Genomic DNA, 144,179 nt, shown 5'->3' with positions numbered 1-144,179 from the left:
CTGAACATAGAAGCTGCCGCCGCATTGCCACCGCCGCGGAAACGCACGGCCTGCCCCTGCCGTCCGCGGCGGCAATTCGGTGCGCTGCTTGGGGGCAAAAACACACGGACTGCCGTTGCTTGCAGATTGCCGCCCCAAGCACCTGCTTGGAAGGCTGGTGCCTGGAGCCAGCCCTGGTTCCTGGATATAGCTTTAAAGAGTGTCACTGTGCATTTTACTGCCTTTAAGAGTGCACTGAAATTCACACCTAACATTTCTCTTAAGAAGGCTCCTTATTTAATAAAAAGCAACAGAGGGTCCTGTGGCACCTTTAAGACTAACAGAAGTATTGGGAGCATAAGCTTTCGTGGGTAAGAACCTCACTTCTTCAGATGCAAGTGAAGAAGTCTTACATCTGAAGAAGTGAGGTTCTTACCCACGAAAGCTTATGCTCCCAATACTTCTGTTAGTCTTAAAGGTGCCACAGGACCCTCTGTTGCTTTTTACAGATTCAGACTAACACGGCTACCCCTCTGATCCTTATTTAATGTTTGTCATCCTATAATTAAACAAAAATAGTGGTCTGTGTGTCTGCAGTGAGTCTAAAGCTCAAAACAACCCTATTAATAATTGGTTTGAATAATAAAACACAGAACAAAATAGCAGTTTACGGTTTAGATGGAAAAACTTGTAAAGCTAAACGTTGTAAAATTCCCCGAGAGTCACAGGTGAGGGCCAGTATCTAGCAATGTATTACACTGCCACTACTCTATGAGCCTTATTCACACGACTTCCCCTTGTTATCTGCAACCAAGGAGAGCTGCGGCTATGCTGCTTGTGGTCAGTGCCAACTGCAGAGCAGAAGTTACCTACAAAGAGATTTAAAGTGTCAGCAGCAAGAGGAGCTGAAACCTTTAATTAGGATAATGGGGCACTAAAAGCCAAAGCGATCAGGCTTCCTGGTTCTTGGAGGACATTTCAGCAACCATAGACAACCCCTGCTGGCATCAAGATGACTATTAAGGGCACCTTTGGGCTGCAGCTGTTGGGGAGGTTCAGTCCCTGTTTTTTCTGTAACCTCTCACCCATCCCAAGCTGCATGTCCGTGCCTGGAATGTGGCACTAAAGACTTATTTTCTCTTTTGCATAAAGGAAATAGAACAAAGTTCTCCTCAGAGTTTCCTCCATTCAGCTCTCCTCAACAGAGCTCTCTTGGTCACTATGATTTTAACGCATGGTTAAGGGCAACGGCTGTATCCCCTAGTCAGTGATGAAGTTTGATTCACCTGTTTTTGAGGGATGGTTCTCAGGTATTAGGTGGAGGAGGGCCACTCACCAAGCATGCAGTGATTAGTACCTGAAAGGACAATGCATTCTAGCCTGGCCCTGGGGCTTCCTGCTCTTCTTAGGACAAGGTGCTGTGATGCACAGCAGGGGCATTGAACTGGGGTTATGCTGCCTGACATGCTGGGGAGGAATCTCAGGCATTAGCATTAGTTTGCCTTCTGATTCTGAATGTGGGCCTGGCAGTTCTGTCATGCACCAGCCAAGGTGCATCTGCTGCATCTCCCCCTCCCCCACGCTCACCTTGGCCAGTCACTGGCTGGTGCAGTCATGAAGAGTTCACTGAGGGGCATACTCAGATTGTTCCACCTTAATATCTTCTCTGCTTCCTACCCCCACTCTGTTACTTCCCAGCCCCCTTGTAGGAAGCGGTGGCCTTGGAGTTGGATCAGAACAAGCAGTCTCCAGCCAAAATTTCTGACATTTCATTTTTGGGCCATAGCAGACTCAACGGCACATCCCTGAGACCAAAAAATGTGGGCAAAGCCACTATTTCACTTACCCCGGACTCCAGCTGCTTCAATATTTGTGTGCATGCATCCCTGTGTGATTGAAGCAAGGCCCTTTAGGCCTGAAAGCACAGATCTCTTCAGCTTGAGCTAAAGAGCTAACCTGTAGAGCTGTGGGTTTGTGGATTGGGCACAGAGGGGGGCACATAACACACACTGACCACTAGATTACACATGCATATATGTGTGTGTACATGTCTGTACATGTGCATGCACACCTGTTTGTGTTTGAATGTGACTGTGTGTAAAGTAGAACGCTACCATTTTATGTGCTATTTACTAAGGATATTACATTTAAACAACTGTCAATAACACTGTAACCGCCAAGACACACAAGTGAGTCTCACAGGGGAGCGCATCATCATTTTGCTCTTCTCTTTGACCTACTCTTCGTCATCACCCCCTTTTGTTATCTCCTCCTGTTGCTCAGCTCTTCCATGGTAAACTCCGGTGTTCCTTTGTTCTGCGAGCCCCGTGCACATCTGTGGCACTCTGTACATAATAGATGCTGATGGATTTATTTAGGCTTGTGTGAAATGGGCCCATCCGGACACATGTTGTGCCCAGCCAGTCTGTCTCCCAGGCACGTTGCATCTCCAGCATTTCCTCTTCTTCCACAAGGCAGATGTGTCAGAGCAAAACATACATGGATTCTGTTTCATTTCTCCAGAGGGAAAAGTAACAGGCACAATTAACCACAGTGTTTATCTTTTGTCTGACTACTAAATTCAAACGCAGACGTCATTTCTTAATCGGAAACAGGCATCTTGCACAAATATGCCTATTTGATTTATATTTAGTGTCATTAAATGTATCGCTGAGGAGGCAGCCATTGGTGACAGGGAACCGCAAAACAAAGTTTGCCTCCAATTATATCATGCCCAGAAGGCAGGAACGTGCAGTGGCTGGGGAGGGCTAAGCAGTGGGTCAGTTTGGTAGCAAAGCAGTTTGCTAGTTGCATTAGCCTGACTTGCTCGTAGACCATTGATGGATTCAAGCTGAAGTACTGGGAGAAAATAGGGATTATATGCAGAACGAATTCCTATCCAGGGGAATAATCATCTAGCCTGAGCTCCTAGTGAAAGCGATTGAAAAGAAGAGTGGCATGGAGTCTAAGGATATGTCTACAGTGCAGTTGGGAATGGTGGTGATTACAGCACATGTAGCCATACCTGAGCCAGCTTTAATCTAGCTAGCTCAGGTACTGATAGCAGTGAAGCTGCATCATCATAGACCAGGGGTCGGCAACCTACGGCACGCGTGCCAAACATGGCACGCAAGCCAATTTTGAGTGGCACACTGCTGCCTGCCATGGTCCCGGCCCCCCTGCCCACCGCTCAGCCCCCCTGCCCACCGCTCTCCCCTGCGGGGGCAGGAGGCAGAAGCTTGGTCCTGCAGCAGCCAAGCTTCCCCCCTCCCCCACTTCTTCCCTCAGCGTGGTGCTTTCCTACCCCTCCTCCTCCCCCTCCATCTCCCTGCCGCCGATCAGCTGATGGCCTTTGCGAGGGGGAGGGGGACGACTGGCAGTGTGCTCGCTGCTCCGTAGAGGAGGCAGAGAAGAGGTAGGGACGGGACCTTGGGGAAGGGGGTGGAACAGGGCATATCCCTTCCAGCCCCCTGCCATGAGCCGCTCAGGGCAGGGGGCTGGGAGCACCCCCACAAGCCGAGCACCCCAGCCCTCTGCCCTGACCCCTGAACCCCCCCACACCCCCAGCCTTCTGCCCCACACCCTCTGCCCTGATCCCTGAACCCCCCCCCACAGCTTTCTGTCCTGCACCCCCCAGCCCTCTGCCCTGACCCCTAAACCCCCCCACCTCCACTGCCCTCTGCCTGACCCCTGAACCTCCCACACACACCCAGCCTTCTGCCCTGTACCCCCACAGCCCCCATCCCTCTGCCCTGACCCCTGCACCCCCACACACACCCAGCCTTCTGCCCTGACCCCTGAACACCCCCCCAGGTCTGGGGTCCCGGCTGCCGGCCCCTTGCCAGCCTGCGTCCTGGCCGCAGGCCCCGCTCAGCCTGCTGCCGGCCTAGGTGAACAGAACCCCAGGCTGGCAGTGGGCTGAGCAGGCTGGCGGCATAAGATCAGCATTTTAATTTAATTTTAAATGAAGCTTCTTAAACATTTTTAAAACCTTGTTTACTTTACATACAACAATAGTTTAGTTATATAATACAGACTGATAGAGAGAGACCTTCTAAAAAATGTTAAAATGTATTACCAGCACGCGAAACCTTAAATTAAAGTGAATAAATGAAGACTCGGCACACCACTTCTGAAAGGTTGCCTACCCCTGTCATAGACAGTACAAGCCTGCCTGGAATCTAGGTAATTACTCAGGCAGCTCACCCGTGCTGAAGTTTGTGCAGCCATGGCTTCACTGCTATTGGTATTCATGCTAGCTAAATCAAAGCTAGCTCAGGCATGTCTACTCATGCTCCAATTAAAGCCATAACTATGTTAAACGTAAATGACTACTACAAAAAAAAGGGGGGGGGGTTTGTTTTGGTTTTTTTTAAAAGCCTTTGATTGCAGTGTAGAACACCACATAAGAACGGCCATACTGGGTCAGACCAGTGGTCCATCTAACCCATGATCCTGTCTTCCAACAGTGACCGGTGCCAGACGCTTCAGAGGGAATGGACAGAGCAGGGCAATTATTGAGTGATCCATCCCTTGTCGTCCAGACCCAGCTTCTGGCAACCAGAGGTTTAGGGACACCCAGAGCATGAGGTTGCATCCCTGACCATCTTGGCTAATAGCCATTGATGAATCTATTCTCCATGAGCTTATCTAATTCTTTTTGAACCCAGTTTTACTTTTGGCCTTCACAACTTGCCCTGGCAAGGAGTTTCATAGGTTGCCAGTGCATTGTGTGAAGTACTTCCTTATGTTTGTTTTAAACCTGCTGCCTATTAATTTATTTGGGTGGCCCTTGGTTCTTATGTTACATGAAGAGGTAGATAACACTTACCTATTCCCTTTCTCCACACCATTCATGATTTTATAGACCTCTATCATATTCCCTCTTAGTCTTCTCTATTCTAAGCTGAACAGTCCAAGTCTTTTAAATCTTCCTTGTATGGAAGCTATTCCATACCCTCTAATCATTTTATTTGCCCTTCTCTGTACATTTTCCAATTCTAATATATCCTTTTTGAAATGGGGCGACTAGAACTGCACACAGTATTCAAGGTGTGGGCACACCATGAATTTATATACACCTCTACCCCGCTATAACGCAGTCATGGGGAGCCAAAAATCCCTACCGCGTTATAGCTGAAACCCTGTTATATCAGGGTAGGGGCGGCAGGGCTCCGGTGGTGATTTAAAGAGCTCCAGGCTCCAGCCGCTGCGGGGAGCCCCAGGCCCTTTAAATCGCCGGCAAGCCCCACTGCCACAGCCCCGGGGTAGCGGCGGCAGGGCTCCGGAGGTGATTTAAAGAGCTCTGGGCTCTGGCCGCTGCGGGGAGTCCGGGCCCTTTAAATCGCTGGCGAGCCCCACTGCCGCAGCCCCGGGGTAGCAGCAGCAGGGCTCCAGCGGTGATTTAAAGGGCCCGGGGCCCCCCGCAGCGGCCAGAGCCCCGGACCCTTTAAAGTGCCGCCGGAGCCCCGCTGCTACCGCGCTATACGCGAACCCGTGTTATAGCGTTATAGCGGGGTAGAGCTGTACTAGCATTCTATTTTCTGTCTTCTTATCTGGCCCAACCAGAGGCAATAAGGGCTCAGTCCAGCAAGGTGCTGAGTGCTCTGCTGCATCAGGGACAAAACACTTAAGCACATGCTTAACTTGAAGCAGCAGTTGTCCAATTTAGGTCAATAGGGAGGCAGTGTGGGGTAGTGGCTAGAGCACTACACTGGGAATCAAGAGAACTGGATTCTATTCCTGGCTCTGCCACTGGCCAGCTGAAAGACCCTAGGCAAGTCACTTCCCTGCTCTGTGCCTCCGTTTTCCTATCTGTGGAATAGGGATAATGATGCTAACCTCCTTTGTAAAGTGCTTTGAGAGCTGTGGATGAAAAGTGCTCGATTGAAAAGCTTGGTATTTTTAGAACTCACATGCGTAAAGTTAAGCACAAAGCGGGTCCCGCCGCAAATACCCAGAAATGTACTCTTGGGGCTGACGGCTTGAGGGCTAATAGACATGCATACCAGACAGACCAAGCTGTTGGGGTGGAGCTATTCTGTGCTCAATGCCAACATTGGGAGAAGGTTCTGCCTTTTAGTTTCTGCCAGCTGCCCTTCCTTGGTCACAGTCACCGGCCGTAAGCTGGGACTCTAGGTGCCCTGTCGGGGACTTGCGCAGTTGTTGCTGACAAGACAAGGAAAAGAAGTTATTTGTCTTGTGTCATCTCTTGAGGCAGTGCAGCTGCTACACCTGCTGGGTTTTCTCTGCTATTTAATGGGTCACCGTCAGCATGGAATCTGTTCTGAGCGGTGGCTGCACTAACAGCACTGCTGTGCTGCTTCCAGGTGGGACTCTTTGCTTTCTGGTGCTGTAATTCATTTCTGGCTCCTAAGCTGTACCATGAATAATATCCTCTGAAATGGTCAATTTCAGCTTGTGCAAGTTCCCAGGGAGCTCCCATCACCCTTCCCTCATTTCACTTGCTACAGAGACATTGTTGCGGAGATATAGTAGGGCCTGTGTGCTTTCCAAGGTGCTGACCACTTCTCCAGCATAATCTCCCCTCTCCCACTTATTGGGGGGAACAGAAGGGCTGATAGTGTCCCCCCCCCCTTTTCACTCCAGCCTCTGAAAGGCTATATAACAGGGTCAGCCCCTCTACTTAAATACCACCATGAGGGGGTGGAATGTAGATGGAATTCATGGGGAAAAGTGGCATCCCTGGAATTTTAAAAGCACTGGCTCAGGGCCCTGCTTATAGTTTCATTCCCTTCTCCCTCATCAACATTTCCCTGGCAGAAACCAGGGCCCGGCATTTGTAGCAGGTTGAACTATAATACCCCAGACTTGGGTTTGTATTGCAAGTTTGATTTTGATTGTGTGGTCCTTGAAGCAGGGACTGTCCCTTTGTGTTCTCATGCACATGTCTGGTACTTCTGATGGCCCTCCAACTTCCTGATCCCTGGACTGGTGGCAGCCAAGCCTCTCTCTCTTATCTATCGGGGCATTTATACTACATTCCTGAAAGCTTCTCCTTTTAAACACAACTTTCCTATCACTTTAAGATTAAAAGGTTTCCTAGTCCTGCTTGCAGGCTAGTGAGCTCTGTAGGGAAGCGTGTGATCTGGGTCACCATCTCCTGCAAAAAGCCAGCCTACAGCGAGGTGGGGTGAGTTGTGCCCCTCTGCCTTAGGGAACAGCTGAGTTTCTCTGTTGTGTGTCTGAGCTCTGGATTCTTGGAAATAAAGCAGTGTTATGTTGCAACCTTCCAGGAAGAGCGTTTATGTTTTTATCTAACTTCTCTGTGACTCTGACATAACAACAAGCACCTACCCCAGCATGCTACGGGGCGTGAGGGATCACACCCAAATATATGCAATAGTCCTTTCCTGCTGGGACAACACACTGCAATCTCAGGGGGTTATGAATTAGATTAGAGAAGCACTGGGAAACACAAAGTAAGGAAGCAACCTGCCCTGACCAGGGTACGGACAAGATGGGCCGTTGGGTCTTCTCCGTCTCTAACCGCTGTGATTCAGTGACTCCAATCAGTTTCGCTCTTTGGGCCAGACTCTCAGCCCTTTGCTGGGAGTAGTCACTGTGATGGGAGCTGCAGCTTTCAGCAGGCTGAGACAAGCTATGCCAGTGCTGGTTTTTAATTTGAGAGAGGACTGGCTCTCCCAGCAGGAGGAATGTTTCCGATTTACAGTGACAGAGGGAAGTCATTTCATGTTTTCTGGCAGCCACACTCCTCTATTATCAATAGCCTAATCACAGGCTGTGAGGAGAATTGACTTTGCATGCAGAGCTCCAGGCAGAGACTGAATACAATACAACAGGCTGTAGCTGAATGAGGCCCAATCTTTGAGGAGCCTTTCTGTTGGGATATGTAAGGATTAAGCTCCTTCTTCTAACGCTTTCCAGCAGAAAGCAGGATCACTGGGCAGTCACTGCAGATGGGCAGGGGGCTGAGGCAGCCATACTCGGGGCCTCTGTGGATACTGAAATACAGAGGAGGCACTTTGAAACCCTCACACAACTACGGGTCTGGCCAAAGAGTGGGTCAGTGAGCAGCACATTTCCCACTGCTGCATCTTGGTCATTACTGCTTCAGAGAGCAGGGAACTTCTAGGCCCTGTCCAGGCAAGTAGCACGTCCCAAGAGAAGGAGCAGGGGAAGAGGGAACATCTGGTTGAGAAGTTCTGCACACAGTGATACAGGGTGAAATGTGGCCTCTGCAGGTTTGCATTGGGGCCCTTGTTCTCTGGAGCACTTTTATCAGCCAGCCAAACCTCTGGTGTGCGCTAAGCCTGTCTCAGCTGACGGCAGTTGTTTTCACACCTTGCAGATGTCAAATATTTGTGTCCTAACTGCTGTGATTGTGATGGGTGTAACAGCCAGGGTTGGTAAGGGCAACCCTCTAATGCCTTCTCCAGTGAGAACAAAGCAGGCTCTAGTTCTGTACTAACACACCATTAGCACTGTACACACAAAGTTATCCGCAGATTCTCCTCGCCAGGAAGGTGGTATTCTCCCCTTTTCACAGGTTGCGTAACAAAGGCACAGAGATGTTTAAATGACTTGCTTGAGGCCAGGGTCATGCCTAGGGGAGTGCTGGGCCCAGGACATAGGCACCAAATTTCTAATCTGCCAGGGAGGTGCTCCTCTGGCTCTACCCAGGCCCTGCCCCCACGCCACCCCTTTCCCCCGACACCCCACCCCACTCTGTCTCTTCCCCGCCCAGTTCCACCCCCTCCCCCAAGCACGCTGTGCCCTTGCGCCTCTCCCCTCTCCCCCCAGCACCTCCTGACACCACGAAACATCTGATCTGCGGCAGCCGGCAGGCGCTGAGGGAGGGGGAGGCACTGATTCGGGGGGCCCGCCGGCAGGCAGGAAGTGCTGGGGTTAGGCGGAGGTTCTGGTAGGGGGGGGCTCCTCCTTGCCCCCACCTGCCACTTGCCTCCCCGTTCACCTCCTCACCCCGCTCTCCTGCCTCCCGCCTCATCTCCCCGCCCACCTCCTCACGGGAGCGCAGGGCCCCCCAAAGCACGGGGCCCTGGGCGGTCGCCCCGATTTGCCGTACCCAAGGGACGGCTCCGCTTGAGGCCACACATGGAAAGCCGGAATTAGAACGCAGCTGCCAGCCCTGTGTGCTACACTTCACTGCTCTGTCTGACCTGTTTCCTTTCAGTCCCTGCTGACACCTGTCTCTGTTTTACTGCTATATGTAAAGGGTCCCACTTTCTAATGGTAGAAAGCCAAGTCTGCACACAACAGCACACCACAGATTTTGCATGCAATTGTGCTGCAGTTGTGCAAGCAAATTGGGCAAATGCATGTGCAAAAGGCTACTCCTAGAGGGCATGTCTACGCTGCAATTAGATACCCACTAGGAAGGTGCCTCATACTTAGTTGTCAAGGGCTGAGAAGGTGCTTGGTACTCTAAGGGTATGTCTGCACTGCAACTGGAAAAACCTGTGGCTGGCCCATGCCAACTGACTTGGGCTAGTGGGGCTCAGGGTATGGGGCTGTTTAATTGCAGTGTAAATGTTCAGGCTCTGGCTGGAGCCTGGGCTCTAGGACCCTGCGAGGTGGGAGGGTCCCGGCCCTTGGGCTGCAGCCTGAGCTTGAAAATCTACATGGCAATTAAACAGCCCCTTAGCCCTTCGGGTATCCATTTTGTAAACGTTGGCCCCCTGGTGCCATGATCTCTCTCCTGAGGACACCAGCTCATTCTCCCAATGGCACTGGCTCGCTCCCCATGCAGTTGCTGTTGCTCCGGGTGATTAATTCAATGTGAATAATTTCCTAGCAGATGATCTGGCTCACGTGGCTCCTGATATTTCTCAAGAGAGCTGGGTGAAGTGTTGGGGGGTGGGACGGATTAGTCGTGCTGCTGCAGGTGGCAATGGTGGGTGCAGGAACACAGCTGAGAAAACAACAACAGACAGCAGTGCTCAGGCTTCAGAGCCCCACGCGTTCCCGGCGAAGTCTGGTGAAAACCCAACTGCCAGACAGTAAAATTCCTCCGCTCTACGAAGCAGGGCCTGCCCCAGCCTCCAAGTGACGTGCTCCCATGAACGCCGCCCTCTGAATGCTGGACACTGGCCTGCAGGTTGCTTAATGTGATAGACACACCAAAAAGGAACTGGCTGGCAAATTAGCATCTCTCTATAGAGGGCACTTGAATCACTCAAGCTGCTCAGGGCTCAGTCATGGCTCTGCCCCAAGCCCTGTACAGGGAGGGGCAGGCTTAGTAGAATTTGTGGGTTGTTTGTTTTTTATAATTTTGACAGAAATTATCCATGTTTATTTTTAAGCATTTTTTCCAATTTTTATTGATTTACATGTTCCCAGTTGCAGGAAATTATGGGGTGTGTGTCAGACACTAATTATTTAATGACAGTAGATGCTGAGATTCAAAAAGTTAAAGCTCTATAACCATTAAAACACAAGTTGTTGACATCACACGTCAACATGTACACAGAAAATACCTTTAAATCAAGCTCTGATTTCTCATGCAGCATTTCCTTACTGTGCCTGTCTGCAAATTTTGACTGTTATCAAATATATTTTTAGATTGGTTTGTGTGTTGGTTTGTGTGTATGGTGCTGCCCCCAGCCTATCTAGGGGGCAGCACAGTGCTGCATTGGCCCAAAAGCAGCCTGCAAAGCAGACTTTGACTCAATGGCAAAATCTGCGTAACTCTCCCTGCTCCGGGGTGGGGAGAAGGACATCCTCTGCATCACCCCTCCGCATGCCACAGCTTACATTTCTCCTGGCACACTTACAGGGTGCAATGCCCAGCATGCCAAGGTTCTGCCAAATCCCTACCACCGCTCACCTGCATAGGAGGGGGAGTAGCAGTTCTGCGTAGGCTGTTTCCTCCTTGCCCGGCCGCCTGCAGTATGGATAGCCAATGCGGGGGAATAACCTTATGCCCCCTTCTCCCCTTCATTGGGATGATGGATGAGATACAGTCTGATCCTAAATCGATCTATCACAGTGTTTTATAGGGCTCCCCATCATCCTGGTTTCTGTGCACCTTCCATGTAAAATCAATAGCAATAATACTGAAGTTGATGGCAGACTTCATGAAGTCTCTGGCATTTTTCCCGTTTTAGGGTCAAAACCCTGCTTGGAGTAGCACTGTTGGGCTTGCTAGTTTTGATTTTAATAAATTCTTCGGTTTTGGTTGGGTTGGGGGAACAAGGGGGGTCGGGGGTTGGAATGTGACTCTGAGGATGGAAGAGCTGTCTCAGAGGAAGCTACCATCATCACTATTGGGCCTTAGCTGTTAATTAGCAGGGCTGGCCTGAGAGGAGCTACTCCAATTTACACCAGCTGACGATCTGGCCTGGCTTTATTCTTTATTCCTGGTATAGGGCCATAGACCTGCATGGCGCTTTGCAAACCACAGAAAGATGGAGGCCCAGATCCTCACAGGTATTTAGATGCCTAACTTCCTTTCAAAGGGCATTAGACACCTAACTACCTTTGCAGAAGATGGGCCAGAGTCCTTGCCCCAAAGAGACGTCAATCCAAGGGAGCTGGGAACAAGAGGAGGAGGGACAGACACAGGGAGGGGTTGGGAGAGCAAGCCGAGAGTGATGACAGTACGATGGTGTGTTGGGGTGAGGAAGGAAAGCAGCCTCTCGGGGGTTGTGCTTTCCACGTACATGTGAGGGCTGTGTGTTATAGTGTCTGAGGCTTTTAGAACAAATAGCTTGGGAGAAGGGTGTGATGCTGTACCCCATAATGCTTTATGGGAATATGACATAACTGGAATATGTTTTGTGCTGCCTGTGCCATGTAACATATCTCTGTAAGGGTTATGGTCTACTATGTCTATTCATCCTAGTTGTACACATACATCATTTTGTACTTGAGGTTAAGAATATTGGCTGTATACTTGCTTGATTTCTAAGTAAGCTTTGTGAGGCATTTGGTCAGCTTCTTTAGGAAGGAATTGCCAAGGTTAAGTACCCAATCAGGAATCACTTGGGGAACAATGCATCTTGGAATGCTCCAATCCACATAAGAAGTCTACTTGAGGACGTTCAAGGTAGCATGTAAACAATGGATGCTACCTGTAAAAACTGAGAGTCATGCATGGACATGTGACTTGCCCAGGTGACTCCTAAACTCCATCTTGGAGCTGGACTTTGCATAGGTGTAAGGAGGGGGTCTCCACCCACAAGAGAGAGTCTATTTAAACCCCTGGGAGACCCCTCCATTTTGTCTTCAGCTGGCTAAAGAGAAAGCCTCTCCATCCCAAAAGAGACCTGAAAGAAACTGCAGGGGGGTGAGTGATTGCTGGACTCGGACTAACAGAAGATTAGTCTGTGAAAGGAAGTATTCTGGAACTGGTGAGGATATTATCTGTATTCAGTTTGATTAGACATAGATTTGCGCATTTTATTTTATTTTGCTTGGTGACTTACTTTGTTCTGTCTGTTACTACTTGGAACCACTTAAATCCTACTTTCTGTATTTAATAAAATCACCTTTTACTTATTGATTAACTCAGAGTATGTATTAATACCTGGGGGAGCAAACAACTGTGCATATCTCTCTATCAGTGTTATAGAGGTTGAACAATTTATGAGTTTACCCTGTATAAGCTATATACAGGGTAAAACGGATTTATCTGGGTTTAGACCCCATGGGGAGTTGGGCATCTGAGTATTAAAGACAGGAACACTTCTGTTAGCTGCTTTCAGGTAAAGCTGCAGCTTTAGGGAAAGTAGTTCAGACCCTGGGTCTTTGTTGAAGCAGACAGGAGTGTCTGGCTCAGCAAGACAGGGTGCTGGGGCCCCGAGCTGGCAGGGAAGGCAGGGGTAGAAGTAGTCTTGGCACATCGGCTGGCAGCTCCCAAGAGGGTTTCTGTGATCCACCCTGTCACAGAGGGACCCAAAGGAGTCATGGGAAGTTGGAGGCAGCAGATGGAGAGGAAGGAGTCCCGGATGCGTGGAGGAAAGGCGTGGGGAAGATGGGTGAGCATTGGGGGCTGAGCAAAGAGAGCCTGGAAGGAGCAAAGAGACAATGGGAACCAACATAGAACTACTCCAGGGCAGCAGATTTCCTGAGTGGCTGGAATAGCCGTGTCCCCTGAGAGAAAGGGCTCAGATTCTGCAGCTCTTATGCAGGCCGCTTTCTTGTTTAAGTCACTGGGCAGCCCAAGTGCAGAATGAGGCCTGAATCCAGTATCATCAGCACATTGGGTCTCTGCTGTCCCAGATTGTGCTGCAGAAAAACTAGAGCAAAGCTATGAAATGGGATGAGATTAACAAAGCAGTTAAATTATTCTAAGCTAATAAAGCGCCCAGTCCAGATGGCTCCACAGTGAATGCTATTAAAGAGATGATTCTGGGTAAATTAGGAGATCTGAGGCTAACGCTTTTAATTCAGGTCCAGAGGAGCCTCTGCCAGAGGCTGGAGGTGCAGGCTTCAAACCTGGGGTGGTCCAGGGACAGAGAGGGGCAATCCTGCCGCTCAGGCCTCATCGTGGTGGCAGGTGCAAGTCACCACTCACCTACTCCCCAGCTATCTCTAGGCACAAATATCACCTGCTCAGCTTCCTGTCCCCAAAGCAGCTGCTCCAGCTTTTGTGCTTCCCCTTCTCTTGTCCATTTGTTCTGTATCTTCCATTGATTCTGCTCCTCGAATTTGCAGGAGCTTCCCTGCCAAAGCCATTCGCATGCTTGAGTCCCACACTCACAGGATTAATTTCTCTTTGCGTTGTTGAATACATTCTGGTTAAATACCCAGTGCTGTCTGTGCTGCCCACCTCCCCTTTTCTGGATGGGGAAAATGCAGTGGATTCTGTGCACTGAGACTTTCTAGTGAAAGAATTAGAGTATTAAGGAAACCTGAATTTGGTCTTAATCCTTTGATCTGTGCAAAATTGTTATGTAAATCCCCAAACATAAAACACAACACAACCACCAAACGGGGGTGGGATGGGAAGGGGCTCAGCCTTTCCAGGTCAAGTTTTCTGCAGTGACTCTGACCCCGGACATAAGCCCTGAAGCACCTACCTCTCCTTAATTACTGAACCTCTGGCTGAACTCAAACTCACCTGATTTGACTCCTGAACAGAACAATGCAAGGTTGGAAGGAGAGAACTATATATAACATCTCCCTTCAGATCCCACGAATGTATGCATGTGACACTCCCCTGGCTGAGGCAAGAGAGAGCCTATTGTGGGGCACTTCTGCATATAAAGGAGAGTTGAGAAATAACAGTGCATTTCTGTGGATCTTCCTTCTGAGGATCTCAAAGCACTACGCAAACACGAAGGGCTGTATTTTCCAAAGGTGCTCTCCGACTGTGCCTGAAATACTAGCAGATCCTGTCTTGTGCCTGCAATAAACTGTGGTTGTAAATGGCAGCAATTAGACATCTCTCTGTCTGTGGGCACAATGCAGTCTTAGTACTTAGGGCACAAATTTAAAGGCTTAGTTAAGGCCCAGCTAAAAACTGGGCCTTACTACATTCTTATTCCTCCTAATCCCATTGTGAGGTCAGGGGGGGGGATCTACATGTGGTGGAACATGACAATACTTATTCTGTGCTGCAACACTACACAACAATCTAGGACAGAAAGGGATGAAGAATAGTGTATCCTTTGAAAGCCCAGGGGGCATTTAGGGATGCAAAATGTTATTACCTGAGCTGGAACCAGGCCAAGAAAGGAAGTTTACAGCACATCATTATTTCGAGGGGAGTAGAGAGAAAAACGCACTAGGAAGGAAGTAGATGCTTTTGCTGTCAACTCCCTCCATTGCTTTCATTAGGAGGAAACTGCTCATGGGTTTAAACTCAGAATTACTCTAACGAGATGTAGGAGCTGCTTATTTGTTTTAATTAAATATGAAAGAAGCTGTCAGTGTTCCAGGAAGTGAAGAGAGTGAGGGAAGGGAGATGGGGACATTATGAATTGAAATGTCCTATTAATATCACCCCCATCATATGAAATGTGATTAACAATCCAAAGAAAAATGAGTAGGAAATGATACAAGAGAACTGAATCCTTCTCTCTGCAGCCCACGTCCAGCTTCCTTCACCAAAGCAAAGATTTAAATTTAGTTGGCTATTGTCCCCTCTGCAGGACTTGCCTGCTGGATCGCTGACAGGGGGAGGCCGCTCTCTCAGGAACATGGCTAAACGAGCAGAGAATGCAGACTATTCAATTACAATAACTCAGACACATCAGATAGCAAGGGTCATTGAATAACAAGAAGTCTCTGGAAGACCAGATGGTGCAGGCACTGGTAATCAGAGATGGAGCCCTTCACTTTGATAGGGTAGGGTCTTGAATCTGAGAGTCGATGAAATGCATTCTCTTTTGGTAGTCGCTATGAAGTGCGCTGGTGGATTTCAGCACAGTGCTGTGAGCAGATCTCTACATCCCAAAACCTTGCACCATATTGCCTTGCCAACAAGCTTGTTACACAGAGGCACCCATCTTGAGGGACAAGGGGGGCAGTTCAGTCTATATGGCCTAGTCTGCCCTTAGTGTGTCAGCTGAGAATGGCAGCCAGTGTGCCAGCTCCAGATTACAGACAGACAGGGAGGGTGAGGTAATAGCTTTTATAAATATATTTTGTTGGCTATAACAACCCGGCAAACAACACTGTAGGTTATGTGATGTGGAGACGTGCCCACTAGGAACTGGCCTGTGACCCACCAGCCACTTGCACAGCTGTGAAATGGTGAAGAGTTTCTCTCCCTGCTAGCCGGAGCTAGAGGCGAACCCCAGTGACTTAGAATTTTGGCTGCCCATAAAGAAGATAAATTTGAAAATGGCGATAGCCCATATTATATTTGGGATCCGATCGCTAGATGCATTCATTCTCTCTAGGATACTGATGTCTGCATGGGCCTCCTTCTTTCAAGCCCCATCTCTAAATGTCACACACTGGGCTTTGTCTAGACTAGGGTAACTAATGTGTTCCAGAAGACCAGTACAGACAAGACAGTACAGCTATTAAAATGTGCTAAGCAGGTCTAGAATCCCCTAGGCTTTAACTTGACCGGCACAGCACATGTTAAAGGCAGTGCACTTTGTCTACACTAAACTTTTACAGTGTGTTAGCTAACAAGTGCTAACATCACAACTTTAAACTCTTGTCTAGACAAGGCTTGGGTGCTGGAGCTCTCTGCCCCCCTGTGCTTCTACTTCAGTGCTGCTGGCCCCTGCAGCGATCTCCACCTCTGTGATGCTAATACCTTGCCAGTGTTTAGATTTGTACCTTTCAGCTTTTGTTTTCCTCGTTGCAGTGTTAGGAATGGTTGGGCTTTGGTTGCTTTGGCATTTGCTTGAAATTCCATGCAGGGCTTTGACAGTGATTGTGTAGGAGCCATCAGAGAGCGCTGGAGAGAGGAGACTCGTGCGTTGCGTAGCCTTTTGTTCTTCAATACCCAAATGGGTCAGTCTGCACTAGGAACCGCATGCTAAACAGGATCTTTTTATACTGAATGCATTTTTAGTTTACAGGTTATAAACCCCTGAAAATGAAGTCCCATTAACTTCTTAAAGCACTAACTGTGCACACTCAGCTCATCTTTAGAGCAGGGGCTGTCATTTACTGTGTGTTTGTACAGCACCTGGCACAGCAGGATCCTCCCAACCTGGTTAAGACCTCTAGGCATTACCACAATAAATGTTAAAATCATTTAACATTTAGCATGATCCTCATGCTTTGTGTTCCATCCCAAATCTCCATCTATCATAAAGGCAGAGGGTCCATGTCCACAGAGCCATGCATCCAGAGGGCACCAAGGGCTCTGAGAAACTCAGGGTATGTCTACATTGCAGAAAAAACAAAACAAAAAAACCATAGCAGTGAGCCTGAAAGCCCAGGTCTAGAGACTCAGGCTTGTCAGTCTCGTGCTATGGTGCAAAAAGTAGCCATGTAGGTGTTCCAGCTTGAGCTAGAACTCAGGCTCTGAAGTCCAGGAAGTGGGGCTACCTAGCTCCTGTATCCTTCTAGCTTCTTATACTCTGCCCAGCCCCATGCTCTCGGAGCACCCAGAGGGAGCATAAGACTGCATCTGGAGGGCAAGGATGTCTGATATTTTTGGAGCTGCATGGGGCAGGTCTGTTCTAGGACCTTGACTGGGCTGGGTGTTGCTCAGAGGGACAGGGGAATCATGCTAAGTTTTGCTTTTTTTAAGCCCATTTCAGAGGCCCTTTTTTAATGTGACCAGTGTGTGCTCCCAGCCCTGAGCTGCAGCAGCTTCTGCCCAGGAATTGATTTGCCATGCTTGAGATGGAAGGAAACGAAGATTAAATGTTAAGCTATTTGTTCAATATCTCTGTTACGTAATCAGACTGCACAGATTAAGGAAGGAGTACAAGGGGCATTTACTGACCTGTTAAAGCAAATATTACACTTCCTGAGCAAGCCTGGAGCCAGATCTCCGGATGAAGGAGAAAAGGGTGGTGACTTCAGGTTGGATGGAAGGGTCTGATTCTCTTCTGCAGCAAACTACAAAGGCTGAGTTGCCCTCCCCAGTTACCTCAGTGTAATGAGCTGCACTGCGACAGTAACAAGAATGGAGCGGGAGGCTTATTCTCTTTTTGAGATCAAGTTCCCATGACATTTGTCTTCTCTCACTGTCCCAGGTTGGACTGGAATGATCAAGAAGCTTCAGAACAGAGTGCAAACCTGCCTCTTTAGCTTAGCTTTCCCACATAGCAGAAGAAAAACTCCCCTATGAATGGGGCAAGGAAGAAATAAAACAGGGTTATAACTGTTGGCACTTGTAAAACACTGGCACACCCTGGAGATGGGTGTGGTATATATGCCTAGCCAGACAGACAGAAATCTGGCCACCTAGGACTTTGTGATTGTTGTCACTATGCTGCATCCCATTTACTGGACCTTCACAGTGTCAGCAGGGATAGAATTCAGGTTCTTCTGCTCCCAAAACATCAGCTTCTATCACTTGCTCTAAAGGAGCTGTTAGCAGTATAGGGGCCATGACATACAGCTGAACAGTTCTGATGCTGTCCCACAGAGGACAGTAGGACACATACACACTATTCAGTTCATTACCTTATATAAAGATTCCATTTGTATTTAAATTCAAGAGAAATTTCCTCATATAATTCATTTATAAACCAGCATGGCCACAGCTGTTAGTTACTTGACAGGGAGAGTCGCAATTGACCAGGAATTTTAATTTTAAAGCTGTCAGTTTATAAAAATAAAACAAAATATGGAAGGGGTGGGGTTTTGTAATGCAAAGCTGTCACCATATCCATTTGTTAAAAGGCTTTTGACTGACAGCAAAGTTTGTTAGACCTGGATCTGACGTCATACCCATGCATAACAAGTTGTTTGAGTGACAGCTTCACAATGGGAACATGGCAGCATCAGCAGCATCTGTGTACTTGTTATTTCTCCTCTTACCCCTGGATTTCACACTCTGTGAGCCGAAAGAAAGAGCAGGGTGGCCCAGCAGCACTAGCCTGCCTGCAACAGAACTGGCTTCTTCTGCTCTCATCTGCCAATCTCATGTGTGCAGAATGAACGCCATGAGCGTTCTTTAATATTTACTGGGTGCTATGTGGCTGCGGAGCTGTAATAGTGCTATCTTGGAAATGGAGAGGGCAACTTGCCCAGAGAGATTTCAGCCTGGAGCTCTGCACTCCCTCCAGGTGCTACAGTCTAAGTCCTTAGTGCCTTCCCCACTTCGGGTGTAACCCAAGCGAGGCAGTTGGAGGAAGGAGACATGGGTTATTCTGGATTGACGCTAGTGTAACAGAGTGGACTTTGGATTTATACTTCCTATGCACAATCAGGAATGAATTGCCTACTCTCCAAAACTCATATCAGTTCTAAACATTGGCGATGGCTGACTAGGGACCCCGGCCTCCCTCTGTGCTTGCTCGGTTTCCATTTGTTACTGTCTCTGGTTCGGTCTGCTAGACGGTTTTGGTAGTGGTTGTAAACAGGGCCACAGTTATCTTCGAAGGTGAGATGAGGCCTGTCCAATCCCTTCCCTTGAAACACATTCCCCTGGCGAGAAAGATGCTCCGTGACCCCATCCCTGGCTTCCTCTGTCCCCTTTCTGGGCTGTGACAGGATAGAAACAGGCGAGGGAGTGATAGATCTGAGGGGAAGCCCACAAGCCTCCTAAAGCCATATCCCTTAAGTTTATTTCATTCCTGTGATCACATTCTTATTTAGTTAATTTATTTCAGTGTCTGTCTGGGAGGGACTTCCAGAGGCAGCTGGCCAAAGACAGTGATGCGGTCTCCATGTAAACATGCTGTAGACAAAGACACGCGTACCCTCTGCCCCCAAATTGTGGGTGTCTTTGGATGGTGTTTCAATAGACCTTTCAGGAGATTCATTGCTACTGGTAAGAAAATAGCCCATCCACTCCTAGCAAGACACCTCTACACTTGCTCCTAGGGTGACCAGACAGCAAGTGTGAAAAATCGGGACAGGGGGTGGGGGGTAATAGGAGCCTATATAAGAAAAAGACCCAAAAATTGGGACTGTCCCTATAAAATCGGGACATCTGGTCACCCTACTTGCTCCCCACTAGAAAGAGCTTTAAAGCTGCAGAGAATGGGCCAATCATGCACACCCTCCTATTGTAGGGAATCGCACGGACTTCAGTGAGTGCAGGATTGAACCCACTGACCACAATTTCCCCCTGTCTCAGAGCTCGCTGACTGTGCTGGCCCATTCCTGGTGTTAGCTAGATCAGCCTAGCGACCTTATGCAAGGGAGGATTGTCATGCCATGTCCCCTCCCTCTGCTGGTCCAGTTGGGGGTAGGGGAGCTGGTCCAGGAGCTGGCTGTGCCAGCATTACACTGCTGGGACATTCTCCCCCACAAGGGGCATTCTCCTCCGGCCAGACCAAAGTGGAGAATATGGCCCACTGACTTCAAAGGGTTTAATGGCATAAAGGGAGCAGGATTTGTACCAGTATCATTAACGTACAGGGTAAGGAGAGAGATGGCCTCTTCCTGGGGCTGGCACTTGCTTGGCTTTGTTTCTCTATTTCAGAACATTCTGTTCTGCCACTGCCCAGCATAAAAGAGACAAAGTGGCCGTGTCTCCGTCTCATACAAGGGGGTCAAAATTTGGGCTGAAAACAGAGAATATGTCCTCATTTATACTGTACTCACCACTGTGGTATCCGTGTTTCCAATAGGTAGCTCTGTCAGACTATGGAATACTCTTCCAAGGCACGGGATTGCAGAACAAGCCCCAGCCCTTGGCATGTCTAAAACTGGACTAGACAAAGCACAAGTGTAGATACTGTAGGAAACAATTCTGCACTGGCCACCAGGAGATTTATCTATTTTAGATACCTCTTCGGCCCCAGTACCATTGTATCTGAACACCTCCCAATCTTTAATATATTCATCCCTACAACACCCCTGAGCTAGGACAGTGACCATTATCTATCAAATGCTATTATCCCTGTGCTATAGATGGGGAACTGAGGCACAGAGAGACTAAGTGACTTGTCCATAGTCACCCAGGAAGTCTGTGGCAGAGCAGGAAATTGAATGCAGGTCGCTTGAATGACATGACAGTGTCCTAACACTGGGTCATCCTTCCTCTACTAGATGCTCTAACATGGCTGCTTCCACTCTATTGTCTGAGTCTGTATGATCAGGGCCGGCTCCAGGTTTTTTGCCGCCCCAAGAAAAAAAAAAAAAAAGTGCCGCCGCCGAAGCAAAAAAACCAAAACAACAACGACGGAGTGCTGCCCCTTGAAAAGAGCCGCCCCCAAAGCGCTAGAGAGCTGCCCCTTGAGAAGTGCCGCCCCAAGCACATGCTTGGAACGCTGGTGCCTAGAGCCGGCCCTGTCTATGATACTACCCTATACAAACCATATGTTCTGTACATTATTATTAGCTGTAGCTAGGCGCTGTTGCTATGGCCCAGTAGCCCTTCATGCTAGGTGCTGTACAAACATACAGCAAAAAGATTTTGCCCTGCCCCAAAGAGCTTACAACCTAAATAAATCATTTGGGGAAGATAAAAATTGGTTAAGATATTACCAAGTTGGGTGCTTTTATATTTAAATGAATTCAAGTTGGCTGTTTTTTTCCACTTGGGATGATTGATCTTGTGCCTCAGGGGTTTTAAGCAGTTAAAAACATTCTTTTCAGAAAATCAGCACTAGGTATTTGTGCACCTCAGGCAGGGACTGCATCTCTGTTTTCTGTAAAGCACCAGAAAATCAATGACACTTCATACAAATGTTTCATAAAATAGGAATAATAATAACAACAACAGTGAGAGGTTTCTGTGACTCTGGCTTTGGAAATACCTGGGCCACCGAACATATTCTCCCCTTTGGTTTGTAGGCAGATGGGTACTTCTGAGCTCTGAGATACCTGATTGCTCTTGAAGTGGTTTAGTCCATCTGTTTAATGCCATGGTAGCTACTAAATTGTTTCCTTGTGTTTGCTCTTAAATGAGGAATTATTGCCTAAGAGATTATCCTGTGTTTATCTTGCTTTTTTTCCCCAATGACCCTTATTATTTCCTCTTCCTCTCTGTTCGACATAGGGAAGAAAGTCCCAGGAGTTTGTATTCTAGACTCTCCAGGCCAAATCCCAAAGACCTTACTGAGTTTTTTTTACCCAGGCAATCTCTCTGAAGCCCATGGGGCCAAGTAATAGGATTTGGGCTCCTTAGTCACTTAGATAAATACTAGATCAAATTTTCAAAAGCACCTGTGGTCCCTGACTAAGAGGAGTGTAACCCTGGTGACAAGATGGTTGATATAGTATGGTGGGTCCTGCACTTTTCTTGGTGGGGGGGGGGGCTAAAATACCACCCCTTACCCCTGCTCTTGGGGCCCCAAGGGCCCCACTAGTGGCCCAGGAAGGTAGTAAAGGAGGGAAGCAGGAGAGGGGTCTGGGTTTGCTCCTCACTCTGAGTCCCAGCCCCTTTCAACCCCTACAGGTTCTTACCCTCTTCCCCCTTGGGTGGGGTACCTTCAGTCCTTAAACACTGGGGAAGGGAATGTCCCTCCCCTGCTGGGGCAGGGTCTCCCTTACTCCAGTTTTCTGTTCCACCAAGTCTCACAACACACCTCTAAGCTCCAGTCCTCTCTCCTTCCCCCTAACTTCCTGAAGCAGGGGGTTTTTATTAGGTTTCTAACAGGGCCTTAATTGATTACAGGTGCTCCAATTAACCTGTAGCAACCCTCCCTAGTCTACAGGGAACCACGCCTTAATTAACCTAGGGTTTATATACTTCCCTTCTACCACTTCCTACTGCTCCCTGGCACTCCTGTATCACACCCGCTAGAAAAAGGTTTCTGAGGTAAAGGCAATCATGAATTCACATTTTTTGTGTGACTGTTCTCCAATATTTGCTTAAATGTTGCTGTTGCCATGAACTTTCCTGCCACTAAACTCATTCCCTAGGATCCCGACAGAGAGCAAAGATAAACAGGCTGCAGGAGTGAGTCCTATCCATTTAAAAAGTCAAAAGAATATTCACTGACAAACCTTTGCAATAATTGCCCTGATCTCCTCAAGAACTGGAACAAAAAGAACAAAAGAAGATTGAAGAACTCCCTTGTCATACGGCTGGTCTGGTCTGGGAATGCTGTGGAAGGTCATGATGACACTACTCAGAAGGAACAAGCACCCTGTGTTAAAAGTCAGCTTGAGTTTTCCTTGTCTCTGTAAAGAGCTGGAGTGTCTGGAACTAGTAGCAGGTTATTTTTAGCATCTTAGCCTATTTTGCAGCTCCCAAGAGCACAAAACCTGGATTCTTGCCTCCACTTTTCTTTGATTTTGCTCTGTCTGCACTTCTGTTTGCATCAGTAGGAAGCCAGTATGTGCATGTAGATTCTCATGTCACCTCCATTCTGATGTAACAAAAATAACATCTGCAGACTATTATTATTTGTGTTACAGCAGTGCCTAGAAGCTGTAACCAAAATCAGGGCTCCATTGTGCCAGGTGCTGTACAAAGACAGAGGAAGAAGCCATCCGCGCCTTGAAGATCTTAGTCTAACTAGCCAAAGGAAGTATTATATTATCCCCATTTTTATAGCTAGGTTACTGGGGCACAGAGACTTACCCAACATCAGACAGTCTGTGGCGACCACCGTGGGGGATGATCTCCTCGCAGAGCCCCTGCTACACAACCCCCAGCTCCGTGTGCAGGTGGCGGAGTTCCCCGCGGTGTGCCAGAGATTGGTCCTGGCAGAAGTCACCAGAGTCTGAGACCTCCTGGACTACGACCGGGGAGACTGGCTGGATCCCCTGATGCTCACTTGGCACATGGGGCTCTCCAGGCTTCGTACACCCCAGCGTGTATTTCAGGAGGTGAGGGCCGCTTTGCCACCCGCTGCTCGGGCCTACCTCGACCGGGTCCTGCGAGAGGGCACGCCCCGCCCCATCTCCACCCCAGGCCCTCCGGACCTTGTCATCGGGCCCCTGCCCCATGAACCCAACCGGCCCCCCTGCCCCTTCACAGTGAGCCAGCTGCACGACTTGCAGCTGGTTTGATTCCAGACCACGCCAAGGACACATCTATACATGCTCATACTCCACACCCTTCGCTTCCTCACCCTCGCGTCCCGCCCCGACACAAAGTGGTGGGACTTCCTGCCACCTCTAGAGGGTGAGGAGCCCCAGTGGGCTAGCCTATACTCTACCCTGGTCCCGAGGCCTGACGGGGATATCAGTTGGCGGCTCCTTCACGGGGCCGTGAGCACGGGCATGTACTTGGCGCGGTTCACCCCCGTCCCGGACACCTGGCCATTCTGTGGCGTGAGGGAGACCCTGGCACACGTTTACTTGGAGTGCGCCAGGTTGCAGCCCCTATTCCGGCTCCTCTTAGACATCCTGTTACGTTTTTGGTTGCACATTTCCCCTCACCTCCTTATCTATGCACTCCCCATCCGTAGCCCCACAAAGTCACGGGACCTCCTAGTCAACCGCCTCCTAGCCCTGGCTAAAATGGCCATCTATAAAACCAGGGAGAAGAGGTTGGCTGACGGGGTCTCCTGTGACTGTGGGGCCTATTTCTGATCCTCTGTCCGTTCACGCATCCTAGCAGAATTCCTCTGGGTGGCGTCCACTGGCTCCCTTGACGTCTTTGAGGAGCAGTGGGCGCTGTCCGGGGTTCTCTGCTCGGTGTCCCCATCAGGTTCCCTTCGTTTAGCCCTGTGACCTCACTCCTGTCCCTGTTATTTCATTAGTTGTCCCCTGGAATCGCTTGGCTTCCAGGTCCTGTGGATCCTCCCCTTAGGCTGGGGGGAGGTCCTTTAGCAGTGGGCGGGCTCCACCCGCCCACTTCCTGGATCCCAATAGGATCAGACAGATTATCTCTGGCTGAGCCTGGAACTGAATCCATATCCCTGAGTTCCTGTCCAATGCCTTAATCACAAGACTAACCTTCCTCGCAGGCATCAGACACACAGTTACTGTATAAATCACACACAGACTAGAACTCTTGCCTTCAGCACCAAACAATGTAGGCCTCCATCATTTCCACTAAAGGAGAACTCCTTTACATTGCTACCTACATCAGCTCTGTCATCCATTTTATAGACTATAGCCACTAGACTAGAGAGTGACATGGCTAAAAGCCAGTCCTTTATACTGCTCTGGGGCATATGCCTGTGAAAGAGCAAAGAGAGTGAGGGAGGTGCCGGCAGGCAACTTGAGTCCTAGAGCAGGCTTGCTAAATGAACCAACCAGAGACACCTGGTGCAGGGAAGGAACCTCAACCAGCTGGTTCCTCATAAGAGAGCTGAAGTCAGCCCTGAGCATGGTAACTGCAAGTTGAGCCCCACAGTAGGTCACTGCCTAAGAACTGATAAAGACCCTATTTGTTCACCCAGGCTCTGAGGTAAGAGCCAGGCCCTGGGGCAGATTTTTGGGACTTTGAGTTTTACTTTTGAGTTTGTTCTGTCTGAATAAACGCAGGCCCAAATAAGTGTGTTGTGATTGGATAAGCAAAGTGTGTGGTGTCTGTTGAAGCCTAAAAGGACCTGGAAGAGGGAGAATTGAAAGCAGGGGCACCCCTGACCATGAGGGGATGTATGGGTGACAGTCAACCGGTTTACAATGTCAAAAGGTATCTCTACTCAATCAGGAGGCTGATATGACCAGCTTGGTCTAAATGAGGCCATTGGATTTTCCACCCAGCTCTCATTCTGAGCTACCTTTTCCCTGGATCTTAAATTTCCCATTGGCTAGTGATGGCTGCTCTTATCCCATGTTTCCATAGCCCCTCAGACTGTTTATTAATGGGGCACCAGCCAACTTCCCTGACGCTGTCTCAGAGGATTGGACAGCATGTCACTGTACTGCTCTCTCCCTCACCCATTCCCAGCTCAGAACTGGAGTGGGTTGGAGAAACTTCAGTGAAGCCATATTCTGTTGGAATATGCACTTGCATCAAAGTCAAAATGCTTCATGAAATTGGGTTGATTTCTTCAAAATTCCATTCCAGAAAATAAAAAGTTCAAACACTGTCAAAATATCCCACTTCAACATTTTTTGAATAAAATATTTTGACTTTTTTTTGTTCTGACTTTTATTATTATAATAGAAAAAAATTAAAAATACTTGAAATGGAAACAAAGTTTTGATTGATCCAAAACAAAAGCGTGGGGGTGAATTTTCCTTCGTGGAGAACTTTGAAGTTTCTGGTTTTTGTTCTGATTCAGAACAAAACCTGATTTTGAAATCTCAAAGTCCTTTGTAAGATGAAACTTCTGTCTGCCATGCAGCCCCATTCAAAACTCCACAGTTTTCCCATCAGCCCAATTCATTGAGATTGAGGGGGGACATGATAGCGGTCTTCAATACTTAAAAGGCTGTCATAAAAAAGATGGAGAAAAGTTGTTTTGTCTTTCCACAGAGGGCAGGACAAGAGGCAATGGGTTCAAACAACAGCAGAGCACATTTAGATTAAATCTCAGGAAAAACTTCTTAACTATAAGAAAAGTGGGAAAATGGAACTGACTGCCTAGGGAGGTTGTGGAAGCTCCTTCATTGGAGGTTTTCAAAAGGAGGCTAGATAGCCATCTGTCTTGGGTGGTTTTGACATAACAATTCCTGCATCTTGGCAGGGGGTTAATGATCCTTTCGGTCCCTTCTAACCCTATGGTTCTAGTGTTCAAACCATTCATGTATACAGATAGGAACTAATCCACCAAGTGTGGAAGTCACACAGGGGTTAGAGGCTGGTAACCAGATTTTGGTCTGTTGCTTCAGGTACACTGCTCTGTGTGTCTTGGGGCTCTCCTGCTCATGTGGAACCCATCTTCGTTGCTCTCTGACTGCGAAAGCAGAAGATTAGAGATGGGCCAGGATCAAACCCCTAGATCCACCTCCCACAAACTTTGCAACTCAAACCCCATTTTAACAGAACACTGTGTGAATATTGTGGGGGAATGGCACCAAACAGCTATAGTTGCAGGCTGTCCTGTGAGTGAAGTGTGGTGAAATCCTCCATCATTGTACAGCAGAATTTTGGATTATTCCTAGAGGGAGCCACACAGAAACACCCCCGCCTGTCCTTCAGGAGTGAATGGATTCTCTTCTCTCTCTACAGCTGTTTTCAGACTCGCTTACTGGGGAGAGGGTGCAAAATGTCAGAATTTCAGAGCAAAGAATGTTAGTCAACAACTGAAACTACATTAAAGAGCCAGCCCACGATTGCACCGAACAGAAATATTAACCTCCAACATAAGAGATGTGCCCCCTAAAGAGAAACTAGCATGACTCATGGTTTGAGAGCAGACAGCTTGAAGTTGCTTAGGTCCTTCATTAGAACTGTGTTTCTTTCTCCTCTGTGAGGAAGACAGAGGCAGGTTCTCTGCGATATTCATTGCACAGAGCGACTGCCATATCCTGAACACAAGTATGAGAAGGAGCTGAGCTGTTTTGGTCTCTGCTGTACTTGACTGCGACACGCACTCACCTGGAACAAATGGTCAGGCACTAGCAGAAACAAAACAGCCTGAGGAAGATTTCTCAGTAGTAGGCAAATTATTGCAAAAGGCACCTTCCAGCTAGGAGGAGTATCCAGAAAAACAATGGAGTTCTACATAATAACAGCCTCTGCTGCTCTAATCCTGCAGTTCACTTGCTATGCCCTGAGTGGAAGGAACCTCAGTGCATTGGAGAAGTCCCCTTAATGCTAAAAGTAACACCACCAATTCCTTCCAAAAATCAAACTTCCACCAATTCTGTGTGCCATAGCCAGGGATGGGAAATAGGGGCAGCCCTAGGTTCTATGGGCATTTACACAATAAAACTTGTGGGGCTTCAAGCAGACTTCTGTTAGCCCTGTAGAATGGCTGTGGGGGAAGTGGCTGATGGTGGGCACTCCATATCAGGGCATACTGGCAGGAGCGGTGCCAGGGTTTTTGCCGCCCTAGGCGGCAGCGCTCCTCCTCTGAGCATTCGGCAGTGGGGGCCCTTCCGCTCCGCGTCTTCGGGGCACTTCGGCGGCGGGTCCCGGAGCTAGTGAAGGACCCGCCGCCGAATTTCCGCCGAAGACCCGGAGCGGAAGGACCCCCCGCCACTGAATTTCCACAGAGCGCGGCAAAATGCCACCCCCCAAATCCTGCCGCCCTAGGCAACCGCCTAGTGGAAGCGCCAGCCCTGCATACTGAGCATTATGGGGTGTTTAAGTGGCCAGCCTCCTCCTGTTGGCTGACTCCAGAAGCACAGGCTTTGATCGGTCATGGTCAGAAGCTAACTGAGTGAGGGCCTCGCACCCAGCATGAACCATTCAGGCCCAGCTCCCGCATCATGCGTGATCATTCTCTGCTCTGAGCTTACGGACCCCACTCTAAAGCTGGATAGGCAACAGCCTCAGGCCCATTCACTGTTGTGCTACTTCCTTGTCAGGTGGCTGGGAGCAAACGCTGCAAGTCTGATGTGCAGGAGGTGGTGTTTTCAGCCCTGCAGCTTCTGGGATACTGTGCTTCCATGAGTAGTGGTATTGCTGGTTTCCATGAGTAGAGGTATTTTTAGGAAAACCAAGGCTCCATGCAGGAAGCTGGCATTAAATTACCCAAACAGCTCTGTTTACAAATAAATATTTAGTGTTTCCTTTGAAAGCCTGAGGCTTTTAGAACAACCAGTCAGTAACTTTAACTGGCTTTTATTTAAAGCGGCCTAGTTAAAGGGCCAAAGCCTCAGGAAAGCATTGACACAGGAATGCTTGGCAAGTACTTCAGGTAGAAGCATCTACTCTGCAGTTAGTCCTGTAAATCTGAGCTAGCCCTGGCCTCTAGAACCAAGCCACAGAAAGGAAAACCAAGCAGCGGAAGCAATCAGGGATCTGCAATGAAGCCACTTGGTAATGGAAATGGACCATAGTGGCTGAACCTCTGCTCTCAACCTGCTCCAGCTGAGATGAGCTCAGTCAAGGGGAGACTGTTACCCGAAATTGGGCCAGCTAGTAAGCTTAGGGAGGAATAATGACCCACCAGAGTTTGGCAGAAAGCAGCACGTTTATTATACTTATAGCTAAGCTCAAAAGAAAGTGGGGGGGAGGGGGGTCACACTCACATACTCACGCTCCCAGGACATGCACAGCACTGGAGATGTCAGGATCCTTCAAGGTAAGTGTCCCACAGCGCAGCAATGGATGGTATGATGAAGGTAAGTCTTCCCGAGGCATGATGGAATGCAACCCGGGCCATGTGCTCAGGAGTGCACTCACAAGCTTGTACCTCCCATGAAGGCCCCTTCCCCTTTTAAGGACCTGCTCCTCATGGCCTGCGACTAGAGATGACTTGGCTGGGCCTGGTTGGTCACACTCTACCGCAGGCAGTGTCCATGCATTGGGTGTGTGATCGCTGCCTAATCAGAGTGTCATGGCCTGCGACTAGAGATGACTTGGCTGCGTCTGGTTGGTCACATTCCACCTCAGGCAGTGTCCATGCATTGGGTGTGTGAGTGCTGCCTAATTAGAGTCCCAGACACCTTGTCTACATGGTAGCTCTTCTGATCTTCCAGCTGTTCAACCAGCCCATTCATCCCACAAGTATTCCAGGAGGGAGGGGGAGGGGGAAAGCCACTTCACAGGTATTCAAAGAGGGAGAGGAGACATGGGGGGGGGGGGGGGAGTGTAACAGACCTTTTGAGCATACAGGTTATACATAGCATACAGATCACTGATGCTCCTACAACAGAGACAACCCCCCGCCAAGACCAGCTCAGCATGGCTCCTACAGCTCAGCCAGGGGGAGGAGACTCCCAGCCTAACTGCGCTGAGGGGTTTACCTTTGGTTCACCTGCATGTAAAGCTGCCGCATAGAGAACCACATGGGTCTCAGCTTTATTATTGGCTATGGTAATGTGTGAGGCACACAGTAAATCCACCTTTGTGTGAAGCCTTAAAATAATGGGTTACACCTGCCCCTAAGTGCCTGGCTCCCACACAGGGCTTTAGATCAGATCCTGTGAAGTCAAGGGAAAGCCTCCCATTGGCTCCAAGAGAGTCTGGAGTTGCCATGTAATGCAGAAAACAGCTGTAACATTCCAGTGCCCATATACTGCAGCTGGTGCATTTCTGTAGATCATGTACTTTCTGTCTGTCTGAAAGAGACAGCTTCACTTCTGTGGCACCTGTTCACAGAGAGATGCTGGCTGTAAGGATCCGTCTCACAGCAGGTGGCTAAGTGCAGGGTGGTGCCTCACACGGGCAGCACCTATGAACTGTGCATGAGGGACACAGGGTCAGGTTTATTAACCCCTTTTTTCAAGAACATCAATAAAGGTCAAAAGCAATTCGGGGCCTAGTACGGAACCGTGAGGCAACCTTTTGTTGTGATGAAAATTAACCATCTCATTCCCATTCTGTTTTCTGTCTCCGAGCCAGTTTTTGGTTATGACAATACTTTGCCTCTCACCACATGACTTCTGTAGAAGCCTCTTGTGTGGCTTTTGGAAGTCCAAGTATATTACATCAGCTGGTTCTCCTTTGTCCACTACTTTATTGCCACATTCAAAGAATTCCCATAGGCTAGTGGCTCCATTCACCGGAGCCTTCATCTTATCGCTGCTAGCAGAATCTCGTTCGCCCCAGCCCAGTCTAGCCTAATTTACCTTAAATGAAGCTGGGTTATCTTTTCCTAAGGATATAACCCTTGACCCCTCATCTTCATTTTGCATTAGTTCAAGACCCTTCTCTGCTCTGGAGTGTCAGAGTTTCAATACAGCAGAGTTCTTTGAACCAGATTTGCATCCCCACTTCCCCATATGGGCTTTCCCTAGTGTCTCTTTTCCCTCCTCTCTGAGGGAATTCAGAACTGGGTCCTATGGATCCCGATCAGCAGGGAGCACTTTGGTTAAGAGTGACACATCTCTTCTTGCCAACTCATGGTCAGGGAGAGGGTGCTGACAAGCTCTCTTCAGTTGGAAGGATGCATTGGTCAGAACTGGACCTATGGGGTAGGGGGGGAAATGAGGCATCCTATAAGATGCCTCGAGACAAATGTTACCAAACTTCTGCTGGCCTGTTGTGAGATGAAGGCAACATTTCTGCCATTTATTATTCTATCTGAGGGTTTTATCCTACTGCCCATCACCACAGTATCTGAGTGCCTTCCCCATAAAATTAGTAGCAATAGCTAACTACTTCCTCTGAGCTGTTCTGTAGGGTCCAGCCTCAGCACAAATACACGAACGGGAAGGCAGCTTGTTCTGCACTTACTATTCCCATTTGCAGTGATGACTTCTTCCAGGCAGAGATTCTGCTCTAGGTGCCATGGTGAATCACCTGTTATTGTGTAAACCTGCTGAGAACCAACCCAACCCAGAGCAAATCAATTTTCCACAACTTTTAGAAGCACCAAAACCCATCTACATAAATTGATATGTATGGTTATTTCTGTCCTGCTCTTATTGTGAACTCAACAGCCTCATTTTAAAAAAGCCTCCCAGGATGAGAACTTGCTCAGTGAATGAACCTCAGCCTGGAAGAAATGTACATCCTGCTGTAACTCCTCAAACTCCTGGAGCTCTACACATCCAAGGGATCAGAAACTGAGATGAGATGTGCAGCTGGGAGCAGAATTTTGTGCATATAAAATAATTTAAAAAGTGAGCCCAAACCAAAAGGCCAGATCCAAATTAACCCCCTGGTCAATGTGTGACACAGGCTACTTCAGTAGCTGATACACAGAGGTTAATGGGTCTGCTACCAGTTCCAGGTGTGTGGATTTACTCCTTTAATGCAAGAGGTCAGAGCTAATGCTTTCAGTGCTGATCATCAGGAATTGAAACCCCACTCTCAGCCCAAATTGAGTCAGTTGTACAAAGACACCTGAATTATGGAAGTTCAAAATATGGATCCAAATTTTGAAACTCAAGAAGAGAGGATGTTGGAATGTTCAAAAAGACCTACCTTCTGAATTCTTTAGGGCCAACACAGCTGACATCATAAGAGCCCATCCCCATAGAATATTTGATTTGATATTCTTGGCATTGACTTTTAATGGTAAAACAATATTTTAAAACCCTCAGAGAATCAGGTTCACTCACTATCTTTTCTTGTAAAGTCCAGGATAAGATTAAATTTAAGTATTTCTAGGCATGACCTGGGCAGAATGCCACAGAATCACTTAGTAATGTGGCAGCGTAATAATGAGGCAAGCTAATTCTCAAACCATCATTGCTTTGCCAGCTATCACTCATATTTCAATATAGTAGGTAAGAGGTGGGGAAATTACATCTGTAGTGGATGAGTCTGTATTTGTGGAACTGAGTCTGAATTACCCACCAGCTGAAGCGTTATTGTGTTTTGCCAAAATGACTGATTAAAATTCAAATGCATTAAATTCCACCTGTCACTTCCAGCATTGCCTCCATCTGTGACAATGCCTGTGGCATGAGTGGGTATGAATGAAGGAAGCAGTTTGTCTGCATAATCCTATGCTCACATGCAACCACACACTGCTCACCCCCACACCCAATATATTGCGCAAAACGTCTGCAGTTTTTTTAAACTAAGACTTTATGGGTCAAACTTCCAAAAACAACCTATAATTTTCACCCACAAGCAGGATAGATGTTTAACTGCCTGATTTGCAACCATGAACTTTATTTGTGGGTGCAAAATCTGTTACTTAAACTCACACATGATCATTTGTGGCTCTGACTTCCAGATTTCTCTTTCTCTGTATGGATGTAACATTTGGAGCTGGGTAGAGCCATGTGGACCATTCAGGTCTATGCACTGCACCTTTGTGTCTGCTTGCTCCAAATCTGAGGTTCTCCCCCATTTCTCCAGCTCTCTTGTCCCTAATCCTGCCCAATTCCCCTCCTTTCTTCCAAGCCCTTTTCTCCAGTTAATACCGCCTTCCCTTCGTGACTCAGCCAGCTCAGCATTCTTCCAGCCTTGTTATTTTTCCTCTCTGGCATCCTGTCCCATCCATACCTACCCTCTGCCCCATCTTCCTCCAGCTTCTCTTCCCCTCTCTCTGTCTGGTTCCACCCTGATTTCCCAGCCTGCAATGCTGCAGAATATCACAGGCTCTGGGGACATGCTGTTCCTGTGATATTTCAGTGAAGTGGATATGGAAACACCTGCTCTTGGTAGTAACAGCATTTTCTATCTGAAGGCATTTCCCCCCTCCCCCATGCTGGGTGCTGAGCTGGTACATTTCAATGGGGAAAAGTCACCAAAATAAAATTACCTGGATCCCAAACAGGCTGGGATCTAGTCCATGTTTCAGTAGATCATGTGGGATCTAAGGGAAGGAATTTAATCCTGATTTAAATAATGTCTATTCACCCATCTCTCCTGATTAAATCACAGATCAGGATGGACAGTGCACAGTGGAACAGGAAGTGGTGGGCACAGCCATAGTTTGGTGAAATGGCACAGTCACTCTTAAAGGCTGGGAGCCCCTGAAATAGAGGATCTTGCCCATATTTATAGTTGCCAACTGGGATAATAGAGTGAACTGCGAGGCAGCTGGAGTGGAGCTTAATGTGCTCTCACCCTTTGGGAAAAGATTGACTAGACAAATGTGAGAAGAAAAGGAAACAGTGAGGAAAAAACAAGCAACCTGAGGCTGGCAGGCCAGTGTCTCATTACTGACACACTCAGCTTCGTCTCTCTTTAGCTAGTAGCTTAGCACCTTTGTGGCCTTGTTCTTGACAGCTAAAGAAAGAGAGAGATGTGTGAACCCAAGTCACAACTGGCTATTAAGATAGGACAGAAGACTAGCAAATGGTGAAAGCTCCAGCCATTGCTTCAAGGTGGGGTGTGTATTTGGAACAAGAGGGTACCACATAGCATAGAATTCTGATGGCCTAGTTAGCAAGGCTGTTTGAGACACAGCAGCAAGGCTAGGGAGCAGTGCGCACATCTGGCTGGGACATTAATAAACTGAATACTACTCTAACAAAGGTCATGTGAAGGCCAGTCTGGCTGCTTTCATAACGATGTAGAATTTCCTATGGATAGTGCAATTTCATGTAGATTGTAAGCTCTGATATTAATAAAGAATCATGGAAAAGGGGAGGGTTGGTCTCTCGGGGGTAAGGCTCTCGGCACATCTGCATTCAGTTCCTTGCTCTGTCACCCACAAAGTTTGTGACACTTGGGCAAGTCATTTAAACGCTCTGTGCCGCAAGCTCTCCATTTGTATAATGGGGATAATAACTTCCTTTCTTCTGCTCTTTGTCTGTCTTGTCTATTTATACTGCCAGCTCTTTGGGGCAGGTCACAAGGGGTCTGTACAGGGCCTAGCACACTGGGACTTCAATCTTGGTTGGGCTTCTAGGTACTATTGTAATACAAATAATGAATAAATGCAAATGTCTGCGGCTATATAATAATGTTCATTAAACAACACTAATACAGGGAAAGTTACTTTTTTAGCTAGAGGTGTCACTCTTTGATCTTTGTGTCACTGCATCTCAGTATCATCTCAGGTATTGATGCAACCTCATGAGAGACGTGTAGAATCAGCCACAGCTGAATCTGTGGCCCTGGAGAGCTTTGTGTGGCTTGAATGGCACTGGTTTTGAGTATGCAGTGATGATGGCCTTATGTCAGCCTTTCCTAGTGGAGGGGGAAGCAGTATGACCAGACTGTAGAGCCCTGGAAGCTATTTGTCATTGATGTTGCTATATTTACTCTGGGCGGATTCATTGTGGCGTATCTTTACTACCCTACTGGGAGGAGTTGCCTCACAACTGCGTTTGAGCTCCCCAACTTAATTAACATGTGGATTCTTTTTTGAGCAAGTGGTGGGAGGACAAGGAAGAAAGAACAACAAACACAAACAATGATTGTTTATTTACAAACAGCAGTACACAGACCTCTAGGGGAGAGGAAAGCAGCAAATCCTCTCACCCTTGCATACAAAGATCATCTCCTAGGCTGTTCCAGAGATCTAAGACTCAAGGTAAAAATACAAGCTACATAATTACTGGGAAGAGAAGAAGCCAGCAGGAAAAATCCAGCCAGTGCTTACCATATTCAGCTAGTCAGAGACTGCTTTTGTCGAGGAATTAATAGATTAGCCAATTTCACTCAAGCAGCCTTAGTTAAGGTTCTTAGTGACTTGGATGTGCTAAATCTCAGTGTTTATCTGCTCTCTCTCAACTGTGCCCAGTTTATCTACAACTAGTCATACAACAGACCACACGACTCTTCTTCCTTGCCTGTCCTCAGACTCCATATGTTGCAGTACATTCCTTTTTATCTATCCAGGCTGATGGAGAAGGAAACATTTGAATCTATTAGAAACGTTGGGTTCCATTGTGAATCCTTTTTCCTTGCACACATAGCCCATAGCCTAGATCTCCTCAAGGCATCTGGATCAGGGCATTACCTTTCTGATCTATCTGTCCTTTTCGCATGTCACTGATGCAACTTTGCCTCACATTAGGTGGACTTTTTTTTTTTTTTTTTTTTAAGAATTTATTTATTTTGAGCTGGACCCATCCGACTTGTCTAATGCTGAACAGGATTCCATGTAACCATCACAGCAGCATGCTGCTGGTGGATGTCATGCTCCACAAAGCACAGCTTAGGCAGGGCCCTACCTTGAGGAGCAAACCTTCAAAAATGGGCAGATAGCATACAAACAATTCTAAAGATAAGGCAGGAGTGGGAGAGCAGACAGCTGGTTTGGTCAATGGAAGGCTGAAAGGAAAGAAGAAGTGGAGCTAAAGGAGAAAAGTGGCAATGGAGACTGCATGGTGCACAGGCAGAAAAGCTGCTATTCCAAGCATAGGGGGCATGAAGTTGACAATGGGAAAGGGGGAGCAGTAAGGAGACAAGAGCAGGCAGGGTAAAGAGCCCAAGATGGGACTTTGGAGGAAACAAGGGCTGAGAAGCTGTGCAGAGCCTTAATATGAGGACAAGGGACTTGAATTTGATCTGAAAAGGGAAAGGAAGCCTGTGAAGGGAATAGACAAGTATGGGAAGGGAACATGTCTGGAGCAGCATGAGAGGAAGATTATTTGGCTGCTATGTTTTGGGAAATAATAATACCTAGCTGTCACAGAGCAGGTCACTGATAGATCTCAAAGCACTTTACAAAGGAGGGAAGTAGCATTATCCCCATTTTACAGATGGGAAAACTGAGGCAGAGAATGGGAAAATCAAGGTTCCCCAGCAAGTCAGTGGGAGAGCTGGAAATAGAAGCCAGATCTTCTGAATGCCAGTCTGGTTCACTATCCAGTAGGTAACACTGTCTCTAGATTAGATAGTAGTAAAAAGGAAACCTCAGAGGGTTTACAGTACTCTAGATGACCAAACCATGGGCCAGGGGATAAACTCATTCCTTATTCTAACATGTTAGATGTAAGCGTTAAATAAATAGAAATCAGCTCCCATCATTTTTAGGCAGCTTCTGTGCCTTGGAACCTGGAAGTAGTTTTTGTCTCATAGATGTCTCTAGCTCATCGCATTGAATCTGTTGCCAAGACTGTAGACCGGAACTGTCTAACAGCTTCAGTGTACAGGAATTTCTCACTATTGCTGCTTCTAAGGTCTTGCTTGGTACTGTTGCAATGCCTTGTTAAAAATATGGTAACATGTTCCTCATAGTTTTTCTTCCATCCAGAACTCAGCACCTGGCTTCATCACTATCCCCAATAAGTTCATTCTGCTCTTTCTGCTGTACTGTCTGTCTTTGAAAATGGAATTTAAATTGCAGTTCTGCTGTGAAAAGTGTCTGTGAAAGTGTCATCATGGGGTTCCATGTTTTATTGTCATGCAGTGACTCCAGCTCAACTTATTTTCAGTTTTTCAAGTAAAAAAGTCTCTCTTCTAGCTGCCAACCCTGCAAACTCAGCCTGGGATCTGACAATCAAGCCAGCCTCTTTCCTTCTTGTGCATCACCAGTAATAAAGGTTCTGCAGGCCACATGCCACTGCAAGCCAATTATCCTCAGTGGAACTTCAATGGAGGCAGGATAAGGCCCTTAATTTTGTTGGCAGTTTTAGACAGTCAGAGGTATCAATATAACACACAGTAATATTTATGTTGCTTACTGCATCTGTAAATAAATACAGCATCTACAAGCATCAGCCACAGAGAGGTTACATCCCAGCCCCAGAGATCTAATGGTGTCTAGAGCAGAAATGTGCCCTCTGAAGTTTTGTAGTTTGTCTCGAGCATTTCAGAGGAGGAAATGCTGCAGGCACTAATTCTGCTGCATTTAGTTGTAGTAGAGGACTTATCAGCATGTATTTTTTTTCCAAGAACACCCTAGGCTCTGAACTGCATTTGCAGTCGCAAAGACACGTGTGCAGTTTAATTGTGATGGCAGTTGGTTACCGCGGAGAGTGGATGGAATGAATATACTGGTGATGTTTTTCTTTGTGCCACCAGGGAAGACGGTCTAGTACTAGTGGACCAAGTTAACAGCAGAGGATGTGCCTCCATCTCCTTTTCCATCTGAGGCTTTAGTCAACCAGAAAGGATTTCTCCATATTATGGGCTTTCACGTAAATGGGAGTAAATGATGCAATTGTGCCTACGCTGCTTTTGAGCTTCCTGAGTGAGCAATGTTTAGCTCCGAGGGACAGCTGGTACTTTTGATCTAGAGCCAGTCATTCTGGAGGGGGTTTGCCAGAAGATAAACCCAGGAAAGTAGCCTTTGGGAAATGGTCTAAAACTCGCTCCACCCCAAATTCCAATCCAAGTCTTTTAAAGCAGATGCCATATGTTGGATGAAAATAAAATTAAAGAATGAAAGTTAGCTTAAGTTCAGTTAAGGATATGTATATGTGTTGTATAGAAGGCCCCAATCAGCAAGTAAAAAAGCCATGAGAATGATAAGTAATATTAATTGTAGTGGGGAAAGAATGTCATTTTGAAAGTAATTAATAAATACAGAGCTGCATTAAGAAGACTATCTTAAAAGAAACAAGCCCAAACCTTCCCATTGTTCTGCTGGAAAGGGTGAGGAGGGGTGGGGGGAGAGACAAAAAAGGAAAGACCTTGAGGAAAAAAGAGGCTGTACATATTATCCAAATTAAGACTGGAAATAAGGGTGAACTGTCTCAAATTGGTTTTTAGCTGAAGTCAGTAATTGGCAATGACATCACTTGTTTGTTAAAGAGTTTGTTGCTAATGCCTGCCTGCCGACGTTGGAGCCAACCAATATGGTCTAAGCACTCCCGAGGGTTTAGCCCATTTGTAAGTATCTTGATCAAATGCTTATAAATATTTGCATCCGAAGAAGTGGGTATTCATCCACAAAAGCTCATGCTCCTATACGTCTGTTAGTCTATAAGGTGCCACAGGACTCTTTGCTGCTTTTATAAATATTTTGTTACTCATGGAGGATAGGTCCATCAATGCTATTAGTCAAGATGGGCAGGAATGGTGTCCCTAGCCTCTGTTTGCCAGAAGCTGGGAATGGACAACTGGATGGATCACTTGATGATTACCTGTTCTGTTCATTCCCTCTGAAACATCTGGCATTGGCCACCATCAAAAGACAGGATACTGGGCTAGATGGACCATTGGCATGACCCGGTATGGCTGTTCTTATGTTTGGATGTACTAAATTGCTTATTCGCCTTTTTATGCATGTTTAGAGCAATTGTATAAATACCATTTGGCCTTTGGATTTAATAAAGGAATTTATGGTTAAATTGGTTTTGGTGATTGCCCATATCAATAATTCCACCACCACAAAACTGGCTTGAGCTAGAAGTTAGAGCAGGATGCAGAGCCCTCATATCTTCTTTAATTGTTGGCTGGAGGGTCCCCCTATTTCAGTAGGAGCACTGCCATGGTTCCGCTGCATTGTTCCAGACTAAGGGAGTCATCTGCTTGCTTGTGAACAAGAGCTAAGGGAAAAGACCCTCTTTCAAGTCTATTTTTACCCTCCTATCAATGATTAGGGGAAATCATTTGATTGTGTATGCTTTCTGCCTGGAACCACGGGACCTTCAAACAGTCATTTCAGTGCCTGAAAAGACTTAGGCATATGGGGCAAGAAACCACATTTCTGGTGATGAATGGTGGCAGGGCAGCAGGTGTATTTTAATGCAGGGAACTAAGTGCTATCCAGGGTTAGTTTGGTGCAGACTCCTTCAAGAAGGCTGAGAGCACCCTTTTGATGACTAACTGGAGATAATTCTTGACAAACATGTAAGTTTGTGGAAGGGAAGGAGATGTGAATTGGTCTGTTGCTGTGTGCAGGAGGTATGAATGGCATTCTTTGTCTTGATGTTAGAAACACTGTACTGAGAGAGAACTGAGTCTCAATGTTCTCTTTGGTCAACAACAGCTTTTTGAGTCGCCTGGCCAGAGCCATCCCGCTACCCATGGGGAAAGTGAACATTGTCATCCCCGGCCGGAACCAACAGCCAACTGCGACCAGACATCGCCATCGCCAACAAGGATGGGAAGAAGACCTTCATGGTGGACGTCACAGTGCCCTTCAAGAACAGGACCCCGGCCTTCTGCGAAGCCCGAACTCAAAAGCTGGAGAAATATACCCCTCTAGCCGAAACCTTGAGAGCTAAGGGTTACCAGGTTCAGACACATGCACTGATGGTCAGAGCCTTGGGCGCATGGGACCCCAGTAACGAGCAAGTGTTGCGGGAATGTGGAATCAGTCAACGCTACACTCGGCTGATGTGGCAACTCATGGTGTTGGACGCCATCAGATGGTCGAGGGACATCTACAAAGAACATATCACTGGACATCGGCAATACCAGGAGGGATGAGCTGGAGTGCCGATAAGTGCAGTGGGGAAAGTAACTGAAATACTTCCCTCATGGATTGTATTTTCTAAATGGACAATCTACTCTAAATTCTCAATTACTGAGGGACAATCTTCACCCATTGCTATATTTGCTTTCCACAACCAACTCTCTGTATGAACTTTTTATGAGTGGTGTACTCGAATACTTGGATGCTAATATCTAAATTGTATTCTTAAATGTATTCACCTAAATTTGGGTTATTGCTAATTATGCACTATATGTCTCTTATGACTTTAAAAACAAACTTTGTATTTGTGGATAATCTAAGCACTATACCCAGATGTACAGACACTCGTTTCTCAACCTGTGTATTATATAATTTTAACATTAGCTTTAATAAAATTTTTAGTTCTTACCTTGTAGCCTCTGCTACTGTACTTAAGGAATATGCATCCAATAAGATGTACAGTGCAGAAACAAATGCTGTAGCTGCTGTGGGAAGGCACACTTAACCATTTGTAGTTTTACTAAATTATTTGATCAAGAGCATTCAGTGCTGTAGGCATGATGGCTATTTTTCGGAAGGGTTTCCCTGCATTCTGAGATATGGAACATCTGCCTTTCACTGACACTTACTATGAAACATGAGTTCCAAATGTTCTTCTAAGACTATAAAGTGGATAGAGCAAGTCCTGTAAAATGATTATCCACACCACATATAACGAGTATCTAGACAATTCCAGCCACTGTAAACTAAATAACTGGAAAAATATTAGCATCATAACTTCCCATAACACTTTAGTGGATATAGTGTCTTATAAAGGTGTAATACAGACAGGAGCTCTGTTTAAGACATCTATAAAAATTTACTGGACAGCTAGGGAAAAACGGTAATACTTCACAGTTCTGATGCACATAAAGGGCTCTATCTTAGGGCTTGGCTACACTTGCAGCTGTAGAGTGCTTTAAGTTAAAGCAGCCTTCGGAGAGCGCACTAGGGAAAGCGCTCCAGTCTGTCCACACTGAGAGCTGAAAGTGCACCGGCGTGGCTACATTTGCAGCACTTGCAGCTGCATTGGGAGTGGTGCATTATGGGCAGCTATCCCAGCGTTCAAGTGGCTCCAACATGTTTTTCAAATGGGGGTGGGGTGGAGTGTGACAGGGAGTGTGGGGGGAGAGAGAGTGGGTTTTTGGGGTGCTGAGAGTGTGTCAGCATGCTGTCTTGTAAGTTCAGACCCCCTTCCCTCCCCCGCCTCTCTCACTCACTCAAAGCAAACATTAGCTGTTTGTTTTTTTTCTCGGAGCAGCCAGCACTCCGAAACAGAGCTTTGAAAGGGCACTTCCGCGTCCCAAGTTCACAACAAAAACAAGAGAGGCTACTTCAGTTAAGGGGATTATGGGACATTTCCAGAGGTCAATTAGAGCGTTGTAATGTTACTTCTCGTTTACACAGGCATTGAAGCGTCTCACCCAATACACAACAGCTGTTAATCCTCTCGGGGAGGTGGAGTACCAGGAGCGCTCCAGCCAGGGAGTCAGAGCGCTCTACGTGTCTTGCCAATGTGGATGGGGAGTAAGGTAGAGCGCTCTGAGAGGCTTTATTGCGGTATAATGTGCAAGTGTAGCCAAGGCCTACTCTTTTGGAAAAGTCCTATAGAGGTCTAGGAAGTTTTAGACCCATATTACAGAATTTATAGCAGGATATAATTCTTTATTAGACTCCTACAGTGTGGTTCAAGAACTCGAGAGAATTTCTTTCCTGAGAATTACTTTTAGAGTACCTACAACACAATTGGTTTCACCAATTTATAAATTCTATAGGGCTGGAAGGGATAATCTCTTAACTATAAAATATAGTGTTGGGAAAAACTCAATCTCTTTTCCAGCTCTGAGGGCCCACATCTAAAATAAGCAGTAGACTCATACCTAAAAGAGAGGCTGCCAGATGTACTCCACTTAGGAAGGAACAATCAGTTGCACACATACAAAATGGGAAATGGCTACCTAGGAAGAAGTACTGCGGAAAGGGAACTGGGAGTCATAGTGGACTCTAAATATGAGTTAACAGTGTTGCGCAAAACAAACAAACAAACAAACAAAGCGAACATCATTCTGGGATGTATTAGCAGGAGTGTTGTAAGTAAGACATGAAAAGTAATTCTTCTGCTCTATTCCATGCTGATTAGGCCTCAACTGGAGTATTGTGTCCAGTTCTAGGTGCCACATTTCAGGAAAGATGTGGACAAACTGGAGAAAGTCCAGAGAAGAGCAACAAAAATGATGAAAGGTCTAGAAAACATGACCTATGAGGGAAGATTGAAAAAATTGGGTTCGTTTAATGTGGAGAAGAGAAGACTGAGAGGGGACGTAACAATTTTCAAATACATAAAAGGTTGCTACAAAGAGGACGGAGAAAAATTGTTCTCCTTAACCTCTAAGCATAAGACAAGAAACAACAGGCTTAAATTGCAGGAAAAGCAGTTTAGGTTGGACATTAGGAAAAATGTGGTTAAGCACTGGAATAAATTGCCTAGACAGGCTGTGGAATCTCCATCATTGGAGATTTTTAAGAGCCAGTTAGACATCTGCCAGTCATGGATAATATAATATGGTCTACATAATACTTAGTCCTGCCATGAGTGCAGGGGACTGAACTAGATGACCTCTTGAGGTCCCTTCCAGTCCTATGATGCTATGTGCAATGGGATCTTCCAAGAGAGGAAAGATAGAGGGCGAGGGAGGGGCAGAGATAAAGGATAATCGACAATACCATGCTTATTAGGACCAAACCACTAATGTAAACAAAGATTGGGGTGCTCCTGTAAACTGATGTGCTGTTTGCCCAGGCAGCCCTGCTCTGTACCACCCCCTCCTCTCTCCTTCCCACCCTCCCTGCTTGCAAGTTCCCACTTACCCCTTCTCCCCTGGCTGCTGGAGTGGGGGGAGTAAGAACAAACTCACCCCAGGATCCGGCGGCAAGCGAGCCAGAGCCCCCTCCCCCTGGCACGTTTCTGGCTTGCTCAGCCACGGTCCCCAGCAGCTGAGCCTGGGCAGGGAGCCGAAGTCACCTCCCCAGCCAGGCTTTCTCAAGCAGCTGCTGGGCTGCAGGGCAGCGACTGGGAAGGGTTGGCATTAGAAGCAGCTCCCTCCCACTCTCCACCCGAGCTCCCTCCCGCCAGGAATGTGCTGGGGGGGGGGGCAGGTGCAGAGGGAGGATAGAGTGTCCCCCCGCAGGTAATGTGAATCAGGGAGAGTGAAGTGGCCCCAGGCTGGGCGCGGGGGGCAGGGTTTCCTGGGGGATGACGATGATGGCGACATGTGCATGGTCATGGGACCTCCCCTTTAGCTCGTGCCCCCCCCCCAGTATGGGGAGGCACCAGTTGTCTATGGGGCGCCCTCGGGGGAGGGGGTGGAATGGGGGCAGAAAGAAGCAGGGTAGGGCAGGGCCTTGGGGAAAGGGGTTTTGAGGGGAGGGGCAGGGGTCAAGCATCCCCCAGGAAATCAGGAAGTCGGCGCCTATGGCCAGCGGGGCCTTGGCAGGGTTCCAGTGACAGGTGACAGACTCTTGAGGGAGCCCTCCTCAGGGTTCCAGTGACAACAGCCTCGCGCAGGGGGAGAGGGGGGCCTCAGGTGAGTGGCTGGGGGGGAGGGGTGTCCCGTTTTCTCTTTGGGAAATATGGTCACCCTGCCGCTCCCAGCTGCCGTGGGCAGAGGGGGAACTCCACAGCTCCCAGCCATCACAGTGGCAGGGGAAACCATGGAGCCACAGCAGCAAAAGTCACAGACAGGTCACGGCTTCTGTGAATTTTTGTTTATTGCCCATGACTTTTATTAAAAGTAACCATGACAAAAATCTTAGCCTTAATTATAAGTGAGAGAGCATGGCTGGTACTGGGTGTGAAGAGGGCATCAGGAGTACAGCAGAGTGGGAAAGTGAGAGAAGGAAGAAGGGGAGAAACTGGAAAGGGAAATAAGGGAGACAGCCCACCCCAGGGAAAGGGAGGGAGGGTGAGACTGAAAGAAAAAACATGGAGGAAAGGGAAGGCGTGAAAGAGACTGTAGGAGGCGGGTGAGTTAATGCTGTTCTGTTGATTAGAGAGAGGCTAATATCCAGAATATTGTGTAGGGCGATTCATACCCACCCACTACGTTCTGGTCAACAAGGGAAAGCAAATCCTGCACCGTTACCTCCCCAAACTCACCTCCTGCTCCCATTACGCCTTCTTCTCAGCCTCTGCTGCTTCTGATTTCCAGCTACCCCCTCTGACCTCTGTGGGACAGTCTACCTGGGTTTCATGATAGAAGCCCCCAATGTGTTTGCCCACTGAAATCCTTAAATCCAACCCTGGCCTCAGGAAGTCTTGAAACAGCACCAACCTCAGGCTTGAGCTGTGACCAGCGGGGAGGGAGGGAGAAATGGGGACAGCGGTGGGGGGAGACAGGCACACAGTTATAGAGGAGAATCATCCAGACCCATCAGCAACACAATTTGGATAGTGGGGGTGCTGAGAGCTGTTGACCCAAACTGTAAACCCCGTATAGATGAAAACCACTTCAAGCCAGGGGGTGCGGCAGCACCTATGTCCAGGGGTTAATAGGAAGGGGGGGCTCAGCCCCCCATCCTCTGCTGAAACCAAAGCGAACTCTCCCTCTCCCCCTCCCCTTCCCCTTCAGTGCATGGGGGAGCAGCTGCCCCACCGCTCCCCCTCCCCCTGGATTGGTCCCCAAGCGCTCCCCCTTCCCGTGTCTAGTGACTTTAGCCCCCAGCCCCCTAATGCAGGCCCTCGAGGAACTCCAGCAGTCCCCAGCGCTCCCTGCTCCACGGCAGCCGGTGCACGGCGGGGCTGCGCTGGCACACCGTGGAGCAGGGGCTGGCTTTGCCCATCCGCTCCGCCTGGCAGGACGCAGTGGCAGGGCCCGGGCGCTGCCCAGGGGACCGCTCCAGGGGCAGGTGCGCTGGAAGGAGCCGTGCTCGGGCGCAGCCAGCCCGGCCCCCTTTCGCGCAGTTAGCTCCCCCGCCCCGCCCCTGCGCTCCGCCGGCGTTGATTGGAGCTGCTGCCTTCCCAGGATGACTTCATGGCAGCCCCCGCCCCGGCGCGCCGCTGAATGAAGTGTTGGGGCGTCGGGAGCAGGCGAGGGGAGCGCAGCCCGCCAGGAGACACATCCGGCCAGCCGCGCCCGCTGGGGAAGGGGGAGCCATAGGAAGGCGGCGAGCAGACGCTGGGCAGCTGCTGCCAGTGTCTCCTTCCAGCCTCCCGGCGCCTCTCCCAGGCACAGCCGCCGCCGCCTCTATCGCTGCCTCCCCCTCGGGCTACCCGCTGCCTGCGCTCCGCCAGCGCCAGCCGCCTCGGTGCCTGCATCGCGCCCGGGGGCACCGACCAGGGCAGCCGCCTCGGTGCCTGCATCGCGCCCGGGGGCACCGGCCGGGACAGCCGCCTCGGTGCCTACATCGCGCCCAGGGGCCCCGGCGGCAGGTGCCTGCCCATCGCTCTCCGCCCGTCCCCGGAGCAGCGAGCAGCGCCCTCCTTCCAGCTCCCGCGGGGAGTCCAGCAGCCTCCCGCGGGCGGGGCTGAGCCCCTCCGCCTCCCACCTGCCCGCCGCCGCCGCAGCCCCCGTCTCGCCTCCCCGAGGCCCCCGCAGTAGCCAAGACGCCGCGGGCCGTGCTCCGAGTGAAGAATGGGGCGTCGAAGCTGCCCAAGCCGCAGGCGGCGGCCGAGGCCCCCGGCGGCGCCCCCGGTCCCGGACTCTTCATGGAGCGCTCGCAGAGCCGCCTCAGCCTGTCTGCCTCCTTCGAGGCCCTGGCCATCTACTTCCCCTGCATGAACAGCTTTGACGAGGAGGACGCGGGTAAGGGGCCCGGCCGTGGGGCGGGGAGCCTGGGGCGCTGGAAGGGTGTCAATGGGGCAGGCGGGGGGTGTAATGCACGAGGAGGATCAGGAGGGTGCACATGGTGGAGAGCCTGTCCCGAGGGGTGGGGACCATGCCTGGGGGGGAGGTACTGGAGATTCTGCATGGGGGCAGAGGGACCTGAGGGACATCAATGGAGGGCAGGGAAGAGAGAGGGCCAGTGCCTCCGAGTCCAGAGGGGCTGTGAATGGAGAGAGGGGGAGGCGGCTAACACATGAATGAGGGTGGGTGGGTGAGGTAGTCAGTGAATGAATTAATGGGGGAGGGCCCGATAGACCTGGCAGAAATAGTGAGGTAGCTCAGGAGTGTGTGTGTGTGGTGGTGGGGGAGAGTGAATGAGAGTTCTAGCTCTGTGTGTACATACATACATATATATATATATATATATATATATATATATATATATATATATATATATATATATATATATATATATATATATATATATGTGTGTCTCCCACCAACCCTGGAGCCCTGCTGTAGAAGCACTGACGCTAAAGAGGAGTGAGTGCAGCTGGTGGCTGTGACTCTTTCGGCCATGGGGGTGGAAAGGCTAGAAGATTTGCTGGTTTTTAGCAGGAGAATGTGAGATTGTGATGTGTTGGCTCTAGCCCTGCCTGGCTCAGCTGAGGGGTTGGGGTGTGACAGAGACCCATCCACTCATTGCCTTCCCTAAGCCACCTGCCAATGGCTGCCCAGTGCCCCAGCACATTTTGTGTATAGTGAGACATGGGGTTAGGAACCTGCATTAGGGCGAGGGGATTAAAAAGAGAGATTTTTTGCATAAGAAAATGCACTCGCTCTCTTCTGGTTTACATTGAAGTCCAATGTCTTCACAAACGAATGGTGCAAGTCTTAATCCTTCTCTTATGCTCAGCTGCCTTCCAGAGAGGATGGTGGATGACGGTACTTTAAACAGAAAAGGCATCTTCTGCTGTACATTGTGTCCAAGCTCCAAGTGCTTTTCAAAGTGAACAATGAACTCTTCAGACTAAATACACTAAACTGGTAATATTTAAACAGCTCTTTTAGAATTTAGGCGGTGATTTATCCAGATTTGCAAATATAGTCCCTGCTCTGTAGTGTAAACCAGACATGACAGAATGCTTCAGGAGAAAGGGTAATTAATAGGGAGAAACATGAAGGCGAGAGAATTCAAGAGGTAGGATTGAACAAGAGAGAAAGATCATTGAGAGCATTCCAGGCATAGGGGACAGCATGATAGAAGACACAAAGCTGAGTGGGAAAAGGATGTATTTAAAATTAGATTACATATAGAGAGTAGGATAGAAGCATGCTCTTCATGCCTATCAATTTATTATAAAAATGTGTAATGATTTGCACTGTATGCACAAGATCATTTTCTGGTAATATATTTTTAATCCCTTTTATGTGTAACAAATGTAGAGATTGTTACTTAAGAAGCACATGGGTATTTTAATACCTACCATCTTGGCTGCATCTCTCAAATACCTGTCTTGTAAATTCATCCCAAGAAATGCAGCTCCCCACAAGAATAGATGGGTACATGTGCAAGGGAAAGGTCACACATACAAAATGATTGTTTTTAGAGGAATCAAGGTAAAAATAAATATATAAAAGTCAGTTATTAACTTCTATCAGCATGCAAGCAAGTCTGGAGGACGGGAAGGAGGTTTTAGCATCCTCCAACTGAATATATTTTAATATGTTTAAAATCCTGCATAGAAGAAGAGGTGTGAGATATCAACAAATTATTTATTTGCTCTTCATATTCAATTTGATTGTGACAACTGGAGGACCATGCAAGGCAATAACAGGAGCTTTGAGAAGTCTGTATTGTTGCTTCAGAAATTATTTCTGGTGAGACACTTTGGAGCCCAAGAACCTGACACGTTGACTTGAACAGATATTTCCTCACTGAAGGGCTGACTCTGTTGGGTCTGAGAAGACTGATACTTTAAGTGAACGCTTCTTCCTATTCCAGCATCTAAAGATATATGGTTGTAGTCAGAATTTTATTTACTTGATCTCATTCCTGAACAATCACTCATGAATGTTAGTATTCCAGCCTATAAAAAGATGTCTTTGAATTCATGAAATCTACAGTTATGGCCTCATCCTTCAAGCACTTATTACTGAAGCACTGCTTACTATCCTGAGTTAGCCCCATTAATCTTAATGTAACTACTCAGGGTAGGAGGCATTATGCTTGGTAATAAGTATTTGCAATATTGTCCCTTACTTTGGAAATATGAATTTGTATTCATATTTTTATGAGCACTGCGGCTATTTCTACTGGTGGTTTCAGAAAGGAAAAAAAGTAACATTTGGGATTGCTGCCTCTTTCACAAAAAATACGAATAGGCATAAATAACTTTTGTAGGACCATACATATTTTGTGGAAATTAGAGAAATCCTAAATAATCCCATTGTGACACATATGAGAGTAACATTTAGATTTAAGCAAGCTTCTGAAATTCACAAGATTCTGACCAGATCTGATTGCATTCTGAATTCTAATTAAAAAAAAAAAAAAAAAAGATCTGACACACAGCACAGGGTAATGGATACTGCATTTGGCAAAATATCATCTGTGGAAGATGGCAACAGAAAAGAAGAGATTGACCCCAGGATATGAAGAAGGGGGGAATGCTGACAGAGCAAACAATCCAGTTTTGATAAATTTATCATCCATTTTGAATGAAGATGAGACTCTCTGCTATACTAAAAGGGAGCTTTCTTAATGAGGAAGAAAAGTTAATAAATGGCAAAGTTTAAAGGAAACTTGACGTACTGTATTCCAAAGGAGAGAAGGCCCTTGACCCGAAATCACCATCAAGTTTTCTCACTTGGGTCAGATTAAAATAATTGGGAAGGAAATTTGCTAGAGCTGGCCTGGCTTTCAACACAGCGTGAAGTGGAAACATAAATGGCATTACTGAACCTAAGGGCACCTGCATTGCTAGCCTCAACTGATTGGCTAGAGTTAACACTGGGCTGGAAAAGGGGCTAGATTTTGAACTTGGTAGGTAATAACCTTTAAAAAATGCTTTTAATTGCAGAAGATCTCCCCTCCTGACTTGGGCCTCATTTTTCTTTGCTGTTGGTCTTGGCATCAGCTGAATTGCTTTCACATCTCTTGTGTCTGCCAATATGCCAATAATTCCTAGGCTGCACTCTTCTGATGTTTCAAAGCCTCTGCTGACTTCTCAGTGGTGAAATGGGTACAGAAAAAGCCTCAGTCCATACTAGTCTATGCAGGGGCAGAGGGGTCAGGGTCCACAAGATGCAGATAGACGTGCTGAACTTCTAGTAAGGAAACTGATCTCTCAACTGAATGGTCCCTGAACTACATCCTATGCCAGGGAGATTGACTGACCTGCAAATATGCCCTTCTGCATGCAGGACCTCTTACAGGTTTCATGGGTCTGAAAAGGTGTGAGGTAGGAAGTGGTGCTGAAAATTGCATTACTAAATGGTATCAATAGCTGGGGAGTAGCCAGACTGATCCAGAGAAGGATACCCTAAATGAGCAACAGGGTCTTCTCACCAGTAAGATACAGCAGTGCTGTAACCTGGAGAAATTACTGTCTAGAGCAGGGGTCGGCAACTTTTCAGAAGTGGTGTGCCAAGTCTTCATTTATTCACTCTAATTTAAGGTTTCGCGTGCCAGTAATACATTTTAATGTTTTTAGAAGGTCTTTTTCTATAAGTCTATAATATATAACTAAACTATTGTATGTAAAGTAAAGTTTTTAAAATGTTTAAGAAGCTTCATTTAAAATTAAATTAAAATGCAGAGCCCCCCGGACCGGTGGCCAGGACCTGGGCAGTGTGAGTGCCACTGAAAATCAGCTCACGTGCTGCCTTCGGCACACGTGCCATAGGTTGCCTACCCCTGGTCTAGAGTAAATAGCATAAGAGCTATGGGTTACCAACTCTTTTAAACCTAATAAACGTAACTTTCCTGTGCTTTATATTGGTCAAGTGTAGCAGTCCTCATTCAGTCAAAATTTCCATCCATGTCAGTGGGGACAAGAACTTCAAACCAGGGGTCTTCATTATTAATGGTCCTATATCATCATTATAATTGAGGTGTCTGTCCTAGCTCTGTTCATTGTACAATTATAAAGCAATAGACCAAAAAAGCTAAATAGAATAAATTATAGTGAAGCTTGAATTTTCACATTTGTGCATGGATATAAATGAGTGCGTTTGCTCACCTCTATCACAATCCTATACCTGCTTGGAATGTCTTTGAAGCTAGTGGAGTTCATTGTGGTAACAGCCGGCTAAAACACACACAAGCAGTAATTTGAAGGATTGGGGCCTTACTCTGCATTTACCTTGACTGCAAACACAATCATGGTCACGGTACATGCCAATTAAGTGCATAAGCGTGGGTGCATTTTTATGTGCTCATCTTTGAAAATGTGAGCCTTAATCCAGAGCATACACTTATTAGTATCAAGATAGAAATCTTAATTGTACTACAACATGACAGTACATTTTTCCTGGGATTGGCTGAAATCAAACATTATGTATCTTTGTATCCATGTAGCAATCTGTTGCAAGAGCCTGGCTTGCCAAATGGTGAACTAACGTAAGTGAACATGAGTTAAAAATAAAACTTGCGGAGGGTAGAATAAAGTACCCAAATTAACTTTGACCAAGAGACAAAATGGTTGCCGCTGTCAAAATGTCACTGTCTCCCAAAATGTTGGTAAATCCTGCCCTCGTTTACACAGATGCCAGCTCAGGAAGCAGTAGAGTTATCTGTTTCTTGAGACAACCAAGTCCAAGCAACTATGGTGCTGCTGCTTGTACACAATGTCACAGAGTGACAGCCATTATTCTATTACCAGCATGTGCTTTGAAAAGAAGCTAAATGAAATGTTAATTTAATGGAGCTGTAAAAACAGAGTTAAGACATATTGGACTAGAGTAACGTGATTGCTGTGGGCTTGTGGGGAAGTCTGTAACGTCTTTGTCTGGATTGGGTCGGCTGAATTTCTCTGTATTGTTAATCATTAAAATATGTATAAAATTATGAAATAAAGAGAGCCACTGTGTGTTCTAAAGTTCTCATAGATATTTTCAATTCCAGTGCTGTGCTGCAATTGAATACAAGCAATTTTATAGAAGATGCTAATTGTTTGTTAATATAAGTGAATTCCATAATGTGAAGTTCATTTTTGAGTTCATATGGGCTGGTTTGGCTTCTCTTAGATTGCCTTGGAAAGCTTTGGAGGACCCTGTAAGCGTCCTTTTACAGAGTAATTGGTCAGTGCTCTATTATGCAAGTGCCCCGTGTTTATGGTAATAGTATGTAAGAGGTAGCGAAAGAACATCTGTGCGCTGCATGACCGGAATGGTAATTTTTAAATCCCAAATGTGTTCTTAATATATGTCAGACTGAAGTAATTGTCTCTTGATTGTAGTACAGTAACATGCAAAGCCTATTGTTAACTAGGGGCTCAGTTATGCCTATGAGTTACTGGCGATAATCCAGAGGTGCACTGCCCCAGACACGAGGAATTCTGACTCAAGTAAACTGAATTCCTTCTGCAGCTCCCCAATGTGCATGGACCATGCCTACAGCATACTCCCCTCTATAGGCCTAGCCAGCTCTGGATGAAATTTTTAGAACAAAAACTTTTTTTCGTCAAAAAATGCAGATTCAGAAAGTAGATTTTTGCCAAATGGTTTGGGTTTTTTAGAAAAAAAAATCCTAACAAATTCTGAAAAATCTAAACATTTAATTTCAACATTTTCAAAACAAAATATTTGTTTTTCAGTTTGAAATTACTTTGTTTTGAAATTTCCTTTAATTTTATTTGTAAACATTTCAATGTCTAAAAATGCTCAAAATCTTAACATTTCATTTGACCCAAAACAATTTTTTCTTCAATTTTTCCATTGCCAGAAATTTCAAATTTTTGTGATGGTTTTTTTTTTTTTTTTTTTTTTTTCCCTCTAACCCAAACCAATTTTTTCAACTTTTCAAAAGTGCCAACAACCTGAAAAATCTGTATTTGAGGATATCAGGGGATCCTCAGAGCCCCAACTTTTTGCCAAACTTTTTTTGAAAATCTCATGTGGATTTCCTTTATAGCAGCGTAGCTACATTAGAGTCCATCTGCACCTATTACACCTGTTTGAAAAGTGCTAGTGAGCGTTAAAGAGACCAGTACAGAAGATGAAGAATGCTGATTATACACTATCTTTTGAACCCCAAAGCTTGGGGAAGAGAATCCCTTCCCTCCACAATGTCTCTTTGTGTGGATCGTTTTGCTGTCCATTTACTCTAAGTAGGAGATCCTGTCCCTGAAAACCTTTCTAAGAGCAGCTGTTTCCCCGCCACTTCTAATTCATGTAAAATTAATTTTAGTGCAACATTTATTAAGTCAAAAGCACAGTTCTCTGTGAATCCTTTACTCTGCCAGGTTTCTACATAAGGACGAGTTGTGAAATGCTGTAACTACTTTACTTCAACATCGCTATTTGACAGAATGTATGCATCTGCTTTCTGTAGAGAGGAATTAAACTTAATTGGGCCAGTTGTTTTGCGGAATAATTTATTTGTACAATTATTTTTTTGAGATTCTGAGTTATCCTGCCCATGTTTCTGAGTGCTGTGGGCTAGGTTAGAAATGTGCATGTTTTAATTTAGAAAACTGTGAGTTGCTAACACGTTTGAGCACTGCAGTTTGACGTGGCATTTGACAGGTTTACACAGGGCTCTGATCACTGCAATCTTGTCTTCTGGAGATATGCCTTGCAGCACCACACAGGGCACTTTGAAATGCCATTAGCACACTTAAATAAGAATGCTGTCCTCTCCTCAGAACTATTTATACAGCTTCTGACTCTTTATCCGATAAAACACCCCGATACAACCCCCCCCGCCCGTCCCCCCAGCGATGTTTATCAAATAAAGACTGGAAAAACACCAAAAATGGTTACTTGTATCTAAGGGTACGTCTAGACTACCCGCCGGATCGGCGGGTAGTGTTCGATGTTTCAGGGATCGATTTATCGCGTCTCGTCTGGACGCGATAAATCGATCCGCTGATTGACGCCCGTACTCCACCTTGGCAGGAGGAGTAAGCGGAGTCGACGGGGGAGCCGCGGCAGTCGACTCGCCGCCTTGAGGACGGCCAGGTAAGTCGAACTAAGATACTTCAGCAACATGAATAGCATAGCTGAAGTTGCGTATCTTAGTTCGAACCTTCCCTTCCCCGCCCCTCCAGTGAAGGGGTGAAATCTAAAGTGTATAATCTGTGAACAGATATAAAGACAAGGGAGAATAGAGCAGCAATTGATGGCTAATTTGGTACGTAATTGAATACACTAACTAGGCTCACGCATTTTGAGCATCTAACTGGCATAGTAATTGGGCAGCACATTTTATTTATTTGGATTTGTAAAATGATAAAAAGCACCCATATAAAGACCTGGGGACCTCTGTTATTGCGTAAGACATACAAATAATACAAAACTTAGTAGCCCTAACCCTCAAACAAAATCCAGCCACAATCAAATCAGTCAAATCACAAGGGCAGCCAGTACCCCATTTCGTCTCAGCCCCACTACTGTTATGCCATTTTACCCAAACACCGAAAGAACTCAACTGGCTTTGCAGAATGTCAGTTGTCTGTAAAATGCTCTGAGTGATCAGCACCAGTTATAACAGGTTGAGAAAGATTTTTACATTTCCCCCCCTGTAATTGAAAATGTAATTGACCTACAGGAATGCATGTTCATATCTATGTTGCCTTAATAATATTTGGAGAAATACTACTTTAAACACAAAGGCTTGTGCTGCCTTTAAGTGTGGGGTAATGCAGAGACTGTGTAGAGTAGTTATCAATTGTTCACTGTCAAACTGGCAGGACATGTCAAGTGCGGTCCCACGGGGGTCTATCTTGGTCTGGTACTATTAAATATTTTCATTAATGACTTGGATGATGGAGTAGAGAGTATGCTTTTATAAAATGTGCAGCTGACACCAAGATGGATGGTCTTGTAAGCACTTTAGTGGCCAGGATTAGAATTTAAGATATTGATAAATTACAGAATTGGTCTGAAATCACTGAATTCCATCTTGTTGAAGATAAGTGCAAAGCACTACACTTAGAAAGGAAAAATCAAATGCACAAATACAAACTGGGGAAGAACTAAATAGGCAGCTTTACTGCAGAAAGGGATCTGGGGATTATAGGGGATCACATTGAAAATGAGTCAACAGTGTGATGCTGTTGTGAAAAAGGCAAATGTCATTCTGGGATGCATTAAAAGGAGTGTCATATGTAAGAAATGGGAGATAATTGTGCTCTACTTGGCACTAGTGAAGTCTCACCTAGAGTATTGTGTCCAGTTTTGGTCCGCACACTTTAAGAAGGATGTGAAGAAACTGAAGAGACTCTAAAGAAGAGCAACAAAAATAAGAAGGGGTTTAGAAAACATGACCTATGAGGAAAGATTGAAAAATTTGGCCTGTTTAGTCTAGAGAAGAGAAGTCTGAGGGGGATGTAACAGTCTTCAAATATGTAAAAGGTTGTTCTAAAGACTGTGATCAAGTATTCTTCCATGTCGATGAGGTTAGCACATGTAGTAATTGGAGTAGTTTGCAGTAAGGGAGATATAAGTTTCAGATTAAAAGTTTGTTCCTAACTACAAGGATAGTTAAGCAGAGGAACAGGTTACCCAGGGAGATTATGGAATCCCCTTCATTGGGAATTTTTAGACAAAACACATGTCAGGGATGGGCTAGATATACTTAATCCTGCCTTGGAGCAGTGGGCTGGAATCAATGACCTTTCGAAGGCCCTTGCAGATCTGCATTTCCATGATTCTATAAACATATACAATAAAAAACCTCTTCTAATGTTCCTTGTCATCAGAGCCTCATGAATTCTGCTTTACTTCATGGATGGTTTCAGCAGCCAAAGGAAGAGAATTCCCTGGCAGGGGCATTGCATACCATCATCACCCACTGCTTAACTGCAGCATGCTTGAAAACCACCTACATACTATGAACTGGAACTAAACTGCAGTTGGTGTGTCAATAACAGAAGTGTATGTAGAAAGCAGTATTAGGGTGGACACTTCCCAAAGAACCTGCCAAAAGGGTGCTTAGTCAATTTAGGGCCTGTGTTATGCATCCTTGCCATAGTGTCATATCTGCAGTTATAATTTCAATAGACTGGTAGACCTTGTCCACTGTGCTCGCCACAACAGTGTAAAAACAGACATAATCAACTGTGTCTATGTACAGCTCCTGGACCAGTGTGGGCATGGATTTTCTGTCTTCCTTATGGCTAATTGTGGTATAGCAGCCTCTTTCATCTCTTGTCGCCCCGTTGGCAATTACTAGGCCACTCTGTGTTTGGTTCCTTCTTACGACTCAGCCTTGTGAGCCTCACTGCATGTAGGGTGACCAAAAAGTTCAAATGAAAACGTTAAGTCTTGGCTATGTATCGGGCCTTCGGCAGTAGTCCTTTCCCCTTTACTTCTGAGACTTACCTCACCCCTCCTGTGAAGGGACGTAGAAGAACGCAGGCCCACTCTTTTCTCCTCTGGGTTCCAGTCCAGGGCACTTTTGATAAGCAGCCAGGGTCTTTCTTGTATTCCAAATTCTGGTTCACTGGGCTGCTTCCTCCCTTTGCCTGTTGGCAGGAGTCTGTCATGGAGACGTGTTCTCCAGTCCTCTCTCCCTGGAATTTCATCTTTCCTTGCAGCTTTCCCCTCCAGCCTGTTGCAGAGGAGCTTTGTCAGGGCAGCTAGCCTCACTGAGAGCTGCCTGGAACACCTTCACCTCTCCTGTATCTGCCCTCTCCCTTCGAGGCCAGTCCCAAGATATACACTCCTGTCTGCAGCTCTACTCTCTGTTCTCCCCTTTTGGCCTTGCAGTCCTTCCTCTAGTTATTGAAACCACCTGGTCTGCTTGTCCCCAGCTGGGTCTAATCCTTAATTAGCTGTCTCCACTTCAGGTGCCACAGAATGGATTTACTGGCTTTCAGGTTCCCTATTAACCCTTTATTTGTGGGCATATGCTCCATCCTGGCCTGGGCCCCCTATTCAGGGTTCCTTCTCTGTGTTGATACACACAATATTAAAATCTTGAACCAGATTTTCATATCGACTCTTTTTTTGCACATTTGTGTTTTGATAGGATTGTTAGGGAAATAAGAAAGGAGAAAGACTTTTTGCTTTTTTTAAGATGAGATTGATTTCTGGCTGAGTAGTATATTGCTGAATAGTAGGATTATTCTAGACAAAGTAGAGTAGCTCAGCCAATCGCTTATGTCTCTGTCATTTACATGCTACAGTCCCATTGGTTGAAACCCTCTGTTAACTGATGTAAAATACGATAGGCCTCCAGTCTTGCATGTGGTTTGGAGTTATTGGTGGTTTGGGCTGTGTTTTTAAGACGAGAGTGAGCTTGCATTAGCATTCTCTCTGTAAAATCCTACTGGAGAAAAGGCACAGATAGCTAGTCAAGCTCAACCCTATATACCCCCACCTGCGGCTTACCCTGACTCATTACATTGAGGTAAAAACTCTAGAGTGCATAGTCTCTCCTAGAATTTCACAAGAAGACAGCTGATTCAAGTTTTCTCCCTCACTGTGAGAACACCTTTTTCATCAGTGAAAACATAACCTTGTTTTCAGACAATAGGAATTTTGCTATGTTTATTTTAAATGTTGAATAACATGAGGTAGTAGGGACAAAATCGGAAAGGTTATAACACAAAATGAGTTACATCAAGGAAGGGACATAAAAGGCAATAGGAAGAGGTTCTTTAAATACATTAGGAGCAAGAGAAAGATAAAGGAAAGTGTAGGTCCTCTACTTACCCAGGAAGGAGAGCTAATAACTGATGACATTAAGAAGGCTGAGGTTTTTAATGCCTATTTTGCTTTAAGTATCAGAGGGGTAGCCGTGTTAGTCTGGATCTGTAAAAAGCAACAGAGTGTCTGTTTACATTACATGTGTCTGACGAAGTGGGTATTCACCCACAAAAGCTTATGCTCCAATACATCTGTTAGTCTTAAAGGTGCCACAGGACACTCTATTTTGCTTTAGTTTTCACTAAAAACGTTAATGGTGATCAGATACTCAAAACAATTAAATCTTAAACAAGGGGGAAGAAACAGGTCAGAACAGGAATAGAACAGGTTAAAGAATATTTAGATAACTTAGATTATTCGAGTTGGCAGGACCTGATAAAATTCATTCTAAGGTAACATGAGGAACTAGCTGAAGTAGTCTCTGGACTACTCATGATGATCTTTGCGAACTCATGGAGGATGGGTGAGGTCCCAGAGGACTGGAGAAGGGTAAATAATACCCATCTTCAAAATGAGGGCAAAAAGAGGACCCAGGGAATTTGTAAACCAGTCAGCCTGATTTTGATACCTGGAAAGATACTGGTAAACAATCCATTTGTAAGAACCTGGAGGATAATTGGGTTATAAGGAATAGTCAGCATGGATTTGTCAAGATCAAATCATGTCAAACCAACCTAATTTCCTTCTCTGACAGGGTTACAGACCTACTGGATGGTGGTGGGGAAGCAGTAGACATGATATATCTCAATATTTAGTAAGGCTTTTGACACAGTCCCATATGACATTCTCATAAGCAAACTAGGGATATGTGGTCTAGATTAAATTACTATAAGGTGGGTGCACAACTGGCTGAAAGACTGTACTCAATGAGTAGTTCTCTGTCAAACTAGGAGGATGTATCTACTGGGGTCCCACAGGTGTCAGATCTGGCTCCAGTACTAGTCAATATTTTTATTAATGACTTTGATAAAAGAGTTGAAAGCATACTTATAAAATTTGCAGATGACACCAAGCTGGGGAGGGATTGCAAGCATTTTAGAGGACAGGATTGGAATTCAAGATGTCTGTGACAAATTGGAGAATTGGTGTGAAATCAACAAGGTGAAATTCAGTAATGACAAGTGCAAAGTATTACATGTTGGGAGGCAAAATCAAATGCACATCTACAAAATGGGGAATAACTGGCCAGGTGTAGTGCTGATGAAAAGGATCTGGGGGCTATAGTGGATCGCAAATTGAATGAGTCAACAATGTGTTGCAGTTGCAAAAAAGGCTAATATAAGTCTGGGTTGTATTAACAGGAGTGTTGCATGTAAAACACAGGAGGTGATTGTCACGCTCTACTCAGCACTGGTAAGGCCTCTGCTGTAGTACTGTGTCCAATTCTGGGCATCACATTTTAGGAAAGATGTGGATAAACTGGAGAGAGTAGGGGTAAGAGCAAGAAAAACAATAGAAGGTTTAGAAAATTTGACATATGAGGAAAGGTTAAAAAACTGGGCATGTTTAGTCTTGGGAGGGATAGCTCAGTGGTTTGAGCAATGGCCTGCTTAAACCCAGGGTTGGGAGTTCAATCCTTGAGGGGGCCACTTAGGGATTTGGGGCAAAATCAGTACTTGGTCCTGCTAGTGAAGGCAGGGGGCTGGACTCGATGACCTTTCAAGGTCCCTTCCAGTTCTAGGAGATGGGTTATCTCCATTTATTTATTTATTTATTAAAAGAAGACTGAGCAGGGACCTGATAATAGCCTTTAATTATGTTAAGAGTTGTTAAAAAGAGAATGGTGATCAATTGTTCTCCATGTCTGCTGGAGGTAGGACAAGTAGTACCCATCTTAATCTGCAGCAAGGGAGATTTAGGGTTAGGTATTGGGAACAACTTTCTAACTATAAATAGGGTGACCAGATGTCCCGATTTTATAGGGACAGTCCCGATTTTTGGGTCTTTTTCTTATATAGGCTCCTATTACCACCCCACCCCCGTCCCGATTTTTCATACTTGCTGTCTGGTCACCCTAACTATAAAGGGTAGTTAAATTCTGGAATAGGCTTCCAAAGGGTTGTGGAATTCCCATCATTGGAGGTTTTTAAGAACAGATTGGACACACACCTATGAGCGGTGGTCTAGGTTTTAGTCCTCTCTCAGCCCAGGGAGCTGGACTAGATGACTTCTCGAGGTCCCTTCTAGCTCTACATTTCTGTGATCCTGTAGCCCTTTCTCATGTGAAGAATCTTATCAAAGCCAGTGGGACTATCCGTTTGAAGTAGCAGGCTTTGAGTTAGGTACAGTAATTCAAATAAATTGAGGAAGTGTGTTTCGAATGCTGCTCTGAAAACCAGGAAAAATAATACAGAAAGTAGATAAACAATCTGATGTTCAGTCTTGCAGATAATGGATACTGTATCATTGTGAGATTTATGGGACTGTTTCTGTTAAAAAGCTTCCTCATGCACTTTAGAACAGATCGCTGCCAGATTGGTCAAATTCCAACATCCAGACAGTTTGAATTGGCTGTCGGCTGCAGTGATAACTGTGGTGAACTCTTAACAGCCAGCCACTTTGTGAGCTCTGCAGATGGCCATGTGGTTGCAGCTTGTAATAAAACAGACAGTGTCAAAACACTACACAGTATGAGGACATTTCCATGGTAACAGTAAAAATCCCATGGTACCTGTTCTTATGCTGTGATATCAGCACAAGCGACCATGGCTATGCTTTCTTTCTCCATGTGGGACCTTAAAAATGTATGTGGTAATCCTATGGTATTTTTTTAGTAATGTTGATGATAGTTGAGACTGAGTTCAAAAGAGAAGCCCCCTCTGGATTTACAGGTGACTTTACTAAGGCAGGCATTCCTGTTATAGACACAGTGATTACCGCTTTGTATTAAGGACAGCTGTTGGTTCTCTTTTATCCTGTACTTTAAAATGACCCTGTGTCTGTGGTCAGGCCGCTAGGAAGGACATCTGCTGTGTACCTGGGTGGCTTGGCCATTTGGATCCCCAGCTCTCACTTATTTGAGGTGCAGCTCCAAGATCATTCAAGTCATGTTTCAGATATAATCCTTTTAGTCCTGAGAACGCTTTATAGAGGGTTAGCCACTGATTTCCATATGCAGCCTCACAGAGTCTGATCTCTACTGCTATTACTATGTGAGATCTGTCAGCTGCATCTGACACTGTTGATCATCAGGCTTTTTTTGGACAGGAGCCTGAGGTCTTGGGGTAGAATTTTGCACACAGCTCTCCCGGTTTCATTCATTTCTTAATCAATGTTTTATCTTGACTATAAATAATTCAACCCAGTTGCTACTTTTGCGTACAAAAAAGTCCCTCTAGGATTCTCTGCATCCTCCTCTGTATTTATGCATTTCCTCCAGGTCTTATTTTCCATTATTACAGTCTCAGTTTTTTTTCATTTATGCAGAAGATACACATTTATTGGGTTTTTACTCCTGACTCTTGGAAGACAGTTCTCTGTATTGCTGATTGTACTGACAAGCTACAATCCTGAATGCTGCACAGTCGCTTGTTAAGTGTATAACATAGATAAGCAAGATGTTTCTTGTGTGGCCCCTCATGTTACAGTCTACAGCCGTTCACACAATGACACCTGCCACTTCTGTTTGCAGTCCTGATACCATGATGACTGGCACTCTAAGTACAATAGGGTAGATCTCATCTCAAAGGGGTGGACTGTGTGTACTCCATAAAGGGCGACCAGACAGCAAGTGTGAAAAATCAGGACAAGGGGTCGTGGGTAATAGGAGCCTATCTAAGAAAAAGACCCCAAAATCGGGACTGTCCCTATAAAATCGGGACATCTGGTCACCCTAACTCTGAGCAGGAATTTAAAAAAAGGGATAGATTTCCCAAATCTGTGCATGCACAGATGTGCACTTTATTTGCATGTGCAATTAGCAGTTATTCATCTCACTGGCCATCCATATTTGCATACAAAATTACCACAACAGCTCATGCAGATTATTTTGCATATCCATTTACCTAAGTGTGTGAGAGCACATCTCTTTGCATGTGCAATTTCACATCCAGGGTCTGATTCTCATTTACACGATGGCCCCACTACACAGCGGTGGCCTTGTCTGGGAAGAATTATGCTCACACCGTTTTAACATCTAGTCTCCAGTATTTTACTTGAAAGAGGGAATGCTGCAAAGAATTGAATAGAAGGTTGAAGAAAGCACAGCTTGAAAAAGAGGGAAAGGATAGTTCAGTTGAGCTTCTGATCAGACCTGTTCTTCTGGGCTCACTTCTGCACTGTTGCAGACCCTCCATTCTTTGCTTTGCAGACTTTCGGGACACCAAGTTGGCTTCTTAGAGGCTTGTTTTTTAATCTGTTTCCACTGAATTCTCATCTGCTGCCTAATAACAGCAAAGGCCCCCTTTGTGACCCAAGTACCCTCCATCTGCAACACTCCTGGTCCAACGGCTTTTGTTTCTTCCCCCGCTCAAACCAACCAAAAGGCAGCAAAGCATTATGCAGCTTTTAGTATGGTGTGGTATCAGCCCTGTTCCTTGGGCTCTCAAGCAGCTGGCTAAAGTCTGCCTGACTTACACCTCATGGAGCACTGAATTCAATGGGGTCAGTCAAGACAGACAGACATGGGAATAATTCTGTTGGGAATAACACCAGGCAAACTATTCATAGGACATTTTAGATGGTGAATTTGTCTTTCTTTGTGTTCAGTCTGTTCACTGTCTGCTGCAAAGAGACAGCAGATTTTTAGGACAGATTGACAGAGAAAAGCAGGAAGCCTGTTACTTCCGCCCAGAATTTTAATTCCCTAAAATGTGTAAAATTGTCTATTCCCTAAACAGGTGTCCACTACAGGCTTGAGATGAGTTTTTCCATGACCATTCGTACCAACAGGAGTTAGTGCAAATTAATATTTGGGAAAAGTGATTACAAAAGAGGTGAAATTGTGAAGAACTGAAATTCAGCATCTAATTTGCCAAAATATCCATAAATGATTTTCCCTTCTGTTTGCTCAGCTCTGGTCAGGAGCACACCCTGATTTGCAGCTCATTTAACCCAAATGTAGTCCATGCAGCTGTAGCCACATACAGTCTGACCAGGATTTGGTCTTTGGTATTCTGTAAAACGATGTAAGGAAATTGAGCTTGTCAGCTATAGAACTAACCAGTTATGCAGAGGAAGGTTATCACAGTCTTTCACGTGAGGTTGTGAGAATGCACCTTTTGCTGCGAAATAGATGCCAAGAAAAAAAGATTGAAATCTCTACACAAGTACATCTTACATGACTCAATTTCATAACGAATTTATTGATCCACTTTCTTAAACTTTCCTAGTCTTCAAATATAAGGAAAATCACAGCCAAGAGCAAACATTTTAAATCTTATTGATCTAAGTGGTCATAAATATTTTTTGTTTTGATTTCCGAGTGCCTATCACCTCAGTCCTGCAGGTGTTCAGCCCATTAGTGTTGCCAAAAAAGAAAAAAGTAGGACAGAGCTGGATTATATTTAACACAGTTCTATTTCAGCCTGACAACTAGCTATGGAACACCTACAAGCTTGTAACTGTGATTCACTCGGAAACTGACTTGACTGATGTCACAGCATATTAATAGCTCCATAATTGTAACCACATTTAGCAACAAGTTTTATTAACCGCTACAAACAAACATCAATCATCTGAAAGACCGAAAGTATTAGGTGTACACAAATGCAAAATATGCCAGGAAAGGAACTTCTTGCGCAGCCAGATTTTATTTTTACAGCAGATTTTCAGTCACCTACAGTAACTTTAATTATTACTTACAGTGTATCTTACTGATATTGAAAGGAGTTAGGCTGACAGCTTTGGGGACCAAAATGCATTTGACATTTTGAATGAGTGAGTAAGGAGGGGATGCTTCGCTTTCACATGAAAGCAAGTAGCCCAGGGGTTCAGTGTAGGTATGTCCAGGAGCAATCAGAAACCATTTGCAAAATTAGTGAATCAGGCCTTAATGCCATCTTTTTTTTTTTTTTTTTTTAATTGGACAATTTGGAATCAGTGTGTGTTGAACTGGAGCGGGGGGAGAGGGAATGGTGATTCTCTTCCAAGCTCTACCCGCTTGAGATGCTGTTGTCAAAATATGACCATGTGTGCTTTCTGAGCTCCACTGGTCTGGAGTGGGGCTTGACTGTGTCCAGGAGTTTGGGATGCTGAGTTCCTTCATGATTGGAGGGGGGGAGTGGTGACAGCTTCCAAACACCACTGAAGTGAGAGGTCGCTCATAGTAAGTTGTGCAGAGCAGTGCCCCTTCCTTTCCTTTCTTACACGATGAACGAAATAATTAGCAATGTTGATCTTTAAATGTAAACACCCTGGGTCTCTCCCCTCGCTGAGATGAATGGGACTGGTCGCACCCCTCAGAGCTACTGCTCCAGGCTCTCTACAGTCCTACTTTTGCATCAGTTACACTCATGTTTGAGGCTCTTTGCAACCACAACTAGAGACTCGCTAACAAAAAAAAACAAAAAAACTCTAGATTAGAGAACAAGCTTCAGAGTGATGCAGTCCCCTGTACGACTGCGTAGTCAGTACCCTGCAAGGGACTGCAGTTTTACCTCTAGAAAGGTCACTGGAAGCACATGATTTTTTGATTGCAGCTTTTACTGTGCTGGTTACTTCCAAGAGCTAGCCCATTGCTGACCACGGGAGGCAGTCAATCATCTATTCCCCTCACTTCCTCCTTTTTCCTATTCTCTCTTCATCCTCATCCTCATATCTTTGCCCCTCCTCTTGTCTTCCTTTCACCATGAATAATTCATTTGTGAGTGTTCAAATTTTAAGGTGCTGTCTGCTTCTATCTCATCCATCTACAGTGCTCATCACCTTTGTACGACTTTGCTGCTGCTGCTGACCAGAATCTCTCGTGCTGGGCTCATACACATACTTTAGCGGCTGTGATCCTTCTGTAGCTAGCAGGAGGTGCTGATCCAGCATGCACTGATATTGCAGGTTGGGACAAATGACCATCCCTTTTAGAACTGACCAGTCAAAAATGGGTAAAAAATTCTGTGCTAGTTGCAGAGGAATAAACCCTGGGCAAACCTTTTCCCTCCTCATCCTTGGTGCTAAGATCTGTAGAAACATATTCTCCCTGCGGGATGCAACCTCCTCTCCAATGTGTTGCTAACAGGCTTTCTAGCTAATTAAATATTACTTTTTCTTACAGTAATGTCATATGCATTTTGAGTGTTTTAATAGCAGGTGATTCATTGGGCATGTAACAAAGCAAATGATCAAGTCACCTTCTGGCTCAATGTGTGTGTGCTACACAGTGTGTGTGGCAGTGAAGAAGTGTAATTAGCAAGGCATATAAAATCGGCTTGGAAAAACTATGAAAATAAGTAGAAGGATTTGAAAGAGATTAGGAAAGTAAATGACAAACCAGTGATTAAATGGTGCATGATTAATAACTGTGGAAATGAAAGGATTGACTAAATATTGTGATTCTGTAATGGCTGCCCAATGCAAGAGAAAATATTCTGTGTAAAATACTCCAGAAATGGACCTGCAGATATGCATGTGCTGATACCTGTATAACATTTGTTTCCTTCTGGATTTCTGGCCACAATCTGGCATAGCAGCAATTGAGTCTCTGATCTGGTTGAATCCGTGTCCTAAATTGCATTTTCCATCTTTAACTATTGTGGTCACGATTAAAAGCTCAACTCTTAACAACAGGTACCCCTCTGACATGCTTGTGATATCAGTTATTTTCTACCCTCAGTAAATCAAATAATATCATACATCGCTCTGAGATAGATAGCTGTTGTCAAATAGTGGCTCTTCATTGGTGACTGCTTTTCCTTGGCTATGCTATATATGTTGGCTTGGCAGGATTAGATTATCGGCGAATGTTGGTAAACATCAATTTCACCACACACACACACACACACACACACAATATTTCCATTGATAATAAGTTAACATTTACAGATAGGCAAAGTAAGAAAATTGCTGCTTAGGAAAGTGGAGTTTGATTTAAGGATAGTTAGTTTGTATATTGTGATATGTGATGTTGATGATTTGTGTTTTAATGGCTATAAAGCTTTAACTCTGAAATAAATTTCTATTGTCATTAAATAATTCTGATTCTCTCCTTCCTATAACTTCGCACAGCTGCGAAAATTTTAATATATAAAAATTGAGAAAAATGCTTTAAATCCATAATTTTGCACACTAGAAATTTTAAATCAGTAAAAATAGAAATAAATGTTTTAAAATGAACATAGATATATCTGTTGAAATGATACAAAAAAAATCATCAAATTCTGCTTAGACCATAGTAGTTAACATGTAATGAAGAGTTCACTTGCTGTAGAACTATTTCTATTAGTGGCTAGAAATTCCCTGGTTTATAATGATACTGGTTGGACATACATGATTGAGGTGCACTCTGTACATCTCTTAGATTTGAATTTCAGTAGGACTAACCATACCAGTATTAAGACTATGGTGATGTTTTAATAGCACGTAATGCCTGGCCCAAGTCAGGGTTTTAGCTCTGCTCTCTTGTCTGTTGCTCAAAACTATTCTTAAAAAAAAAATTTTTTTTCTTTTTTGAAGTCCTGCCCATGTTTAATGAACACTCCGTAGAAGGCCACTGACTGCTCTTCCTTTTTCCAAGACCTACCTCTCTTGTGGGGTTTCTGATCCCAGGCTCCAGCCCTGAAACGTCTCGAGGGGGATGGTCTTCAAGCCCAGGCTCCAGTCTGAATTCAAATCTCAACACTGCAATGTTTAGCCATGCAGCCCAACCCCATTGATCCAGGCTCTGACACTCGGTGCTGTGGGTTTTTTATTGTGGTGTAAATATACCCTTAGATGCCACAAAAGTGCATCATAACAGTGTTAAAGGCCTTAATGGGTAAAAGCCAAGAGAATCGGAGTGAAAATGCCATTTTAAATTTGGTCTGGCTGGACCAAAGCTTTACAGTTGATGTAGCCCCTCAGCTAAGAACCTTGGTGCAAAGCTGTAGGACAGGGAAGCTTTTGGTGCAACAGAGTGAGTTAAGAACATGATTTCAGTCTTTAATTCCCAGGATGTGCAGCTAATATTGCATGAGGAGTTCCCACTAAAATTCTCACCTTGCCGGTAATAAACCCCCTTGTATTGTAGTGTACAGAGGGTGGAGGTAGTACTGGGGGGATGTGTTCTTGTTTCCTCATTTAACAGGATACTGTTAGCTTCTGGGGGGAGGGGTGGAATCACATTTTCTTTTTTTCTTTTCTTTTCTTTTTTTTTAAACTTACTACTGTGACAAGTTTCCTGTAACAGAGATTAGAGAAAATAATGAAATAACATTTTGTTTAGTTTTTCTACTTGGACAGCACTTTGCGTGTGATCAGTTTTCCTGTATTCTGGGTATAGTCAGCCATTTCCCCTTATTTGTCCGGTCTTTCTTGCCATATTAGAGAGAGAGAAAACATTTTAAAAATAGGCAAATGTGACTATAAAAGGACAGAAATTGGCTGTGAGTGGGGTGGGGTGGAGGGCGTTGAGCAGGGAGAGGACACGTGTAGGACCTTAAACTGCTTCAGTGTCATTCCTTGAAACTGATTAGACTACAATTTGTCTGCGTCCCTTTATACCAGAAGTCTTTCTTGATTCAACCAAGGAGAGAGAGAGCGCACCACTGGGCAACAAACTGAGACTAAGGGCCAGATTTTAAAAGGTATTGAAGCACCTAAAAATGCAGATATGCACCTAGGCACTTTTGAAAATCCCACTAGGTGCTTAACTCCCATTAAAACCAATAGGAGTTAGGTGCCTAGATGCACCTTTAGGCGCCTAAAAACCTTTATAAAAAAAAAATCTGGTCCCAAGTGGCATTTCCTAGTAGCATCTGGGCTTTGTCTCTGAAAATATGCCAAATATATTATCCATATATCCAAGCATTCATCTTGTGTAACTAGAAATTGTGAGGGTGGGTCAAAGGCCATTTTGGAAATTCTGGGTATATCTTCCTTTGGGACATTTTCTTTTAACACACTTGACACCTGGTTCAAAGGGGTAAGAAAGCATATTCATCAAAAGTATTTTATGAGCTTGCTTCAGCAAAAATTCCTCCATAGCAGGGTTGGTCTAGGAGGATTCACCATAGTTCTGGGTGGGCAGGTCATTTGATTACATTTATTGATTTGTACCTTTTTTATTTTGGGATTAGGTTTTATTGACTTTTGTGTTTGAATTATTGTAGAGTGCCTAGCAGTATGGATAGGTGCTTCATAAACTGAAATAAATATCCAGAGAATAGCCATTTGAGTCAGGGAAGCCACCAGAAACCTTCCTGAAAGATAGATAATGGAATTTTAACAAGTGGTTGCTGAGGGCCCACTCCAGCACCTCAGTGTCTAATCCTTCTGAATCTCCTGGCTTTTGTGGGTTGGAGACAGTCTAAGATCTGGGGGGTGAACTGTAACTTAGTTGGAACAGTGCAGTAAATAATTAGCTCTCTTCAAAATGTCTGCAGCAGCTTTCATCTTGTCAGTAAAGTCATTATTAGAGGCTGCATATTAGGGATCTATTAAGCTTCAAAGATAAAACCTTCCATACAAAATGTATCTGCCATGAAACGCTTTCTGACACTGCAGAATGAATGACTCTGTACAAGAAATGGATTCATATTACTCAGTGCTTTATAATATAGAGGGACGTTTGATAAATACAGTGGGGTGTGTGTTAAGCATAAATGTCCAAAGAAGATTTTATTTAATGCAACTGATACATATTTATAATGGCTTCAGTGGGAAAATGTTTTAATTTAAAATAAAAATGTACTGTTTAGCTCTTGGCAATTGGAATGAAAGGTTCTGTTCTCCCCTCAGTGCATGTACAGAGTTCCCTCTGGAGTAAATGGAATTACAGGCCTTGAAGGGAAAAGAAGAGATCAAAGGAGTACACAGTATATAGGAAATATAGGGCTGACTTCTATCCAGGGCTAGCCATATAAACCAGGTTCAAACAGTAGTCACAGATCAGTAAATAGGTAACCGTCATTTATCCAGCAGGCTACAGTCTCAGTAGTTAATCAGCCATTGGGACCTGAAAAGATCCCCCAGGGCTATCTATTTAGACTCCTTGAATCATGAATATTCTCTCCCCACATAATATCCACCTTGCAAAGCCGCCTTTCAGTGCATTGTCTTATCTGTGTGCAACTTGCTTCCATATTCCAGTGCAAGAACTTTAACCGCTGATTTGGACAGCTGGGCTCTGTAGTAAAGTGAAGACAAGCTGGCTGGGTTCATTTTGTACAGATGGTTAGGAGTGCGGTGTGCTATGATAAGATGGGACGACAATATACAGAATCTAAAGGAGAAGTGCTAACCTTTAGGCAGCACAACACCTGAGAGTGAATAATGATCAAGGTGCATTACATGGATAGTTACAGGTAGGGTGACCAGATGTCCCGATTTTATAGGGACAGTCCCGATTTTTGGGTCTTTTTTCTTATATAGGCTCCTATTACCCCCCCACTCCCTGTCCCGATTTTTCACATTTGCTGTCTGGTCACCCTAGTTACAGGAGCTGAAGTAGCACTGATGTGAACTCACAGTATACAGCGAAAACACACAATGGGCTAGGATCCTCTGCTGGTGTAAACTAGTGTAGCTCCATCGACGTCGGTGACACTTTACATCAGCTGAGGATCTGGCCCACAGCATTTAATGTTTCAATAATAATTGCACTACTTGGTGTCAGTGGAGTGGAGAAGGGACATAGCTTTGTCAAAGTACCTAAAGTCATTAAAGGGACACTGTCTGAGATAGAGAACTAATGTCATTACTTGTCTTGCTTTAATGAAGAGATCAGAAGTGTGTTCCCTCCTCTTTCTAGTGTTGCTAGACTGACAATTTACAATGCATCAAGAAAAACCATCCCCAGGCAAATCAGACTCCATGTTCAGTAGCTCCTGGCTTATGTAGTTTAGTTTTGTGTCTGACTGGTAAATTGCTTTTAGTTCAATAATTTATCTCCTGCCAACCATTTTATTGTCATTTTGATTTATTAATGAGTTGACTTGGAAGGCTATCTTCATGCTATAACACAGTGAAGTAAAACCAAGACTTGTGTTAAGCACAGATTGCAAATGTAAACAGGCATGGTTTTAACCACACAGCATCTCTTTGTAGCCAGCATGGGACAAGAAGGCTGGACCTCCTGGGTTTTAAACTAATCTTTGCCACTATGTCTTACCTTTCCCCTCTATGTGCAATGAGGTGATATAACACTTTTCATCTTCATAAGGAGATTGTGATGCTTAATTAGATAATGTTTGTAAAGCACTATATGAAATTGCCAGGTATTATTATCCTCCCACTCATTTCTAGAGCTGGATAAATACTGCCAAAAGGTATTGTCTACTTCATAAAAACAAAACCCTCAGACTTCCTTGCTCTCTATTTGTGACCCCTTTTTACATGCTACATGTAAACATTTGTGAGGGGATTTTTTTGCAGAAATATTTGGAGAAAGACAAAAAGGGGTTACAAAAATACTGCTGCAAATTTGTAATCACCTGAGTGTTTGCATCAGAAGAGTTCATGTAGCTGTCTTGAAAGTTCTTTCTGGGATTCACCCAGTTGGGAAGCGCAAGTGTTATGTGACCAAGGAGCAGGAATATCAGGTTACAGAAAGCAAATTCTCTAAATTCCTTCCTAACTCCAGGCAGTAAGGACCAGATCCACAAAGGTACTTAGATGCTTAACCTGAGACTTAAGCACTTAAGTCTGGGGTTTGTCTCCCAATTTTGGCTCCACTGTGATCCACAGAATTCCCACTGAACCCGGTAGGCACCTAAACTTTCTTGGCATCTACGTTATCAGAGTAAAAGTTCCCACCTTTTCATGTTCTCTGTATGTATATATATATATATATCTCCTCACTATATGTTCCATTCTATGCATCCGATGAAGTGGGCTGTAGCCCATGAAAGCTTATGCTCAAATAAAGTTGTTAGTCTCTAAGGTGCCTCAAGTACTCCTGTTCTTTTTGCAGATATTGAAACCTAAGTACTTATGTTTCTGCTTCTGGGCATGCATTCATCTAGGCATCTGGACACCTATCTCCTACATAAGCCACAGGGTAATTCGGCTGCCTAACTGTGTGGGGCCTGATCTGGTAGGTGTGCTCAGAGACTGCCTACTGGATTGGGTGCCATTCAAAATGCAGGAGGAGGTGGTGGCGGCAGTACCTACCTTATAACATTTAGCCCAGTGGTTAGCAAATTCTTCTGGTATGTCGGAGACCTAGGTTTAATTCCCCTCTCCGCCAGAAGGCGGGGGAGAAGGATTTGAACAGTGTTTTCTGGGCAGAGTGCTATAACCCCTGAGCTATGGGATAGTCTGGTCTGGGACTTCCTCACTTTCTCCTGCTGGAGCTGTTCCACTGTGGATTAAATAATAAAAGAGCAACTGGAGCAGGGGGATTAGATCCAGGATCTTGCACCTCCCAGCCAAGGGATGTTGCCCTAACACCTGGACTACAGAGTCACTGATGCTCTCTGCCCCAATGACTATTTAAGAAAAGGGGGGGGGGGGTCGGAAGAGTTGATGTAAGAAGCTTTCCCCACAGTGAGGTCAGGGAGCATTTTCATTGTGCTACTAGCTGCTGACGGCACCTGCTTCCCCTAAGAAGGAGAGGGTAGAAAGCAGGGCTAGTCACCCAATCCTTCCTCCACTCCCCATGCACGCACCAGCCAGTAGAGCTGCTCTGGGTGAATGATGTACTGTGCATGGCAGAGCATCTGCTGCAGTGTGTTCTCCCTTGAGTCCCAGGAGGAATTCGGGCTGATTTAGCCAGAAGTCTCTCTTGAGCTCCTGAGCCACCACAGTCTACATCCCCTCCCAGATCCCCTTCCCACATCCGTCTCCCACAGGATAATGCTTGTAAAGGCACAATCCCATCTAGTCCATAAGCCTTGTTTATGCTAGGCTCTTTTGTCCCACATTTCCCATTGTTCCTACTACTGATTCAGCTCCAGCAGAGGTGGGCGACCAAGGTGCCAAAAGTAGCTTTTAAAAATAAAATAAAAGAGCTTTAAGTTTTATGGCACTTGTTGTACTGAACTGCCAAAGGCAAAATTAGATGTTATGGTGTTTGACACCCGCAGCCATCTGCATACCCTAGTGCGGTGTTTTTCAATGACCGGTCCCGGAGATCTCCCTGACACAGTTGAGGAAAGCAGCAAACTGGTCACTGGTATCAAAAAGGTTGAGAAACACCTGCACTAGTGTTCCCACTGGCAGGGAAACTGAAGCAGGGTTAGCAATGGAGGGAAATGTAGGCCCAAAAAGCCTGGTGTAGGTGTGAGCAGTGAATGGGCAGGGTAGTGTATCTGATTTTCCATGACTTTCCTGCACAGAATGTATGCCATTCTAGTCTGTTTTCCAATCCGGAAAAAGTAGAACATCTCTTAGGTTATTGCAAAAATATGGAATTATATTTTGTTAGCTGAAGAGACCTCTCAGCACTCCCTTAACAGCTATAGCCATGTGTTCACCACATATGGAATGACATCCAGAAAGGAGCTGTCAGCTGCACGTGCCAAATGCTTTAAATTAACCCACTATATTTGCCAAGCACTGATTTCTCTCTCTGTTTAGTGATGTTGATTGATTAGCTCATCACAAACCTTATATGCAACATGTATATACAGTATGTGCTACTGGGTTTATCGGGGCAGGCTGGTGAAAAGAACTGACTGTATCACGCTTTCTGTCTCAATTCACAATTAGGATTTGCATCTCTTTTATGCCTCGCTACGGTGAAGGAAATGTCACACTTTGTGTTTATTAAGCAGCTGCACACCTAAGGGGTGTATGTGTGGGTTGAGAGGATTTGCTTCTCTGTTGCAATGTCAAATTTAGAAGAAAGGCGAACAATCTACAACACAAACATATTGACAAGGCAAGTATTATACGCCATCTGTAATTAGCATAGGATTCAATTCATGCCTGGAAATTGGATGTTCCAAAGAGGATGGGCACAACCATAGTTTGGGGATACTGGAATGATGAACAGAGATGGCAAAAGTAGTTCATGGATATAGAGGAGCAAGATTTAGCAGTGATTTCAAACTCAGATGTAATCTTACGATTTACCCTGGTTGACATGGGCAGCCAGAGCAGAAACAAAATGTTACTTCTTCCCAAAAATAGGGCAAGGACCAAGCCTCCAAACATCAGCACAGATTATGTCCTACAAATTTTCTCAGCAGGGAGGCTATAGCCAGAGCTGGGCGAGTACTGCAAAATACTTTCTGTTAATGTGCATTGCAAATAGATTTGCTTCAGCTGCCTTTGGGCCCCTTTTGTGATCATTTTCTGCTATTATTTTAGTGAAGGAGATTCCTGGCATGAATATTTGGGGAAATGGGGTGTTCTCAGCAAATATTGGAGGATATTCATAGATTCTGAGGCCAGAAGGGGCCATTAGATCGAGTCTGACCCCCTTCTGTATCACAAGCTATAGAACATCCCCAAATAATTTTGTAATGGGGGTTCACTCACAACAGGAGCGCCTCCTCCAGGCTGCGTGTGGTGTAGCAGCATTCTTCCTGTATGGCGCCCCCTGCCGATGGTCACTCCATCTCTGCAATGGTCTCTCCAAGACTCAGCCCAGCAGCTAGGTCACTCTCTGGTCCCTCACTTTCTAGGGCGTCAAAGTCTTGCTAGATCAGCTGTCCGGGTGGCACCTCCAGTAGTCCCCCTATTGGCTGATATGGGAACCCAGGCCCTCCCTCCTACACTGGGTTCCACCCCAGGGACACTGTAACCAGCAGCTAAGGTTTACACAGTTTCCCTGCTTGCTGTTTCCCTGGGCGGCTTCTTACCCTGTCTTAGCAGGTTTTCTTTCCCTACTGCTTGTCTGGGATTGGCCCTTATTCCAGGCTTTATTCTCTTCCTCAGGGTTTCATCCTCTGCCTCCCCATCTCTCTGCTCCCACAGAATGACTGCAGACCCTCTCCCTGCAACCCCTTGCTACTACAAACATCCTCTTTTTATATTCCTTTCCCAGCTTCTCCCCCAGCTGGCTTTTATCTGTAACACTGGTCTACAATTTTTGAGAAGTCGTCTGCTTCAGAGATAAAATGTGCTATTTATTATGTATTTTGATGTGCTGAATTCAAATATGACAATTAAAACAACTGGCTACTGTTTCTAAGATATTTAAGTTTTTACATTTTATGTCTATGTATATTGTGTAGATAGTAGAGTTTTAATCATAAATTGTAAACCTAGGTCTTTTCATGTGTTTATGGTTGCTTTACATGATAATATTTCACCTGTCCTGTTTATGTAACACTTTAAAAATCAGCAAAAGGGTTATATAAATAAAATTTATTATGAAACAAAAGGCAAAAAACTATTATGTACATAGTTTAGTCCTATTCAGTGTCTACTCGGCGCTTCTTGGCTTGTCTCTTGTATTCATTAAATGGAGCATCTCTTGTCACTGTCCAGCAATAGTCTGCAAGCATTGATGGGCTCCATTTGCCCTGATAGCGTTTCTCCATTGTTGCAATGTCCTGGTGAAATCGCTCGCGGTGCTCGTCGCTCACTGCTCCGCAGTTCGGTGGAAAAAAATCTAGATGAGAGTGCAAAAAATGTATCTTTAGTGACATGTTGCAACCAAGGCTTTTGTATGCCTTGAGGAGGTTTTCCACCAACAACCTGTAGTTGTCTGCCTTGTTGTTTCCGAGAAAATTTATTGCCACTAACTGGAAGGCTTTCCATGCCGCCTTTTCCTTGCCACGCAGTGCATGGTCAAATGCATCATCTCGAAGAAGTTCACGAATCTGAGGACCAACAAAGACACTTTCCTTTATCCTTTAGCTTCACTTAACCTTGGAAATTTTCCACGGAGGTACTTGAAAGCTGCTTGTGTTTTGTCAATGGCCTTGACAAAGTTCTTCATCAGACCCAGCTTGATGTGTAAGGGTGGTAACAAAATCTTCCTTGATTCAACAAGTGGTGGATGCTGAACGCTTTTCCTCCCAGGTTCCAATGACTGTCGGAGTGGCCAATCTTCTTTGATGTAGTGGGAATCTCTTGCACGACTATCCCATTCGCAGAGAAAACAGCAGTACTTTGTGTATCCAGTCTGCAGACCAAGCAAGAGAGCAACAACCTTCAAATCGCCACAAAGCTGCCACTGATGTTGGTCATAGTTTATGCACCTCAAAAGTTGTTTCATGTTGTCATAGGTTTCCTTCATATGGACTGCATGACCAACTGGAATTGATGGCAAAACATTGCCATCATGCAGTAAAACAGCTTTAAGACTCGTCTTCGATGAATCAATGAACAGTCTCCACTCATCTGGATCGTGAACGATGTTGAGGGCTGCCATCACACCATCGATGTTGTTGCAGGCTACAAGTTCACCTTCCATGAAGAAGAATGGGACAAGATCCTTTTGACGGTCACGGAACATGGAAACCCTAACATCACCTGCCAGGAGATTCCACTGCTGTAGTCTGGAGCGCAACAGCTCTGCCTTACTCTTGGGTAGTTCCAAATCCCCGACAAGGTCATTCAGTTCACCTTGTGTTATGAGGTGTGGTTCAGAGGAGGAGGATGGGAGAAAATGTGGGTCCTGTGACATTGATGGTTCAGGACCAGAAGTTTCATCCTCTTCCTCTTCCTCGTCTTACTCAAGTGAGAATGATTCTGGTGCATCAGGAACCGGCAGTCCTTCTCCGTGGGGTACTGGGCATATAGCTGATGGAATGTTTGGATAATGCACAGTCCACTTTTTCTTCTTTGACACACCTTTCCCAACTGGAGGCACCATGCAGAAGTAACAATTGCTGGTATGATCTGTTGGCTCTCTCCAAATCATTGGCACTGCAAAAGGCATAGATTTCCTTTTCCTGTTCAACCACTGGCGAAGATTTGTTGCACAAGTGTTGCAGCATGTGTGGGGCTCACCTCTTGTCCTGATCTCCAATTTTGCAGCCAAAATAAAGGTGATAGGCTTTCTTAACCATAGTGGTTATACTGTGCTTTTGTGATGCAAAAGTCACTTCACCACAAACATAGCAGAAGTGATCTGCACTGTTCACACAAGTACGAGGCATCTCTGCTCACTTTGGCTAAACAGAAATGTGTCCCTTTGCAAAATCAAACACTGACAAATAAGAGAGCACGACACTGTATGATTTCTAGAGCTGATATAGGGCAATTTGTTCAGCAGAGTGATGTAAGCTTCGTTATGATTGCATTATCCATGACTTCTAGGAATAACATGATGCAATTCATATCATGTATGACGCAATACCAGCTTCAGATTGCATCATTCATTGTTTTGCCTAAAAAGCAAGTACTGTCCAAACCCAGTCATCGATTTATTCATAGATCCAGTCAAAGATATATTTTAGTCATTTCTGGTTTAAATTGAGATCCCTTCCCTTTATAACTCACTTATCCTCCGCCATTCCCAAGTCAAGGGTCGTATATACTGACCCAATAGCATATCTTGAAAACTAGAGCCAATCAACAATTTTAAGCATCATTTTCGTTCTCAGTGACCCAGAATTAGTAAAGTTTGACTACATTTATTTCAGAAGCATTTTGGCTGTAGAGCAGTGTAATTAAAACACCTCTACCCTGATATAACGCTGTCCTCGGGAGCCAAAAAATCTTAGTGTTATAGGTGAAACCGCGTTATATCGAACTTGCTTTGATCCACCGGAGTGCGCAGCCCCCCCCCCCCCCCGGAGCACTGCTTTACCGTGTTTTATCCGAATTCGTGTTATATCGGGGTAGAGGTGTATTTATAATTCCCTGGGCCTCCCATCATGTGCAACTGTGAAGGTTAATTGGCCCCTCTTGGGCCACCTTACCCCCTTCAGGGCTGGTGTGGGGTGAACACCCCATCACACATTTCTAGAGCAGATCTTTTAGAAAAACATCCAGACTTGGTATAGAAATTGTCAGGGATGGAGAATCCACCTCAAACATTGGTCAATGGTTCATTTCTCTCACTGTTAAAAATTTACACCTTTTTTTCTGGTCTGAATTTGTCTAGCTTCAACTTCCAGCCATTGGATTGTGTTATGTCTTTCTCTGCTAGATCAAAGAGCCCATTATTAAATATTTGTTCCCCTTGTAGACACTTAGAGACTAATGAACTCACCACTTTACAATCTCTTTGGTAAGATACATAGATTAAGCTCCTTGAGTCTCACCATAAGGCGTGTTGTCTAATCCTTTAATCAGTCTCATAGCTCTTCTCTGAACCCTTTCCAGTTTTCAACCTCCTTCTTGAATGGTGGGCAGCACAACTGGACACACTATTATAGGTGCACCAGTGCCAAATACAGAGGTAAAATAACCTCTCTACTCCTACTTGAGATTACCCTGTTTATGCATCCAAGGCTTGCATAGCTCTTTTGGACACAATGTTGCACTGGGAGCTCATGTTCAGCTCATTACCCACCATGACCCCAAAATCTCTGAGTCACTGCTTCCCAGGATAGAGTCCCCCATCCTGCAGGTATGGTCTCCGTTCTTTGTTCCTAGATGTATACATTTACACTTAGCTGTATTAAAATGCATATTGTTTGCTTGCGCCCAGTTTACCAAGCAATAATTTGCTCTACATCAGTGATCTATCTTCTTCATTATTTACCGCTCCCCCAATTTTTGTCATCTGCAAACTTTGAATGACGAGTTTGTTTGTTTTCTTCCAAATCATTGATAACATTTTATATAGTGTAGGGGCAAGAACAGATCCCTGTGGGGACCCCACTAGAAACATATCTGCTCGATGATGATCCCCCCCCCCCCCGTTTACAATTACGTTTTGAGACCTATCAGTTAGCCATCTTTTAATCCATTTAATTTTATATTGTTCTAGTGTTTCAATCAAAATATTGTGTGGTACCAAGTCAAATGCTTACAGAAGTCTAAGTATATTACTTCAACACTATTATCTTTATCAACCAAACTTGAAATCACATTAAAAAATCAAGTTAATTTGACAGGATCTATTTTCCAAAATCCAATGCTGATTGGCATTAATTATATTACCCTCCTTTAATTCTTTATTAATTAACTCCTGTATCAGCTGCTCCATTATCTTGCCCAGGATTGATGTCAGACTGATGGGCCAATAATTACCTAGATCATCCTGCTTATTTTGTTTAAATATGGCACAAAATTATCTTTCTTCCAGTCTTCTGGAACTTCCCTGGTGTGCTGAAACTTAATGAAAATTAACATTAGCAGTCCTGTGAGCTTCTCAGCTAGGTCTTTTAAAACTCGTAGATGCAAGTTATCAGTTTTCTACAATTCCTAGCTTCTGGTTTATATTCATTACTGTCAACTTTCTCTTTCTCATTCCAAAACAAATGGAAGAAAGAGAAATTATAAATATATATATAATTATTTTTTGTAGCTGCCTTCACCTCCCCTCTAAACCAGCTCAGTTTTTTAACCAATATGAGCTTCTTCCTTAAATTTTGGGGTTGTGGCTTTTTGAGCATCTGGTAAAGTGTTCTTAAACAATTCCCAATTATCATTCACATTTTTCTGTTTAAATTCTTCCTCCCACTTGATTTGGGGTTCATAGTAGTTTTCAGCTTTGTGACACTGGCCCTTTGAAAGTACCAAGTATATATATCTTACTGGTTGGACGTTGTGTTTGCACATCATAATAAATGTGATCAAGTCATGATCACTTGTGTCTAAGCTCCCATTAATGTTTAGTTCTGTGATCAGTTCCTCTTGGGACTCCTCTACCCTTAAAACACTCCAGTGATGCAGTTGCACTGCTGCAGCTGCATAGCTTGAGCACGTCAGTGAAGACACTACCTGGGAAGGGTTCTCCCGTCAGCGTAGGTAATCCACTTTCCCAAGAGGTGGTAGCCAGATCAGTAGGAGAATTCTCCCATTGACCTAGCGGTGTCTACACTGAGGGGTAGGTCTGTTTAACTGCATCACTCGGGTATAGATTTTTCTCACCCCGAGTGACATAATTATACTGTGCTAATTCCTAGTGTGGGCCAGGCCTTTATCTGTAAAGATGAAGTCTAATGTAGACTTCCCCCAGGTTTGTGTAATGCTGACAGGCCAGGTGCCAGCTCATGCCAAGGTCCCCATGCCTCACACGTCACATTGGGAGCATCACAGTTAGTTGCCACACTTTTTTCACAAAAAGCAAATCGGAGAGACTGCAGTCATGACCCGAACAGTCTAAGGATCATTCTTGTGGGAGCAAAAACCAATAACCTATGCCTTCTCAAAGCTACCTATCTGTGCTTGAATGTTCCATATTGAGTAAGCACGCTGACTTGCTTGTGTACAAACCAAGTGTTATTGACCAGAGAATTCTTTGAAACAAATATATATATATATATATGTTTTTTTTAATCAAACTGTTCCTGGACAATTCATGAAGAGGAAAAGGCAAACTTCAACAGATAATTTGCCATTTTATTCTCCCAGCACTAATTACACAAATCAGTTGAAGTAACTAAGACAGGAATAAGGCTCTCAGCTGCCTACTTAATAAAATGCTGACAGAGATGATAAACATTCCTTTAAAAAGAAAGAAGAACAAATGATTGAACTAATCTGCAACCGGGTGGGTGTCTGTCTAATGAAAGACTCAGACTTTTTGTTACCGTGAAAGGAGCAACGGAGATTCCTTTCATTATTAGAGTGTCTCTTCATCCACCAGTGCCTTTGGGTAACCAACCATGAGATCTTTGGGTTGTTACTATTATTAAATACCCCAAAGCGTGTTAGGAATGTAACAGAACCAGGTGAAGACACTTGGAGGTGCCTTGAAGGACATTCTAAATACAGTCTAAATTCAGACATGCCACAACAGATGAAAGCAAATAAAAGACAAAATTGGGAGAAAGGGAAAGGTAGGAGAAGGATTACAATACTAAGATCCCCCTAATTACTTTGTGTCTGATCCTGCACCCATTGAACTCAATAGGAGCATTACCGTTGACTTTAGTGGGCGCAGGATCAAGCCCGGAGGCACATACATATCTGGAGATGGTCCTAACAATTAGGATTCCTGCAGGTAGTGGTGGCCTTGGGCAAAATTTCAGATGGCGCCCAGTAATCTTCGATATTTTGGTACATTTGAGAATTCAGTGAAATGGATTTTTCTTTCCGCATCATTGGAGCAAATAGCTCGGACATTTTGTGCTGAGCCCTGTTCCTTAAGCTGCACAGGTACTAATTAATTAAGGCACTTTTGAAAGTGTCTCTTCATCCACTTTTGTGGCTTTGAGCTATTCAGTGAAAGCAAAGGGTTGGCATTTCTGCCTGCAGGAACATATGCTGAACAGTCTGGAGCACCAGACCAGCTGCCCTGCTGGGACCTTTCATTGAAAGAGCTCTGTGGCTAACGTAACAGCGGTAAATGGAGAGGAAGGTCAATGAGTTTTTTGCTTTAATTTGAGTTTGCCATTTCTCTGAGTGAGGCAATTACCCCCCACCCCCCTGACTGAGCTGGCACTGACTTGATTTTATGGTCACTAACAAGCTGGGTGACAGAAGCTGTGTTATGAAAATGTGTTTTTGTGGAAATATTACATAAATGAGTCATCTGCATGCATTTGGAAAGGCCTATTACACTGACACACACTGTCACCAAAGGCTGTATAGCATATTGGTCAAATATGGTGGTCTTGGAAGTGAGCTCAGAGAAAATTGCACATGGCCAGAACTTGCAGAGAGGGACAGAAACTGTCACTGTTAATCAGTTTTCAAGTTGTTAAATAAGAATTAAATTGCTCAAGTGCAGAAGAAATTATGCTGCATCTCAGTCCCAGGTCCTGTGTCACAATTTCATGGGCTGCTTAAGGAATTGCATGATGGTTTTAAGGTCTAACAGCATAGATTCAATAAACAGGGACAAAGTCTTATCACAGCTAGTCAGGAGGTTTTTGGTCAGTCAAGAGTGCACATTCCAGACTTCAGGAGCTAAATCCCAGCCTGAAAATATTAATAAATTATAATGAATTCAGAAGGATGATATTGTAAATCTTATATTCACCAACTTAAGGCCAAATTCAGCATTCAGTTATGAGTACACAGCAGTAATTGATTTCAGCGGGCACACGCAAAATGGAGGGCAGAATTTAGCCTTTAGTGCATAACATTAGAGGGCTTTGGTTAAGATTTCTCAGTAGCCTTGTATTGTCAGCCTTTTATTGCAAATTATTTAGTGTCTGTGTTTTCATTGATTTATTAAGCTAAGCCTTGTTGCCATGTCTGTGATAGGCAGTTTCTGATGTTATCATTATTTGCATAAACTTAGTGAACAGGGCAATATGGCATGTCAGTGACTATTAATAATCTGGAGGCTGTTTTTGCCACCTGGTAATATGATTGATACCTATATATCAATGCAATACTTTTACAAACTTCGGGTGAAGCTGAAAATTACTCTGCAGGGCTCCTTGCAGGCATTGGGCAAAGCTATAAGTAGCACACATTATATATGCTGGCAAAACATAAAGGAAGACATGGTCCCACTCCCAAAAAGTTTACATTCTAAAAAAGCAAAAGATAGGAGAAAGGGGCACATCATACATGTGAATGATTAAGGTGATGACTGGCCATGTCTTGATGACACAATATTTATTATAGGTTAAGGTTACCTGATATTTCTCAAGACCCTGTTTTCAGTTGCTTATAATTTTGAAAAACTTCAACCATTTGGGATGAAATTTTCCATACCACGTCTCTGCCTCAGGCTGAATTTTTTTGGAAAGTTCCATCATTTTAGATGAAACTGTTTCCAAGAATGAGGTTAGGGAAAATATATTTTTGTCATGGTTTAAAAAATTCTTTAAATGGTTTAATTGAGATGCTCTAGTACCTCTATCTCGTGGAAGGGGGAGGAGGAGGCAGAGGCGGAGGAGAAAGAAGAGCATTGACTTTGCAACCTTAACATTCTTTTAATGTCATTTGTGTATATAATTAGGTCATACAGAATATACCCAGGTAACCCCTCCAATATTGATGCTATTAACTAATTTCTTGTGCACATTTATCAGGGTGTTTTCCCTTGTAGGATCTAGCAGGAATTCAACCAGCATCAGAAGTGAAAATCTTGCCATTGATGTCAGTGGAACTATGCCAGTTCACAGCAGCTAAGGATGTGGCCCAATGACTTTATTATTGTTGTTGTTGTTTTTACTTTGTAGTATGCAAGATAGAGATTTGGGATTTTGTTTAGTCATTGCCTGGAGTGAGGCAATGTGGCCTAGTGGGCAGGGCAGAGCAAGACAGTGGGGACTCAGAAGAAGTGGGTTCTATTCCTGGCTCTGCAACTGGTCTGCTGTGTGACCTTGGGCAAGTTGCTTTAATCCCCCTGTGCCTCAGTTTTTCCACTTGTAAAATGAGGATAATGATACTGACTTCCTTTGTAAAGCACTTTGAGATTTACTGAAGAAAAGTGCTCTATAAGGTGTAGGTACAGGTATTAAACCACTGCACAGAAAATACTCTGACAGTGGATGACAATAAGATTAGTGGGCCATTTTGGCAGACAAGACAAGGCAGCTTACCTGCCTCTTTCTTAGGCAGAGAACTCCAGCTGAGCTTCAAGGTCCCTGACTGAGATTCAAATTTCAACCTGATACACAGGGCTTTAGGGATGTGGTTCACCTTGACTCTGATGGAAGTATGGCTAATCCCCAGCATGTGCCTGTAGCAAGTTAAATGTATGTGTTGGGGTGTGTGTGTCAGTATTTGAAAGGAGAAACTGAGAAGAGGCCAGCTCCCAGGAAAAGTCAGAAAGCTTCAGTCTGAGAATTGGTTTGGGGAGGGGAACCTTTTGTTCCATATGCAAGTGCTCAAAGAAACCAATCTATAGCCATCTAATTGAGGATGGTTCACAATGGTGGTGACTGCTTTTCATGGCAACTTTATTTAGGGCTTCCTTTCCTTGTTACCCATCCTGAGTTCATCAAGCGACTGATACAGGCTCCAGTGAATATAACTGAATTTTCACCATGGAAGTGGCTGACAAAATACACCATATTTAGCTTTGATTCTAGATCTTCTCCATGTCCCTCGACAGCCCAGCCTCTACAGATGAGTGGTGAAGTCAAAAATGGGGGAAACTAAGTGGTACTGGCTACTCTGAAGCAACGATTGACATCCCTGTGCGGCACATCTGGGATTCTCCATTGAGGGTGGGAATAGTGCTCTTGGGAGACAGGTGATTTTTTTATAATACAACTTTATGGTGCACAGTGTGGTCCATGCAAACAGATTCCTAAAGTACTTTGGAGTTAAATAGTTACAGAATGAAACTAAAATAAAAGCAGCAGCCAAAAGAAATGTAAAGGCAACCGGGCGAGTTAACTGAAGAAGGCAGAAAAAGAAGGTCCTTAAGATTCAGTTGGAACGAGTTGATGGTCATTATTTTGACTGGCATACCAGGGACCTCTGGAGCTAAATGCATGAGCCTCTACAGCTTTAGCTAAAGACCAGGCCTCTGTAGCTGAGGCCTGCACTAGACTCCTTACACATACTGACCAGTGAGTTACGCATACGAAGGAAGGAAATGTAGAATTGTCTGCCGACGTGAATGGGAGAGTAGTGCTGCTGTTTGAGGCTTGAGGCTAACGTTGTCACACTTTCTTGTGCTGTAACAAAGAAAGTAGCAGGATTGGAGACCTCTTCAGAGAGCCGTGTCATGGGGAGACCCCAGAAGAGAGTCTCAATTGCCACATGTAGATTGGTAACATGAACTGGACGTCAGCCTGACACTCTGTTGTCATTCTGTTTCCCTGCCTCCAGTTTGCAGTGTTATGGGCCTCTCGCTGTTACTATTTAAAATGCCTCCCATGGTATATAGCTAAAAGGCAGACATGTAATTTGCCTTCTGAGTGGATTCCATCACCCCCAGGTGTAAACAGGAATGAAGTAGCTGATGACCTGACCAGAACTGGAAGATGGGGAAACTCAGGATGGAATGATACCTGTTGAGAATATTGTCACCCAACCAAGAGGAATATTACCTGAAATAAATGGTCAGAAGGTGAAAGAGCCTCTGATCTTGGAAAATAAGATCCACTCTTGTGAGGTTGCAGACAGGGCACACTGCAGGAATGAAATCAATGGAGATGGGCCTAAGATATATCCACTCTGCAAGATGTTTTGGGATCAGGCTTTTAACACCTGCCCATGCTTTTGAATGTAATATCATAGGGAACCTGAAGCTTTTCAGACTGGACACCTTGGATCTAGCCTTTGAACTTAACTTGTATTGGGTTCTTTGTATTCTCGACTTTTGTGGCCTGATATGATTATCGCAGGACAACAACAGCATGGAAAGCTGAAATAGGAAGGGTGACCTATTTTTTTTTTTTTTTTTTTTTTTTTTAATCAAAAGCTTTACTTCCACCCACCCAGAGCCTGATTCATGGTACCTCCCTGCACCAGTATAAAACAAAAATGCTCATTGGCCCTCTCATTGGTATGGGTGTTGGTATTGGTATGGTGACAAAGCCCTTGCCTGTGTGTTGCCTTAGAGCTGTGGCTAAGGCAAAGCCTCATATAAGACATTAGGCTGGTTTATTGGTTGGTTTTGTATTTTTTTTAAAATATTACAATATATAGGCAAGAACAAATTGCCCTTGTATATAGTCAGGGATGGCAAAATTCCTCTCCAAAGTGATGTTATTAAATTTGCAGTCTTCATTTCAAATGCTTTCCAAAGTGAATATTGACAGAATTTACAAGCTGGAGTTTCTTACCAACTCTTCAGTCCCATGATTTATATTTAGAGGGGAACTTCAGAGATTTTTGCTTGGGATGGAAATCTTAATTTATTTCCAATTAACTCTCTCTGTACAGGCTCCACATCTCCAAAGACATTTTAAAATGGAAATAATGGAATGTCATTTCCTCCTTCACTCACCTGCCAGGTCCTGAGTTCAGGTGTCTGTGTTTCTTTGGCAACAAAGAAGGAAACAGCAAAAAAATAAAGCATTTCCTTGTACTGCCTACTACTACAAGATCTTTGATGTCATCCTCTGTTGCCGGGGAAACACAGAATCCTGAACTCAAGACTTGCCAGGCAAATGAAGGAGGAAATGAATTTGTTTCAATTTTAAATGTTTTGTGATTTTTTTTTTTAAGCATGCACAGAGATTTGTTACTGATTTGAGATCTAAGGCGTTTATCTGAAGTTCAGCTTTAAAATTATGTGTGTGTGTGTGTGTGTGTGTAATTTTGTATCTCATTGCATCTATTTCTGTATTATTTGATGCAAATATGAATCTGGAGTCTCAATGGCACAGCTTCATTTTAGCACTAATGCCTGCTGCAGTGTAACTAGATGCACATAAAATATTAACACACATACAGTATGTGTCGCAGAATAAAATGTTGTGAAAATTTGTTGCACTGTATCTGATATTTATTTCCTTTGCCACTGTCAGCACCTTGTCTCAGAAGAAATTCCACAACATTTTAATTTCTGCCTTGGCTAATTACGATAACTACAGGTAGAAAACAGACCAGCTGTGTAGATACATGCATCTTATGAGCAACCTCAGAATAATTTACAAGGTCTGTAATATTCCAGCCTCTACTCCCCCTGTTCTTTCTGTAGACTGACCTTGTTTAAACACTGTGTCTTGTACTTTTCTTGTACACTTTATAAATCAGTTCACATCAAATATTTTCCTGTTTGTTATGGTATAATGATTTTTCCTCCTCAACACTAAATGGAGATACATGCTCCTCTAATAAATGTTTGATCTGGCTGAACTACTTATGGTAGTCTGCAAAATTATTTTTACACTGGTTCTGTCAAAACTTAGTACATAGTCTTTTTTTTTTTCTCTGTTCTGTCCTCTCTTACTCCCCCTTGGCAAAGAGGTACAGAACCCAGTAAGGTTCATTTCATCTCCACTTCTCCTGTAAAATAAATTTAGAAATATTTTGAACAAAACTATGCAGCCTCAGCCATAGGATTTTAAATTACCTTGGGGTCTCACATGTACCAGCGGCATGGGGTAGTGATGGCTAGGTGCAGTCATACTGTATCCATGAATAATGGTCAGCTATTTGATTGGCTGGCACAGAACTATTCTGTGATGAGAGTGGCTAGCACAAATTCCATTTGATACAATATTGAACACCATGGCCTGCCCTCTTCCCTCCAAATCCCTGTGATTGACACAGATTTCTCCATCTATTTGGTTGTTTGGTAACAACAAATAGAGAATCTTCTATTAAAACTAGATCTTGCTGTTGTTCCTCAAGTATATTCTACTGCTGCATTGATGGATTTTTTCCCCCCTAATACTCAGTAATCTTTAAACAAGCATGATATTTTGGATGGGTTCCTACATCCTCCTATATTCTTCACTGAGGATGAAGAAATTGTCTCTTTTCCTACCCTGGCCAAGTTTTAAATGATTCTTCTATTGAGAACACTGTACTCTGCTTAAACTCTGGGCCAAATTTCCAAAACCACTTTAACTCACCGGGAAAGATTTTCACATCTGAGCATTTTTGTTTTGTTTTGTTTTGTTTTTTTGCACGCTAATCCCAGATGTAGCCAACATGTTATCAGTTTGCCAGATCTGTGGATGAGAAAGTTTAGACCTCGGATTTAGGGTCCCCTGAAAATTTGGTTCTACGTTATTTTTTGCCAGGGTGTTGGTGGAACATGCAAGAAGTAACTGAGCCTCTGAACAATTTGGGTACTGTTCATGCTCCCTACTGATTCATGTGCACCGATGGACTTCCATAGACTCTTACCAAGTGCAAAACAGTAGATTTGATATATATCTGTTTCCCACTTGTGACTAGGGTGACCAGACAGCAAATGTGAAAAATCGGGATGGGGGTGGGGGGTAATAGGAGCCTATATAAGAAAAAGACCCAAAAATCGGGACTGTCCCTATAAAATCGGGACATCTGGTAACTCTACTTGTGACGTGGGTGTCCTGACAGAGCTGATCTCAAAGTGGTTGCATTGGATCACATGGTCTCATGCAATCTACAACTCAAGGGTTGGTTCTGTCTCTGCTTCTAGCACAGCCTGAGTTGGAGACCAACCTTCTCCCCAGGCAGTCTGGGATTCTGCTGTTGCTTGCAACCTTCCAAATTATTATGCTGGCCCTAGATTATCTTTTTGGCTCTGTACTTGCTTCACAGGATGCTTTGCTTTAACTCTCCCCAGGCAGAGTGGGGCTTTTAAATTAACCCTTGATTCTGCAAAGTCTTTCACGTGGATGGGCCCTTAAGAATACATGGATCCATTTGCAGGAGCAGGGCTCTTGTTTGCAAATAGGAAGAGCCAATTAGTGAGCCTGGGTCCCACTGTGTCAATAACACAAACTGCCTGTGAAAAACACATGGGACTGTTCTCCAAGCTTTCGCGAAACACAACAATCCTCCTCACACGCTGATTTTGCAGCGTGGACAGGTTAGAAGTGGATGTCTGAGTGCCGTTCTTTGTAATGTTTAAAAAAGGGATTCCGTTCTTTGTTGTACAAGAGAGGCAAGGTGGGTGTGGTGATATCTTTCATTGAACGAACTTCTGTTGGTGAAAGAGACAAGCTTTCAAGCTTATACAGAGCTTCAGGGGACCTACAGTTGCATGTGCCAGAGCTACAGATCAGTGTGGATTTTTCATTTGCAAGTAAATGTAACTCTATCTAGGAAGTTTCTTCATGTCCTCTTCTTAGTGATACACAGAGTTAATTGAAACATATGCCCAGGTTCTTGTTTGCCGTAGATACTAAACTGACAGGTTCTATAGTAAAATTTAACAATATGGTGTGATCTGAAGTTTAATGTCGGAAGTTAAGTGTGACGTTACTTTTGTGATTCAGTTACACCTACAGTAGATCAAATAACCAGTCTGAAATGGACACAAGTTATAAAACAATGTCTAATTTGGGATGACTTCCTATGTACTTGATGATTCATTTCCTTAAGGAAAATATATTTAAACGGTCATACATTCAAGCTGAACATAAATCATGCTAAAGGAAATTCAAAGCCTGATTTTTGCATTCGATTTCATGTTTGCAACCCTACTGAAATTCACAGAGCTTCATGTGCGGTACAGAAAACTTGGCTTTGTATCTTTTAATTGTATTGATAACAAATTATCAAAAGGCAGTGGCGCTATATATAGATGAGATGAACTTGACAAACAGTAGGCACGTTCCTTTTAAGAGCGGGTCCTGCACCTCACTTGGACTAAGGGAAGGAAGCGAAGATGGTGATGTTACAAGTTTGGACAAATAAATTGCTTTTCCCCAAACCTAGCACATCCGAAGAAGTGAGCTGTAGCCTACGAAAGCTTATGCTCTAATAAATGTGTTAGTCTCTAAGGTGCCACAAGTACTCCTGTTCTTTTTATTTGTAGCTAAGCATCACCAGCTCTCCCTAGGAACTCAAGTGAGGCAGTTACTTGTTCAGCATCTTTTATTTCCTTTGTTCTCTCTTTCATAAACTACGTGATCTCAAAATCCACTTAAAAAACAAAAAGCAATTTCTGTCATTTGTCTGTTTTGGACACTATTGCCTCTTTCTTCTGGAGAAAGGTATAGTTGGTGTGAGTGACACTTTATAATCACCTAACTCTCTGGAATTGTCACACCTTTTCTTTCTTCTCTTCTGTCTCTGGAGGTTTACTGCAGCTCTGGTTCATTCATATTTCAGATCCTGGGCTGAGACAACATCCTCAGAGTTAAAAATAGTGTAAGATAGATGGGGGAAGTAGGACAGAGCGCTCTGGTTCTTCAACTCTCCTGTAATTAGGTAGGGCTCCGGAGTAAATGTTTATAATGTGTCATGGTTGGCAGGGAAGAGGACATTTAACCCAACGACATGGATCGCTTTTACCTCTTAGCATTGGTGATCCTGGGTCCAGAAAGTCCTTATCCTGAAATGGGGGACTGGAGGGGTCTTGGAGTGACAGCAAGAGAGCCCAAGGAAGGCGCTGGAATGTAAAGTAGCTGCCTGTCTGCATTTCAGTTTATTTCATGATTCCAGGGACTTCTTAGTTTGTGAACTTTCAGATTGTTGGATTGGGCAATATGGCTGCAGGTTTGAATCCATACATCTTCATGTATTAGTATCAGGTTAGGCATTTCCCGCTCGTTATGGGAAATAAGTATTACAACACAATGGCTTATAAATTTGGGGGTAATTATTTTTTGTATAGGCTCCGAATGAGATCAGCGCCCCATTGTGCTATAGGAGCTTACTATGAAAAGAGACAAGACAGACAAAGGGTGGGAGAGGAAACCACCACAGAGACAGGAAGTGATTTGCCCTCTATCATCTTCCCCCCCTTAGTCGTCTCTTTTCCAAGATGTATGTATTAGCTAATCCTAAAACCATGTTGACCAGGACAGTTTTTTTGTCTCTGCTTATTTCTGGCCAAGAGATTATGACAATTTCATTCAGATGCAGGTCATGCTACTGTGAACCGATCCATTGTCACCTCGCAATTAGACTGCTGCTGTGCACTCCCCAAGGGTCAGATACGCCATAATCTTGCATTGGCTGGCTGTCAGTTTCTGAGCAGAGTTAAGGTGTTGTTCAAATGTCCTGAGGCCTGACTGTAAGAGAGATGCATCTCTCCCCGTACCACCTTGCTGCAGCTGAGATCAACAGAAGCGCCGCAGCCCCTTATTTTAAAAGAGAGGGGGCTGCCTGCAGTGTGTTCTCTCTGAGCGGCCCTGAATTAATTCTACTCCTCCAGGTGCATGTGTGCTCACACACACAATACAAAATCGTCCAAATCTGCTGGCCTTTAGGGCACACTGCAAATCCTACTTCGTTCCTCAGGCTTTGGAGAAGGCTGTGCTGAGAGTTGGGCTTGTGCACTAAGGTTTGGGATCTGTGGCTGAGGTGTAGTTTGTGAAGAGGCTGCTCTGTGCAGTTTTGTGCATTACTTGGCTTGTTCATTTTATTATGTGGCAACAACACCCAAGGTTCTGGAAAGGTGCAATTTACTGTTTTATATGAATTAAGACATTTGGACCATCACTTAAGCTGAAGAAGCGACTGGCCTTGCAGGGCTTCTGTGGCAGCTGTGAAGCATTTAATTTTTCCCCTCTGTCCCAAAGGGATCACTGAACTAATTTAAAAACAAAACACACACATTTGTACCTCTCTATACTGTTCAGCACTGTAATTATAGCAGTGCTGTTCCTTCTCTACACGGTCATTTTATTGAATCAAGACTCTTCTCTACAAGGGGTGGCAGCTTTGGGACAAAAATCAATTATTTTGTTCCATTTAAAAAAAATAAAAAATCAGCACCAGCCTCCATACTAAGCTGTTTGGTGCTGTCACAAACAAGTTACATGGAAAGTTGGAAAGAATTCTGACGAGCATAAATCTGGTTAATAAATAATTTCCATTAAATATTTAGAAATAAAATTTGTCATTTTGTTCAAGAATTTGTCAGTTTTTTAAAATTTTGGGACGAAAACTCTCAAACGAGGGTTTTTTAAAGTCTTTTGAAAACTTATGAAAAAAAATTCATTTTGGGGGGCACCCACTTCTTTAAACTTTCCCTACCTTTTTCCTGTGAAAGAAAGTAAGAGTCAGAGAGTGGCTTTTCCTGCCAAAATGAATTTTTGTAAAATTTCTAAAGTTTTCATTTTGAAATTTTTCACTGAAAAATGGAAAAATTCCAATCACAATGAAGTTTTTTGCACGCACACAAAAAAAGGGCAATTTGGTTGAAAAGGCATTTTCCAAGTAGCTTTTTTAAAAGGCTTATGATGTCACAGGAGTTATTTACTCAAAAAGCCTCAAAAATGGTCAAGTTCCTTTTTCAGGTTTTATAATAGAAAAAAAAATAGCTAGATGGTTTATTGATCCCAAGCCTAATTTGCAGTCCAGTAGGAGTAGTCTGCTGGTAGGCTCCATTGCTCAGAAATCCCAACTCCATTGGTGTTGACTATCTAAGGAATAGAAAGTGTGTCTTAAATAATCCTAAGTGGTTTTTTGGTTTCATGTTCAGTGGTCATCCTCTCCTTCACAAACCAGAAAGAGGAGTGCCTTTAATACCCTCTGTAGTAAAATGGGTGTTTGATTTCCCACCTGCTCATATTTGTCTCACTGTTATACTACAGTATTTCCCCTTTAGATCACTGGTTCAAATCCAACCCTACTCAGAAATTAATCTCCAATGATTCATTAGTGGAGTGTTTGAAGTGAGTTTGTCTTAGCCCAGTTGGCAGCAGATGGTTTTCCTTATCGCAGATGATACCTACAACTGGCACCCTTATTAACATTTTCAGCAATAAGACCAAGTATTACATGGCTACAGAGAATCCACTCCTCTCATCCCCCTAAAGTAGTTCCTTCAAAGCTAGGAAGGCAAGATGCATTAGGAAGGGTGATGTGGTAGAGGCCTGTATAGTGTGGTTACAGCTTGATTTAATAACAAACTGCAGCTCACATCTCCTCAGAGAGGAAATCTCCTCCTGCGCTAATAATGCTAGTGGGGAAAAAGGGCCCGTGTTTGGAACACCACATACCTAGACATTTCCCCTAAAAGCTGGTGCTTGTGGTCTTCCTACTTATATAGTGTCTGAGGAAGAGCTAGAGCTATTGCTTCTCCCAGAACATACCTGCTTCTGGAGTGAAGTTATATAAGGCCAGCTGCTCCCATTTTAGAGTGGGTACCTCAGCAGAGTAGAGGCGGGGCTCTAAGGCAGGTTCAGTAGAAGAGATTGATAGAACAGTGTCCCACTTCCCACTGCCTATAGGGGAGGAAGGGAAAAAGAAGGTTGAGTTTGGTTTAGCTTCAGTGAGACTAAAATCGAGACGTTGTTTTACAAACCCCCTGTGCCTTGCCTGCCTGCACAATGAGCAGCAGCCCTGCTTCTGTGAGCCGGAATGAGGACATTGCTCTTTATGCTGCTCACGTTCAGTAGATAACGAAAGAACTTCAGTCTCCAGGGCCCTCAGCCAGCCGGCACCTTCCACCAGTGACTTAAAAAAGTTATCTGCACAATTTTTTGTTTTGTTTTATTTTTTGGGGGGAGGGGGGAAATGTTCTGAGCTCTGTGAAATTAGAGAGTTAGGGTCTCTTCCTGAGCTGCATCTCTAGGAGGGGGCAGAGATGACTTAAGCCATCCCTGTTTCGGGCTGTTGGGGGAAGCCAAGACAGCCCTGCAAGAGGACTACTCTAAGTTAGGGTAGGTAGCCTCCCTAGCGCTGCGGATGGCTTGAATCGCTGTAGCCCTCTGTACTCCAATCCAGCTTCAGTTTGTCTTCTGCAAGGGGCCAATGTAGAGACTGCCGGGGAATTTCCCCACAGGCTGTTTGCAGTTCCTGTAGGCAGCGTGTAATGAGTAGAACATGGGGTGGAATCCCTCCTTCAACACTTACTGATAACTGCAAACATAGCTATGGTCTAACAGAGTGATTTATAGCCAATTTAAGGTTTGCAGTTTGAAAATTGCTGCTTTAATTAGTTTTAGCCCCCACAAGAAATATTATACAGACTGTTCTCTGCAGTGCCGATACATTTAATTTAAGGAGATTTAAAGAATGACTCAAAATATTTCTTCTGTCCTATGCCAAGATTTCATTTAAAGTTTAAAAGAAAGTGTGTCCTTAGATGGGGGTTTGTGGCTGAAACCAGGACACTGAAGTGAACTAGCTGATGAGTAGTGCTCCTGTATATCCCCTGCCATTTTCTGTTGCTTCCAGGGGATTAAGTAGGCAGAGATGATAATCAATCTTAGTCCCACTTGCTTCTGGGCACAGTGCAAAATGCCCCCTCTCTTCAGGTGATGTAATTCACAGCCCATTAGGATGTAGATCTGTGAAATGCTTGTCATTAGTGTCAGCTCTCCCAAGTGTGGGGAGATGGGGGCGGGGGGGTCAGCTAGTTTAACTGCAATCATAAACAACAATATTTTTGCTAAGCAGCAGCATTCACTTCCGAACAGAACATTACTTGCTGCAAACACAAATATTCCAAATTCTCTAAAAAGGACTGTTTGGTATGCCTCGTACAGACAAATTGACTTGTGCATTCCGTGTGGATGGCAGGCTGTCACAAGTGTTGGCTATTCATGCCACTCTGTAGAGATTTCCCCCCCCCCCTCGCTTTTGGATTTGAACAAAGGGATTGTTTTGTTAATCTTAGAATGGATTCATAATGAAATGCCTCCTGGCAAATGGTCTGCTGGGGATTCAGCTCAGCATCTGAATAAGCAGAAAAGAAAACCATTTAAACAACAGCGTTTATAAACGGAGAAGCTGGCATTCAAGTTCTCTTCTCAGTGAAGCCTTTGAAAATAAGACTTTTATTTGGCAGAGTAGCGAGAGGTGGCCGGCAGTTCAGCTTAATCACTTGTTCGCTTCTGAGCTGAGATTCCCAGTACCTGCTTCATTGTGCACTTGTCAGTCTAGTCACTAAAGGCCAACGGTAGTGCCCAAGGAGCCTTCACTTCCACCCGCTGTCTGCCCCAGGATTTGGTTCCTTTGTGAGATGTTCACTGGCTGAACAATGCTCCCTCCTTGCCTATTTTCACCCACAAGGCTGCCCCAAATCCCTGACCCTCTTACTAACTCAAAGCAAACCAGCTAAATGCAGAAGTGAGCAAAAATGCATCAATGTTTTTGTTTCTTAAAAAAAAAAAATTGAATGACTTTAGTGCCTGTGGAAATAAAGGGAGATTTACTGCGCCTTGTTTGAGTTATGAATAGTGCAGGCAGGTTCTGTGCAAACTCCTGCCTGCAGTTCTGCCAATGCACCTTAGTCTTGACCTGCCAGCCCAGTCTTGTTCTCTTGATGTCCCTGAGTGCTGACCTGCAACACCTTCTCCTATCGTAGGGCAGGTCTACACTACGGGGCTAAGTAGACCTAAAGTTACACAACTCCAACTACGTGAATAACGTAGCTCAAGTCGACGTACCTTAGGTCAACTTATTGCTGTATCTACACTGCACTGGGTCGATGGGAGAAACTCTCCGGTCAACTTATCTTTACGCTTCTCGTTCTGGTGGAGTACCAGAGTTGATGGGAGAGCGATCGGCACTCGATTTAGCGGGTGAAGACCCGCTAAATCGACCCCCGGTGGATCGATTGCCATGCGTCGATCCCCCAGTAAGTGGAGACAAGCTGTTTGATTCAGCTGTGCTGGTGCACCTCAGTCTTGACCTGGAGCACCCTCTCCAAGCCTCGGACCGCTCTTAGTCAGAGTATGTAAAACGTTTGTTTGTCAAGTAGTTTTGCAGTGGGAACAAATGGGACTTAGGAGCAAGGCTAAAGCTGATTTTCACTTGCAACCAAAGCCAAAATGTGAACACTGATCTCGAGAGATAAAAGGCTAATTAATGTGTTCCACAGGGGGCTCGATTGTGCAGTGGGGTAGTGGTTTGGTTCTGCCTGTGCGTAAACTGTGCATATTAACACACACTGTGCTTTGAAGCAATAGATTAATTTAGAAGCAAAGCTATTCAGTTTTAAATTCAGTCGATTTCTACTCCCAACCTTGAATCGATGTCAATTAATTTAAAAGGCATGGAAGGCACCACTCAGACACGTCTACCCACACTGCGTTAGTTTCCTCCTGTGCCAGGAGAGTTCAAGCCAAATGGACCAAGCATGAGAGAAATTGAGTGATAAATATAGGGGATAATTTTTAAAGTGAGAAACTGGAAGAGAGAAGGATGGTAACAAAGCAACTGTGGGAGGGGAGGAGAAGTAAGAAGAGAAGAGGTGACGGGGATAAAAAGCAAACAGGAGGACTGAAAGTCTCAGGAAGATCAGCTGAATAAATGGAGAAGCCATCATCTCTTGGAGTGTAATTGTGCCCAATAGCAATAATAGCATAATTCTGTCCTTGCATGAGTTGCTGTACAATTCTCAGTGGATTTTTAGGACTTTGTGTCCTCTGTGCACAGAGAAACCTGTCAGTAGCATCGAGACAAGAGCTTTGCACTGACACACAAGATAATGTGAGCCATGCAAGACAGGGCCTGCTTGCTGGGCCAGGGGGGGTTGGCAGGGGAGATGGAGGAGAAAGTGAGAGAAGCGCCACCATTTTTCTTACCAATATTGAGACAAAAGCAATTCCTAAAGGTAGTCAGCACTGCTAATCTTGTTACACCATTCTTGAGAAGAGCTGGCTTTTATTGGAGTTGACCGCTGCAAATACATTGAAGAGAGAGAATGCTTAGAAGTGTCCGATGATCTGTGTGCTGCTTTATCCAGGCAGCCGCTTTCACTCCCTCTAGTCCACTGCTGGACTGTCTGGCAGATACAGTGCTCTGTGCACAAGATATTTACCAGCTGATGAGGAGGAATGCTGTGCCCAGGCAACACAGTTCATCTTTCCAAACCAGAATCTGGTTTTTAGCAACACGTTGCACTGACAACTTTATTGCTTAATTGGAAAAGGTGCAGAGAGTAAATCTTCCACAGACATGGCAGGAAAGATCAAAGCTCACTGTTCTCATTCCAGAGAGCACTAACAAATAAATTAAGACAAATTATTTTGCCAGGCAACATCCCCATCCAAGTGGTACCATTACACTCTTCATTTTACAGGTCGTCCAAAGGAGCTTTTAACACTCCTACCTTTCGGATACAGTACTTGGGCTCAGGGAGGACTGGCTGAGAGTCCTTTCAGACCCCATCCGTGCTGTTCCTTTATTGGTCAGTGTGAGTCGCTGCTGGGTGACTGAGAAGAGCTTTGAACATGTAAAGATGAAACATAAGTGCTAAATATTTTGTATTATTATTATTTCTCTTCCACCTTCTCATGCAGAATGTGCTGTTTCTCCATGATGCTTCTGTGACACTTCTTATAAAGAGGACTGTGATCAGTTGTTCTCCCTGTACACCAAGGGAGGACAAGAAGTAATTGGCTTAGTATGTAGCAAGGGAGATTTCGGTTGGATATTAGGAGAAACTTTCTAACTTATATGGTTAGTTAAGCACTAGAACAATTTACCTGAGGAGGTTGTAGAAGCCCCAGCCTTGGCGATTTTTCAAAATGGGTTAGACAAACACTGATCAGGGTTGGTCAAGGATGGAATGCATGGTTAATCCTTCCTCGGCACAGAGGGCTGGATTAGATGACCTCTTGAGGTCCCTTCCAGCCCTACATTTCTATTGTTTTTTCACAGGGCAAGTTCTCTTGAGCAGGTATCAAATATCATGGAGAACACCTGTAGGAAGGCATCCCAGTCAGTTAGTATCGGGCTGTTGCACTCCATTGCACGCCCTGTCTAACGTTTCCCGCGACAATAGACTGATGACGAGGCCCATGGAGAAGTACGCTCACAGGCAAAGCAGGAACAGAAGTCAGCACAGTTTAGGGTGCGATGCTGAATGCCGCGCCTGAGGCACAGCATTCTTAGCAAGGAGCTTGTCCGCTCATGTCTGTAGCGACAGGTTCTTGGCTGCCAGCTGTGTCACTTGGGCCCACAGTTCCTGGTGATCTGCCTGGAGGTGGGTAACCTGTAGGGTGACCAGATAGCAAATGTGAAAAATCGGGATGGGGTGGGGGGTAATAGGTGCCTATATAAGAAAAAGCCCCAAATACCGGGACTGTCCCTATAAAATCGGGACATCTGGTCACCCTAGTAACTCGCTCTTGAGATTCCAGCACCCCATGGGACAGAGATCGGTCCAAATGATCCATTCCTACTCCTGCTGGGACCCGGGGATGATGGGAGGGGTTGTGCAAATTGTCTGGTCTGTGGAAGAGGGGTACCGGTGACCAGGATGTGGGTAGTCTGGTTGGGTGGTCAGCGTTTTATTCAGGAGCCAGATGCAATGGGCATATCTGAAGTGAAGAGCCAGGTGTCAGAGCCAAAAGTTGGAGCTGGGGTCAGACAGGAAACAGGAGCCGAAGCCAAGGGTCAGTGCGGAGTCAGAAGCCAAAGAGCCGTAGCTTGGGGTCGGAGCAGTTGGAAGCCAAGGCAACAGGGCTCAGGGACTGGAACAAGGCTAAGGGCAGGAATCGGGAGCAGGGTCAGGGTCGAAGTCAGGAACCGGGGACGCAGTAGGGAGTCAGGTAGCAGATGGCAGGGTCTGTAGCAGCAGCAAGCCAGCATCCACCTTGCTGCGCAGACAACTTCTTGTGTCTTTCTGGTTTAAATAATGCACCTGGCCCAATCAGGAACACTGAAGCTCCTCTAGTTAAGTCCCTGTGGGCGGTACCTTTAGTGGAGCATAAGGCCTCAGGGCTCCCAGGTGGTGGTGGTGTGGATGCAGCAATGGCCCGCGGGCCTGGATTCAGGAACTGCAGACCCTCACGGTCCTCTGCAAACTGCCTTTGTTCTCCTCCTCATCCCTTCCCCCGCTCCTGAATCACACATTTAACTGGACAGCCAAGGAGATGCAGCAGGCACCTCAGGACGCCAGCAGATGTGCGGCTGTGTGTTCTGCTGCAGCAGAACGTATCCAGTGCCAGCTGGAAGTGAGAGACAATCTCCAATACAGTGCTGGAGTGTGTCCTGCATTCCCTGTATTTTGCTCTCTTTTGCTGTATGGCAAACCTTTGTGTTGGGCCTGAAAAATCTGTCAGACAAGGCAGTGCACTGTGCCAGGCAGGTGCCTTGGGATGCCAAATGCCTGCCCACACCACAAGCCTCTATTAGTTTGTTTTTAACCGCAGGTATATGGTAATTTGAGTATTTCATTCCATGGCCATCTCCAGTTACCGTGGAAAAATCAAATGATCTTGAGAGCAGATGTTTCATGGTTAGGCACTTAAACATTTTTTCAGTGCTGGTTTATTATTATTGTCTCAGCTTGATTTGATGAGGAAAGAACTGAATATGCAACTAAACAACAGAGGAAGGATCTGAGTATTTTGAGGGTGTATGCATAACAAGGATGGGGAGGGGAATTGTTGAGGATGGTAGAAAGGGTATAACTAGGGGGAACAAAATGACATTAAGGAGGAAATTAGACTATCGGGATAGATAACATAGTGAAGGAGGGGTGTTCTAGGCTGTGGACATTTAGAACAAGGCTGGACAAAGCACTAGAAAATACACCATTGGGAATAATCCTGCAGTAGCTGGGACTAGATTAGGCCATCTCATTGGGCTTTTCCTTCACTGAAGTCTGAATATTTGTTTTGTTTGAAGCTTTTGACTTGGATAGAAGTGGTTTTTATGATTGTTTGTTTGACTTTCTGATTCATATAATGTGCCTCTCCCATTGCTCTGGGCACACAAACAATACAAACTGTATTTAATGTTAACCAAAACATGCAAACTGTCTGATGCCTGCATAGGGTACTGTACATGTGGGCAGCAGCTGGTACAGAATGCCTTTGGGCCTAAATGTTTACTCAGTTGGAAACCTCAGGGTATTGCAGAGAAAGGGGGCTTTTTAGCTAAGTTAATGGAAGATGCTCTGCCCTATTGTTCACCTACCAGTGTTAATTTCAAACAAAGCATAGGGCAGGGGCCCTGCTAATAGGCCAGCAATTTCTGGGAAATGCCCATTCACACAGAGAACCGGAGAAAACCATTCCCAGGCCAAGCAGCTTGCTATACACATAGGAAAGAATAACACAATACTTTCCATGTGTACAGACTGAGCTCTCAGAGCTTCTGAAGTGGCTGTGAGGGCCCCATCCTCTTCCATGTTTTGAGAACTCTCAGTACCCTAAAACTGGTACTTCCAGGGCTGATGTTGTCTTGAACCGGTTCATTTCACATACAGAAGCACTCTTCATAAAGTTGGGGTGCTTCTGGAAGTGATGCCACTTAACAATGTTCAGTTCTCTTAGAGTAAGTTGACTGTTTTGAATACTTGCAAGCATTTTGGTCACACCTAGGAAAATGGGGCCCAGAGCTGGTAGAGGACATTGGACTCTGCCATCGTTCAAGATTCAATAGGAATACCAAAGCGGTCCGGTGGGTCACATGTACCACCTGAGTGTTAACATCCAGAACATTCTTATACAGGTTTATGGGTGGGCACCTTTAAAAAGATTCCCACATTCCAACTCATTCAGAGAACTTGCAGCAGACATCGATATTTCAGGATAAGCATTGTATGTAGGCTGAAACTTGTTAGCTACCTAACAGCAGCAAAAGCAATTAATGTTAATGGTGTTCATTATATAACATAATTCATTCTGAGAAACGCAGACTGCTAAAGAGAAGGATGCAAATAGCAGCTGTTAATTTCAGAGTCTTTGAAGATTAACCCCAAGAGGAAAAGCTAATCTGTGACACCAAATTTGGATTCCCACCCGAGTCGAGCTGAGGGCGTGTGTGAACGTAGTAGCCCATGCTGTGGGCTTTTCTGCTGTTTAAAGCCCCTCTGAGTGGCCTGCATTGGGAAACCATTTTGGAGATGCCTTTATGGTCCCTTATTGCTTGTGCCTCAATTGTTCTTTCATTCAGAGTGTTCCTAGTCCTGTACAGCCCCTTCTCTCCCCTCTGATCCTTCTGTTACTGTCCTGGCACTCTGATTCCTCGGCATTCCTCACAACTTGAAACAGTGGGTCAGTTTTTCAAACACATTAGATCCACAATTTAGTACCTAATCTCTGCTCATAATTGTACAGTGTGCATACTAATTGGGCAAGTCCACACACTGTTTGGCTGTGTGTGTGTACATCTGTGTGTGCGCGTGCACACATTCCATTATCTGATTTGCATGTTCAAAGTAGGCTAGCAATTACATTTGCATTTTGAATGCCCAACTGGGTATCAAGCTTGTTTGAACATCAGGCCCATTACAAACAAAGGTGAGAACTACAGGCTTGAGTGCGACAAAATATGAAAAGAACGAAGTGCAGGGTGGTTTCTGGATTCCAGGAGTAATTCCCTGAAAGGCCTTCCCTTTTGATTGTTATTCTGCAGTGTTACTATACGTGCTCAGAACAATAGCTGACTGCCTGTGCTGTCTCTCTTGTTTTTAGACGGGGATGGGCGGAGACTCAAAGGTGCTATCCAGAGGAGCACAGAAACTGGTCTGGCTGTCGAAATGCCAAGCCGGACAGTCCGTCAAGCCAGCCATGAATCCATTGAAGACAGTATGAACAGCTATGGATCTGAAGGAAAGTAAGTCAGCAGGGGCCAGTTGGATAATCACTTCTGGAATGCTCTATTCCCCCTAAACCTATTTCTTCTTGCATGATCGATAATACATTTGTCTGACTTATACATGCTGTAGGTGCATTGGCAGGGAATTCAGTTACTCTAAGAGTCAGAACAGAGCAGTTCTTTCCCTGAAAGGTTTGCAAGTAGTTTTGCTGTTTATACACTTCTTTTAGTGTGCTCATGAGTCTGAACTGAAGAGGATACCCATCACTCATTACGGACTTGCCTTTAAAAGAAAACTCTCTGGGGTGGTTATGGTAAATAAGATTACAAGTGTTGATGTTTATAATGTGTTACATTTCTGTTGTCTATCTTCTCCCACAAACTCATCGGGGCGGGGGGGGGGAATGATTGTGTCAAGGGATGGAAGGGATATATCTAGCAAGATAATCTCTAGTAAATAATTAAATACATGTTATACTCTTGGAAGTTTTAAACTTCTGGTGTCTGAGTTATCGTCTTCGGGTGATATATTTAGAAAGCTTTCTGGGCCTGCAGAACGGCGATAGCATGATACGCTGGATTTGGGCCTTGCAGCTTTGTGACCGTACAAATCTTGAAGCATAGAAAACACAGGCCAAAATTTTGGGGATCTGAGTTGCTTGAAATTCTGATTTTGTTTTTGCATGGTTGAGGCAATATGTGGAGATGATCACTTTCTATCCAGGGGCCTTCCGAGGGAATCTTTTTGGGAAAACTCTTCTGCAGTAAGAAGGGGGCCTTGTTACATGAGATTCTGTGCTCATGGCTGCAAGAGCAGTAACTGACTTCACAAGTTCACAGCGTGTAACAAAACTCAGCTTATGTTCTGTTTAGATGTGCTACTGAAGTCTGACTTGGGATCAAGTATTAACTACCAACTGTGGCTTCTGTCTGTCCTATCTGTCCATTCATTCCTGGCAGGGCCGGCTTTAGGAAGTGCGGGGCCTGATTCGAACAGTTTCGACAGGGCCCTGGCAGGGATGACTAAAAAAAAAAACATGTAAAAAAACACGTGGGGCTTGTACTCACCGGGCGGCGCTCCTAGTCTTCGGCGGCGGGTCCTTCACTCGCTCCGGGTCTTCGGCGGCACTGAAGGACCTGCCATCGAAGTGCTGCCGAAGACCCGGAGCGAGTGAAGGACCCGCCGCCGAAGTGCCGCCAAAGACCCGGAGCGCCGCCGGGTGAGTAAAAATTAAAAAGGAACCTCTAGCCAGGGAAGGGATTCTCGGCTACTTGCCCCCACCCTGGTGGCCCTGCCACTGGGCGCGGGGCCCGATTCAGGGGAATTGGTGGAATTGGCCTAAAGCCGGCCCTGATTCCTGGCATTCCTAATGAACCCATCACTGAACTTTTTGTGTGCCCGTGTAGACCAAAGGCTCTCTAAAATAAATGATAATTAAAACTGTGTGATGAGAAAAGTAACTATTTTAAGGGAAAACCAAACTTTCCTTTGATATATCAACAAGGATAACCGTGGGAATACTACACAGCTCTGTATCCAGGGCAGAAATGATAATTAGGAGCTGTCTCTGAGGCAGAAATCCTGTCACTCCAAAGCTGTGGTGTAGCTTATCTCCTCTGGGAGGACCTCCCTCCAGGGAAATAGCCTGCCATACTCCCACAATCCTGCCCCTCTGAGTTCTACCTTCACTCCAGACTCAGAGGATTAGAGATTAAGCCCTGTCCCTTGGCAATGCAGGCTGAGAATCTGCTTTCCCTGCAGGGCAGGATTCTTTCCTTTACATTGATGCAGTTTGGCCTCTCAAAAAGGCTGTACAATCCTTTGGGACATCTGTGCAGTATTACTGCATAGCCACGCAGCCATGGCCTGGCATTGGCAGAGAAATAGAAGCCTCTTCCAACGAAAATATTGCACCTCGGTAAATGCCATTGTGCTGTGGTGTGCTGCACTTGCAAAGGTGAATAACACACAATGGGGGGGAGGGATAGCTCAGTGGTTTGAGCATTGGCCTGCTAAACCCAGGGTTGTGAGTTCAATCCTTGAGGGGGCCACTTAGGGATTTAGGGCAAAATCAGTACTTGGTCCTGCTAGTGAAGGTAGGGGGCTGGACTCGATGACCTTTCAAGGTCCCTTCCAGTTCTAGGAGATCTCCATTAATTAAAAAAACTATAAGCTTGGTATAGGAAAATAAATCCTCTCCTGCAACCCCCACATATTTGTTAAAGCTGCTATAAAATTCCTGTTATAACCATTTTTTCTCAAATAAGAAGTCAGAATGTTTTAGAGGGCTCTGCCAGGCATGGGATAGCCCTCCCCGTACTCCTCTGGAAAGGGTGATAAATGTTTGTTGTGTGCTTTTTTTCTCAGCTCAGTTAATTGAACTCCTTTAGAATCCCCTCAGGTATCGGCAATTATCCGTCAGAAGCACAAGTGACTAGCAAACAGGTTTGAGAGCACGAAGAGCCCATAGGGCTGTATGTGCTAGAAACATGTTGGGATTTTGGATTATTTTTAGTGTTCTTGTTCTTAACAAAGAAGGGAAGCATTTGGGGAGGAGTTTTGAGAACCAGAAATTTAAACCAAATCCATTTTTGCCTCTCTCGCAGCCCGCAGAACACAATTACAGCAGGAGAAAAGGAGATTCATGTGACCACATTAGCTCTGGCAGGGTTTTCTTTTTAGTGCTTGGTTTCTTACTGCTACAGACATAATGAGGACAGAGACCGTCTTAGCCTAAGGCCTTTAACAAACCAATCTTTAACAAGATAAGATTGCGCCAATATTTCAAGCCATACATCAGTATGCAAATTCTTTCCAGGAGGTTCTAGGTCCATTCTCCAAAAGTGCTTGCTTTGGAAACTCGGAGTGTATTTTCTATAATCCTCCACGAGGGGAGGATTACCTGGAAGATCTCTTAACGACAGCCCATTAATCCTCAGTACCTTTCAGTCTGCAGGTGAAGCTCTGGAGTTTTCTTTTTCCTGAAGGAGGGAACAGAATCTCTGCTCCCAGTAATTTGGAGTTATACATGCTTTTAACAAATTTAACAATATTTAATTAATTGGGCGTGTGGCTAGCAAGAGTTGTACTCCTCTCATTTCAGATCCAATAGAATTACAGTGGTAGAATTTTCCTTTGTGTAACCTTCTAAATGACCTAGTTTATAGTGGGGATTAAGTGTGACTATCACTGTGTGTGAAATCCAGATGATTTCATTTAAAGTTGTGTTATATAAGAATATGGTTACCTCAAAGCACTGTTGGGTCTAAAAAAGAGGTGCTTACCAGAGCCTTTATAATGGCACTCTTTAATCTTTGTTATACGAAAAAACTCACGTATTTAATCTTTTTACAGCACGGTAGTTGTGCTGTTACCAATAAGTACTTTGAAATAATTTTCAAGAGAAATTTTCAAAAATAGGTATTTGAAAATGTCTGAAAGGAGGAGAGTTATCTGTTTCAGTACGCGCCCAGCATACAGTGTCATGAGCAAATGGATCAGAATTTGGCTTGTGTGTGGAACTTACAAATAAACATCTGATAGTTTAACAAGGAGCAAAGAAATTCAGATTTGAGCCTTGTCCCTCCATGCCTTATCCTCTGCTCAAGCTCTGTTATACCGGGGTTTTGCTCCCTCTGAACCAAATGATGTTACACGACATTCAGGAGGGAAACAGGGACTCATAGGTGCTGGAACTCTAGGGGTGCGAGGGGGAGGGGGTGCTGCATCACTCCCTACCTTGAAGTGAAAATAACAGGAGTACTTGTGGCACCTTAGCGACTAACAAATTTAAGGTGCCACAAGTACTCCTGTTATTTTTGCGGATACAGACTAACACGGCTGCTACTCTGGTACCTTGAAGTGGATTCCATTATAGACAGGGTTTACAATACAAATGGTTCCAGCGCCCCTGCAGGGACTGTTATATAACTTCCTGCCAGCCATTTATTTTTTAAATGCTGTGTGAGGACACACAGCCCTGGAACAGAAGATTGCCGGTGGCCAGAGGCTATAATGTGTGGTGCTTGTAGGCCTTCTTGTTTTTGCTAACTACTGCTGGGATGATTAGGTTGCAGGAAGCAAAGGTGATTTGCTCGTCTCAGAAGAGCTCAGCAGGTGGTGACTAGTGAAGGTGCAGAAGAGTGATTGTGTAATATGTGAGGAAATTAGCAAGCCTGTCCAGCAAGGACACCTTGTCATTTGCCATGTCTTCTCTTTAAAGTTTTGACAAATGTGGCATTGAGAGAACATATCTCTGAAAGCTATATATCCAGATGTATAATTACAGGGAAACCCATCCCAAGCAACCAGTCAAGGAACTGGAAAATTTCAGTTGCTTAATAGATGTAATTTTGTAATGTAGTCAAGAGTAGATTTGAATCCAGTATGTTTGAGGATACGTTGTGGTGGGATACTAGGAGCTTGCCTAATAAGGTGGGGGTGGGAGAGGTCTCTTGTGCAGATTTCACTGAAGAACTTTTGATAATATTGTTAACATGGCCAAAAATAATAGAACAGAAGGAACTTGCAGTACCAATGGAGAACACTGTTACAGAAAACTAGCTGGTACACCATGCTGCTAGAAAGCTTTGCTGCAGAAAGTACTAGGGTAGTTGGTGGGGAGGGGGCTATGGACCAGAGCTAGAAATGTGTCAGCAGAGCTTGTGGAAGAGCTGGCGTAGGGCTCAGATAGCAAAGAATGTTGCATAGCTAAATACAGATGCCTAAACAGAGCTGTGTCATTACTTCAAGACAGTATGGTGATGGGTTTTATAGAAAACCTTAAGACAGATAGGTGAAGTGAAGGTTCCCAGGGAAGAAACTGGATTCATGCTGCCTAACTGGACATGTTCCAAGGTACTATTCTCTTGTAGCAAGTCAGGCATGCAATTGACTAATAATGTCCACTGTGTACTGTCAACATTTAAAATGAGAGAGTTTGGGTTAAATACTACAACCTAAACAAAGAAATTCTGCATCCTGCTGAGCTGACAAATATTCAGCTGGCCACTAAACTAGATAGAGATTATAAAATCTGAATGTTGGGATGCCTTAAAAATGAGCTAGATTATTACACAGCACCATGGGCGTAGTTTGGTGGGAGCAGGCAGGGTGTTGCCCCCCCACCCCCCAAAAAACTGCAAGCCTCAGGCAGGTGTGGAATTTGCCTCCCCAACACATAGCCCCATTGGCCTGACTGGAGCTGCCCCCTCAAATATAGAAATCAAACTATGCCTATGAACAGCTGGGATGCCCAATTATTACACAGAACATTTCAGTTTCATGGAAACTGGGAGGCTGGGTGGACCCTCTGAAATCTTCCACACTTCCAATGAAGTGATGAAGTAGCAGCATTCTCAGTCTTATAGGAAACTTATCTCCTTTCCCTGAGAAAGACAGCTAGACATGCTTCTTATAGTGTATGAAGACAGAAACAGAGGGCTGACCTGTGTCATAATTGAAGCTATGAAAGAAAGTCTTAACTCAACTCTAAAAAGTTATCTGCTGCAATGTGGTCACATTCAGGCAACTCACTTATTACTGACAATTTACACAGTGTGTGGGGGGCGGGAATGTTTCTTTAGGAAATAATAATTTCTGATCCTTGCAGCATCCTGTCTCTGAACACATGCCATTTCAGAAGGAGTTCTCTATTTCATACTGCATACAAAACAATCGAGGAGCCTTTAAAAATATATGGTTTATGAGACATTCCCTTTTAGGCCGTGAGAAATATTGGAATCCTAACCCCCTAGTGGAAAGCACTGACTGTAGTATCTCTGAGTAATGTTTTCATGTTTAAACAACGAGGAGTCCTTGTGGCACCTTAGAGACTAACACATTTATTTGGGCATCAGCTTTCATGGGCTAGAACCCACTTCATCAGATGCATGGAGTGGAAAATACAGGAGCAGGTATAAATACATGAAAGGATGGGAGTTGCCTTACCAAGTGTGAGGTCAGTCTAACGAGACAATTCAATTAACAGCAGGATACCAAGGGAGGAAAAATAACTTTTGAAGTGGTAATGAGAGTGGCCCATTTCAGACAGTTGACAAGTTTGAGTTGATCACAAGTAGCCTGTTGCTTGTAGTGTGTTAATGAATCCATGAAAATTACAGAAGGGAGTGAAAAGAAAATCGCCTTTGTCTGACTATGCTGTGGCTGTGTAACTTCACTGAAGTTAACCCAGTGCCACCAGTGTGACCCAGGTGTAAGGTAATGGGGAATCACTTCCTCTCTATTGGGTTTAAATTCAGGCCAGATATTCTGATCCTGCAGAACTCACGGAGTCATTTGATTTACATGGTTGAAAAGAGTTGGGACAGACCTCGTGTGCTGGAGGGTGGAAGCCCTGATTGTGCAGCATGATACAGCCCCTTTTACACCAGTGGGTGGAGCCTGGCACGGACCCACTGGCGTGGGGCTGCCATGCTGTTACAGAATACCCCCATCACTGGGGGGCTCTCCAGTGGCGTAGCCAGCTTCTAAGAGGAGGGGGAGCAAACATAAAAAAGGCGCCCCCCTTGGCTCCTCCTCTGGCCACGCCCCCTTGGATCCTCCTCCGGCCGCACCGCCCCTCCCCCCCCATGGCTCCTCCGGCCGCCATGCTGCCCCCCCCCCCCCGCTCCTCCGGCCGTGCCCGCCATCCCCCCGCGGCTGCTGGCCGCCAGCCTGCCCCCCCCCCGCTCCTCCGGCCGCGGCAGCCGGCCGCGCTGCAGGCCACATGCTGCGCTCCAGGCTGGAGCAACCGTTGGCTTTGTGGTGTGGGCAGCAGAACAGCGCAAGGGTCTCATCAGTAGCTAGTACAGATGCCTGGCTGGTGAGGCTTGCGCACGTGCTCAGAGTCCATGTAATCCCAAGATCTGGGGTTGGGACAGATTTTCCCCCCCAGGTCAGCTTGGCAGTGTGATGGTTATGTTAAACTGCACTCCTCCCCCCCCCCCCGTGCTCCTCCGGCCGCGCGCCCGCCGCCCACCCATGGCTGCCAGCTGCGCTGCGGCCTGCGGGCGGCCAGCCTGTGCCTCCCCCCCCCCGCTCCTCCGGCCGCGTGCCCGCCACCCCCCATGGCTGCCGGCCGCGCTGCGGCCTGCGGGCGGCCAGCCTGTGCCTTCCCCCCCCCCCTCCCGCTCCTCCGGCCGCGTGCCCGCCACCCCCCATGGCTGCCGGCCGCGCTGCGGGCAGTCAGCCTGCGCCCTCCCTCGCTCCTCCGTCCGCCTTTGGAAAGGCGCCGCTTTTGGCAAATTTGCTGAGGGGAAGCGGCTGCTTCCCGTGCACCCCGCTAGCTACTCTACTGGGGCTCTCAGGCACAGTGGCCCTACACCAGGGCCCTACAGAGGGCGGGAGGAGACTTGCTGCAGCTCTTTTGTGCTGGCATAACTGCCGATGTAGGGCCATGTCACAGGGTAACACAGGGCCCACTGAAGGGGTCAGACACCCGCCCTACCTGTGACAGGCTCAGCTAAGGCGAATGAACCAGCCCAGACCCACCTGTGGATCGTTAATTGCCTGAGTGGCCGGGAGGCACTTAATTAGGCAAGGAGCAGCTGAGCCTAATAAAAGACTCAGGAGGGCTCAGTCAGGAGGCCCCAGAACCCAGAGAAAGCTCTGGAGGAGAGGGACTTCTCAGGGGAGCTGTTTCGAGAGCTCACTAGAAAAGGGGATCTAGGAAAGGTGCCCCTGGTCCCAAGAGAGCAATGAGGGGCAAAACCCTAGCGGGAGGCTCAGCCCCAGCAAAAGGACTTAACCGACAGAGGCATGAGGGTCAGGTTGTTGGGGAACTACGCACTGCTCCAGGGAAGAGCTGCAGAGTCCAGGGAAGGAACCCTTCCTGACTCCAGAGGAGGGTCCTGGGTTGCGAGGATCTTACACGTGAAACCCTGGAGGGAGTAGAAAGGAGGACTCAGTTGGGGGCTGGCTGACTAAGAATACCAGCTAGGATGCTGGATTGAAGGCTTGTTTGCATACCATGTTTGGCTGTTGATTAAATAAGCAAGACCCTGAAGGGGCACGGTTCACTATCTATAAACCTCGTTGAAGTTATTGATAGTCCATAAGAGGAAACTGAGGCAGAGACACAACTGAAGTTCCGCACCAGGCTGCAACAAGGTCCTCCAGTGGTGAGTGCCTACCAATACTAGGTCATTGCAAGCTGGCACAATTTAGAGCAGTGGCTCTCAACCTTTCCCCTTTCAGGAGTCTGATTTGTCTTGCCAAGTTTCTCCTCACTCAAAAACTACTTGCTTACAAAATCAGACATAAAAATACAAAAGCGTCACAGCACACTATTGCTGAAAAATTGCTGACTTTCTCATTTTTACCATATACTTAGAAAATAAATCAATTGGAATATAAATATGGTACTTACATTTCAGTGTACAGTATATAGAGCAGTATAGATAAGACATTGTATGAAATTTTAGTTTGTGCTGACTTCACTAGTGCTTTTTATGTAGCCTGTCGTAAAACTAGGCAAATATCGAGATGAGCTGATGTATCCCCTGGAAGCCCTCTGCGCACCCCCAGGGGTACACGTACCCCTGGTTGAGAACCACTGATTTAGAGCACCTGCCAGGTTGTTCTGAGTTGCACCAAAGGCAAAGCAAGCTCCTAAAAAGAGAGAGTTAGAGAGGAGAATGGTATATTCCAATGGATACTGATACTCGGAGTCAGGACTCACCAAATGGGGTGGAAGTTGGAAAGAAAGAGCCCAGAGTATGTGAACGGTAAGAGTGCAAGTGCCAGCTTTTTTATAACTTAATGACAGCACCTGGTGCACAAGATCCCAGAAGTGATTTAAAAATAGATGTGAAAAGAGGTCACAAACTCCACAGGGACAAGAAAAGAAATTAATGATGTGTCTTTCCAAAGCTGGCTGTGCTGGGAGGAGCTCTGCATAACACACCATGCGCTGGGCTGAGGAGAGGAAGAGCATGGCTGTATGCGGGACAGAGGCGATAAGCTCTGGTGCTCTGGATTTTCTTCGAACCATTCATTATTGACATTGGCATTGTCCACCTAACTGTTCAAACCACTCTCCGTTCCCAAACAGGCTTTGAAAAAGCAGCTCAGGAATTTGAATATATTTAAAGGGAGATGGTCCAGCAAAGAAGGAATTGTCTCTTTTGGCAGTGAAGGGCATAAAACCAGCAATGGCATTTGCTGGGCTACGCACAACATCAGGTGAACACAGGGGCAGGTGGTGGGCCACTGGCGCTGCATCAACAATTGGCCTGGGGCCTTTTAAGCCATACTTACACTGCACTAAATAGGACAGATTTCAGATGCGCCAATCTTCAGGATAGGCATGCAGCCTGCAGAGAGCACCGGGCAGATTTCTAAAGTCATAAGGTATATAACTAACTATGCGAATACAGGCTTAATTTGCTCTCACAATTATTAGGATTGTGGATTGTGTGCATAAATCATGTAATTTTGCACACCTACGTTCTTACAAATGTACCTCCAGAAGTACATCACTTGCACATGTAATTACTCCATTTGCAAACCCAACAAGGGTAATTAAATACACATTTTGCCAGTACATTGCATACCTAACATCTTTGCAAATCTGTCTGCCAGAGTACTAACGCTGCATGGCTGTTTGGATTAACATGGTGCATTGCATTAGAAGTCTAATAAACTAAGCCTGTGTCTGTGATCTTGTCTCCCTCTAGTGGGTAGTAGCAGCAACTGTAATAGCCTGCCGTTTACAACTTAACAATAAATCCTGCTTAGCTGTCTACTCCAAAAAAATGACAAGTGGGTTTTTTTTTTACCCACAAAAGCTTATGCCCAAATAAATCTGTTAGTCTTAATGGTGCCACCGGACTCCTCGTTGTTTTTGTGGATACAGACTAACATGGCTACCCCTCTGATACCGTCTATGCCAGTGGTTTTCAACCTGTGGTACGCAGACTATATCTAAGATTTCCAAAGGGATCCACACTTCCATTCTAATATTTTAGGCGTCCACAAATGAAAAAAGGTTGAAAACCACTGGTCTACTCCATTAGCCCAAGTGGTAGGGGCTTGTGCTCGTGGTGTTGAATGTTCCAGGATCAGTACTCAACAGCCATGGTCTCTTCATATGCACGGCCATGGTTTGTTCTGCTTGTCTCTCTGGTCTACACCTCTCTATTGAAGATGACTGCAGCCATGGGTCAAACTGAGCAGGGCTGCCCTTTGATCTCCCCTGATCATACAGAATAGGTCCTCCACGCGCCCAGCAGGCACCGCTGCCCTCCCTGGTGCTGTACATACCTGTAGGTCAGTGAAGGAGTCAAGTTCCATGTGAAAAATCCATCAGCCCTAATTTCATTAAAATGCCACCATGACAAAAGGGTTCTAGTCAGTGTAAATGGGAGCAGAGGACCGTGGAAGAGAAATGGATTCTCTTTTCTATTCAGCCAGCTGGGATGCAGCCATGTTCAGGCCAGCCATGGCTTCAGCTCCTGCACTTGCCTGTCTAAAGGGTACAGAGTACAGACTCTCTGCCAAACTTGTGAAAATGCTGACAAATTTCACCTGACAATCTTTGCATGTGTTATTTTGCAGCATGAGCTAGTACTGCAGCAACAACCCTGCTCTGCCTGGTCCCAGGGGCTTCACTAGTTATAGCAGTCACTTTGCAAGTCCAATGAGAAACGCTACCTCCTTATTTCTGGCAGCTATTTTTAGCAGCTTTTTGTTGGGTTTGAAGAAGAAAAATCAGCACATTATGTGGTCAGAGCCGATTTGTGGCCTTTTCCTCTATCTAAGGTGGAGGGTCTTTTGTCAAATAGCATCTGAATTTGAATATTGAATGGAAACAAAAGAATCCCATGAGTTCATTTTCTAAACTGTATGGAAAATATGCTGAAGTTGACACGTCAAAAAAAGAAAAAGTTAGGATTAATTAAACAAACCCCATTCTGCTTATATGTCACAGACTGAGGGAAGGAGAGATTGTAACCGTAGGGTAGAGGGTTTTGGAAGGAAAATGACTCTTCTCCATATCCACTGTGCTTGATTTGAGAGGAAAGGAAATGAGGCCAGAGCTGAGGCATACTCAGTGATGGGATAATAAAGCCCTTTCAGATTCACTCCAGTGTGTTTGAAAACCATCTGCTGGCTGGAACCCAAGCTGGAGCTGCCTCTTTTTTGTGTGAGGCTGGCCTACTTGTAAACGGTGTCTCTCTGCCAATGCTCCCAACCTGAGAATTCAATTGGAAAGATTATTGCTGAATCAAGGGCAGTTGGAGAGAAACAGATGAATTTCTTCAAAGGACTGGCAGGAAAGTCAGCTGCTGAGTGCCCTGTGTACTGTGAAGCAGCAAACAGCAGCGGGAGAACTCTCAGGAACAGCCAGCCAGAGTTTGAAAGACCAGAGCCATGAGTGAATAGTCACACTTGAGCTGTTCTGGGGCTGCTGTCCGTTTCAGAAGGAGGAAATGAGGGAGCTTTCAGAAGTGCTTTGGTTCAGTCCTGCAGGTTTTAGAGCCACACTGCAAGTTCCAAAGAGAAGCTTGTACTGACCCAGGAAACGGATACATCTCAAAGTCTGCCACAGTCCCTGAGTTTGGAACCTAGAATAGATCACCCAGGCGACGGCCAACCCCCTGCCAGGGGTAGGTCTTCTGCTAAACTGTGTCCATGGGTGCTTCACAAGCCTGAGTTTGACAGCTCCAAGTGATGCTTCTCCCCTGAGAGCAGCGGGACTGTGCATCCCTTGCTAAGTTTGGCATCTGTTGCATGTCTTCCCAAGAGCTGTCATTTGATCTGAACTATGGCAAAGGAAACCATTTGTTCTCACTTACTCCACCTACCTTTCTGCCAGAAGAGCCCAGTGCTTTCCTTCCAGATGCCAGTGCAGCTTCCCAAGCTGCTGTATAAGCACTGGAGCACATACAACACATCAAGCTGACTTAGAAGGTCCTTATTTTAGCAGATCTAGCTCAGTCCTTGCTGCAGATCTTTCTTCTCAGGCTTGCTAACTTTCTAGACAGCTTTATTTTCCTCTCCTGTCCTGTCCCCAGGCAGAAGCTGTGGCTTTGCTTGAGGCTGCATAGTACTTTTCTAGGCAGGAACTATTGTTTTGTCCCAGGATTATTGCCAACGCCCATGGGGACAGAAGTGCTCTTACGAAGTTCTCACCAACTAGCTTGAGTGTGAACACCAAGGGCTGGTCTACACTGGGGGGGGGATCGATCTAAGATATGCAACTTCAGCTACGAGAATAGCGTAGCTGAAGTCGACGTATCTTAGATTGATTTACCTCGCATCCTCACGGCGCAGGATCGATGGCCGCGGCTCCCCTGTCGACTCCGCTTCCGCCTCTCGCTCTGGTGGAGTTCCGGAGTCGATGGGGAGCGCGTTCGGGGATCGATTTATCGCGTCTAGCCGAGGTGCGATAAATTGATCCCCGATAGATCGATTACTACCTGCCGATCCGGCAGGTAGTGAAGACGTACCCCAAGCATGGTGCCTCACTACTGTGGGTAGCCACGCTGGCTTCCGTGGGATGTACCACCGGCAGCTCGAGCATGCTGGGGTCTCATGCGCACCCATGTAGTTACTCCGTTCCCCATTCCCCACCTCCAGTGGCAGTTGCCTTTTGACAAGGCAAGAGGGGGTGGCTGATACCCAGGTGCAGCACCATCCACGTAGGCGTAGGCATAGGCTAGGGCTGCGTGGACCTGAAGCAGTCCCAGATTGCATGGAGGGGACAGTGGCCAGGGAAGACCACAGCGGGAACAGGCAGTGACTGTGTGGATTCCAGCTGCGGGAGAGATGGCAACATGCAGGACACAGTTGCTGGGCGATCCTGGAGGAACACCCAGTGGTGGGAACGTAGCTAAAGCAAGAGAGGCTGGGACACTGATCCCGCCCCGCAACCCACGTGTCTCATCCGGAGAGGGGAGATCTCTGCATTGCAGGTTTTACAGTCACAGGGCTGCTCACAGGGGCACCCTCAGCAATTTTTTCGCATGGGGCGCCCGACATATGGTGCCTCAAGGGATTCTGGCTCTAAGTTTCTTCAACAAAACTCTAGCTCAGTGCAAGGAAACAAAATGGAATCACCCACGGAGTCCCATCCCTCAGCCCTAGACAAAACCCTCTCATGTCTGCCTCCCTGTGGCACCCTGCTGCCCTTTTCCTGGCCAGCTCCCCTATGCGGGCACTCCCCGCAGCTCCCTGCACTTGTAGCAGGGCTTGAAGCTGTCACTATGCAAGCTCTGGGGGCAGAGCAGAGGGGATACTGGCGGCTGGAAGTGGGGTTAGGCCAGGCAGGCCCCTGGTGGGGAGAGCTGGTTCTCCGGTAGTGGCAAGGAGAAACAGCACTGGCCACCCTGCTGTCCTTTGAGGTTTGGCCCTGCAGCCCTCTGTCATGACGGGATGACAGGGCCAAACGTGACTGAGTGGCATTGTGACCTGGTGCATGGGGGTCACAGTGCCCCATAGCTTTGGCCTCACGGCACCTCCATCATGACCTGAGTGGTGCTGTGACCCACATGCACTGGGTCACAATGCTACTTGCTCAGTTTTGGCCCTCCCACCCCCGCCAGCCACTCACTACTCCCAGTAGTAAGCACTGTCTCTGTGCAGGACTGGACTCAAAGGTCCCTTCTCCAGGGCTCCATCTCACGTTCAGTATATCTGTCCTGTTCCTCTGCTCCCAGCAGCACTAACTTGGGAAAGTGCTGCCTCAGAGCAGACAGACTCCATCCTCCAGCAGAGCGGGGAGAAGAAAGCCAGGAAGAGAAGTGGGAATATAGCATTGATTGGAAGCAGACTGCAGCCAGTAGTTACACCTTCCCCCAGAGGATAGCATGCTTCAGTGGGGAGGTGCCTCTCTCAGCTGAAGAATCAGTGATGCAGACTTCAACAGCTGAATCCAAAATAAAGCAAAAGCATCAGCCTTGTCTGCAATTAGTGCTGATTATCGATCATGCCATGTGAGGCTTGTCTGGAAATACCACCTGGAACTATTGCACAACCAGGAGACACAGGGTGAAAACGCTTAATTCAAGGAGACTTGGGGGGAAACTGACCCCTGTGCAGAGGGTTTCCCCCAAGCTTGCGCTCCACTTAATGCAGATCTGTGGGCGTTTTGCACTGGGCTGAATTTTGAAAGTGCTCAGGGCTGGATTTTCAGCACCCAGCAGCTCCCACTATGACGCTTCTAGCCAGATTTTCCACAGAACCCAGCTTGCTGAGCTTTTTTTGAAAATCTGGCCCTTAATGTGTAAGTGTGCGATGCTCTTTCAGCTACTTGTGTGGGGCTCGGGCTGGGCTATCATGCCAGCTCTCTGATTTCTTTGGGCAGGTTTGCTACTCATACGGGGAAGTAATTATGCACAGTGGGCTGATGCTGGGCTTGTGGATAGCTAATAAGAGTAGTTGCAGCTGACTAAATAGTATATACTTGGGTCTAATGTCTCTCCCCCCGCCCCACGGCCAAGCAGAGCCCCTCGCCAACCCCTGTGTTAGTGTAAGTTAGCTACCATTTTGCAAAATTTGATTTGTACTGATTGGAGACTGAGCGTTAGTGAACATTTGACCCTTATTACAGATTGGTTTTAAGGACCCAATTTTAAGAAGCTGTGAAGTGTGTCACTAAGCAGGTGTGTCTCCCCCTGTGGGGACGTGACTACAGAGGACTCATAATTACATTTAGGATTCATGTGTAGCAGCTTCCATGGGGAAGATGGGTTAAAAGCAGGGCCAATCATATGTATAAACAGACTAGGAACCCGTGGGGGGACAGTTCAAGCCTTGTCTACAAGGGCTTTTTAGGCAGTTGTGTAGCTGCACTGGCACAAGCCCCTAATACAAATGCAGCGCACCAGTGTAAACTGTGATTTGCACTGGCGCAGCTTACACTTGTGTGCCCCACATCTACACTGTAGGTTTGCACCCATGTAGCTATACCAGTGGCTAAAACCCCAAAGCAGACAAGGCCATAGATGCCTTGCAAATGGGTTCATATCACAAGCCTGCATCCCTAACAGCTCCATATTTTTTTTGCTGCAGTACTGTATCCCTCCACCATGGTTTGAAGGAACAGTCTGTACGTCCTGCATATTCATCATGGGATGCAGCAGGATTAGTCTTCATGATAATTTCAGACTCTTTGCTGAATGAAAACTACCCAGGGAACATGCTGGATGCTGCCAGGCTGCAAAAGCATTTGATTCAGAATGCAAAATGTACTACCCTTACATGGGGTCCCTGTGGGTCAGGAAAGATGCATATTCCGGGAGGGAGGGAGGTTTCTCAGTTTGGCATCCCTCACCTGAGCTCAATCACTTTGAAACCCCTCCCACCCCAAAGCACTATTGTCCTTGTTTTGTTTTTTAAAAAGGGGGAAGGAGGAACCAACTACCAGGCACTTAATTACAGGCCACCCCAGACATTGTTCAGCTTTAATCCTGCAGGGAAGAGGTGATGGGAAGCACCTGAACCAGGGACAGGAGAGTTGATTTTTTTTTTTTTTATCCTAGGTGATTAATTTCTAGATAAAGAAATATTGTAATCACAGCTAACTACTCCAGCACTATTAGATGGGGAGAAGGGGACTTTAAATGCATCATGTGTAACTAGACTGCATGGAAATCAATGAGTTCTGAAACGAAGAGGTCTGCGTAAGATAGCTGTTCATTTTGGGCATACATTAAATCAGACTGTTAAATCAGCAGGTTGCTTTCAAGTACTGAAATAATGATTTGCCAAAATCAATTTATTTTGCAGCTTGAATTTCAGTGGAGTCCATCTGGCATCTGCTGGGCAGTTTAGTGACTTCCTGGGGAGCATGGGTCCTGCACAATTTGTTGGTCGTCAGACCTTGGCCACCACCTCCATGGGTAAGGAACAGAAAGGCAGAGATCAGTTTTAAATGAGTACTGTATGTACCACTCCCACGAGCCACCCACTAACCTGCCCAGCACCTCTCTTCCCATGCCCCAAACCCTGTTCTCAGTTCGATAAAACGTGCTTGCCCGTTAGATTTTCTTGATTTGTGTCATCCTGTTCTAGTTAATGCTATGTAATCTGCAGCATTACCTGTCCCTCTGACATACTTCAAATACGAAAGGCAAGGTCAAGCCAAAATGGGCATTCTCTAAATGCATCTTGGGCAGCTTCATATTTCTCCGATGCGCTGAAGCATACAAACGCTCTAAGGATTTTCTTGTGGTGCATCACAACTGCATTTTCCAAAGTGGCCTCTAATTCTGGGGAGATTAGAGACTAGATGGCACTAGCCTGAGTCTCCACAGCTGGGGTTAGGAGACAATAAGAGATCACTTTTGGAAATGTGGGCTTGAATTGCCCCGGAGTTACCCCCCTCCAACGTGGTGCTGGAGTAATGCAGGAGGGAAACAGGCACTTTGGACCAACATTTTTCTTGCAGTTGTCACCAGTGCATGATATGAGGATTTTTTGAAACCGTTTAACAATCAGACTTGTTATGTAAAAGCCTTCTTGCTCTCTGATTCTCTTCAATCATTTCCGGTTTGTTATGTAGGAGACGTGGAAATTGGTTTACAGGAGCGGAATGGACAGCTAGAAGTGGATATCGTTCAGGCACGAGGACTGACCCCCAAACCCGGCTCCAAAACCCTTCCAGGTAGCGTGTTTCAGCCTGTTTGAAGTGACTCAGAGCCCACTACATCCCTTCCTCCTGGAGCACTTGAGGACAGGTAGAATATTGACTCTGCCTCCTGGCCCAGCTGGGAGCTCATAGAATCATAGAATATCAGGGTTGGAAGGGACCTCAGGAGGTCATCTAGTCCAACCCCCTGCTCAAAGCAGGACCAATTCCCAACTAAATCATCCCAGCCAGGGCTTTGTCAAGCCGGGCCTTAAAAACCTCCAAAGAAGGAGACTCCACCACCTCCCTAGGTAACGCATTCCAGTGCTTCACCACCCTCCTAGTGAAAAAGTTTTTCCTAATATCCAACCTAGACCTCCCCCACTGCAACTTGAGACCATTGCTCCTTGTTCTGTCATCTGCCACCACTGAGAACAGCCGAGCTCCATCCTCTTTGGAACCCCCCCCTCAGGTAGTTGAAAGCAGCTATCAAATCCCCCCTCATTCTTCTCTTCTGGAGACTAAACAATCCCAGTTCCCTCAGCCTCTCCTCATAAGTCATGCGCTCCAGACCCCTAATCATTTTTGTTGCCCTCCACTGGACTCTTTCCAATTTTTCCACATCCTTCTTGTAGTGTGGGGCCCAAAACTGGACACAGTATTCCAGATGAGGCCTCACCAATGTCGAATAAAGGGGAACGATCACGTTCCTCGACCTGCTGGCAATGCCCCTACTTATACAGCCCAAAATGCCGTTAGCCTTCTTGGCAACAAGAGCACACTGTTGACTTATATCCAGCTTCTCGTCCACTGTGACCCCTAGGTCCTTTTCTGCAGAACTGCTACCCAGCCATTCGATCCCTAGTCTGTAGCAGTGCATGGGGTTCTTCCGTCCTAAGTGCAGGACTCTGCACTTGTCCTTGTTGAACCTCATCAGGTTTTTTTTGGCCCAATCCTCTAATTTGTCTAGTTCCCTCTGTATCCGATCCCTACCCTCTAGTGTATCTACCACGCCTCCCAGTTTAGTGTCATCTGCAAACTTGCTGAGAGTGCAGTCCACACCATCCTCCAGATCATTAATAAAGATATTAAACAAAACCGGCCCCAGGACCGACCCTTGGGGCACTCCACTTGAAACCGGCTGCCAACTAGACATGGAGCCATTAATCACTACCCGTTGAGCCCGATGATCTAGCCAGCTTTCTATCCACCTTACAGTCCATTCATCCAGCCCATACTTCTTTAACTTGGCGGCAAGAATACTGTGGGAGACCGTATCAAAAGCTTTGCTAAAGTCAAGGAATAACACATCCACTGCTTTCCCCTCATCCACAGAGCCAGTTATCTCATCATAGAAGGCAATTAGGTTAGTCAGGCATGACTTGCCCTTGGTGAATCCATGCTGACTGTTCCTGATCACTTTCCTCTCCTCTAAGTGTTTCATAATTGATTCCTTGAGGACCTGCTCCTGTATGTGCTTGCTTGAAAATACAGTTGGATAGAAAATCCTTAGCTGAAAACACCTCTTTCGTAATAATATTTGAGAAGTTTTATCCTGCCATTTCTAACATGAACCATTATGATTCTAGCTTTGACCCTACATTTTTCTTTCAGCGGCTTACATCAAGGCATATCTACTAGAAAATGGAGTGTGCATTGCAAAAAAGAAGACAAAAGTGGCTCGAAAATCATTAGACCCCCTGTACAACCAGGTGTTACTGTTTGCGGAGAGCCCACAAGGCAAAGTATTACAGGTAAGAGCACCTCTGAGAAGAAATGAGACGACTTCCCCTCTCTGCACTCAGCCTCCGCCGAAATATACGGAGTTTGTTAAGAAATCAGAGTAATTAACAATTATTGATTCATAAATATGTCCCATTACTTATTGTACCAAATGCACTCAATCTGGATTTGACAAACATAGAGGAAAAATGTTGTCCTCCTATTCAAATGGGTTCTGATTTAAAACCCTTTTGGGTTACCATTGGCATGTGGCTGTACTGATAAAATGCCCATTTTTCTCCATTACCAGGTACAAAGTACCTGCGATAGCTAAAGAATCATGGAATGCAGCTTGTTTTTGTTATCTAGACTAAGAGTAATCTTCTAGATCCAGCTCCTGCTCAAATGTCTTGTCTGCATCTGTCTTTGTTCTTTGACTGTGATACATTTACTGCCCCATTATGGACACTTCCAACCTTTCTCCTTAGTTTTAGGGGGTTGAAAAAGTTTGTATTGTTAATTCACATCCAAATGTATTACACACATAAAATCCTGGCTGTTGATTGGCTGGCAACATTGGAGTAATTAGTTTTAAAGTTTCTACTGCTTATCTCCACTGAAATGTGGAACATTGGTAGGGCCCTACCAAATTCACAGTCCATTTTTGTCAATTTCACAGTTGTAGGATTTTAAAAATCGTAAATTTCATTATTTTAGATATTTAAATCTGAAATCGGTGTTGTAACTGTAATTGACCCAACTCTGAAGGCAGTTGCACAGAAGTAAGGGTGGCATGGAATCGTGGTATTGCCACCCTTACTTCTGTGCTGCTGCTGGCGGGGCGATGCCTTCAGAGCTGGGCACCTGGCCAGCAGCCGCCGCTCTCCATCCTCCCAACTCTGAAGGCAGCGTAGAAGTAAGGGTGGCAATACTGTGACCCCTCTACGATAACTTTGCGACACCCCACCCACCACCCTCTTTTGGGGCGGGACCGTAATTTGAGAAACGCTGGTCTCCCCTGTGAAATCTGTATAGTATAGAATAAAAGTACACAAAAGACCAGATTTCACAGTCCGTGATGCGTTTTTCACAGCTGTGAATTTGGTAGGGCCCTAAACATTGGTTACCAATCACATCACTCATGCATATTCATTCATCCTGATTAGCTCCCTATCAGTCAGTAGGAGCTTCCTCTGAACTCCTGTTGCAGCCAATTAGATTGTATATGCAGCTATCTGCTTTTTAACTGGCTCATTCTAGGTCAGGTTTCTTCTGGACCTCTCATTTTGTCTGCCTGTCCATTGTATTTATCACCCTGGTATCTAAGTGCCAAGCAAATTTATTTAGCACTACCCGTATCCAAGGGAGGTGGTCTCTCTCTGCCTCCCCACAGTGCTAGATTTCCCTGCTTCCTATTCTCTCTCCACTCCTTATCTCTCTTTCTCCCTTGTTCTCTCATTTTCTTGCTCTTATTTCCCATCATCCCAGCCATCGAACTCCCATGGGTACAATGTGTCTTTACTGGGGAAATGTGTTAGCAAAAACGTGGGGCTTGCAGTTTGCTAGGAATATGATTGGGTCTGGCTCAGCCTGTTTTCCTCTAGTAAGGAAGTCCACAGCTGGGATCCTGCTGCCGAGAACACACTGCCGCCAGGGCACCGGAATTGCACCCCATCCACATTGCTCCTCTGGCATGCAGCATGCTGATGGCTCGGGGATGCTGGTCAGACAGTCATTCAGGTAGCCAGATCCAAGCCCAGGAGGAGTTTTTTGTAAATTATAAGGAATTTTAACTCAATCCAGAAAGGAGGGGAAGCCAGTGGAGTACAAGGCAAACCTGTGGGATGTGCTACCATCAGCTTTTGTTCTTTGGAGATGCATTGTTGCATGCTCTACAAGGTACAGCCGCTGTGTGGCTTTCACATTCACCCCCAAGTAGAGTGAGCTGAAACAACTTACCCTGGATCACAGTGGCTAAGTCCTCGTCTGAGAAGAAAGGGCACGTTCTCCAGGACAGTGTAAGGTGGGAGGGTGTCCATGTCACTGTCGCCATGAGAAGTGATGAGTCCAGCAAAACCCAACGCAGTGCAGGATCCTGATTATCGTAGGCTGCATGTCCTCAACCTCCTTTTAAAATGTTTAGTGTTTAAAAAAAAAAAAAAAACAACCAACCCACGCACATAAGAGATTCATAGCCATAGAGAACCAGCTGCTTCTATGGAAAACATTCAGGAAGTATCCAACATTCTATATGCTGATTTAAACTCCACACACCCCATGTGTCTGACAAGATGGATGTTGGCCTTAGCAGTCACCTTGCCAGTCAGTAATTTTTGATGATCGACGGCTGTGCAGGACACCCCACGGCACATGTCATTTAGTAACCTTAGCTACAGCTACAAGCCCAGCTACAACTATCAGTGCTGACTGGGGCAGTGAAAACTATTTGCAAGCAAAAAGTAACTAAACAAAGGCAACAGAATGATGCCCTCTGAGATGTTTCACTTTCAGCACTGTTAGTTGGGGAATAGCCCAGATAGCTGACTCTTAGCGGGAGAGCAGTACTCAGGGAATGACATACACAGAGCTAGCAGGGTGGGATCCTTGGACATAACTCAGTGGTTCCACTATTCCCACTCCACTCCACTTGAATTATGTAACTTAAAAAAAAAAAAAAAAAAGGCCACTTAATGTCTCATTGTAGCTTATTCAAAGAGAATAAAAATAGGGGCTGAATTCTATGCTAATTTATACCCCAGCCAAGCCACGGATTTCAGTGTCTAGCTCCCCTGAATTCTAGCTCTCTGAATAATAATTTGACTTAATTTGGCATGTATCTTCCCCCCTCCCCATTACTGATACCTTACAGGTGAGGCAGCAGCTCTGCCCTGAGAAAGCTGCAATATTCTGCTAATACAGAGACTATGGGAGGAAGCTGGAAGCTGCTAGGGATTAGCCAGACGGCACCATTCATCTTCAGTCATCATCATCATCACGCTCATCCTCTCCTCTGCAGAACCGAGGCCTCACTCTGAGGTCTCTGATCACCTCGGTCTTAAACCAAATGGGACCATTTTGATTGTGCACAAGCTTCCAGTTTGCTTGTTTGTTTCAGTGCTGATGGCCCTTACTGCACCTGTTGTACCATCCATTGCGTCGTAAGTGTGATTCTGCTTTCACCGCTGCCTGTGTCTTTGTCAGCCCTTTTTCATTAGATCTCCCTTGTAGTCTTGGAGACTTTCTTTCCCCTGTCTATTCCCCTTTCTCTCCATGTAACTCCAAGCATGCATCTTGTATTGCAGAGCTAGCTTGCTAATCTGTAGCTTCTGGCCTGTTCTCCGGGTGAGTAACCATGTGTCATCACCATATGTTATGTTTCACAAGACCTGGATGCAAAAGCAAATATGGAGCTTGCTCTTGGTGCTGCTACTTAGTCCTCTGACAGCTAGTGTCTAACCATGGTTTTCCAGTTCAGTGGACCCATTTCTGCCCTCTCTCTCAGCAGGCCTCTTCTGTGACATTCAGTCTATTCAATTTCCATTGTAATGCTTGCACAAAAGAGAACTTAAAATACTTAAATATTGATATAAACAAGTATACTGCCCCCTGAATTACAATGTGATGAAACTTGCATGAACATCCGATTCACGTCCAGGATGCTTGCACAGGAGAGACTTCTCAGGGAGCTTACTAAGTGCCTAGAATATTTGTACTTTTAAAATGGTCACTTATTACTTTATCTGTCACCCTTCCTTGCATTGTATAGTATCTTACTCCAGGAGTCATTCCACTGATTCCTATTGGAGTAGTCCTGGTACTGCTCAATGCGAGTAAGTATATCAGAATCTAGCCCTTATTTTAGCAGATCCAAACGCGTCTAAAATACTAGACTTCCCCCCTGATTCTTCCACTCCTAAAAAAGGCTTAAATGACTCCAGCAGTTTGAAGGAGAAATGAGCATCTGGTCTCGTTCGTATGTCAAGCTTCAGGCTAATGCAAAGCTAGAAGAAAAATGGACTATATGGGGCCAGATTGTTCCTCTAGATCCACGCTTGATTTGCAGACCTGTCTCGTCTCACTGTTACTAAGGGGAGTTAATTGAGCTCTGGCTGAAAGATTCAGCTCTGAAAATGAATTCAATATTTTTAAAAAATTCTTTTTCGCTGAGATTCTTGTGAACGGGGATTGTGCAGATCAGCTGGCAGGATCAGGGCCTAACCAGACAAGGGTAGGAGAAAGGAAGTACTGGTATCCTCATTTTACAGATGGGAAAATGAGGCACAGAGAGACTTAATATCCCTGTCCAGTGTTGCAGGGTTTGTTGCAAACTCTGCAGAATATTTAAACCCAAGACAAAATACACACACACTTGTGTGCACACACTTTTTTTTTTCCCTGGGAAATTTTTTTTTTTAATAATATTAAGCTTTGCAAAACCACATCAGAAAATAAGCTTGGGGCCTAATAGAAGCAGTCAGGGATTTTGCAGCACAAGTCCAACAACACTTTTTCTAAAGTCTCTTATTATTTTGAATGGGGTGTGGAGATTTAGGACTGTATTTTCCATGATGTAAAAACTGGATGTCTGATCCATAGCCCATAAAAGTCCAGGGGAGTCTTTGCATTTACTCGAATGAGCTTTGGATCTGGCTCAGTGTGAATATCTTTATTTTTTTCAAAAACGAAAGTATGAATCTTCTGCTGCTCTTTACTTGAGAACTAACTGTCACCCCCCCCCCCTTTCATTTCCAAGGTGATAGTCTGGGGGATCTATGGACGCATGGAGCGCAAACACTTCATGGGAGTTGCCAGGGTTCTCTTGGAAGAACTGGATTTGTCAACTTTAGCAATTGGCTGGTACAAGCTTTTCCCTACCTCCTCGATGGTAGATCCCACTACAGGTCCGCTTCTGCGCCAGTCTTCGCAGCTTTCCTTGGAGAGCACAGTGGGACCCTGCTGTGACAGGTCTTAATGAGCAAGGAAGGGGGGAACTGCTTCTGTTTTTTAAATATGCTGTCAAGGTTTTGTTTGCTGGAACTCTGACCTCAAGTGCATTGCATGTTCAATCGGTTCTTGAGGAGCTGGAAGAGTGACCTTAGACAGAAGACAAGGGGGAGGGCCGTATGCCCTCTCCATCCAAGTAGCAGGTGCCATGGGGCATGAGTCCTAGTTGTGAAATTATACATACACCTCTTGTTTCACTTCTCTGGCTGTCATTCATGCACCCTTGTTTCAGATCAGTATTAACCCTAAAAAATTGCAGCATTTATTTATTTTTTGAGCAGGGAAGATATTTTTCTTTTCTTTGTTTTAGAAATTCATAAAATACAGAATTTTTTTTGACAATGCCTGAAAGATTGGAAAGCAAACATCTGAACTGAAAAGAGCAGGAATGGACCATTTCACGGGATTTTTGTTTTTTATAAGATCTATCTCCTTACAAATCATAAAAAAGAAAAAAGGAACTACAACTGTGTCTTTAGAAAAAATTCCACATCAAAGAATCGTGTTAGCTATAAAACGATTGTTGCCATGGTTTTAAACTGTGCCAAATTACCAGCAAGTGTCTTTAATACAGTACTGGCTAACACTGCTGCTGAAGCATGTTCGATGGGAATACAAGTGGAGTATGCTTTGGTTAGACCGGACAGTTCTAATGGAGGAGGCGAGCTAACTAATTAGCTGCAATTCTGGTCACTGGAAATGTGAGTCAAACATCAGACTTGCAGTTTGAGATGTGATTTACTAGCACATTGTCAGATACGACGTTTCACAATTTACAGACCCCCTTAGTTTTTGCTGCTCATTCCTCCATCATGGTGGTTTCTAGCTTCTGCATTCTGTTCCTTCTTTCTGGGTACATATCTTGTGAAGTGCCATCTTCCTCTGCTAACACGCCATGCTATGAACTGACCTGAAATAATACCATTTTATTCTACTACAGGGAAGGAGGGTGTAGCAAAGAGAAACCTCAGTTTGCCACCCAAGAAGGGGTGCTAATGAGCACATGCCTCTCCTCTCTTAAAAAAAAAAAAAGTTGTGTTGCTTAAGACAATCCCATTAACACACAGGCATTGTCAAGTGAACCACAAGAGAAGGATGCCTTCCCCAAAGTACAGGCACAGGAGACCAGTTGGGGAAATTTAACAGACATAGTAGTCACAGCATGTATATTTTGTTGATTAAGAACAGCAAAAAGGTGCATCAGATGTTAATTGTAGAGCAAATCCTGTAGGTTAATGCAGTAAAGAGAAGTACTGTACATTCTATCAGCTGCTAAGCAGAGAGCAGCTTTCTCAAACAGTCACATGTGCTAGATTAGTGGAGTATTTCTCTAGATATATTAGATCATTCAGGTGATTCAAAATCTTATGCTTGGAGACACCCATTCCCCAAAACTGTGGAGCATTTTTAGGAGTCTGGAGTATCTCAAAGAGTTTGTGGCAGTTAAGCTTTTTCTACTAGGGTTTTTTCTCATAATTTTTAATGAAGACTTGACTGCTGTCTCAGTGGTTTGCTATTTTAGGTGCAAGGGAGTATTTTGTTCTGTGATTTAAGAACCTGAGGTCCCCTGTAATGTTTAGGAGCCAACGGATTCCTGACCTGTCACTGCAACACACTGACAGTTTCTCCATGCAGACCACAAATAAGTAAGAATAAAGCATGAAGTTGCATAAGATGGAGAATGTAGCTGCTTATGATTATATCTTATCTGAGGGATTTAAAATGATTCTGAAATAATTACAGAATAGTAGCAAAAATAATGGACCCAACAATATGCTTTATAAAAATTGATGTAATGTTTGGGGGAGGGAGAGTACATAAACTTGAGAATTTTAAGAGTCTTAAAGTGACAAAAGCTCCAACATTTCAGTCTGATTTCTTAATTTCCTTTGACAAATATGTCTCTAGCCTCAGTCTAATTATTTTTTCTAACTGTATTAGGCAATTTCTATATATTAGGTAAAGAAACTTTGTTGCATGCTTTTTTAAAAAAAAGGCACATTTACCGTAATTCAAGTCAACACCTTTTCCTCTTGGTATGTAGTAAGTACTAGGCAATATTGTACAATATGTGTATGAACTAGATTAGATTAGGTAGATTTAGTGGTTTGTAGCACTGGATCTTTTAATAACTATGTCTTTAAAAGGACTATGGGAAAATATAAATACATTCCAAACCTGATAACTGAATGACAGGGGTTTTATCTTCAGTTGCTTTGAAAATTTTATATGGGTATTTTGTTTGGGATACTATCTACCTGTATAACTAGTTAGTAACATTTTACCTGTGTCCTGTAAGAGGCATGCAACGTTTTTCCCAAATTTTTTTAATTGGGAGTGTGAGGAATAAATATGCCAAAAAGCATCTCAAGAAATCTCCTTTTGGGACTGGCAGTTGGAAAGCTCAATTCCTCCGTGAATAGCAAATTCCACATTTTGGGATCCCACCTCCTCCAAAAACTCTGCAAGCTCAAATGTGATTAGTTTAGTTAAATATAGGACTATTCAACTCTATAGACTGTCTTGTTTGTGTTTTTAATCACATTAAAAGGTCACTGTCAGGTTAAAACCCCTATTTTTAAAAATATATATTTTCTCTTCTGTGTTATTTTATTAACACCAGAAATTATTACAATTGAAAGCCATGTTAACCATCTATTTTATGCTGTTTTGCTTATCTTCTGCATTTCTCACAGCTTGGATAGTGATAATAGACTAGTCAGTTTCATTGTTTCTCATGCACAAGGGGAATGCTACAGTGTCTGAGTTTCAAACACTCAAGGATTGTATTTACAGCAAATAAAAATGTTTTTCACTGGGATTAAAACAAAACAAATCACAGAAACTCTTCTAATAGTTCACAATCAAAGAGCTTAAGGCCAGGGGGAACCATTATGATAATCTCTAGCTTTCTAGCAAAACCTCCTGCATGCCTCAAGTGGGACAGTTTCACCCAGTACTTCCTGCATTGAGCTCAATAACATGTAGTTATAGAGAAAATCTTGTAGCTAGCTATCCTGTCTTGATTTAAGGACTCCAAGTGATGGAGAGTTCAACCGGGTCTTACGCTTGGAAAAGTTGATTTTTTGCAAAACCAAACTTTTTGGTCAGATTTGACCTGACAGTGTGTCTCTAAGATACTGTGATACGGTAGCTCTAACTTTTGCCCTGGTCACTTTGAGTTTATTAAAGTAGCAGTTGACTAGAGCGGCTAGCATCTGAAACCTGAACAAAGGTCCACTTGTGAAAGACAAAACAGTTGTTTTGTGTCTTAAATCTAGGTGTTAGTTATGTTTTGTTTTTAAGCAAAGGAATTGATAATGTTTTTGATCTGAGTAAAGATATGGGGTGGGTATGGGGACAGATTATTGTGTGCTCAGCACAGGGCTAATTCTCCATTTCTTCCCTACCTAAAGCTGCCCTTAACGTTCATGGGAGGTTCAATTGCAAAAGGAATGGGGGATCAATCCCTGGATATTACCTTCTTTGCTATCTATCCTTTTGCTTTAAGGAAGTGATGATGGTTCTATCCCTAAGGGCAAAATGACCTTTCCCAATGGGAATTTCATGAACAAGGAGAGCAGAATATTGGAACTGAGACCCATTGTACAGATTTCCCTTGTTCGTAGTGTGAACACACTGAAGTTGTGACTATGTGATCAGTCCTGGCTTCTTCAGGCCAAAGTGTGATTTTTTCCAATCTCCTGGCATTGCTTTCTCCTTGCCGTGACACAGCTGGCATGATATAGAGACAAAATAAGGTGCTGATCATGTAGCTGAATCCATTGATCCAGTTTCTAGCACCTCCACGGATCCAAGCATAAGGGTTTGTCTATGTGGATCTAGTTGCAGGATCAGGGCTAAGCAAACTTTGGGCTGCCTGCCCAACCTATGCATCCCAACTTCTTCGCAAAGGATTTTTGAAGGAAAATCACTGAATTCTTCGAGTGACTATATATATTTAATGTTCTTAATTACTGGATCCTTTATCAAGGTACTGTTTAAAAATTGTAGGTTTTCTGGAGTCAGAATGTCACAAGTTCGTATAAAGGAACTATTTATAACGTTGAATCAGTTAGCAGAATCTCGACCAAAGCATGTTTGGTAATGTGTGGACAGCAAGACAACTTTTTATGAAATTCATTTTAAGTTAGTTTATTACATACTGTTATTAATATTTTACAACAGGAGAAATATTTTTCTTTAAAGACAAAATGATGTATGATTTTTAACCGACATAATTTAGCATTTTCAAAAATGTTTTATGATCTTGGTATGAAGTTTACTCATTCTTTTGAGTCATATGTTCCATGTTATATTTTATCAACTTTTTTCCAAAAAAAAAAAAAAAAAAAAAGCGCATATATGTAAATAATTACCAGGAAAGAGTCCTATAGAACGTTCTGTAAACTGATCATTAAATTGTTAGAAATATTTGTTACTGTTCATAAAGTCTCAGCTGCTATCCAAGCCTTTGTTGAAGAAATTGATGTAGTATTTTCAAGATGAAAACTACTTAGCTAGTTTTGTCATAACCCTGTATTCTGTATAAAAATCTTTTTATAAAGAGAGTCTAAATAGGCTAACAAGCAATAATATATTCCATTTAATGTGCACAGATTGTGACTTGCAGGCTGTAGTACATATTGTTAACAGTAGATAACTGTCTTCATTATTAAATACATCACTTCTGAAAAGATCCATATTAATTTAGAATATATGGTTAATAAAAATGAAGATTGGCCTATTGCCATGTGAGAAACGTTCATTACAATATAGACTCTGGGTAAACAAACTTGCTCATTGACAAAAGATCTTCTTTGATGAAGAATGAAATGCAACTGTAGGTGACTTCATACTACAGTTTTTAAAACACTTTGAGTATAAACTTTATGAATATTTCAGTCTCCCTGATTTTCTTGGACTATTTGGAATTTGTAACTTGATGAGACTTGTTTTCCACTGCCACTGCAGCCCCCACCACTGCACAGAGCTTTTCATTCTGGGGTTATGCCAACTCTGCTCTCTAGCTGCCGGTTTCATTTAGAATACCACAGGCAAACTAAAGGGAGACTTTTCAGAGTAGCATATTGAGCTGTTCATTGAAGGTTCTGGGGGGGGGGGGTGTATGGGGGGGAGGGGGTGTTGTCCCTTTCATTTATGGTATTTGTCCATTAAAAATCCCACCCAAGATGGAGAGAGAAGGCACCTTTGTAAAGTATAACATGGGCTAATGTATAAGTTAGTGACAGATTGGTCTGTGCAGTTCCACAGCAAGTTAAATAATGCTGGGTTGATTTAATGACTTTCCAAGCTGTCAGGAACAGGCTCTATTAGCTTTTAAGAATGTTTTGACTTTAAATTCAAGATACAATGCATCAAATAAAATTCTCAACAGAGAATCTAAGCTCAGTACATGTAGATTTCGCAGGCCATTGGGTACTTCATGAAGAAATCCCCATGTTGATTTAAAAATGGCCAAGCTCCTGCCTAGGTAGACTGCAGAACCTGGCAGAATAACACTGGGAGCCCCAACGACCAGTGGAACATTAACTGGCTATTGTTTGGGCAGTGTCTGGAAGATGCAAAGAGCGTTGTAAATGCAAAGTACCATGGTTGTATTGTTCAAAAGATACACACATTATAGTAGCTACACTTAAAAAGATAAAGGGCCAAATTCAGACAAAGGGTAAGCAGGTAGAGTGGAGTTGCATCCAGTTGCACCGTGGCTGAATTTGGGCCAGACACGAAAGGGGTTTATTGAAAGAGTCTATATTTACACATAATGTATACGCATGCTAACCTGGAAAATAACATCCAGGAGAGAATTCCTTGTAGCTTTAGTTTCATTTAATGCAGTATAGCCTCTGAAACCAAGGAGGAGGCAGAGAGGAGCCAGCACTCTACAGACCACCAGCAAATACAGTTTAGGACCCAACTTTTCATCCCTTTGTGACTTACCATATCTAGAAATGCAGCCAAAGCTAGAACATTAAAAGCAAAACTGCAGTGTAAATAGCTGGACTTTGCATTTACATAGTATTGGCTGTGAGACGAGTTCACTGGTGAGAGAAGGGCTTATCTGTTGTAGGCCAGGTCCTGGGACCTTGCCTAGGATTCAAGGGGCAGCCCAGCGCTGGGGACAAAGTCCACCCACCATGCAGTGAACAGCAGCCTATCAAAGGGACCAATCCTGCAGTCTTTACTCGGGCAACATCCCCACTGAAGCCACGCCGCAGGTTGTTATTTTGTTTGTTTGTTTTTGCTTTGCCGTTCTGGCCACCCTGATTTTTTCTTTTTATTTTTTTTGCTTGGGGCGGCAGAAAAGCCAGAGCCGGCCCTGCTGAAGAGTGAGATAGGCATCTAGTGTCTTAACTCCCATAGGTGCCTAATAGGATCATTTTAGGCACCTATCGGTGTCTTTAGGCACCTAAATACTTTTTAAAATTGCCAAAAGGTGGTTACATTTCTGATCTACCAAAGCTGCTTATTTTTCTGTTTCAATGAGTTGTTCTAAAACCGAATGTTGTTTTGAAATATTTAGAGGATGGAAACAGTGTGAATTGTATGTGGGGGGGAATCCAGGCCAGAGAACATGAAAGGGCTGTTCTTGTTAGCTAGCTCCTGCCCCACCATGAAGCCACTGACGATTTCTAATGCCGCAAGGGAAGAAACTACAGGGGAGAAATATCCAGCAAGTTAGTTAAAATGTGTAGCCCTGGCCGCCTCCGCGCAGGGACTGCTGTCCTTCCCAAGCAGGGTGAGAATGCAAGGCTGCAGGGCACCTTCATCCTCGGGATCAAAGATGGACGCAGTTTCTTGCGAAACTGTTTCAAATTAAAAAGCATAGGGGGATGCGCTGCCCCATTGGTGAGTGAACCAGATCCAACTGCAGCACCCCCACGGCAGCTCTGTCTTCAGATCAATGGCAGGATCTTCCACTGTAACTGCCATTGGGGTCAGTATTAATGGGAGATAGGCGCACCTAGCAAATATAGCACTGATCCCATAGGCTCAAATGCCATGCAAATGAGAAGGGGTTAAAGTCGATTGAAACAGGGGAGGTCTCTCTCTCTCTGTTTTTTTGCTGTGCTCCCCCACTTTCCCTGTGGAAATTTGCTTTTGGGCTCAGATCCTCAGCCCCAAATCCCCAGATCTAGGTTCCCAAACCTTATTCCAAATGGGCAGGAAGAGTAGGGGCTGACCATGGCTCCAGCTAGGGCCTACCAGTCTGGAGTACACCTTTCCCTGGGGACCAGCTCTGCAGCCAGAGCCTGCCGGCTTGGGGCATGAGACCAGAATAGTGACATGAGGCACGCCTTCCACCCTAGGGCTGACCTCACTGCCAGCATCCTTGCAGTGGGCCTCATCTACTCTGAGATATAACACAGCTGTTTTCCAGCACCCGTGCAGCTGTTCCGAGCAGGGCTGGGTGATTCGGTGGTGGTGACAGCAGTGGCAGCCTACTGTGGCGTTTACCCCGTTGGTAGTACTGGTGCAGCTGCTTAATGTTCTGTGCAGCAAACCAACTGCAAAATTCCCTAGTGTGTGTATGTACTCTCATGGATTGATCCTGCTGCAGCTGCTATGCAAATGGCCCAATTGATTAGTCAAGTAAGGATTATCTATGGGAATAAGTGCTGCAAAATCTGACCCTTAATCTAGGATTAAGGATTAAATTATTGCTGGGGATCATTAAATGTCTCAGAAGTATCCAAAATTCTCTGTTCATAACCAGCAAGGAGCCACAGGGTTCCACTGCCTCACTCCTATTGGCTTTCAGTGGCCTCTACTTGCAATTTGTGTCTTTGCAACTCTCCCTCTCTGTATTTTTCCTAAATGTAATTGACATGAGTCAGTTAAATCTTAGCCATGATGTCACTGCAGGGGAGGAGAGAGTACACGTGATCACTTGTAAACAGCTAGAAGGCTGGCATCCCGCTTCTCTGTGACTCAGAGAGGGTCCCTTTTCCAATGTTCCCACGTTTCATTGTTTGCAAGCTGTATGGACTCCCTTGGCTGGAAGCCTTTGCAGCAGACTGTACTGTCCAGACCAACGCTGTAGTACGTGAAGTGAGGTGTAACTCTTGGCGCACGGTGTTCAGCGCATCTCATTGGATAGTCCGTTCTAGTGAAGGGAGGATTCTCCTGTACTTCTTGCCTGTCTGTAGGTTTTATTCAGACAATATGTGATGAGTGATTTACAATTCAGTGTTAAGCTAAGGACAAATGTTGATAATGGTGATAATAAAAATCTTTTTTTTTTTTTTTTGCATCTGAGGTTTTTAATTGCATCAGTTTGGTTCCCAGACACGTTGCTACAAGAGTTTTCCTAATCTAAAGCCCCAAATCTTGTCCCATTAAACCCTCACTGCCTAAATGGTTACTGGACGGCATGGACTGACTCGGCATCACCATAGGTGATAAGCTTGGAAGAACTCTGATGACCCACTCGTCTCACCCCTTGCTTCAAGCACGAATTGCCCTATACATTCTTTCCATCTAATCAGGCCTTGAACACCTCTAGAGACTGGACCATAATGAACACAAATAGCTTGTTGCTTGAATTCACTTAAATGTCTGAACCGAGAGCCCTCTCTTCAGGCTGTTCTTTTACTAAAAGCTACTGTGGCCAATAGTTAACATTTAGAAAAAAAGGATCAATTAAAAATTAAGCCCCTCTTGCCCATTGGGTTGAGAGCAGAAATGCCAAGAGATGAACATGCCCATACAAGAGCTACCTGCAGAAGAAAATAGAGTTTAAGGCCAGAAGGGACCATCAGATAATATAGTCCAACCTGCTGTATAGCACAAGCCATTACATTTCCTCCAGATACCTCTGTGACAGGTGAGACCCCACTTCTGGGATGCCACCTGATTTAATGGGGTTTCACTGAGCCCCTCCTGTTCCACCAGCTTGGATTCCCTCTCCATTTTGCTGATTTAGGCTCTCCGGCCTCTTGCAGCGCACACACACACACACAGGTAGGGCCACACCCAGCTGCAGACTGAAGTGAGCTCTGTGTGAGAGGATTCACCCAGCACTCATGTGCACCCCCCCCCGGGGGAATAAACCTAAAATAATACTGTCTTGTGCTGTATAGAAAGATCTGCATAGCGCAAGCTCATAAAAATTTGCCCTCTCCCTGAATGTGAAGAGTGATATGCACAACTTCTTGCCCACCCCTGGCCCCAGTTAGAAATTGCACAAACTGGGTGTAATAATAAAACAAATTTATTAACTATAAAAGGCAGATTTTAAGTGATTATAAGGGATAGCAAACAGAACAAAGATTACTGAGCAAATAAAACAAAACATGCATACTAAGCTTAAGATCTTAAAGAATCTGGTTTCAAGAAGTAATTTCTCACCCTAAGTGTTATTGTAGGCAAGCTGCAGAATTTCTGTAGCTTAGAGTTCCAGTTATTTCTTCTTACAGACTGGAACCCTGCCTTTCCCCTCAGGTTAGTTCCTTTGTCCCTCCAGGTACTTTCAGCAGTCTTTCTTCTTGGGTAGGCAATGGAGAAGAGTCCAGATTAACCCCCTTGCCATCTTCAAAGATTCATGGTCTTTTTCTAATGGCCCATTAAGGCTGATTGCTTACTGTCTAGTGGGTGTTTCCCCAAGTACACACACAGTTGTAATAGTTACATAGTCAATATTCCTAACTTCAGATACAGAAATGATACATGCATACAAATTGGATAATCACATTCAGTAAATCATAACCTTTCCAATGATATCTTACATGAGCCATCTTGCATAAAGTATATCTTAATTATGCCATATTCATAACCATATTTCTATGAAGAATATGGGGTGTAACATCAAATCTCTACAGTGCACCTGATGACTAGTTACAGCACAGCATTTCAGCCCTCCAGAGACTAAGCTGTTGTGTGCTGCAGACAGCACAGGAGAGAACAAGGCGCCACCGATGTCCAAGGTCCTGGCCATAGCAGGGAATTGATGAGGTGACATATGCCCAGATGATCCTAGCAGGCAAGCTCTGCCCCACGCTGCAAAGGAAAGTGAATATCCCCTCCCCCCCCGGTTCCTGCTAATCTGAGCTGGGGAAAATTCCTTCCCTACCCCAAATGATCTGTTTGACCTGGAGCATGTGAGTGTAACCCAGACATCTCCTGGGTGTGGTGTTCTGTTCCCTCTAGTGGCACCATGACCACTTAGGGCTTGTCTACACTGGCAATTAACACTGTTGCAACTTTCTCGCTCAGGGGTGTGAAAAAACACCCCCCTGAGAACAGCAAGTTGCAGCGCTGTAAAGTGCCAGTGTAAACAGTGCCCCAGCGCTGGGAGCTACGCCCGGCGTGGAGGTGGGTTTTTTAGAGCCGTGACCACACAAGCGCGTTAGCGTTGCCAGTGTAAACTAGACCTTAGAGATGAATGAGTTTACTACAGCCTTAGCTAAGAGCCGGGTGGCTTTTAGCTCATGCAGTAAGGGCTCATACACTAAGCTCCACAGGTCCCAAGTTCAGTCCTGCCCACCGATGACCGGGGTCTGTCAGCGTTACATGAGCACGACACAGCAGCTGGGCATCTAAGAGAGGACCCTGAATCACCTCAGAGCACTGGTCCCCCATGTCTGGTGTCCTGTCTCCAGCTGTGGCCACACTCTGAAGGTAATCTGTTCTGAACCTCTCTGAAGGCAGAAAGCTGAGAAGCGTTCAGACCCTTCACTCAGATGAGAGCAGGCCCAGCTGGTGGGAAAAGCTAGGGCTCAGGCCCCATCTCATGGGATCCATTGCAGGAGAGAATCAGTGCAATCTGTCAATAAATTTCACTTCTGACACCAGTGCATCAGGAACAAAAATCCCTTCAAGTGAACAACTTCTACCAAACGCCTGTGTCAGTTTCAAGACACGGCATCGTTCACCTTAAAGTGCCCATCACCACAGCGGGCTGTAAAAGCGCATTGATCCCCAATGACATTCAGCTACTGCCGTGGGATCAGGAGGAAGGGAAGGTAGCTAGGGCCTGAAGCACTGTCCACTCCTCTGGGTATGAATGCCATTTTCAAGCCCTTTGGCCTCCCAAGTACTGTTGTGTAGAAGAGAGGGAGCAGCAGGGAGGTATGGGTGCATCAGACTTTCCCTCAAAGAAGGCCCCTCTTTTAGTGAGCTCAGTTAGAGATTATAGTGAAGCCCCCAGAGCGAGTATCCCTGGCTCCTGGCTGTCTCAGGTGCGTGGGGTTCTCAGTCTGCAGCTGAGTGAGTGCTGGAGACGATCTGCTTCTGTTCCTACGGACAATGACAAAATTAGACTGAATTTGTTCTACACCCAAGGACACGAAGTACCAAAGAGACGCTTGTAAAACACTTAGTTACCTTCATGAGCATGTACTTTCATTCCTCTTTAGAGACAAGTTAATCCTTTTCAGCCAATAATATAGTCAGTGAATTTAGCCTCTTTCTGTCTTGTGATTTTCCATCTGCCGATTAACTCTCAGAATAAAGGTGACAGAGAAAGGCGAGGGAGAAATCTCCAGCAGTGTCTATGGCTAGAAAGTCAAACCAGCCCAACCCAGCAAGATGCAGAGAGCTGAATGGCATCTCCTGCTGTCAAACCGTCACCAACTTCCAAAAGCAACATCAGGCTCAGGCAGTTGCTAAGCAACAGGGGACCTTAACATCAATCTCGCCTAGCAACTCGGGCTCTGTAACAGCAATAATAATAAGTGAGCAGGTGCCCTGCCTTTCTGGGTTGGCCAACCATTATCAGCGACAGCCTATGCCCGAGGACGCTGCTCGGCACAGCAAACGTCACACCCAAGTCCCAGGGTGGTTTTGACATGGGTTGCTGTGTGTTTAATTTGTGTCTTTGTGCTGGGGATTTTGTTTCTCAGGAGTGATTGCAGAGTAATTTTAAGGCGGTGGGCTCTGACAAAATCCAGAGAGGAGTTAAAGGATCTTTCAGCCCCTGGATTCCACTCATGTCAAGGGCCTCTTGCCTCCAAACACAAACACCGGGGAGGTGGGGCAGTTTTTAATTATTTCACATGAAAAACCTGGTGGACTTTGACGTTTCTCAGTGAAATAAAAACTCTCCTCTGGGAAAGCAGCACCAAGACAAGAGGATGTTGGCCCCATGCTGACAATCAGGGTCTCCTGCCAAGAGCACAGAGCACGGATTAGGATGATCTAGGATTTAATACGCTCAGGGTCAACAGCCTCAAAGCCGCACAGGAAAGTGGGCGCACACCTGTGCTGTGTGTGCAAAATCAACAGCAACCATACAACTTCACACACAAAACTTTTGCACAGCCATACTTGTGAGCACAATCAGCATCAAATCAAAGGGAGGGGGGCTGAACATGCAGGTCTCTGTGTTAATTCAGCACTAAATTCCACTGGTAACAAGCACCTAAGCCAGGGGTGGGCAAACTACGGCCCGGGGGCCGCATCCGGCCCTTCAAATGTTTTAATCCGGCCCTCGAGCTCCCGCCGGGGAGCAGGATCCAGGGCTTGCCCTGCTCCGGCACTCCAGCTGGGGAGCGGGGTCAGGGCTTGCCCCGCTCTGCACGTGCTGGGGCTCCGCGCGGCTCCTGGAAGCAGCGGCATGTCCCCCCTCCGGCTCCAACATGTAAGGGCAGCCAGAGGGCTCCGCACGCTGCCCCCGCCTCAAGCACCGCCTCTGCAGCTCCCATGGGCCGGGAACTGCAGCCAATGGGAGCTGCAGGGGTGGCAGCTGCAGACAGGGAACTGCGCAGAGCCACCTGGACACACTTCCATGTAGGGGGGACATACAGCTGCTTCCAGGAGCTGCTTGACGTACGCACCACCTGGAGCCTGCACCCCTACCCCCCTCCCATGCCCCAACCTCCTGCCCCAGCCCTGATCCATCTCCCACCCTCTGAACCCCTCAGTCCGAGCCCGGAGCACCCTCCTGCACCCCAACCCCTCATCCCCACCCCAGAGCCCTCACCCCCTCCCACACCCCAACCCCCAATTTTGTGAACATTCATGGCCCACCATACAATTTCCATACCCCGATGTGGCTCTCAGGCCAAAAAGTTTGCCCACCCCTGACCTAAGCCATTCTTTCAAGCACATTGTTTTGCACACCCCTCCCACCAATGCATGTGTGCAAATCGGGGGTTCTCAGGGAGCCTTGGCTCAGGGGCGCTGGGCTGCACTTGTTCACATGGGTGCAAAGTGGGTCCAAGCTGTATTATACATTGGAATAGCTGAGCCCCCAAATACGACACTTTGTCATTTTGAATTTCCAAGTTATTGCTGCTCCTTTCTCAATCAGGGGCGGGGGGAATGCATTCAGCACTGGAATAAATACAGGCCCAACTCCAAGCGAAGTCAAAGGGAGTCCTGTTCACTTCCACTGGAGGCTGTTTGCAGCAGAAGATTTAATGGTTTAACAAAGCTGCAAAATTACAGCTGAGCCAGTTGATAATGAGCCTTAAAATAATAATATAGGACATGAGCCTAAAGTCCCCTGCAGTGAGCCCTTCTCCCTGGGGCTCTCATCTCCTCCCCTCCTGAGCCACCTCTGCCATGAGCTGGGTGAGTGGCATATGGGGGTAACTGGCATCTCATCTATGAGCAAAGCCCAAAGCCTGGGGGACAGTAGAACTAGCCAGGGAATTTTTTAACACAACGTTTTTCACCAGAAAATGCAAATTTTACCAAAGCTGAAACCACTCGCAGGAAAGGACCAGTTCTGACGAATTTCCTGTGTCAAGAAACACTGGAAACAAGTTTAGAGATTGTAGAAATATCCCGTTTTGACATTTTCAAAACTAAAAGTCCTGAGTTTTTTGGTTTGAAATGATTTTTTATTTCTAAATTTAAAGTAATTTACAATAAAAAGTCAAAGTTGAAGCCAAACATTTAGAAATTGTCAAAACATTTTGATTGACCTGATTCAAATTTGGGGGAGGGGGCGAGGAGGCTTTTCAGTTTGTGAAAATTTTGGAGATTTTGACAATTTATCCCAGTTCCAGATGGGGATTTTTTTTTTTTTTAAACTCTCCAATTCTCACAGGACAGGAAAACTGCTTCCCACCCAGCTCCACTACTGAGTCTTTTGCTCTTTTACACAACAAAAAAAATCTGAAGAGACTACAGGAGCACATCTAGATTGCAAATAATCATGTTCACACAAACATACACAAACCTGCCAGGCCTAGCTACACACACACTGATGCTTGTCTGGTTTCTGGTGGCTTCTGAAACATGGAACACAGAGAGACCGCTAGAGGGCTCTCAAACTCTTTCAAGGAGTTCTATCCTAATCCCGTACATTACACCTGGAATGGAACTACTTACATATTCCCTTTCCCTTAACCTTCCTGGGTCACTGGTCTTTTCAGACTGTGAGCTCCCCAGCAGGGCTGCTCTAAGTATAGCTCCTCCCACCGAGGTTTGCTCCAGAGCATCACGCCACCTTTCTCATTTAGTGATGCAGGACACTTGTGTGGCACCTATCTGCCTTCCACACCCCAGACCTGGCTGCATTTCCATGGTGATGTATGTACATGGTTTGAGAACCCGTCAGAGTAAAAGGTGCTGTAGAGTCAAAAAAAACTAGTATACAATAAATATGAATATTAGTCACCTGTTCACACCAAGGATGTTTGTGATACCACAGATGAGCATATTTAGTTCTTTGTTTTTATAATGAACTGTTCCACTGAATAATGTTCTGGACCATGCTCCTTACATGATTACCTGGAAATGCTCTTCAGTCTCCTGATATCCTTACTTTGCACCTGGAATCCAGGGCATCTCAACACGCTGAATTCCCAAACTCACTGGGATAGTTTTACTTCACTGTTTATTTCTGAAAATGCTTAATTCCAGATTAGCACTTCCTCATTCTACCACCAGACGGCACTCTGTTTCCTTGAATATTGAGCATCTTCCAAGCATGGTGCAAAGCAAATCTCTCATGTCGGTCATTTCACGAAACGTCACTTTTAGTCCTGAACTCACCCATGTCCTACATAAATCTGCTCACCCCTCCCCCCCCGTTTTATTACTGAAGGTCATTTTACAGCAGAACTAAAGAACCCTAGCACAGAGGTTATAGCAGTGTGGCCTAGTGGCTAGAACACTGGACTAGGATGCCGGGGTTCCATTCCCAGCTCTGTCCTATTGGCTTGATGGGTGACCTTATCTCTCTGTGCTGCCGTTTCCCCATCTGTAAAATGGGATAATGATACTTGTAAAGCACTTTCAGATCGATCGATTATTACAGGAAGGAATCATGTAGGCTCTGACTTTCCTGAATAAATGCGTGTCCCTCATTTTAGGACTCTGTCATGCATTGCATCCCACATTTGGACTTTACACACCTAAATTCATCCTGATGTTCAGCAGTGATGAGGACCCACAGTTCCCACTGAGGTCACTGGCTGCTGCAAATGCTCGGGCCTTTTATTTAGGTGCCTAAATGTGGATTTAGGAACCTAACTTTAGAAACCCAGCTTTAAAAATGTTGGCCCTAGTGGTTAAGGGATTTGCCCAAGGTCACACACTGAGTCAGTGGCAGAGCCAGGACTGGACTGTAGGAGCCCTGTCCCCCAGTGGCACTAGGCCATGCTGCCTCTCTAATTCATAACTGTCAGTTCACAACTGAGAATATGCGGGAATCCTCAACTCTTCCCTAGCTCAGATCCAGGGCTGGCCTTACCATGAGGTGAACTGAGGCAGCTGCCTCAGCTGCCAGACTGGGGGGCGGGGGAGGGGGGCGCACCACTAGGACCCAGAGTGTAGAAAATTGTGTCTGCTGCTGTTGCATATGTATTCTCTCTGCTCTAGATGCACAGATGGTGGAGTGCTGTGCCGGAGGAAGGAGGGCACAACAGACATAACAGGCAGGCAGGAGAAAAGGTGAGAGGGAATAACAGAAAGCAGCAGGAGCTGCAGGGAGAGAGAGGAGGAGGAGCCTCTTATGTACCTCTCTAGCACCCCCAGGAGCCTGGATTGATTAACACCAGCTTCTCAGGGAGCTTCCTGTTTCCTGCTGCTTCCCTGAACCCACTTGAGGAGAACAGGCAGTCAACTGAAGTAGTAGGAGCCAGTTAGGCCCTTAAGACGCTGATATCTTCCCTCACTCAGGCCCTGTTACCAGCCTGCTTATTTGTCCCCTTCAATTGAGTGTTGAGAGCCACTATAGCTGGCACAGAACAGTAGTCATGAGTGAAAGAAGAAAACGCCCCTCTGGGGCAGCATTCAGAAAAAGAAAGAAAGCAAAGGAAGCTTTTCTATCTAAGCAGGAAGGAGCTCTCCTGAGATACATAGACACAAATGTTCACGGTGAGCCTTCCAGCCCCAGGGAGGATGTGAGTGGTGAGGAGATGCCTGATCTTCCATTTAGTCAGAGTGCAGGTGACCTGGCAGCTACTGCAGCATCCATATCTCCATCTCAAATGGATGTAACTATGCACATTCCTGAAGAAAAGTGTAGATCAGAGAAGAGTGTGGTGGAGGCGCAAGTAACAGCTGCTGCTGAGTTTAGTTCCTTAAGTCTAGATGATCCAGGACTGTGGACCACTTGAGCAGTAGCCTGAGGGGCTTCCTTGTACTGCATGGGCCACAGCAAGTGAAAAACCTCATGTTCCCCAAAGACAATGAAAATAGAAGTTTCCATCCAACACATTACTGGAGTGAAATCCCCAATGGTGACAATGTTGTGGGCTGGCCCTGCTCAGATCCCTCTCTGGCAGAGGGAGGGACAGGCTGATTCCAGTCACACACAGAATAGATGACCTGATATTAAACAATAAGCCCCACACAAGCAAAACAATAAAACCTCCAAGTGAGAAACCTCCCTGCACCAGCAAGGAGAGAAGAGTTGTTTGCCATGGCACCCATAGCGCACCCCCTAGGCAATGCAGCACCCTTACCCATCTCTCCATTGGTGACCCCCTAAATTGCTGCCCCTTTTATTTGTGCTCATCATAACTCATGATGAAGGCAGCATGAAACAGGCCCATTATTGTATAAAACAGCCATGCCTTGGCACCTCAGCTGAGGATCGCGGCCCCATTGGCCTGGGCACTATACAGACAAGCCACAGAGAAGACAGTCCCAGCCTCGGGGAGCTTGCACCCCTAAGGTGAAACCTTGGCCCTACTGGAGTCAATGACAAAATTCCAATTTACATCCCTGAGGCCAGGATTTCGCCTAGGTGCCAGACAGGATGCAACTGGTGAACAACACAAATGAGGGGGGAAGAGTGTGAAGCTGGGAGGATGAAGCAACAATAAAACAAAGAGCGTTTAGCAGAAAAGCGGACATAACACAAAGGGCCAAACCCACCCCTGAAGCAAATGGCTGCAGATCCAGTGAAGGTTATGCCCACTTGCCCCAGGGGTGAATTTGACCATCCTGTTTAGCTCACTGCTCCCCACCGGTTGCACTTACTGACCTAACCTCCTCTGCTATCCAGCTTCAGGTGCATCCTCCTCCTCCCATGCTACGCATCCAGTGCAATCCCTGCCTACACTGCACCCTAACACACCTGGGCTGCATGGAGCAAATCCAGCTCTGCTCAGTTCATGCCAGTGCAGTCCCAGGGCAGCTCCCTATGCAATTGCCTCCGCAGGGGTGTAACAGGGTGTGCTGAGCCAGCAGCTGACCAGCACTCTGGCCCTCACCTTCTCACCAGGACACATTAACTGACTGACAGACAGGCAGGTAGCTGAGCATGCCAATTACCTGAATAGAGGGGGTAATTGGGTGGAAGTAACCTGCAGCAGCTGGGGCTATCTAAGCAGGCAGGAAGGCAGCATCACATGAGGGAAGGCAGGAGTAGGTAGGACTTGCTGCAGCTAATTCTGCGGAAGCAGGTGGGGGAAGCTGGCTATAAATAGTATATAAATAACACTCCAGGCTGTGGCCTCCAGAAGGGATATAATGAAGCACAGTGGTGAACACTTGCAACTGGGGTGGCTAGTTACTGAGGCTGGAAAAAATGCTCAGGGCACCACCGCGTGGCAAGGGGGCAAAGCAGGAATGCCACAGCTACTGGCCTGCTATGCCACAGTCCGTCCAGGCTCTTGGGTGCACAGTATGGGCCTGGCCTTTGTTACCAAGGAACTCAGGAAGCTGGGTCATTAACAGGCAGAGGATTGGACGCTAAGTGCAGCATTGGACGAAAATTACTCCAGACTGTGAGCCGGAGTCATGACAAACAGCAGGGTTTGTCCAAGGAGCCAGTATCCTGGTGGAGGCTTGACAGAACTGCCAGGCAGACCCCTACACTGGGGCTGTACTGCCAGCTGGGCTGGTGGAGGGTGTGCCCAGGAGTCCCACAGTGATGTGCCTGGCACTGGCAGGGGTGAGCTGGAACTCCAGAGCTGGCACTTCCTATAGTACTATTTGCATTGTGGTAGCACCTGGAGGCCCCAGCTGAGATCAGTTGTGCAAGGTGCTGTGCATACGCTTTGCAAGACAGTCCCTGCCCCAAAGAGTTTATAATCTAAGACCGACAAAGGGTGGGAAAAAGAAGATATCCCCAGGGGACCTGAGGCACAAAGAGAGGAAGTGACTTGGCCAGTGTCACACAGGCAGCCTGTGGCAGAGTCAGGCATTGAGCCCACCTCTCCTGAGTTCCAGTCCAATGCCATAACCACAAACCATCCTTCCTCTCTGCTATGCAGAGCACTCAAGGCCCCAGACACTTGCTACCTGCCACCACCCACGGCAACAAGCAGGACTGGAGGCGACCCTCTCTCCCTGCAGCAGCAGCCTTCTCCCAACACGTCAGGCTCCTCATCCACGGGGATATGCAACTGCATATTGGCCCTACTGCATGTGCAGCAGGACTGACTCCTACTTCGCTTCCCAGCTAGAGCTCGATGCAACGGCTTTACACAGCAGTACGGGCTGGGGGCTCTTTGCCTCCAAACAGCAGGAGCTAAACTGCAACTTTCTAACCTCCAAGAACCCTAATCTGATCTCTTGGTTTCACAAATAGAAAGGCATGGGGGGGTTGAACAAGTTAGATGCACAGCTGCCCACTTAAAGTGAGCACTCACTTGCTTTGAGCATCCACCTATGGCTGGTTGTATTCTAACAGGATTTCCAAAGTATGGGTTGCGTGTGGGAGCTCCCCAGGGGCAGGAGAGACAAAATGTGAGTATTCAGCTGCACCAGCAATGCCAAAACCTGAACAAATAATAATTCAGTAGAGATGCTGCCATCATACAAATAATAAACCAGCAGAGTCTGAATAATGGAAACGACTGGCTGACTGGGACAAATTTTGCGTGCCAGCTTTTACTGATAATTCGGTGGGGGTTGGCCTAGCACATGGCCACTGTACAGCCTCTATCTGTGCCACGTGCCACCTTTGTGCATGTGCTCCGCCTCCTGCTGAGAATCCTGGCACAAAGAAATAAATGAAATACTCAGAAAACACATGGGATCAAACCTGCAGGGATTTATCAATCCTTGGTTAGAAATCAGGCCCACTGTGCAGCTGCTGTTGACAGCTAAAACGGCAGGCAGAGCACGGAACGATTGAAGGATTTGCCGGTTGCTGTGCATGTAACTTAATTTCCCCAGGATGGATGCGGTTGAAAGGGCACCCGTGCAGAACTGTGTGTTCTGGGTCTCCATCGCATATACCCCGCTGGAGCACGATTCTCCCTCTGTAATGTGGCAAAGGGAACCTGACATCTCATTGCCCTCAATTCCAGCCAGTTAATATTCTTGGTCCATTGGTAGGGCATTTGTGGGTCACCATGTGGGCCCCCCAACCTGTTAGAAGAGCACCCCTGGCTATTTGCACTGCTGGAACCTCTGTCAGAGGCCTCCTTTTGTTTTCACTGCCGCCTTCTCCTTGGGAGGAGGCCCAGCCGAGGAAGAAGACTCTGAGGGGGTTGTTGGTGGAAATCTCAGGAGACGGTGCGGCCTTCTGAGGAGCTTGGGGGTAGGGTGGGAGAGGAGCAGGGACATGAGACCCCTACAGCCCACAGCCCCATGCTGGTATGCACTCTGCCAGGGCTGTATGTAAGGCCTGGGGAGGAAGAGTTTGTTGACCTCCATAGTGTGGGTGTTACCAGAACCCCTGTGGGGGAAGAGTAATGTCATGCCAGAGGCTGATGGGGAGTATATGCGAAGGTGCAGGGTGGGTGGGGCAGTACCAGTATTGGAAGAGGATTACAAGGAGAGGTCCCACCACAAGCCCTACCTCTTTTCACTCTCCTCTCCACTCCCTAGTCAGGAGAAAGGAAGTCTGGTGAGGCCCACGCTGGAGCCTTCCTGCTCCAGCATCACTAGGAGCCGTTCTGAGACCAAATGTGGAGGAGACTGTGGCAATTCCCTGCTAGAGCTGGTGCCAATCAAAGCGGGAGCATTGGAAGGCACTTTTCCTGCTCTCCAGGGAAGAAGCTTCCAGCAAACAGCTTGAAATGGCTGCAAGCTCATCCTCTTCACCCCCAAGGCAGCTGCAGGACTGAGGCTCCGTAAGAGGCAGATCCTTTTCCCACAGCTGCTGGAGAGCGGGACTGGGGGTCAGGTCCCAGCTGTTCTTGCCACCCTCCACGTCCCCACTTAGGATCACGGCTCAACAAGCTACCATGAGAGGAGAGGGAAGGGGAAGCATGCTGCTAAGCCCCAGAAGACTAATGGCCAGAACCTCAGCTCCACTGAAGTAAACAGGTGGGGAGCTGGCCCCATGTCCCCCAGAGGAACAAGTGGAGATCAATCTCAGTGAGCAGAGACAGCAGTTCTGGGCCTTTCATAGGGCCCCTTTTGGGTGCCAAAAATCTTCATGAGAGCAGTGGCTGTGAGCGCAAGATAGGCATGGTTACCCAGAAATCTCTATTCTAGACCAACCGATCCCAGCGTATGAGAATGGATTTCCATACAGCCCATAAGAGCTTGTTTGTTTCAAATAGCAGATGAGACACAAAGTCTAGCAAAGCAAGGAGCTTACCCCTTCTCTGGAGCATGATGTCTTTGTGGTTGAACTACAGTGGGAAGGTGCAAGGTTGCACCCAACACCCCAATTGGTTTTAAATCTTGTAATGCTGAGTATTTCCGATAGCGCAGACTCCGCCTCCTCGGCAGCATTAGTTTGGGTTTTCATTGTTCTTACGAGCACAAATCGCTCTGAGCAGAACCTGAAGGTTATCGTACTCAGGAGCGACTAATGCTAACACCACAAATTCCTTCCGCGCTAGAATGTAAGGAAGGCTGCGGGTGCTGGGGAAAGAGCCAAAAGTGGGGCAACAGAAATTCTAGCTAGAGCTACTTTCTGCCCTCCCTTAGACCAGTGAGGTCGATGATGGGGGTTCTTAGAGCTAATGGAGGACAGGGTCAGCTCTCAGATTCAAAGGTGGGGGCCCACAGGGGCTCAGGCGCACTATTCCCAAGCTTGCTCGCCTCCAATTTTAACCTTGCACTTCAAAAAAATCCAATCCCACTTCCCCCAAACCCTTCTCCATCCTGTCTCCGAAAGAGCCTCACCCTATGGCCATGCCTCATCAGAGAGGCGGAGTTCAGGGGCAGAGGGATGGTTTGAATATTTCATCCCTGAGAGGTCTCCGGATGTTCCTTTGAAACCAGAACATTGCAGTCAAGACAGCGCAACCTGCTCACAGGTTGGGGCCTGCATCGAGAGTCACTTAAAAGCAGATGATCTATCTGCCATAATGACCAGCTGCATCATGTTTGGAGCCCCACTGTGGATGGTTTCAAACATGAAGTGAGAGTGACATTGAAGTGGCAGTAAGAACAGATGGAGATTGTTTACATCACCCCACCCGAGTAGCACAAATGTAACCCCATTGAACTTGGTGCCTCTTCTGTTGCACAATGCATCTCCACAGCTGATACACTATCATCTCCCTTTTTGCAAATCTCTGCCAACATTGCTACCTTCACTGTTCGGACATTATGTGACTGTCCAGCTAGGAAATTCTTTTGTATATTACCTCACTGCAAATTATCACTTGCAAACCTCTAAAATGTTACACTGAAGAACACGTGCCCAGCTTGTGAGGATCCCTAATTTAGAGAGGGATCTTCATTGCTGGAGAGCTTGTTAATACAGATTTTGTTTTCAGTAAATTTTGGCACATACCATTGAGCCTGTTTGGTTACTGACATACACCGCTAGGAACCAGCAGTCTAAGGATTAATCGGAGCAAGCCTGGAATACAGACTGCACTGCTGAGGGTTTTTGTAAGCCATTTCCAAGGGAACAATTCTGTCCTACAAACAGGACATCAGATTCTATAATTTGTGGGGAGCTATTATATATCACTGCTACCTTAATATACTGCCAAAAATAAAAAGTGTAACATGGTCTGACATCTCCTGCTAAGAGAGACAATTATTCATCAGTGATATTTAAAACAAATTGCTAGGCAGCATATTATGTAGCTGGCAGCTGCTGGAGTTGAAGCCATTCTAACAGGGAGCAGGAGAGAGGAGAAAAAATGAGAGTAATAACAATGACCTCAGTTAATAATTTATCATCATCAAAATATGACTTCAGTAGTAGAATACAGTTCAGAGTAAAAATTCCCAAAGAGCATGCACATTTAGATGGATTTCCTTCGCAGGCTTTGGTGTTCCCTGCAGCTGGGGCTGTTGGACGATAAAGTGCTCCCAGGGGAGGAGAAACCAGTGGGACCCCTCGTGCTCAGGGAGACCTCATCGATTTTGTAAGAAATGGAATTATAGTAAACGGGATTGGTGTGGCAGCTGAGGGTCTCTGGATGGGAAGGGGCAGGGCTCCCACACAGCCGCGGTCTGTAGCACAAACACGTGCAGAAGGAAGGGACTCTGGCGGTGGAGTTTGAAGAGTGACGTCTTGGTCTATCAGCGTCTTCCTGCATCAGTGGGATGAGGTTCATTTGACTTGTCCTGTCTTCTATGGGTAGAAAAATAGCATCTCTGCTCTTACTGTCTTCCTTAGCTTTCAGGTGGATGTTGTT

The 144,179-nt window shown here is 45.4% G+C and overlaps 2 protein-coding genes across 2 annotated transcripts in view; one reads left to right on the top strand and one right to left on the bottom strand.

Moving 5' to 3' along the window:
- Positions 1-44,889: 44,889 nt before the first annotated feature.
- On the top strand, positions 44,890-121,216 carry RIMS4 (regulating synaptic membrane exocytosis 4). The gene is made up of 6 exons (XM_065414801.1): positions 44,890-44,986; positions 97,825-97,966; positions 113,682-113,794; positions 114,457-114,558; positions 116,137-116,276; positions 120,998-121,216. The coding sequence occupies exons 1-6, from the start codon at positions 44,890-44,892 to the stop codon at positions 121,214-121,216; spliced, it is 813 nt and encodes a 270-aa protein (XP_065270873.1).
- Positions 121,217-143,783: 22,567 nt separating this feature from the next.
- Positions 143,784-144,179, bottom strand: part of KCNK15 (potassium two pore domain channel subfamily K member 15) — a 5,717-nt gene continuing 5,321 nt past the window's right edge. Inside the window, exon 2 of the mRNA XM_065414938.1 lies at positions 143,784-144,179. This exon is cut by the window's right edge and continues 521 nt beyond it. Coding sequence (XP_065271010.1) covers positions 143,784-144,179 — 396 coding nt within the window.

Source organism: Emys orbicularis, chromosome 12, assembly GCF_028017835.1.
Source record: "Emys orbicularis isolate rEmyOrb1 chromosome 12, rEmyOrb1.hap1, whole genome shotgun sequence".
In the NCBI taxonomy this organism is placed as follows: Eukaryota; Metazoa; Chordata; order Testudines; family Emydidae; genus Emys; species Emys orbicularis.
The sequence above is the reverse complement of the archived record's forward strand: the minus strand, read 5'-3'. Positions and strand labels throughout refer to the sequence as shown.

Bases quoted from the DNA above. Each gene is read 5' to 3' on its own strand.
- RIMS4 (XM_065414801.1), top strand. From the start codon at position 44,890: ATGGAGCGCTCGCAGAGCCGCCTCAGCCTGTCTGCCTCCTTCGAGGCC. The intron at 97,967-113,681 runs GTAAGTCAGCAG...TTTATTTTGCAG, and splicing joins AGCTATGGATCTGAAGGAAA to CTTGAATTTCAGTGGAGTCC. The intron at 116,277-120,997 runs GTAAGAGCACCT...TTCATTTCCAAG, and splicing joins CACAAGGCAAAGTATTACAG to GTGATAGTCTGGGGGATCTA.